We start from the raw sequence: 144,179 nt of genomic DNA on the forward strand, positions 1-144,179 counted from the left end.
GTTTTAGTTTAAAAAAATAAAACTATGAATATATTTTCCTTTAACTACTAACTGTTTTCTTTTACAGATAGGAATCACAAAAGCTTTAAACGTTGTTATTTAAACTGTTGACTAATAAATTTATTTTAATTTTTATTAGTTTTTTAAAATACTCAGAGTTATTTACAAATGATAAAATCTTCTCTAGTTACTTTAAAGTTATGACAAATCTAAACTGTTTTTTAGTATTGTTTTTAAAGTTTCTATAAAATAATGGACCGTTTTTGTTTTTATGTTTTTTAACGAATGTTAATTAACTGTGGGTTTTTAGATTAAGGCTTTGTTTAATTATTAACATAATATATATTCAAATGTTTACTTACTACAAGCTGTGCATTTGTTATACACCTTATAAGTATATGGTTATTTGCTAACTCATTTATAACTAAACACGATTAATCCAATAAAAAAGCTGTTAGTGTTATTAATAAGTATGTTTTTACTTATAAACTAAAACAAACTTTGCTAATTAAACATATTCGTAAAAAAAGACTGCTCTGGTTCATATCTGAAAAGTATGAAATAAGTTGATTAAAAAATTATAGTGAGAAAAAATAAATTTAATCTTTTATTTGTTTTAGAGTAAAAACGATAATGAAAACAGGTTTAATTCGTAAAGAAATTTCAACTGGAGTAGATCTAAACTATAAAAACTGATATTTACACTTCAATTTTCTTAGAAATTGTTTGTTTTTGAAAAATTTCTACGCATAAAAACAGTTTCTTTTTTCATAAAAACAAAAAAAAAATACATGTTTCAGCATGTTTAACTTTTTAGTAACTTTTTACAGAAAGGCTTATTAATATACTTTTAAACTTTCACTTGTAGTCGTAAGTTTTTATATAATTTTTATTGGAAATTTTTTAGCTTTGACTTAAGCTTATGTTACTCATGACTTTATGATATACAGCATGTAAATTATTTTTTAGAAGTTATAATTAATAATTAACATGTCAGTATAATTTTTTAAAATAATAAAGTTAATAGTTACGTTTCAACTATTTTTTTTTGAAATACTATTTTTTTGTATTATTACTTTTATTAAAAAATTTTAGAAATTGTTCAAAACAATGCAGACGTATTTTAAGAATGGCGTAGATTCAGCGGTTGCAGTTTCTAAAGTTCTTAATAACAAAATCGTTTCAAGCTTTTAATGTTGCTAAATTAAGGTTAAAAAGTTATCAAATAGCTGTAAATTTTCAAAGTTTGTTTAATAACGGATCTCCGTCAAAAAAGTATCAAAAAAAAGCTATAATTTTTTTTTTGTTTAAAAAAGTTTAAAAAAAAATTTTAAAAGTTTTAATTAGTATTTAAAATGGTTTATATTTAAATTCTAAACAGACTAGTTAAACAGAACGTTGTAAGATCAAAACTAGCTACTTAAAAGGCATAGTTACAAAATAAGTTACATAATGATCTTAATAACTTAACTTTTAACTTAAATTTAATAAGTAATTAAAAAGTTAACAAGGTAGTTATTTCAAAATTTATGATAATCCGTTATTTATTAAATGATAATGGTATAGTACATACATTCTAAAAAATTACTTTCAAAAAAGTATTGCCCTGCTATATAAATTGTTTTAGTTTTACCTACAACAGAAATTTTTTCTAAACTATTGTGCTTGATGCATGAAGCTACAATTAGCTGCAAATATAATATAATGGATATACAATTATTTTGAAACATTGAGTCTACTAATTGCTCATTTTACTGTGTGATGTTATTTACTTTATAATTTTTAAGAAAAACTCCAAAAAACTAATGAGTTAGATGCATAATTTGTTTTGTTATATCATTTTTCATATATTTTGTTAAAATTAACAGAACTTTTTTGTATTAATGTAATTAACATCAAAATACTTATGCATATGCATATGTTAGTTTGATCTCAAAAAAAGTTTTAGCCACTGTGGCTATGTTAAAGAAATTTTCATAAAAAAAATTGAGACTGCTGAGTTTTTATTATTACTTATCAATATTTATAAAAGCTAATCATGCATAATCAACATATATATTTACAAGTTTCTAATAAAATACTACAGTTTTTTCCCTATTATTTCTCCTGTTTTGCATAGTATACCTTGGCAACTGATTTCCACCTCAATTTAAAATTGCAATTTTATCGTTAAACATATTGTCTTTATAAAAGTAAATATAAGCTTAATATACATACATATGAATATATATATATATAATTAGAGCTCTATGAATTCGAGCTAGAGCTGAGGATTACAAACAGTTATATTGTTTTTATGAAAAACATGCACTGCACTGTTCTTTTCAAATTAAAACATTCACAATAGCTCATTTCCACAGAGCCCACTAGATAATACAGTGTTTTTTGTTTTTTTGTATAACTTTTGTATCATTCTGTAGCAAAGTGCTATTAATTTCAAACTCTACAAACTGAATATTTATAACATTTTTTTTGTTCTTATGAAAAATTAAACTTTACATATAATATATATATACATAACAAAAGTTACATCAACCAGTATAAAGTGTCTGATAGCTAAGATAAAGTTCTATTATTAAGATAAACTTGTAAGGAACAAGTTGACCCCCTTTCATTGCCCTAATAAGTCGCACATTAAATGTTTATAATTCAAAACTATAACTCTATGAAATTAGACCCCATTAAAAATGCAAACTTTTCTTTTCAATTACAGAAATATATCAGTAAAAAAATCAATATAAAAATAGAAGAACACCAGTCAAAAATACTGTACACTTTTGTTTAAACTGTGTTAAGTTGTTAATTCAATGAAAATAAATATAAGACAAGTTTCTACAAAAACTTCAGCAAGTAAAAATTTCAAGAGAAAAATTGAAGGACACCAGTTAAAAATACTAAAACAATTATTATGGTTAAGAAGTTGTCTATTAAATGAAAGTTAAATATATGAAAGGTTTGTATAAAAGTTTCAGCAAGTTTTATAAAACTCAAACAAACAAGTTATAAAAGCTTGTAATGGAAAAACTTTGTGTAATGGAAAATATCCCATGCGAATCTCCCAAGATAATTTAAAAACAAGATAGCTTGGAAACCAAGATAATTTAACTTTACATAATTTATGTTGGATGATGCAGTTTATAAGCAACAGTAACAAACTTAATTTTATTATTTTATACATAAACATATAGAAAAAATTTTTATGTAGTTTGATTACAAAAAGTTACAATGTAGAAAAAAATATTACAAAAAAAAGAAGAACTAGCATGAAGTTTTCGTGATATTCGATATTATAACAATTAGATATTCTATAAAACCTAACACAAAACATTCAATTCTAAATAAAAAACAAGTCAATACTTATAATTTTCTGACAACATTGAAACTTTGTATTTAAATTCTTAAAGGTATTATTTAATAGGCATTTTTTTTTAATTTTAGCTATTTAGCCGTTTTTTATCAGCAGTGACATTTTTAATACAGTGATTTTTCATTGTACGTTAAAATGTTTATACATAGCTTCATACATTAAGTTTAAAACAAATCAATACTTATACTTTTCTGACAACATTGAAACTTTGTATTTAAGTTCTTAAAGGTATTATTTAATAGGCAATTTTTTTTAATTTTTGCTATTTGGCCGTTTTTTATCAGCAGTGACATTTTTAATACAGTGATTTTTCATTGTACGTTAAAATGTTTATACATAGCTTCATACATTAAATTTAAAACAAATCGATACTTATACTTTTCTGACAACATTGAAACTTTGTATTTAAGTTCTTAAAGGTATTATTTATTAGGCAATTTTTTTTAATTTTTGCTATTTGGCCGTTTTTTATCAGCAGTGACATTTTTAATACAGTGATTTTTCATTGTACGTTAAAATGTTTATACATAGCTTCATACATTAAATTCAAAACAAATCGATACTTATACTTTTCTGACAACATTGAAACTTTGTATTTAAGTTCTTAAAGGTATTATTGAATAGGCAATTTTTTTTTTATTTTTGCTATTTGGCCGTTTTTTATCAGCAGTGACATTTTAAATACAGTGATTTTTCATTGTACGTTAAATGTTTATACATAGCTTCATACATTAAATTTAAAACAAATCGATACTTGTACTTTTTTGACAACATTGAAACTTTTTATTTTAGTTCTTAAAGGTATTATTTAATAGGCAATTTTTTTTAATTTTTGCTATTTGGCCGTTTTTTATCAGCAGTGACATTTTTAATACAGTGATTTTTCATTGTACGTTAAAATGTTTATACATAGCTTCATACATTAAATTTAAAACAAATCGATACTTATACTTTTCTGACAACATTGAAACTTTGTATTTAAGTTCTTAAAGGTATTATTTAATAGGCAATTTTTTTTAATTTTTGCTATTTGGCCGGTTTTTATCAGCAGTGACATTTTTAATACAGTGATTTTTCATTGTACGTTAAAATGTTTATACATAGCTTCATACATTAAATTCAAAACAAATCGATACTTATACTTTTCTGACAACATTGAAACTTTGTATTTAAGTTCTTAAAGGTATTATTTAATAGGCAATTTTTTTTAATTTTTGCTATTTGGCCGTTTTTTATCAGCAGTGACATTTTTAATACAGTGATTTTTCATTGTACGTTAAAATGTTTATACATAGCTTCATACATTAAATTTAAAACAAATCGATACTTATACTTTTCTGACAACATTGAAACTTTGTATTTAAGTTCTTAAAGGTATTATTTAATAGGCAATTTTTTTTAATTTTTGCTATTTGGCCGTTTTTTATCAGCAGTGACATTTTTAATACAGTGATTTTTCATTGTACGTTAAAATGTTTATACATAGCTTCATACATTAAATTTAAAACAAATCGATACTTATACTTTTCTGACAACATTGAAACTTTGTATTTAAGTTCTTAAAGGTATTATTTATTAGGCAATTTTTTTTAATTTTTGCTATTTGGCCGTTTTTTATCAGCAGTGACATTTTTAATACAGTGATTTTTCATTGTACGTTAAAATGTTTATACATAGCTTCATACATTAAATTCAAAACAAATCGATACTTATACTTTTCTGACAACATTGAAATTTTGTATTTAAATTCTTAAAGGTATTATTTAATTTGTTATTTGACTGATATTTATGAGCAGTGATATTTCTAATACAATACATTTTAACTAAAACTTTCTTCGTTGGATTAAAACTTTTATTTTAATATACTAAGTTCGACACGTTTTTAGCTAATTTTTAGCCGTTTAGATGTAATAATTTAATGAAACTTCTTAAATTACATCTACTATAATGTTTATTCTTAAGAAAATTAGTTGGCCTAATTAAGCGATTTAACTTTTTAAAGCAGTTTATGTTGCTTTGCAATGCATACTGCACCCCGTGACTTCAGTGATAACATCTATCAAAATTTAGACTAAATATAAGTAAACTAGGTTTAAAAAACATTGTTGTTAAACTTTAACAAAGTTTTTTTTTTACCATACAAAAGATACAAGTATTTTACTATTTTATTGCTAAATTAAAGAAAAAAAGAAAAATAATAATAATGAAATTTGAAAACATTTGGTTAATAAAAATGAATTTTGTAGTTCACGATATGTTCGGCAAAACTAAAGTTTATTGGAAAAATAAAAAGTTTTACCTAATTCTAAAATTTTATCGTTAAACAAACGAAAAGCATATAAAGTAATTAAAATTACGTTTATAGCAACTTTGGTTGTACGCATCTTTAAACTAAATAAAAAAATCAAAAAAAAAAAAAAGTTGTTCATAAAAACTTTTTATAGAAATTAAAACAATAAATAATGAAAAAATATGATGATTTTTTTAAACAAAGCTTAAAACTCTTCACAACTTTCTAACAAAACTGAATAACTACACAAATCGCAGATGAATTTTTGTTTTTCACAATATTGTACGTATTTAAAGAATACCCCAAGCAGCATACATGGTACCACTGGCCACAATTTTCACATTCTAACTAAAATTATAAAAACTCGATTATTATATAATTAAGAAGATAATAGTCTAAACTGGTAAGTAGTTTGGATCATATATAAACGTATACAATAGCAAAATTTTGCTTACCCAATTAATTTTTTCTTTCTTTTTTAGCCTGCCAACTGTTGTTGCAGGTGGGTGGTATTTTTTGCAAATATTACAAGCATTCGTATTGATTACTGTAAATAAAGTTCTAGTTAATTTTGAAATCATATGATACTAAAAAACAGAAAAAAGTTTAGTAACAAATAATTTACCTCCTTCCTTTATTAATCTCGTTGCTACTTCTATTCTTTTGCAATAATTTTCTTCAACACCAGTTGTCAGCTTTATTTGTGATGGAAATAATGGAAGACTTGAGAGTATTTCTTCTGCAGCCTGTATATTTAAATTAAATGAACAATTCATTATCAAGTAACATTGGTTTCCTCTAGTTTGTTTTAGACTAAATAGAAACTTCATTTTTACCTCGAGTACATGTAGTCCACAACTTGAACAGTCTTCTTGTCTGTTGTGACTTATTCCAACAGCTTTTAACTCACTGACCACATTCAATAACTCTGCGTCGTTCTTAACTTGTTGCCTATTTTAATAAAAAAAAAGTTTTTTTTTTGAAATAACTATATAAATAACCATTTAAGGTAACTTAAATACGTAAAAACTAAAAACAACATTCTATAGCTATTGCTAACAATGTACTAACTTGATGTTATCTATAAGTTTTTCTCCTTCCTTTTCTTCTCCTGACTGGCTAAGAAGGGCATCAAAAACATTAACTTTCTTGTCGAAAATAAACTGTAAATTTTATTTAGTTTTAACTAAACTATATATTAGACTTAAACAATTTTATTGAAAAGTAATTTTTGCATTACATAAGTTTTTAACTATTCGCATAATAAATACTAACAACTCCCTTCCAATGGTTTCGTTGTTCTTCATGAATAAAACTTACAATTGACTCGGACGTTATGACCTGCAATTGTTTATAAAGGTTACAAAATATTATAACAACTTTACAAAAAATAAAGCTTACTTTTTCGAGAATTTCTATTCCTACTTGTATTCCATTTTGAATCATCGTAAGTCGGTTGTGGCAGATATATTTTATACTTTTTACTTTCGTTGTATTCAAAAGTAACAACATATAACCACAAATTATCTGTTTTTTATTATAAAATGAAAATATTTTAGTTAAATAAACTGTGAAATGTTAACAACTTACATTTGCATCTAAACGTTTAGACAACGATAAGATATCATTTGTTGTTAATCCCATTTCATCTCCTGTACACTCTCTTATTGTCGTTGTAACAATTTGAGATAAACTATCTATTCTATTTCTCCAAATGTACTTAACCTTTTACAATTTTTAAAGTACTTAACAATTATATTTAAAATCAAAAACCTAATTTATACACAACAAAAACTTACCAGTTCTTCAGGTTGCTGAGCTCTATTCGGTTCCCACTGTTAGAAATTTATGTAAATATTGCCTTTTTAGTCTACGTAGTACAAACTTAACTTACATTTGATTTTTTGTCCCATCTTTTTTCTCTTCCGATGTAATAAGAATAAGATCATCTTTTTTTTTCTTTTTAGTCGTACTTTTATCTCTTGAAGCATTTCGTTCCTGGTAAAGCTTAGATAAAATATTGTTTAAACGAGAATTAAATTGACCAACTTATTAAACTTACTTTGGGTTTAATTGGATCCAATTTTGTAGGAACAAAATACTTGGAGTTTTTATTTTTGTCTGATACAATGTTGGATTCTTTGTTCGATCTCCAAACTTTTTTACCATTTTGGTAAAAAAGATCATCAAAATTAATTAAGCAAACGAATTGTTTTTGGATAACTTAGCATAGGAATATTCCAATTGACTTAAAACAAAACTACAACAAAAGGGTGTTTAATAGATACACAAAAATATAAAGCCGTTTTTAAAAACGTTTTTAGAGTTAAAAATTTGTTAGAAAGTTGTGAAGAGTTTTAAGCTTGGTTTAAAAAATCATCATATTTTTTCATTATTTATAGTTTTAATTTCTATGAAAAGTTTTAATGAACAACTTTAATTTTTTGTTTGATTTTTTTATTTAGTTTAAAGATGTGTACAACCAAAGTTGCTATAAACATAACTTTAATTACTTTATATGCTTATCGTTTGTTTAAAGATAAAATTTTTGAATTAGGTAAAACCTTTTATTTTTCCAATAAACTTAAGTTTTGCCGAACATATCGTGAATTACAAAATTAATTTTTATTAACCAAATATTTTCAAATTTTATTATTATTTTTCTTTTTTTCTTTTATTTAGCAATAGAATAGTAAAATACTTGTATCTTTTGTATGGTAAAAAAAAAACTTTGTTAAAGTTTAACAACAATGTTTTTTAAACCTAGTTTACTTATATTTAGTCTAAATTTTGATAGATGTTATCACTGAAGTCACGGGGTGCAGTATGCATTGCAAAGCAACATAAACTGCTTTAAAAAGTTAAATCGCTTAATTAGGCCTTCTAATTTTCTTAAGAATAAACATTATAGTAGATGTAATTTAAGTAGTTTCATTAAATTATTACATCTAAACGGCTAAAAATTAGCTAAAAACGTGTCGAACTTAGTATATTAAAATAAAAGTTTTAATCCAACGAAGAAAGTTTTAGTTAAAATGTATTGTATGAGAAATATCACTGCTCATAAATATCAGTCGAATAACAAAAATTAAGAAATTGAATAATACCTTTAAGAACTTAAATACAAAGTTTCAATGTTGTCAGAAAAGTATAAGTATCGATTTGTTTTAAATTTAATGTATGAAGCTATGTATAAACATTTTAACGTACAATGAAAAATCACTGTATTAAAAATGTCACTGCTGATAAAAAACGGACAAATAGCAAAAATTAAAAAAAATGCCTATTAAATAATACCTTTAAGAACTTAAATACAAAGTTTCAATGTTGTCAGAAAAGTATAAGTATCGATTTGTTTTAAATTTAATGTATGAAGCTATGTATAAACATTTTAACGTACAATGAAAAATCACTGTATTAAAAATGTCACTGCTGATAAAAAACGGACAAATAGCAAAAATTAAAAAAAATTGCCTATCAAATAATACCTTTAAGAACTTAAATACAAAGTTTCAATGTTGTCAGAAAAGTATAAGTATCGATTTGTTTTAAATTTAATGTATGAAGCTATGTATAAACATTTTAACGTACAATGAAAAATCACTGTATTAAAAATGTCACTGCTGATAAAAAACGGACAAATAGCAAAAATTAAAAAAATTGCCTATTAAATAATACCTTTAAGAACTTAAATACAAAGTTTCAATGTTGTCAAAAAGTATAAGTATCGATTTGTTTTAAATTTAATGTATGAAGCTATGTATAAACATTTTAACGTACAATGGAAAATCACTGTATTAAAAATGTCACTGCTGATAAAAAACGGCCAAATAGCAAAAATTAAAAAAAATTGCCTATCAAATAATACCTTTAAGAACTTAAATACAAAGTTTCAATGTTGTCAGAAAAGTATAAGTATCGATTTGTTTTAAATTTAATGTATGAAGCTATGTATAAACATTTTAACGTACAATGAAAAATCACTGTATTAAAAATGTCACTGCTGATAAAAAACGGCCAAATAGCAAAAATTAAAAAAAATTGCCTATTAAGTAATACCTTTAAGAACTTAAATACAGAGTTTCAATGTTGTCAGAAAAGTATAAGTATCGATTTGTTTTAAATTTAATGTATGAAGCTATGTATAAACATTTTAACGTACAATGAAAAATCACTGTATTAAAAATGTCACTGCTGATAAAAAACGGACAAATAGCAAAAATTAAAAAATTGCCTATTAAATAATACCTTTAAGAACTTAAATACAAAGTTTCAATGTTGTCAGAAAAGTATAAGTATCGATTTGTTTTAAATTTAATGTATGAAGCTATGTATAAACATTTTAACGTACAATGAAAAATCACTGTATTAAAAATGTCACTGCTGATAAAAAACGGCCAAATAGCAAAAATTAAAAAAAATTGCCTATCAAATAATACCTTTAAGAACTTAAATACAAAGTTTCAATGTTGTCAGAAAAGTATAAGTATCGATTTGTTTTAAATTTAATGTATGAAGCTATGTATAAACATTTTAACGTACAATGAAAAATCACTGTATTAAAAATGTCACTGCTGATAAAAAACGGACAAATAGCAAAAATTAAAAAAAATTGCCTATTAAATAATACCTTTAAGAACTTAAATACAAAGTTTCAATGTTGTCAGAAAAGTATAAGTATCGATTTGTTTTAAATTTAATGTATGAAGCTATGTATAAACATTTTAACGTACAATGAAAAATCACTGTATTAAAAATGTCACTGCTGATAAAAAACGGCCAAATAGCAAAAATAAAAAAAAATTGCCTATTAAATAATACCTTTAAGAATTTAAATACAAAGTTTCAATGTTGTCAGAAAATTGTAAGTATCGACTTGTTTTTTTATTTAGAATTGAATGTTTTGTGTTAGGTTTTATAGAATATCTAATTGTTTTAATATCGAATATCACGAAAACTTCATGCTAGTAAAAGAAGAAGCACACTTTTTACAGAAAAGTTAGAAAATAAAAATGACCCGCCAGTTGCCCATGCAAACCAGCCAAGCTTCAATGGAGCCCATCAACATGCACATGACAGAGCCAATCAACCGTGACACCTCCCGACCAATGAGAATGCAGATAGAGGCCGGGGAGGGGGGTGATTGGTCGGACTGGTCGTCCACTCTGAAGAGGGGAAAGAAGAAAAGTCATGTCAATATGACAGGGACAATCACTAGAGGTTGGTAGTGAGTTGTTAAAAATATGTAAAAATATGTAAAAAAACATGGAAAAAGATACTAAGAACTGATAAGAAGTATCTTTTATTATAGAATTTGTGAACAAAACTGAAATTCTAAACACCTTTTATCAAATAATAAGTTTCTACTAATTCCTCATACTAAGGTGTCTGTCATGGGTTTTATAAAGTTGTGCTTAAGAAAAGGTCTCATTCTTAAAGTAAAAGTATGTGTAAATTTTTGTAGTTATAAAAGTAGCACGTTACAAAGTTGAGCTTTATCATGTGATTATGTTTGAATTTTGATCTGTAAACAGTAGAAATATATAGGGGAAATTCTAAGCCACTAGTAAAAAGTACATAAGTTTATCTATTTATTAGAATGAAAAAAAGATTGGTAAATTTTTTTTTTATAGATGTTTGCAAATTGTCACTTAAATGGATTTGTAGCAATTACAAAAAACAAAATGCAGGTAAATTAAATAATTCTCACTCTTTTAGTTGAAAATAGCTTATATTAAGATGATTGATTTATAACTTTTAACTTAACAAAGATTAAACGATAAGTAGCAGAACCCAGGTAAAATTGTCAAGTAAGTGGATGTATTTGAATAGTTTTAGATATAGACAATAACAACTGTTATTTTAGAAAAGTAAAATAGTTGTGTTTATTTCTGTTGTCACTGGTTATGCAAAATGTCATTATGGTGAATCAGAAATCACCTACAGTTATCTTTCAAACTCATATAAGTTTTTTCTTATGCACTTTTAACGCAACTTGATGTTTAATAAAAAACAAAAGATTTGAAGTTATTTAAAATGTCAATGCCCTCATCTTATGATACCATGAATTGCTCCTGCTTAATTCCATAATGTTATAAATGTTGTAAAACTTGTCTTATTATAAAAGTTGGTAAAAGTTTTACTCTCTGACATTTGTCTGTGGTTACTGTTTAAGTTTCACAGTTTCATTGAAAAAATTGAAAAAAATTACAAATTTTATTTAAGTGATTAAGATTTTTTTTACAGATTTTTTAAGCATAATTGGATTGTAAAACTTTAGAATAAAAGTACAAAGTTTATACTAGTAGTTTTAAAGACTTTTTAAGTGTTATTAAATTATCAGTTCATGTAATAAAACAAAATGTAAAAAATAAAAAGTATGAAATTTTTTGTTTTGAAATTTAAGAATATTTTTCTTCTATAATTTATGTGAGTATAATAAGCAAAATTTCTATAAAAAATAGATTAATTAAACAGGTATAATATAGAGATGTAAAGTATAAATTAAATAAAAAATTTTTTTGTCTTAATATTATTCTACAAATTAGTAATAAATAAATGTTGTGTATTAAGCACCATGCAAAGTATTTTTTATTTTTTTTACCCTATTTTCCAGGTAAGAAGCGGTATCATATAATATAGAACCAGTTTGTGATACAGAGTGAATCGATTATTTGTATTAAAATTAACATGTTCATATTGATTATCATATAATATATTTTTAAGAAATAATTTTCCAATTTTCCAGGCAAGAAGCGAGGTGAATCGGTGGACATAGGGCTGGACCTCACGGACAGGGAGATACTCCAGATAAAGCAGCAGACTTTGAGGAGGAAGAGAACAAGCCAGATCGCTCCTGATAACAATGTTGACGGTGAACGTGTCAGTGTTGATGACAGGGTTTCACTTCTCACTAATGGTTTGTTTTATATACATTTTCGTTCAAAAAATAATGAGTTATATTAATATGATACTAGTTATAATGTTGGTGGTGAACGTGTCAGTGTTGATGACAGGGTTTCATTGCTCACTAATGGTTCGTATTGTTTTCTTTAATTTTTATGTACTAGATACTGAACACATTTACATATACATTTAAGGCCATAGGGGGGGTAGGCCATGTTTTTTACAAGTTGATCTTATTTTATAGAGTTTTTACTAAGCTTCAAGTTGCTTTTTACCGTTTTTAAAAATTTGAATTAGTTTTTGAGATATGACCGGCCAAAGTCGTGCCGCATAACAGGTTCCTTATGGGGAAGGAAAAACTAAAACGGCAAAAAAAGACTAATGCATTCAAAATCTATCTCCTCCTTCATTTTTTAAGCAATCTTCTTCAAACTTTCACAGTCTATTCTTTATACAATAACAAAAAAACGTTATTTGTGACTTTAAAAAATTTCAAGTAAAAATACCTTTTTTTAAAAAAAATTAAAATTTTTGATAAAAAATCACTTTTTTTTTTGTCATAAAATTTTTTTTTTTTAATTATTAAAATTCACAAATAACGTTTTTTCCTCATAATGTAAGGAACATTTCCTGAAAATTTGAAGAAGATTGCTTGAAAAATGAAGGAGAAGATAGATTTTAAAGCCCGTTTTTAAAAACCTGAGAAAAACGGCTTTAAAGTTACCCCTTATATATCCTTTATAAAGACAACCCTTTATATAACCGGTCATAAAAAAAAAGTTACTAAATATTTTTAAAATCTAAAAAAAGCATCTGAAAGATTATGAAATTTACTATAATATAAGTCTATATGTTATTTTTGGTTAAAAAATGGCTTCTACCCCCACTATGGCCTTAATGCTTCATATAAGGGGTAAAAGTTTTATTTATTTTATAAATTGATTGTGGAAGACAGGGTTTCATTGCTCACTAATGGTTGGTCTCTTTTATAATGCAGTTTAGATAGGTTAAAAGAAGTTAGTAGATTTTCATGATACTTGGTATACATTATGTTTGAGTTGTGGCAGTTCGCTCATTGCAATTGTGGCAACTGTCTTATTTTAGATAAAATAATTAGAAAATGTATTTTAGCTAAATATATATATTGTATAGTGTGTTAACATTGCTAAATATTGTTTAAGATATTTTTTATATTTAATTTTCTTGTGGACGACAAAATATGACTACTCACAAAGTTCATATTTTAAGATACTATCAGATATTAAACATTAGTACAGGTTGTTTTTAATACATTTAATCATTACTGACATAATTTATAGTGTTGGTGTAGATAAAGTAGTATCACAGCTCAATTATGGTTTGTTTCTAAAACTAATGATAAAAACAAATAAATAAAATACATAGTTTTATATTGTGTTGTAAGCAGTAAAATCACTGTAGCTGTACCTGTGCTTCGGATTGTTAATACCATTAAACAATAAAATAAAGGTGATCAAGTTATAACATGTAATTTAAGATTATCTAGTTGTTCATGCAGCTTTTACAGAAAGTCATTTATTAATTTGCTTGTTTACTTTTTGATGCATAAAAACTAAGTTTGTGTACCTAAAAAATAACTTCTTTGTTACATTTGATAATTGTTTTTTGCTATTTTTTTAGTCATGCAGTTTTTTTACTAAACGTTTGTTTTAGTTTAAAAAACCTAAGCAATAATTATTTCATGATTATAGTTTGTTAAACCGTTTTAATTTTTTCATTATATTATGTTATTTATACAGATAGTTTTAATTTCTGTAGCTTGATTTATTTAATGGTAAAATTAGTTTCAAAATTATTAATATTCTCTTTAGCAAAGCTAAAGGATAAGTTTTAGCAGATTACTTAACAATAATTTTTTTAAATGTATTATATATATTTAGTGAATATTGGAATTATATTAGACATAATTTTATGCTAATACAATTTTTTTTTGGTTTTTTATTACCCAATTTATTGCTTTTTGAGTAATTTTTACCATGAAAACAACTTATAAAAATTACTATTTAGAATATACATAGGATGGACCTGCAATTATTCGCCAAATCAATTAGTACATGATTGCAGCAAATTGTTTTGCAAACATCGCATACGCTTTAATAAACTCTTTTCTTAACATTTGCCATGACTGTATTGTCTTTGATCATTTGAGCGTAAAATAAACATAAGATTTGCTTTAATATTTTGAAGAGACAAAATGCTTTATGTGAATACTAAAGAATATAATTTTATTATCTGAAATCTGAAATCTATTAAGGTTGAAATTTAAAATATTTTTTACATAAAAAAAATGTTTTTATTTTTCATAAAAAGTAAAAACAAAGTTTAAAGAGCTTTATGTATTACAGTTAAGGGCATAAAGGGGGTCCACCTTGATTGTTTAGAGTTTAATCTGATCTGTCAGACATTTTTAACAGCTTAACAAAATTAAAAATAACTTTTAAAATATAAGCGATCCACTGGGTGAACTCAATAGATTCCTTATGGAAGGCGCAAACAAAAAACACAAAAAAGACTATTTCACTAAAAACCATCTTCGCCTTTATTTTTTTACCAATATTTTTCAAATTATCACAGTTAGTACATAACTATTATTAAAATCGATTTATTGCAGGAATTTAGTTAATTTTGAAAAATTAGAAATTTATAAATTTCTACCTGTTTTTTATCTAAAATTTTACTCTTTGGCAATTTTAAAATTTTAAGATTAAAACTCTTTGAAACTATAAAATAAAAATTTCTTGAAAATTTGAAGTTTCTATCTCAATAAATGAAGGAGAAGATAGATTTTTATTATTTTTTAAATATCCAAGATATTTGACCCTGAAAATTTTGCTGTCCATACGTTTGTATTGAAAATTTTTTACAAAAGTTGCAATATCTCAAAATATAAATGACATTTTTAATTCTATAAAATCTGGATTGTAGTTTTTACTTAAAGCTTTCATATAAAAGTCCATGTTATTTTATGCAAAAAAAAGCATGTTGGACCTTGTTATGCCCTTAAGCAAATAAGTTTTAATGCTTTTTTAATTACATATCCGATAAACAATAAATATGTCCTACAAGATTATGCTCCTTAATAAATAACTTCTTTTTTTTGAATTATCTTGCCATTAGTTGTCATGTTCTTCGTTTTATCTACTTCTTTATCACTTGAGTGTTAGTTTAAAAATAACACCATATAAAATTATCCTTCAAATATATTTTTCTTAACAATAGTACTTATCAAGTTCCCTGGTCTGTTAATAGTTTTTAAGTATAAATGGTAGATTAAATACTGTTTATAATTTTATTACAGGAGTGCACATAATGTTCCTGGGTCTACTAATCTCCCCACTTATCTTACTTTGCTTATATTATAATTCTCTCTTCCCATTTATTGTTCCTAAAAAATATGTATTACTGATAAATTATCCTTATTAAAGACATCAAAATGTATTTTTAATTTACAGGAGTGTATATAATGTTCCTGTGAGCTACTAATCTCCCCACTCATCTTTCTAAAATTAATGCAATATAAAAATGGGCATAAATAATACCTTTTCTAACAGTTTATAGTTTACTACAATAAATTTAAATATATTTATTTCAAACCAATAAATGCATAATGTCTCTAGGTCTACTAATCTCTCCACCAATCCTTGCATTTTTAAGAATATTTATAATTTCTATTGTATTCATTATGAACACAAACAATAATTATAATTTTGTTACAGAAGTGCACATAATGTTCCTGGGCCTACTAATTTCCCCACTAATATTACTTATATTATATTTCTCTTTTCCCATATTGTTGTTTATAAAATAGTACATTGAATTACCCTAAAACTATATTCTTTATCACAGGAGTGCACATAATGTTCCTGGGTCTAATAATTTCCCCACTTATCCTTCTCGCGTCCTTCTTCGTATCCTTCTACTTCTGCCTGCTCACATGGACCAACGTGTTCAACCACTTCTACGATGAGAGAACCGCTTGCCACAAGGTGACGTTGTGCCCACTTCTGATGCTGTTCTTCCCACTCATATTGGTCGTGTTTCCCATGATTGTAGCGGTTTATGCTGCCTTCATTCAAATCAGGTTGGTGTCATTTTGTAATACACAAGTTAAAAGACTGTAACATTTGTTTTGGTTTATTTTTGGAAGTTAACGAATATGTATGAAATAAATATAAGTTGTTTATAAGTTTTGTTTCCGATGGTTGTGGCTGTATGCGCTGCGTTCATTCAAATCAGGTACTATTTGGTATAGTTTAGTTTAACAGGACTTAAATATATTTACCACTTCTAAGGGCTTACTTTAATTTATTTAAAACTTACTGATTTTCTTCCCACTGATATTGGTCGTGTTTCCGATGATTGTGGCGGTGTATGCTGCCTTCATTCAAATCAGGTTTGTACAATTTAGTTGTAATAAGTCTCTAACCTTTGTGTTGGTTTAATTTTGGAAGCTTAAATGTATACCAGGGTTGCCACTTTAAAATATGTGTTGGTTTGATGTTTTAAAAAAATAAATAAGACTTTAAACTATATCTAGGTTTATTTTTTTATCTTATTTGTATATAAAAGTAACTAAAGTTTAGTTTTAAATATTACTGATTTTCTTCTTTTAACTGATATCAGTTGTGTTCCTGATGATTTTTTTGTACTGTTTTTATTCAAATCAGGTTGGTGTAATAAAGTAAAGTAGATAAAGAACATTTTATTTGTAATAAAAAAAATTTGCAAAGAGTGCTTGCTTGATTGAAACTGATTCAAATTTTTTTTGTAGTTTTTAGTGTACTAAGATAAAATTTGTTTTGTTTTTCTCAACCATGTAATTGTAAAAAGTGATGTACAGTTTTGTCCATAGGCAAATAAGTATCATAGATTGTAAAGCATTTTCTTCACAGGTTTAATCGAAATTTTTAAATCGAAATGATAAACAAATGACCTTTGCCTTATCAAACTGTAATCTCAAAAATTATTTTGTAAATATATTGTCCAAATTGAATAAGTTTTACAATAAAAAAACATACTAATATTATCATTATAAAAAAATTTCAAGAAAACCTGAACAACTGATTTTTTTACACATAAACTAATTCGGTAGAAAAAGTTCTATTTTGGATAAAGTTTAGTAAAATTTGTGCTTAAATTGCAGTTAAAATAAAAGTCTTGTATACAGAACTGTAAACAAATCTTAAAACTAGCTGAGTAAGTAAATTGTTTTATCAAAAACGATGTTTTCAAATGTCTTTCTTTGTGTAAGAACTTTACATGGACTGATTTTAAAACTGTTATTAAGTAGTTATAACAAATAGACTCAAAATATAATATTAGAAAAGAACATTTTAAAATCTTAAAACTCAATAAAATAACTGCAGGCTTCTTAAAGTTTTACCTAAACGTTTAATTTCTCATAAGAAGTTCATTAACGTTTTTTTTTCTAAATATTAATAGATAATATGTTTTGTATAACAAGTTAGAATAACTAAATGCAATGCTTCCATCTAAACATTAATTTGTATTCAAAAAAAAAATTTGACAAGTTGCTTTAATATCCAATCTACAACGTATTAAACTTAATTTTCGAATATCTTTAGATAAAATTTCATTTTGTAAAACAATTCATAAATAATTAAATTTCAAGATTGTCTCGGAATAGTGATAAATATTTTATTACCATGTGTGTGTTAATCTTAAAACAGGTGTGTTTGTGCGTAATGACAGATTTTTTGAACTGTGATTATTTTCAAAATCATCGTAATTTAGAAAGTTTAGAATAAATTTGAAATAAGTGATTAATAAACTTAAAGTCAAAACAAAGTATATCATTATAATACACAAGCTTTAATAAAAGCAGTCGTTTGAAATATCTTTTTATATAAGAAGTATAAAGTTTTAACCACTCATAAATTTTACAGCTGTTTTTTATTTTGTTATATATACGAACATTTAAAAGGAATGTACTGATTGTGCACACCGAAAGTTTTGCGAAAGTTTTGCGAAAATTTTGTTAAGGGCATAGGGGAATAACACTTTTTTTTTTTTTTGAAATTTGATCTTATTTTATATAGTTTTTACTATGTTACAAGATGCTTTTTACAGATTTTATAAACTCAAAATAATTTTTAAGATATATCCCGTCAAAGTCGGAGGCAACAATAGGTTTCTTATGGGAGGCGCAAACTAAAACAGCAAAATTAGGCTATTTTTTTAAAAATCTATCTTCTACTATGTTTTTTGAGATAAATACCTCAAATTTTTATGAAGTGTTCCTTGATATATTTAGAAAATTCTTTTAAAGGAAATTTTTGAAAAACTAAAAAATAAAAATTTTATATAAAAAATAAACAAAAAAACTGTTTTTTTCTGTTTTTTTTATTATAAAGTTTTTATTTTAAAATTTTTGTAAAACATTTTAAAATAACTAGCATAATACTATTCATGTAATTTTTAATATGTTCAAATTAACTAAAAGTTAATGTAGATAAGTTTCTTATTTGAAGAAATAATTTTTCTTTTGTAATTCTTCTAATTGTCTAGTTTAGTTTAAAATCGGAAACAAATTTCGTTTATTTCAAATACTTATATCTTATAGTATAATTACGTTTTAATGTTAAAAACTTCTCTAACATTGTTTTGTGTTTTTCAACATTTTTCATATAATACTTTAGTTTCTAACCCTTATGCTTCCAACCAATCAAACGTTTTAGAGAAAAGGCTGATGAAAAATTAACAACAAAGTATGATTTATTTGTCAAAAACAAAAACTCATTAAGTTAAACAAAAGAAGTAGAGTTTTCTCTAAAAATATAAGTATATTCATTGTAAACAACTACTTATAAACTGATCATATAGTAGAAATATATTTTCTTTGATGAGAGTTGAAGATGTTTACGTTGGAAAGTTTTTAGCACTTAATTGTTGTGCTTATGACAAATATTTTTTTTCATATTCCAAACTAGAATATTGTTATAATGAGCTATGCTCTTATTGTAATTATTACTAAATCTTCAAATCAAAAACTTCTTTTCAGTAATTTCCAGTATAAAGGCATTTTGTTTTCCCTTACAGTGAGTGTCTTCTGTTTTAAGCCGATGATTACGGCTGATGTATTAATTAAACAACAAACAGCCTAGTTTTTGTTCTAAAATGTTTTATTTTAGAAACTAAATTTTTCAAAGTTTCTTCCAACAAATAGTGTGTTGTTTTCTAAAAACATTTATATAAATGCTTTTATTGTGCTTAGTAGACTTTGGTCTGTTTATAGAGCTGATTTTTGATTAAAAAGGAACAAAATTTTTAGTTCGTATAAATAATTCACTTTTATTACGTATCTTTAAAGGTAATCTAGTTTTGTTTAAGTGTTTTAGTATTAGATGTGAAACTTTAACTGAAGTTTTGTTTTAAAACCCCTTAAAAGTTTAGTTAAATGACTGAATACAGTAAATATATGTATGTTTATAAACTATGTTTTAACCTTAAATATTTTTTTTCTTAATATTCTGATACCTAACACTGATTTAATAAAAAATGTTTTATTGTTTAGCATACATATTTAGGTTTTGAATTATGTCATCAATTTACATACTTACGCATTCAAGCATATAGATATAAAATTCTGTTGTTTTATGAAAACATTTATAAGTGTCATGCTATAAATTGATTTAAGTTGCCAGCAAATAGTTGTTGGAGAAAATGCTCTAAAGTTTTTAGAAAATTTTCTTTTGTAAAACAGACAAATGTATCCACTCTATCAATACAAATATCATTCGTTTTAAATGTTTTATATATAAATAACTTTGTTCTTACATATGTTTATTTTGAGTAATGTGTTTTAAAGACTTTCAATACCAAAAATATGTATTTTGTTTTGTTTATTTAACGTACTTATAGTTGATTTATAAACTGGTCTTAGGATTTTTGTTTTCTTTATACCTTTAGCCGATATAAGTTTTCTAAACTCAAACTAACAAAACATATGCTTATTAATTTGGCAGGTATTCTTGTGTATAAACTTAATAATAATTAATTAAATTTACTATAGTACTTTTTTGTAACTTATTCTATGCCTTTGTTGTGTTAAAAAACTAAGTTAATTTTTTTAATTTTAGCTATTAAGTACTTTAAGTATTTTCAATTTTACTGTGTTTTTATGCTTATAAGCATAAATTCAAGTAAATAAAAAAATCAATTTAATAATCAATGTCAGTATATTTGTATTTTTTATCATAAGTCCACTTTTAAACAAAAATATTCTTTTAAAGTATAATGTTTAAAATGTTCAGACGTTTTATGTTATAAAAACTTTAATGTTTATTGAGCGCAATATATTTTAATGCTAAATTTTGATATTTCAAAACTTTATTGGTTAGTTTGACGTAAGTTGTAAAAAATGAATGCAGAATTCTCCAAATAGTTTTATAACTTACTTTTGCCATTAAATAATTTTCAACACGCAATGTTTTTGCAAATTGCCAATAATTTTTACACCTTTATTTAGAAAAAAATTTAGATACAAGATGATAAAGAATACTGTGAAAGTATGAATTAAGTCAAAACTTTAATTTTATTACGCTACGTATCTCTTCATGCTTTTATTTACTATTTCAAATTGTTGTTAAATACTTCAAAGTTTTAATATGTCAGATATAACGATTGTGACGCACTTTTACATCAAAAGTCAGCTAGGTACGTAAAATGTAAAATATTTAAGTAAAATTGTCCACCTATTTTCAGCAATAAAATTCCTCAGCTAAGTAAAATTGAATGTGCTTGAATGTAACAAATTATTTTCACATTTTTGTTAATTCTGAATTATCATATTTTAAGCATTTAGATTGGTTTTATAATAACACAAATAGTGATAAATATACCAATTAACACGATTAGTGTGCATTAGGGTGTTTATAAAAACAAAGTAAAGTTCCAATGCCTTTATATTTCTAGCTATTCTTTTATTAAAATTTGGCTAATATCACAAAAAACCAAGTGTCAAATTTTAAATGATTTTAAGAAAAGTTCATAGATTTACTTCTTGATTTTTTGGAAAAAATTGAAATTTAGGAAATCTTACAAAAAGTGATGAAAATTTGATTAAATCAAAAAGTGTCTCAATAAAACTAAAATTTTCCGAAATTGTGCACAATGTGTTTTTGAGACAATTGCCACATGTAATACATTTTCCAGCACAAACTCCAAGATCCCATTTTTTGAAACCCATACAGTTTGCATTGGGGTGGTTTTCATAAAATATAATTCTTTAAAGGTGAAAGTTTCTTCAAATCATTTAGAATTTTGCAGAGGGTGTTATTGTTATATTCGCAAAATTTAATTTTTTCAGCCAAAACTCAAAGATCGCCGTTTTTACAAGCACGTTTGTGGGCAGTTGATAGTTTTGTTTGGCTATTTATGAAAAAATTATGTTATTTTTATGAAGTCAACATACTTCTATTTTAGTTTACAAATTAGCTTAACGTATTAGATTATTAATAAGCAATAGAACTAAATAAAGAACCTATAAAACTAAACCAAATGTTTGATTAATATCAAACTAATGGATTCCTGTTAGTCTTATAAAAATATATTACTAGTTTTACTAATTCTATAATTATAAAGAAAAAATTATGACTGTTGGTGTGTAGAAGTACCTTTTCTTACCTTTTTTTGGAAATTCAATTTAGAATAATTAGTTCAATTAAGATATACTATAATCAGTTGGAATTATGAAGAATGGTGTAAAAAATGTCAACTTTAGAGAAATTGATAAAAAAATATGAAAAATTGTTTGATCAAAATAAGTTGTTAAATACAAATATGTATCTAATAAAACAACATTTAGTTGGAATTATGCAATTGGTGTGAGGAAGTGTCGACTTTTGAGAAAAAAAATAATTACTTTAAAATAAGTAATCGGTATTAATAAAAATAAGTTTATAACAAAAATGAATAAAAACTAATCTTTTAGTTGGAATTACGACGACTGGTGCGAGGAGGTATCGACTTTTGAGAAAGGCTTCTTCGGTTACCTGTGCCACCTCATCAAACTCGACGCGTGCTCCCCCTACACCGTCATCGAGCTAGATTGTGACGTCACCGAAAGCGATGACGTCACGCCGAGGGGCAACGAGGTCAGCTTGCTGGAGATCGTCACCGAGCAGCCCGAAGTTGTTTGAAATAATTAAAAAATTTTTTTTATATTAAGTGATATTTTTGTTGTAATTTGTTTTTTTGATTAATATTGGTTTGTTGTTAGTGTTTTAAATTTTGACTTGTAAAGTTGCAGAAACGTTTGTTTAAATAGTAAGTTAATGGATTTTTTTCTCGTTATAAATCGGAATATCATGGGATTGACTTAGAAAATTGCAGAAAAAAAAAGAAATTTTGTTTTTTTCATTAATTGGAGTATCATGGGATACCTGAAGTTGTTTAAATAATGTTGTGTTTTTAAAACTATTGAAACTTCAGTTGATTGAGTTGTATTTGAGTTTAAATTTTTCATGGATGCTAATGTTTTTTTAATTTAGATCAAGACGTTTTATAGAATGTAATTCCCTCTGAATAGAAATTATTAAGTCATAAAACTAATAAAATTGAAATTTTTTGACAATGTTTGTATTTTTAATTGTAAGTTTGAAGAGTTATTGTTTTGAATATTAAAAACATTGGTAATTTTTTGTTTGTTTTATTATTATGTGATAGTTTGTTACACAAGTTATTGAGAAAATTGGTTTGCTTCAATCGATTTTTTCTTGATAGAATTAAGATGATGAGTTTGAACTTTATTTGATGTTAATTTCATAGCAAAATAATTGGAATGTTTTTGGTTTATAAGTTGTGGAAACGTTTATTTAAAGTCTGGTTCTGATCTGTTATGAATTATTTTATTCTTACTTGTAACAGTACAATTTTATATGTTGAAGCAGTAAACCTCTTATTAAAAAACTAAAATATGATTTCACTAACGCATGAAAAAAACTTTTATTTAACATGGATTTTTTTAGTACTTATTAGTCTTTATTTAGAACATTAAAAGTTAAAAACTGTGTCTAGTTTAGTAAAAAAAACATTTTTACTTCATAATACAACACTTAAAGTGTGTATAAAAGTTAGATTTAATACTTGAAAAAATTGTTTAATAATGTTTGAGTTTGAAATTTACAACTTTTAATATCTATAAAACTTTGATTCAATCTTAGTTTTTGTTCCTTAACAATCCAACGTAAACAATTAAATATTCAAGTGTATAAGTATATAAATTAGCTTAATTTTTGTTAGATCTAATTTGAGGTGGCATAAAGTACTTCAATGTTTTTTTTTCAAAAATGTTGGTTTAATTTTTTTGTAAACAATCCAATACAACTTACTTAATCTTCAAGCATTAAAATTAAGTATATAAGCTAGCTTGAACTTATTCAAATCTTACTTAAGGTGGCATTAGAGATTTGTTTGAACTAAATAATCTTCACTTATTTTTACATCATGTTGTAGTTCTTATGGTACATAATGCTTACTAGTTGTTGAAATTATGTTTTATTCCTGGTACTATTTTTCTGTTTATATTTCGTGTCATTTTGATGAAAAATGTTTTTGTTTAATATTTGTATTGTAAAAGCATAAGTATAAGCGTGGTTTAGTTTTTTTTTTGTGGTGTATTACATCAGGTAATTCTGTTTTATTTTTTTGAGTTAAATATGTCGTTTGGACTTGACCGTTTTCAATCTGAAAATATTTCAAATTGTCAAGTATTTTTCAAACCCAAAATTTGCAGTTTAAAATGCATATAGATTGTTGTAAGTTCATATTAATTAAATTCATTTTAAAACTACGAAGGTACATTTACAAGTTTAATCATAATAGTTTTCTACCTGAACTAATTAAAAGTGCTACATCTATTCATTTAAATATTTCTTACCAATTTAGAGCCTTTACACACATACCAAATATTGAATGTTTTCATATATAAACTAGTATTTTTTTGTTTGCGAAATATTTTAATTGTCTGAACTAGTTTATAGTGTCTTTAAAAGTTTGTGTCTAATTCTTTTATCTATATCAAAACTGTATTTAATTTTTGGTTAATTACTACAATTTTTTTAATTAGTTTTCGTATAATACACTAATTTTCAAGTTTGTTTTTGTACTACTAATAAAACTATTGTTTAAATTTGTAAAAAAATTCAAAACATTAAATTTTTTATTCAAGTTGTTTGATAAAATTGTTAATAAAGAATAAAATTTTATTTAAAACTTTCATAACTATAAAAGTTCTTTAATTTGGTAAAATGCAGTTAAAGTCTAAACTTGATGCAGTTTTATGTCTATTTTTTTTAAATTTATTTAAGAAACTGTTTCTAGATTAAAGTTCTTTTGATGTACGTAAAAAAATTTAAAGTTAGAAATGACATTTTTATGCACTTCAAAATTAAAAAAAATTATAAATTTACAACTATTTTTTCACGTCATACTGTTTATTCTTTTAAATGCAGTTGTTAGAATTGCTGCTTTTTGCATTTAGTTTTTGCTTTGAATCATAAAACTATCTGACACAAACTTTTTTTTGATTTTTCATAAAGTATCATTCGTTTTGTTTCGTTTGAATTAAAATTCAATAAACTATGTTTACTGATTTTTTCTGTAGTAGTTGGGTATTTTAAAGTGAACATTGTTTTGTAAAATTTCATAAAACAACATTTTGTGAACTAAATTAATTTTAAATATGCATCAAAAATGTTATGCTTTTTATAAAATACTTAGCTATTACGAATTCTCATTTGTTTATAAATACTTGAAAGGGTAGCTACTAATGATTTATCACAAGCCTAAAAGATAGTAAAATTAAATACCTTTGTTTAAATATGTAATATACTTGAAGATCTAGTATGCATAGAATTTTGTCAACCTAGAAGAAATAATTTTAATTTTTTATATTTATATACACTAAGGTAGGAGTGGGCAACGCTTTTGGTCGATGGGCCAGGAAAAAATGTAGATAAGTTGAGTCTTTGGTGGGCCGGAGTTTTTTAACTTCATTTAATTCAATAACTTGAGTATCGAAAATTAATTAATTATCCAATAAATTTCGACAAACCACTAATTATATGTGAACTTTTTATTTCTCAATATGTTGTGTGAGTTTCATTTCTACCGTGTATTATACTTATAAGATCTCTTTATATCTTTTTCCAGAATGTCTAGTGTAAATTTCAAAATTTAATTTAGCCGAGTTTTAGGTGCTCGCAGGCCGGGTAAAATCTAAACATTTTTAGCATTTTCATTCAGCGGCTCGGGTCCGGCCCGCGAACCGTACTTTGTTCTTCCCTACCCTTAGACCTAAGAAACAACCATCAAAAATACGTTAACTTAAAACTACAAAAATTATCAAGTCCTTAAGTTAAATTGTAGGTATTACAGAGGGTCAAGGAATATTAAATTGTAATAATTAAAATTTTATTAAAATTTAATGAGATTGAAAAAAATTGGTTAAGAGAGCATAATTAATATAAGTCCTATAGGTAGTCAGTCAGTTATGTGGTTAGATTAATGCTTTTTTGTTAGTTTTATCCTAAAATAAATTTTTCTTTTTTTTATTTCTTACGTTATTTTGACAGCTCAAATTTTAAATGTTTTGATAAGGATTTACTTCTTTTTGTTTTTATTGGTGGAAACTATTTACTGATAAAACTGGCTGGAAAGTAATTTTTAAATAAATGTAATACTACTAGAAGGTTTTGTATTTAATGTTTTATTTACTTGAAAACATTTTTAGTTAAATAAAAACGGTATGTTATATTTGTAATCTGTAGATTTAAAACCAAGACTTCAGGGTTATAAACATTACTTTGCAACGGGGTTTCAAAAACTCGTTTTCACAATCACCCCTATCTATAGCCGCAGAGAACAAAAACAAAAATCCCCCTTTGCTTATTTCAACCCCTAGAGTATGTAGCGTAAGTAATTAATACCGCCTTTAGGATTCCTCAAAATTATTGGCTTTAATAGACTGTCATAACTCTTGTTGGTGACCAGATAAAACAATGCAGCCTCTTAATAACATGACTTTAAAGTACACTTTTCTGAAGTTTTAAATCATCTTATTAGTTGTAGTCCCTGAAAACTATCATGATAGTTTGAGTTTTCTAAACTTGAACTAATATGTTTCAACTGCCGACATATTTTTAAAGTGTTGGGCTACAAATGTTTAATTTTAATAAAAAAAAATCAAACTTACTAAATGTTCAACAAAATAGTTGATTGTCAAGTTTATTTTCAATTTCCAGAAGTTTTCTTTGTTACTAGTCCTGATATTGTGCCAATGTTTGCTTAATTTAAGTAAAAGTAGCTAAAAATAATTTGGGAAGAAATTTACAGACTGTTAATCAAATCCTAAAAAAACTATAATTTGAACTTAAATTTAGAACTGACATACTACTGTTATTGTCAAAAAAAATTAACTAAAATTAATAATATCAATTATGTTTAACATCTAATATATTTAGCCCCAAGGTTTTGTATTTTACTCATATTACAATTTATCATATACTTATTATACATTACAAATTTCAAAATGTCCAAAGTTTCTGACGTTTCGGTAATTATACGTATACTAATATACTTTACTTATAAGTAGACTACCGCTTAAGTACGCAAATTGAACCCGACAAAAAAGTGCGTACTTAGCACGGTTAGTGCGTACTTTTTGACGACATAGTATAATATGAATTTTAGTTGTTTGTTTTCTTTCTTACAACTAGCCACTAAATAATTAAGCCAAATAAACAAGTCTTTCTATTTTAAATAACATTTGGTACATAATTCTAATCTGCAAAATTTTTTAATAGACTTTAAAATGATTTAATTTTTCTACAAAAAGTTTCTACATAATGCTAGTCAAGCTAAGTTTAGTTTAGTTAATACATTTATTATAATTTTCCATTAGCTAAGTAGTTTTTGATTTTTTTTATTTGAAAGAAAAACATTTCAGGACTGTTTTTGTAAAAAAGTTTATATCAGTAGAAACATTTATTGTTTAAGTGCACAATGATAAGATGCTCATTAATTTTTTTTTTAACTTTAGTTTTTTGTTGTTGTTGCTTATTTTTATGTGTTTATTTTGACTTTATAAAAATTGTAACTAGTTTTTGTGGTTAACTAGTTCTGTATTATGTCTTATTAAGATTAGCCTTTCTTTTGCAGATATTCTGAAAGTCTTTGAATTTAAAAAAATTAGAAACTTTAGAAAAATTTAGAGAAATTTAGAAAAATGGATGGAAAGCGTCAAAAAATGACTTTATGGAACAAAGTCTTTAGAAAAATTTTAAGTCTAAAAAAATTTAGAATTTTTTTGTCTTTCTAGGTAAGTGCGTACTTAAGGCGAGGTGCGTACCACAAAAAGTACGTACTTAAGCGGTAGTCTACTGTAATTATACTCGTCATTGCAAACCAAGGATATCTAGTGATAACGTTATACAAATTTCCAAAATTTTAAACTCTATATGAGTATTTATCAGGACTATATAGTTTATTTTTTGAAACTAAGCTCTACAGTTTACAATTTTGAAAAGTTCTTTTTTATTGAACTACAATTTTATGTTAGGCTTTACGCTTAATTGTTTCAAGCAATTTACTTACCCAATTTTTTTTATTTTGTTACTTAGTTCAAGATGAAGTGTAAATTTTATTTTTACTCTTTTTATTTTAACACTCTCGATAAATTAACCACTTTTAAAGATAATTTTTTCATATATAAAATACTTCAACTTTAAATTTATTAAACTAAAATTAGAATAACTACTCTTAGAATAACTACATTAAAGAACGGCGACTATTTTTTTTACTTTGCAAACAAAACACCTGGGACATATATTTATATGACTTTAGATATAGCGTTACTTACAACAACCGTTACAGAGCTTTTTGTTTTCAAAAATACTGAGTTAACCGGCTAGTTTCACATATACTTAAATCGATAGCATACTCTGTCAGAAGCTTTGAGAGCGAATTGTTTAAATGTCTTAGTTGACAGTTGAAAAAAAGCTAGTTCGTTGATACAGAATACTGACATGTCGATTTAGTAGAACGAACTAATTAAAATGGTTAGTACAATTCTTATTCAAAAATGTTTAAAACAACTTTGTTAAGTAGATAACAAACTTATCACATAAAAACAAACAACATGAACATTTCGTAACAAAATTTATTGAACGAACTTAAACACAATTACACAAACTTGTAAAAACTCAAACATATCCGTACTAACATAATTACTCAACAAACTGAAAACATAGCGTTTGAATCATCACAAAACAGCATCTTCCACCGATGAAATCCACCTTCTCACTTGATCAATCACTCGCAGCAAGAACTCGATCATCCGCTCGTGGTTGACGTGCACCATTATTGCCATGTAACACGCTGAAAACGCCAACAGAAACCGACAAAACGTTTCGAGGATTAAGCCGATGAAATATCCGAGGATACGAGAGACAAAGAACAGGAGGTAGAATACTACTAAGCAGCAGAGGAGTTGATCAGCGTAGGGAACTCCGAAAGATGATAGTAAGCTTGTGAGGAACCCGTACAATTCGTGGAGAACATTTGCGAGATGACCGCACGCTTCAATAAACACATTGTTTGAGAAAAATCCGAGCACCGCATTGAGAATGGAGTGGGCTTCAGTAAAAAGAGCGTTCATCATAAGTAGTCAGTATGTAATATAAAAATACCTGGAAAAATATTGTTATTTATGTTGCTAATTGTACCAAAATTATAATTACTGAAGGAGGTAAATATCAAACTGCTATAACTGGAGTTTTAATTTATGAAAAAAAAAATGAAAAGATATTTAGTGGTTAAAATGTAATTATTTGATACAGAAAATGAGTTTAGAGTGATCCTGAAAAAAAGCTTCCATCATAAATAGTCAATGTGTGATACAGAAACACATGGGAAACTATTTTTATTTAACTATTGTTATTGTAAGAGGAAACTTTTTAACTGCCTAAATTGGATTTTTAATTTATAAAAAAATATTTACAGATCTTGTTAATGGATATTAAATGTTAGAAAAATATTTTCAACTAGCTATTGTTACTATGGGATAGAACTGTTGTACTGCTTCAATAGAAGCTGGTTAAAGTATTTAAGAGAATATATTTAAATTTAATTATATGTATTAAAATATTAGTAAAAAAAAATATAAGAGTTTTTAGGTAAATTACATAATTAGTAGTACATGTACCTTAGATAACTTGCATTTTACAGTATTTTGAAGAAGATAATTTCTGCTAAATTTTGAAATTAAATTAAGTTTATTAATTAGATAATAGTTAAAATTTTTCAGTTACTGTCCTTGATTTAAAAATGACTAGTTTACTGATCAGCATTTCTTTTAATAAAGGAAAATAGGAGAAAAAATGATAGATAAAAACATTAATTTATTTTTTTTAATAAAGCTAGTATTATGTATTAATTATTATTATCTTAAAAAAGTTTTTTTTCTTAAAAATATTTAGATGTTGACTACAAATTATTTAAGGCAGGTTGAAATTTATAAAAACTATAATGTGAATAAGCTTAAACTAAAACAATTTATAGCACAAACTTATTGTAAAATTTAAATCCACTAAATGAATAAGTAATAATATGCAAAAATATATCTCAAGTTTGAAACCTACCTGTTGAAAAGTTTTAATAAGTTGATTAGTATTTTATCGAAAATGGTTCTTTTTAAAGTGTTGTATTTAGATTCAAAAAGGAAGAGGACAAAAAAAAGTTTAATATTGAACGAACAAAAATAAAAACTTACTTTAGTAAAAACAGTTCTTTCTTTATATTTAATTTCTTTGTCTTTTTGAATAAAATACATGTTTAATTAACTCTCAATAACTTGTTTAACTCTGTATGTTTAACAGCGTATTTTTATTTATAAAGAAACAAAACCTATAAGCTTTTTTTAAGTTTAAATCTATTTAAGCGTAACTTAAAGTTTTTAAATTTCAAAAAGTAAACTTATTACATTTTTTCTAAACTAAGAAAAATAAGGATAAACAACAGATATGTTATGTATATTATTGTAAATTTAGCTTTTGTAGTTTTGCGATGCTAACCTTTTGTGCTATGGTTCGCTAAACAATTAAGTTTTTGAGAACAAAAAAGTTAAAAATGTAATACTATACGATTAAAAAAATGTGTTACAGTATTCTGTTATACTTTTAAAATGACTTGTTAATTGTTGTAAAAAATAGCTTTATACATTACATGTTTTTTACCTATATCCTTTGACCAAGTTTTTGAATGTAGATTTGTTAAACGTTTTTAATAAACTCATAACATATTTCCTGCTTATTTTCTTAGTAAGCATTTTTCTCGACAAAGCAATAAATGTTGTAAGAATCACAAAAATTAGTAGTCAATCTATTTGTTTTGTCGAACTAAGTTTGATAGTAATAGTAAACTACATAAAAACAGTTTTGCACTAAAAAACGGATATTTTGTTATTAAACACTTTTTCCTGCTTTATCACGTTTGTAAAAATGGAGAATTTTCACAACAAGGTAAATTATATTTCACTAGTCAACTTTTTTGACAAAAAAATTATCAAGCTCTTAGGGTATGTGTTGCCCTCACATTGTTTATACTCTTCACATTACAAAGATCAGAATACCAATCGTAAAATCACTCGTTAATTATATGTAAAACCTTTACTACTATATTAATTTTATTGTAACAAATCAAGATCTAGTTTAATTTAAGTTTATTAAAAATTTTACAACTTTTCAAAATCTAAGATTTACCCAATTTTTCGCGCAATTACTAATTTTGAATTACATGAAGGTCTACATTTTGTTGATTAAAACTCTGCTCTACAATTAATATATTTGCTAAGTTTATTTTTTAAATCTACAATTTTATCTTAACATATGCTTGTTTATTTGTTTTAGAGATTTCTCAACCCAAATTCTTTTAAGTAAATACTTTCAAACGTTAAGTTAATTTTATTTATTTTAACTATTTTTTTTTTGAATAAACTATTTACTGTTCTGATGTGGCCTTATAGAACGGTGGCTTATTTTTTTCTTGCAAAGAAAGCTTTGGAAAAATAAGAAAACCTCCACATTTTTCAGCTTATTTAATTTTGGTTTTTTGTAAGATATGTACTTATCTAGCACAAATGATGAAAATAATTAATTCTTATTTAATATAACTAAATGATATAATTTCATTCATGGAGGCTTTATATATATGACAGTAAAAATACAATGTTGATGCATAAAATCTACATGTAGGTTTGAAAACATAAGCTTATTTCACAAATTTGACTTTATTCTTTATTGAAAATGCATTCAGATGTGTCTAAAATAACTTGGTTACACAACAAGCTAAAATCATTAGTATATTTGCAACATACTTACTTTTGAAAATAATTTATTGTACGAACTGAATCACAATTACACAACTGTCAAAAACTAAAATATGTCCAAGTCAACTTAATTGCATAATAAACTTAACTATTTTTTTTTCAACTAAATCATCACATTATGTCATCTTCCACCGATGAAATCACAAAACATCATCTTCCAAAATCCACCTTCTCACTTCATCAATACCTCGCAACAAGAACTCGATCACCCTCTCGTGGTTGTTATGCACCATGATCGCCATGTAACACGCTGAAAACGCCAACAGGAACCGACAAAACATTCCGAGGATGAAGTAAACCGTGTCGGCAAGGTCTTCGAGGATGTGGGATGCCAAGAACATGAGGAAGACGATCATGAGGAGGAAGAGAAGTTGATCGGCGTAAGGAACTCCGTAAGATGAGAGTGAGCTTGAGATGTGTCCGAAAACTTCATTGAGATAGTTTGTGAAATATCCGCGCACCGCATTGAGAATGGAGTTGGAAGTGGTAAGAGCGTCCATCATATGTAGTCAGTATGCAATACAAAAACAGCTGGAAAATAGTGCTGTTTACTTTTGAAGTATTATTATTACTGAAAGAGGTAACTATTAAACTGTTTCAACTGGGGCTTCAATTTATGAAAAAAAAAATTCTGATTCTCGATTTATGAAAATAATTCTTAAAAGTTCCATAATGGTTAATAATTTATTAAGTTGGTAATGTAAATAATTGAGTTTAGAGTGATCCTGAAAAAAAAAAGAGCATCCAATATAAACATACAATGTGTAGTACAAAAACAGGTTGAAAATATTTATATTTAACTGTTATAACTGTGGGTTTGAATGGATTACTTTTATGAAAAACCAGTATAAGTTTTTTATATGAATATTTTATGATTTATAAATAAACAAATAAACATATTAATAATACATACAGTTTAGATAGCTTGAATTTTACAGTACTTTAAAGATTATAACAAGTTTCTTATAAAGTATGACACTAAATCAAATGCTTGAATAATAGTTAAACTCTGTTTATTGACTGATCCTTTAATTAAAAACAACTACTACACTGATCAGCTTTCTTTTTAAGGTAGGAAGATAAGAGAAGATATGCTTTATAAAAACATTAAATCTTTTTTTTTTGATAATATAGCTAGTATTATGTGTTAATTATCTTTAAAAGTTTTCTTAGAAAATTTTTAAATGTTGACTTAAAATTATTTAAGGAGTTTTGAAATTATAAGAATTTTAACGTGAAGAAATACTAAATTAAAATGATTGTAGTATACATTAAAATTATTTTAAACTAAAATAACAAGTACTTATAGACAAGGTTATAACTCAAGTTTGAAACAGACTTGTTGAAAACTTTAACAAGTTGATTAGTATTTTATCGAAAATGGTTCTTTGAAAGTGCTGTTTTTAGATTTAAAAGAAAGAAGACAAAAAAAAAAGATTGGTGTTATATAGCCGAAAATAAAAACTTATTTTGGTAAATAATTTTATGTACTTTTTAATAAAATACTTTTTAATAATCTCTGTATAATTTTTTTAACTCTGTATACTTAATAGCGTTTTTTTATTTATATAGAAACAAAATCTAAAAGCCTTTATTAGTTCAAATTTTTAAAAGATTAACTAAGGCTTTTAATTTCAAAAAGTAAACTTATTACATTTTTATTCTAAACTAAAAACAATAAAGATAAACAACAGTAATGTTAAATATGTGTTTGTAAACATATCTTTTGTAGCTTTGTAATGCAAACTTTTAACTAGTATTGTCTATTAAACGACAAAAGAAAAGCGCTCAAAATATAATTGTTCCTAGGACCTGGTGTACAAAAATCTTTCGCTCATCGAGTCGCACACCACGGATACTTTTTAACGTCTTGTACATGACTAATTAGGGCTTATTAACAAAACAACTAAGTTGTTGTTAACTAAAATGTAAAAGAATAAGTAAGATTACTTAAGTCTGTTGTAGTAGTTTGTTATATTTTACCTGTTACAATACTTTTGTTAAATGTTGTAAAAATAGCTTAAAGCAGGACCTTAAGAAACAAATAAGAAAAACTTAAAATTTAAAGTATTATCAACTGGTATCACTAGTTTTTAGTGTAACGAAAAATTCACTTTTTATGTAATTTATAATTACCGTCAAACTTAGTTTGATAAAACAAAAAACAAAATACTAAACTAATTTTTCAATTCTGACAAATTTAATTGTGTTCTAAGAAAAATACGATTTATTCACAAAGAAAGTAGGTAAAATGAATAACATATAATTATTGAACAAGATTAAAAATTTATACTCAAAAGTTTTGTTCAAGGGATCTGGATTTAAAGTAAATAAATATTTAATAAATAAAGTTATTTTTTACAATAATTAACAAAAGTATTGTAACTGCAAAAAGTATGACAAGTTATTTTAACGTAACTACTTAGTTTTACAGTGTAACTTTTTTACTTTTATCTTACTAAAAAACTTAATTGTTTTGCTAAAGTTTGCATTGCAGAACTACAAAAGCTTTATTTAAAAATATATAATTAATATTTCTGCTGTTTACCATTATTCTTTAAAAATAAGTAATAAAGTTACTTTTTGATTTTAAAAAGCTTTTAGTTTCTGTTAAATAAATCTATAATAATAAAAAGCTTTTAAGTTTTACTTATATATAAATAAAAAAACGCTGTTAAGTATACAGATCTAAAGAAATCATACAGAGTAATTTTTTTTTCTAAATATGACAAAAAAAAAAAAACTCAAAATAAAAATGAACTTTTTTTGTTAAACTAAGTTTTTATTTATGTTTATAAAGTTAGCTTTCTTCTTCCTATTTAACTCTGTAAAACAGCTCTTAAAAAATCCATTTTTGATAAAATACTAATCATCTATTTAAAATTCTTCAACAAGTAAGTTTTATACTTGAGTTATATCTTTCTTTATAACTACCTCTTAATTATTGTAGAGTTAAATATAAAACAAATTTATACTAAAATTAGTGTTAGCTATAATTTTGTTAACGTTAAATTTTTATAATTCTTAGTCATCATTCGAGTATTTTATAAAAAAATTCTAAACATTTTTAAAACATAGTACAAGCTTTGCTATTATAAAAATGAATTTCAATGTTTCATCTATCATATTTTTAATTTTATCATTTGTTTTAATTAAAAAAAATATAAAAGAAAAAAGGCTGATCTATATAAAACTTTTAAAGTTCAGGGTAAGTTAATAAACTTGATTTAACTTTAAAATTTAGAACAAATTTGTTATTTTCTTTAAAATACTTAAAATTCAAATTATCTTAAGAATATGTATTAATAATAAGTTTATTTGTAACTTACCAAAATACTCTTTTCAAAATTTTAAACTGGCTTTTTATGAAAGTAATATCAACGAACTTCTAATGAAGTAACATAATAATTCCACCCCAAGGTAACAACGTTGGAACATGAATGTTTTCTAGCTGCTTTTGTATTACACATTGACTATTAATGATGGACGCTCCTTTCACTGAGGTTCTCTCCATTCTTATTGAAGCGTGCGGATACCTCACAAATGTTTTCCATGAAGTGTACGGATACCTCACAAATGTTTTCCATGAAGTGTACGGATACCTCACAAATGTTTTCCATGAAGTGTACGGATATCTCGCAAGCTCACTCTCATCTTGCGGAGTTCCTTATACCGATGATCTTCTCTTCTTCCTTGTGGGTGCCTTCCTCCTGTTCTTGACTTCCCGCGTCTTTAGTTACTTCACCGGCAACCTCGAAATGTACAATCGGTTCATGTTGGCGTCTTCAGCTTGTCTCGTTGTGCACGACATCACGAGAGGATGATCGAGTTCTCGCAGAAGGTGGTTTGCAACTTAAGAATGTTATTTAGTTCACACGCAATGTGTTTAATTAGTTACGCAATCAAGTTGGCTGAGACTAATGAGCTTTGAGTTTTTGTGTAATTGAGATATTGTGTATTCCGTTTAAGTTCGTTCAAAAAATTTTTGGTTACAAAATTAACAGGTTGTTATTAAATAATTGTTATCATTAAAGAAAGAATGATATTAAGTTTGACATGTTTAATTGATAAAGTAGTTTTGGTCAGATTTAAATGAACATTTTATAAAATTTTCGTAAAATAAAAGTAATTCGTTAAATAACATTTTGTTACAAATCGGCAAGCTGTTATTCTACACAATCATACCAAGTTTGTTTTACTGTCAACTGAGACATTTGAAAATAATTTTCTCTAAAAGCGTCCGACACAGTAAGGTATTGATTATAATGTGTGTGAAAATAATCAATTAAATTGTATTTTGGAAAAATCTATATCAGTTGTTCTAAATAACATTTATCTTTTATCTAAAAATACAAAAACTGGTGATAGCAGTTGGTAAATTTTTAACTTTTTATTATTTCTAAGTTAAACGAATTTCTCAGCTTTGTACGACGTTTATAAAAACAAAGAGGAAGCATGATATTCAAACCAAGTTAATCATATTTTACGGGTTGACTTGTTTACTGGTGTAAAGTCCAAGTGACAACGGTTTTCAACTAGACAAAGTGATTGAATACCACCGCTATTTAACTAAACTGGGTTCAACTGAATAGTTAGAATTTTTTATTGAAAAAAATACTGAGCATTTTCGCATTACATTAAAAAATTTACGATGTAAATTTTATAATCATAAAAAGTGAGTTTTACACTGCTTAAAAAATTAAAATTAGCCTAAAAATGTCGTTACCATTATAAGTTATGTTTAGATTAAAAAATTTCATTCAGCAAGTACAAAATAGATAATGCACAACAATTTAATATTACAAAGTTATAAAACATTAGTGTATTAAGAAAACCATAAGTTTTCGTCTACACTTATTTTACATTCAAATTTGCTCTATAATTGTTTTTAAAGCCTATAAGTCAGAAAATTATTTACTTGTTGATAATCACTACAAAACTATTACTGTTTCAAACGTAAAGCTGCTGAAATTTGACTAAATAATGGTCTATTCAAAAACAAACAAATGTTTAATGTAAAACAAAAAATCGTTTTTTATCTTTTAAATAAACGACACTAAGGACCATAAACCATATAGTTAATTTACTTACCTTTTCATAACCAACTCAGAGTTTGTTTTTAAATCAAGATTTTTAAAGCTGTTGAATTTTGACTAAATAACGTTCTAGTCGAAAAACTAATAAATACTTTATGTAAAACAAAAAAATTCTATTTTATCTTTTAAATAAACGACACTAAGGACCATAAACCATATAGTTATTTTACTTACCTTTTCATAACCAACTCAGAGTTTGTTTTTAAAGCAAGATCTTTAGATTTAGATTTTCACAAATGAACACTTTTAAATTTTATTCTTCATTTATATATTATTGCTCTATCAAGACTAGACGCACAAATGTCTAGTTGCATGAAATAATATAACTTAATCGCAGTAAATTTATTACAGGTTTTTACTTTCACACATCATTTTTTCGTGACCTGACAAAACTAAAGGTCATTCTTACATTAGCTAACGTTGTTACCAACCAAATATACCATTATACCAAAACAAACATACGCTTTAATATTTAAGCTTTCAATGCAAACTAAAATTTAAAAAAAACTTATACTTACGCGAAAAATTTGCTCAGTTCTTAAAAAGCCCTTTTTTAAAAGTTTTGTTACCAAGCGTTCTATTTGCTTGTGTAAAATTGTGTCAAAATGACCAATCAAAACCGTAGTTGCCGTAAATTGAAAATTTATACAGAGTTAAATAATTTTTTTTATTAGCAAAAACATAAAAAAAGTTTTAAAGAACAAAAGAAAAGATTTGTTTTCACAATGTAAGTTTTTATTTTCTTTTGTACAATATCATTTTTTTTAAATATTTTAATTATCTTTAAGTCGAAATACATTACTTTAAAAAGAACCACTTTTGATAAAATACTAATCAACTTATAAAAAAATTCAACAAGTAAGTTATAAACTTGAGCTAAATATTTGCTTATAATAGATACTTGTTAATTTAGTTTTTAGTTAATTTAGAATATACAGCAAATTTGTGTATTAGATACTATTAGTTTAATTTTTCTTTACATAAAAACTTTTAAAATTTTCAAACTACTTGAGTAACGTTTTTAAAGAATATCTTCTAAACATTATTAACACATAATACTTGCTTCATTATACTGAACATTTTTTATGTTTTATCTATCGTATACTAAATTTTATCGATTACATCAACTAATCAAATTATAAAGAAAAAAAAAAGCCTGACCAGTGTAGTAGTTGTTTTAAATTTAAGGATCAGACAATAAACAAAGTTGAACTATTATTCAAGCAATAGACTTGATTCATTTTAAAGTTAAAAAGAAACTATTTATATTCTTCAAAATACTTAAAATGCAAATATGTAATGCGAAGTTTTATTAATAGGTCTTTTTGTAGTTCACCTAAATACTCTTACTTTTTATTGGGTTTTAATAAAGTAACTTTGACCAACTTCTATTGTAGCAGCATAACAGTTAGATATAAAAAAAAATTCAAGTTTTTTTGTACTACATTCTGACTACTTATGATAAACGCTTAATAATACTGACACTTAAACTCAATGATTATTATCATATATATATATATATATATATATATATATATATATATATATATATATAAAATAACGTTAATGTTTAAACGTAAACACTTTCAACTGAGCCCACTTGAAGGGCTTTTAAATAATTTATTCAAATGGCGATTTTAAAAATTCTGGAACATATGTTTCACAAAGCTTTAATTTTTCATAAAGCTTTGATCATCAGCCAGTTAAATTCAAAATACAAAGCACTGTACTAAACAAAGATACAAAAGTTATGCAAAAAAACAAAAAACAGTATGACGTAATATTGTACATTACAAATATTCAGTACAAAAATCGATCTACCTTCTAACTAATTAAACAACTAAAATTAACGAAAACAACAGTTAATTGACTATAAAATGCTTCAAAATTTGTTGTGTTTTAAAAGAAGCTTTTTTATATGTCGACAAGACGATATAAATTCACTTCGCTTATTTAAACCCTGTTTAATTAAGCAGATGGTAACAACCCTGTTTGTAGGCTGTGCTTAAAAGAATCAACAGCCGTTATGTATGCGTTAAAAAAGGAAGGTTGTTTAAATAAGCGAAGTGAATTTATATCGTCTTGTCGACATATAAAAAAGCTTCTTTTAAAACACAACAAATTTTGAAGCATTTTATAGTTAATTAACTGTTGTTTTCGTTAATTTTAGTTGTTTAATTAGTTAGAAGGTAGATCGATTTTTGTACTGAATATTTGTAATGTACAATATTACGTCATACTGTTTTTTGTTTTTTTGCATAACTTTTGTATCTTTGTTTAGTACAGTGCTTTGTATTTTGAATTTAACTGGCTGATGATCAAAGCTTTATGAAAAATTAAAGCTTTGTGAAACATATGTTCCAGAATTTTTAAAATCGCCATTTGAATAAATTATATATATATATATATATTTTATTACCATTAAATATATTTAGTAATGTTTATAAATAGTTTTTTTCATAAATTAAAGCTCCAATTGAAGCAGTTTAATAGTAACCTCCTAATGTAACAATAAATTAAACAACTTTATTTTTCAGTGTTTTTGTATTACATACTGATTATTGTGATGGATGCTCTTTCTACTTTCAACTCTATTCTCAATGCAGTGCTCGGATACTTCTCAAATAATGTCCTCATTGAAGCGTGCAGGTATCTCGCAAATGTCATCAACGAAGTGTACGGGTTCCTCACAAGCTTGCTACCATCTTTCGGAGTTCCCTACGCTGATCAACTCCTCAGCGCATTGTTGGTAGATTGCCTCTTGATCTTTGCCTCTTGCATCCTCGGATTTGTCGCCGGGTTCATCCTCGGGACGTTCTGACAGTTCCTGTTGGCGTTTTCAGCGTGTTGCATGGAGCACTACGACCGCGAGCGGATGATCGAGTTCCAGCAGCAAGTTGATGATGAAGCGGAAGATGATGTTTTGTGATGTCATCGGTGGAAGATGATTTTTTTCAAACGCTATGCGTTCAGTTTGTTATGTAATTAATTTGACTCGGACACATTTGAGTTTTTAATACTTGTGTAATTGTGTTTAGGACGATCAATAAAATTTTGTTACATAATCTTCATGTTGTTTTTATACTATCATTTAGGAAGAATAATGATTTCGTGTGTTTAGATTTTTCAAGTGAATGTTCTATAAGCAATTACTAATAACTTTTTGTTACTAAATCGACAAGTCTTTATATATTAACATACTAACTTTGTTTTTTCTGCTAACTAACACTTGATATTAATTTGCTCCCAAAGCGTCCTACATAGTAAGACATTGATGAATATGTGTGTGAAACTAGTCATTTTAGTGTTAATTTTGAAGTTCTTTATCAGTTGTTTTAAATAAAGTTTCAAACTTATAAAAATACAAACAACAATAATACAAGTTGGTACGACTAAGCTTTTTTTTTATAAACATTTTCCGTGCTTTATATTTTGTGAAAAGAGGATTTTTGAAACTCAGTGAACTAGTTAATTACATTTATTAATCTTTTGTTTACTAGCGCAAACCTTTAGCAACAGTAACATTAAACAAGACTTATTCTACCGCCATTCAATTAAACTAAGTTTAATTAAATATTAACCACTGGACCAATACAAAAAATACAAAAAAAAAAAAACTTATGACTTATAATTTGAGAAAGTAAGCTTAATAGTACTTAACAAATTAAAATGAGGTTTAATATGTTGTAACCAATATAAATTTTGTATAATATAAATATTTTCATTCAAACAAGTTTGTTTACAAAATATTTTAAATGTTTTGTTTGAAATACAAAATATTTTATAAATTTGATGATTTTGCACTACAAAATTCAAGAGTTCAATGAAAACTTTTCGTCTATTTTTAGTTTGCATTCAGTTTTACTCTGTCATTTTTTTAAGTCTCAAAACCAAATAAGTATTTACTTGTTGACAATTAATTCAAGTGTAATACTTTTTAAAACGTAAGGCTGTCGAAATTTTCATCAAAAATTTTCTATTCGAATAACAAAAAAATTTTAATTTAAAACAATAAAATGTTTTTTATGTTTCTAATAAATGACACAAAAGATCATAAAAAATGTCATTTACTTACCTTTTCATAGCCAATTCAGAATTCGTCTTTAAAGCAAAATCTTTAGATATAGACTTTCACAAATGAAGCAGTTTTAAAAAATATGTTCTTTATTTTTATATTTTTAATTTATCAAGACTAGACGCACAAATGTCTAATTGCAAGAAATAGTACAATTAAATCGCAGTTAATATATTTTAGGTTTTTACTTTTACATATCATTTTCCGCCTACCTGACAAAAAAAGATACTCTTACATTTGTTAATATTGTTACCATCAAAATATATCAAAGTACCTAAACAAGCTTATACTTTGATATTATAGCTTTTAATGCAAATTATAATTAAAAAAAATTATATTCACGCGAAATTTTTTCTTTGTTCTTAAAAATCCTTTATTACGACTTTAACTTGTTTTTTTTTAACATTTTCCGTGCTTTATGTTTTGTGAAATGAAGATTTTTAAAACTCAGTCAACTAACAGAACTAATTACATTGCACTAGTTTTTTTGTTTACTAGCGTAAACCTTAAACAACAATATTATTAAACCAGACTAAATAATAAAATTCTACCGTCATTCAATTAAATATTAACCACTGGACCTTTTTATTAAAAAAAAAACATTTTTAAATTACATAAAAAAAACTTATGATTTAAGTCTTATAATTAGAGAAAGTAAGCTTTATAGTACTTAATAAATTAAAATTAGGTTTCATATGTTGTTAAAAATAGAACTTTTGTTTAACATAACTGTTTTTATTCAAATAAGTTCGTTTGGATGAAAAATAATAAACAATGAACTTCACCGCACGACCAACTTCAACGGCATCCGAGACAACTTACGACCGGTTTTGTCCTTATTAGGACTCTTCATGCAGGCTTAGTCGCGAGAAACCGCCGTTGTGATCTTAACCAAGCGGGCTTAAGTACATACGCACTGAAGCGACCGTTTGTAGGTAAAGTCCGAAAAATTGAGGCAGGCAAATCGTTAACAGCTCAACATCTAAGACATTGTCAGCTTAGTGTGAGATTCTTCTCTCCACGCTCGTTTTATCAGTTTTAGCCAGTATGTATTTCGGCCACCATCAACAAAGTTGAGATGTTTTATGCCACCGATAATAAACAATGAACTTCACCGCACGAACAACAACAACGGCATCCGAGACAATATTTTTGAAACATAATATATAAGATAGGATTTTTTAAACTCAGTCAACTGATATCTTTTATATTTTAAATACATAGCACAAAGGATTATAAAACATATATGTCATTTACTTACCTTTCCGTAGCCAATTTATAACTTGTTTTCAAAGCAAGATCTTTAAAGCTGTCGAAGTTTGACTAAATATCTTTCTATTCGAAAAACTAATAAATACTTTATTTAAAGCAAGAAATCGTTTTTTATCTTTTAAATAGATGACACAAAAGGTTATAAAACATATATGTCATTCACTTACCTTTTCTAAAGCAATTCAGAATTTGTCTTTAAAGCAAGATCTTTAGATATAGATTTTCACTAATGAAGCAATAAAATAGTTTTATTCCATATCTATTTATTTTTTATCTATCAAGACTAGACGCACAAATGTCTAATTGCAAGAAATAGTACAATTAAATCGCAGTTAATATATTTTAGGTTTTTACTTTTACATATCATTTTCCGCCTACCTGACAAAAAAAGATACTCTTACATTTGTTAATATTGTTACCATCAAAATATATCAAAGTACCTAAACAAGCTTATACTTTAATATCTAGGCTTTAAATGGAAATTAAAATTAAAAATCAATAATCGCGCAACAACTTCAAGCTAGTCTTATTTATTAAGGTATTGCCACAAAGCATTCTGTTTGTTCGTGTAAAAATGTTTTTAACAAACTATCATTAGTCTCATTTGGTTAATTATAATCGAATCTAGTCGTAAAATTAAGGAAAAGTATTGCAGTTTTCGTTTGTAATTTTTGAAGAGTTACTTCCAAAACTACAAAGTGAAAGATTAAAACTACGAAGTAAAAGAAATCTAGTACAAAAAGATTTTGCAAGAAGGAATAGATTTAAGATAAGTTTCGTATTATTTTGTATTTAGTAATCAAGGTTATAGAACAACTTCATTATAATTGCTTTAACACTTTTTCTATACTTCACCAAAAGAAGTATTTAAAGCCTTAACTTGAAAAATCATTAACGATTTTAAATTAAATTTATTAAGCTGTTATAAATATTAAGTTAAAGTTAATTATTATTTAGATATTTTTAGCATTAAGTACTAACACCCGAAAAAAATGCTAGATTTATAAAAGTTAAAATTTAAAACTTTTTAAGTTGGTATTTTAATATAAATAAAGCTTAAACTATTCTTAATATTTTAATTTTTTATTAATCATTGTCATATATCATACAAAAACTTGTATAGCACACAATTCAATTCGGCATTCAGCTAAGTTTTTTGCGTTAACAAATTTATAGATATTTTTATCACATTTAAAAAAAAAAATGTTATAATATCTTGCAGACGTTTTTTATTAAAACGAAAATGTTTGCTAAATCTCAGTTATAATTTAAAAATAAAAAGCATTTGCTGAGGATTTAATGTTTAATTTTGTAGAAAATATTTAAAGCTGTTCTAATCAGCAATTGTATATTAAAAAAATCAACCGTTTTAATTAAAACTACTATAAACATTTCTTGTTCTCAGAAACTTATTTTGTACCAAACTATTTTTTTACAAGTAAATTTTTGAAATAAGCTGATTATCAGTAAATTATAAAAACACTTTGAGTTTATGTGTTCGACAAAAGTTTTATTTTTAGTTTGCTATGTACTTGATTAAACATATATTAATTCAAAAAATATTTTCTAATGTAATTTTTTAACTAGTTATGAAATATTTATTGTAAATTATACTATACATTGAAACTAGTTTGCTTAAAATATTTTAGTTAAATAATAGAAAAATATTTTTTTAATTTTCTAGAGTATTTGTTCATCATTTGTTTTTAGTTAATTTATATTTTCTCAAAAAATTTAGTCTTATCGGCTTTTAATTAATATTGTTATAATGTTGATTAACATATTAATTTTATAAATATTCAAATATCAAGTAAGTTTTAAGAATAGATCAAATATCAACTTGCTTAGAATAAATAGAGTTATTTCTATGTACAAAACGATGAAAAAAAAAACATTTTGTATTGCACAAACCTGCAAAAGATTAATTATAAATGCGAATAAATCTCATGCAAGAGCAAAATACATACTAAGTCAAATAATGTCTACAATGTAAAACTATAGAAAATTACATTTTACAATGTTCTTTAAATCATATTTTAGATTAATGATAGTTTGCTAAAAACAATTTTACCTTTAAAATTTTAAAATAAAAAAGTTTAGTTTTGTTGATAACTTTATCTAGTTTGGTATCAGCAATTTTTGAAGGTTAAAAGCATAGTAACTCAAAAAATTACTCTATGTTTGTATGTTATTCATCATATATTTTTATAGTAACTGGTTTTATTAGTATTTGATTAACTAAATGTAAGACGCCAAAATTAGAATTCATTCAAAATAGAAGAATTCTATACCAAAGGCTAAGATAAAACCAAAACCTACTCAATAATCTTTTAATTTCAGGCGTGTGAGATTTCCTTTAAGCTAAATAATTAAGTATAGTAGAATGCTATTAACTAATTAAAAAGAATTATTATAAAATACAGGAAATCAAAAAAAAAGTTAAAGTTACATTGACAAAGATATTTACAATTTAGTTTTAAAAAGTAGTTTTTTTTTAGTAAAAAGGTATACAATTACTACGCATAAGTTAATTAAACAATACTAACATCAATATTAAGTTAGACAATTCAACAAACGTTGTAATTTTGCGATGGTTAACTGAAACATGCTTTTAGTTTTAGTCAAGTAAAGCTCAAATTTTTGTACGTAATATTTTTGCATTAATTAATTATAACTTTAGTCTACTGACATCATACTAAAAACCATAACCAGTAGAATTGATGTTTTTAAAATCAAATGAAAAAAATTAAAACCTCAGTTCTCAATCAGTACAACTACTAGACAGGTAATTAATAAAGTTATACTATTTACACTAAGGTTTTATAACTAACAGATATGCGAGTTATAAACTATTATACGAATAATATAAAATATAAAGATTTTATACCAACTAATTTTGCGTAAAACTAATTATATTAAGTTTTTATATGAAAGTATGTAAATACGTTTTATTTTAAGTGTTTTTATCAGAAGTAATTTTTAGAAAATTTTCGAAATATTTTGTTCGAAGCATTTTAAATGAAATATTTATTAATATTGCTTGTCTGCTGTTTAACAATATCTCTAAACCTTTTAAAGCATGAAACCAAATACAGAAAATTAAGAAGCAAAATCTGCGGCCCGCGAGATAATTGTAGCTAAAAAAAATACTATATTAAAGAATCGATAGAATAAAGTTTATGCGATAAAAACTTGCGATTAGGACCTTAGCTTGATAACTATTTTTTCTTAGGTATTTCATATCATGTTTATTGTTGTAATAGGTTATTACTATAGCTGTATTGAATTTACTTAAGTCCGGCCCGCGTGAAATTTTTAGACTAAGTTGGTCTTCTACTTACAACAGAAGGTTGCCAGCATCTGAACTGTCGAGTTAATAATATCTTTTTTACAAACTTGTTTTTGCGTACAATGAACGAAAGCTTCATTTAAGTTATTTTATTAAATCAAAACAACTTAACTAGCATAACGCTTTCAAATATTTTATTATCAGCAAAACAATATTATCACACTGCTACAAATATTGTGTACTTACACAACTAATAAATTTAAAGTTTAATATAATCCAACCTATTCATCGGAACCTATCACAATCAAGAACCTCGGCACAACCAAACTTTCATCTGCTAGAAAAACATCTTGCACAATAACAGATAAATACATCTGGTGCAAATTAAGTCGTGTTACCTTGTTGAAAAGGCCGATCATTTGCGATCTATCTTTATTTCCTACCATGAACATCTTGTTGTATCGTTCACTTCCTTTCTTTCTATCATTTATTACGTGTTTTCCAAATTTGTAGTCAGGTTTAAAGTCAACTTTTCCTACTTTATCTAATGGTGCGTATATTAATGTATTCAGCTTTTCTGATTCGAGCACTTCGTTGACAAATATACATCTGTTGCATATACTTCTGTTCGTATTAGATGGAGCTTTTATCAAACTATGAAAACTTGCGACGCTTGAATCTTCTGTCATATACACTCCTTGTCCAAACCTACCCCTTTCAGAGTTTATGAACCCTTTGTTTAGTATTCCATCTACATTTTTCTCATTTGTACCGTGAAATAACATTAAATTATTGCGTTTTTCATCTGTTTTTTCTGTTGGGCAGTTTTCTGATATCTTGTACACTTTAAAATTGTCAGTTGCAATAAGTTGCCTAATGACAGGTGATAAGCCTTGTGTCGGAGTATTTGTCTCATAGAAATTCTTAACAAACTTGTATTCATCAGAGTCACAACTGAGCTCATCACGTTTATACTTGCAATATTTAACATTTGTTTTTATATCCATTGCAAATTTTGAGTTTTACTTAAAAAATATTTCTTGAAAAATTTTAGACTAAAAAAAATGATTTTATGATGTATAACTTTATAAGGTATATAAGATACATATTTATAAACTTAAAATTTTTTTAGTTCCCTTAAGCTCGACTGAAAATTATTCTTAGCTTAATAAGTTCTTAAAACATGACTTTTATATGCAATATAAATTATTTTAAGGTTAATCTATACATTACTAGTAAATACTTTTTAAAATGATGATGTTTTGTACTTTAAAAGTGTTAAATAAACACGCTAAAAGTTTGTTATTCATTTTCTTTTTGACGTTTTTTCTAGTCTGATATTTCTAAAAGTAAATCATCATGTTCAAAGTTATAAAACTTTAATTTAATTGATTTTGCAAATTAGTTTTAAGTTAATTCTAGTTGGTCTCGAAGTTAATAAATTAAGCTAGAAGTAACTTCAAAATCTTTAAAACAAAAATTTAATTTTATTTTAAGTTTTATTTTTTTTAAAGGCGTAATAGCTGATGAACTTTTATAGCAATAAAACTGATTTGTTTAATAATGTTTTGGCCTGAATATTTCAGACAGACTTAAACTTTTTTTAACTATTCTTCTATATTGCTATAGAGGATTAAGTTGACTTTGACAAAACACTTCAAAACATAAAAACCTGTATATGCTTTGTCGTTCTGAGTAAATTAGTATAAACTTAAAAGTAATAGTCAAAACATTATACAATATTTCTTTTTACTTTTCTAATGTATGGATGTAGGTAAACTTAAGTTATTGGTACTACTCATCATATTTATATCATAATTTTTTAAATATTACCTTATAGCTAATTTAGTTTAGTCTACTTTATATAAACCAGACAAGACAGTATAAACAAAGTATCTTTCATATTAAGTACTAAAAAACATTTTTATAACAACACTGTTTCAAAAATTAAATGCCAATGAAAATAACTCGGATTTAATAAAACATAACAACAATTTAACTTTAAGTGAAATATACTGTAAATTAAATAACTATTACGAACTTCAAAGTGTTTAAAGGACTCTAAAACAATTAAAATTATTTTAATAATATTTTTTATACTTTAACCAGAAAAGCACACTAAAGAGATTACATGTAGTTTTACTAAGTAATAAAGTTCTAAATTTCAGTCTCTAGGTTTTATACAACGACTCTATCTTATAATAGTGATAATGTTGCCTAAAATACTTATTTTCTGGTTAACTGAGTTTGTGACACTCAACATTATAACACTCAAACTCAAACAATAAGCGAGCATAAGAAAAATGTATTCTTGCTACACAGTCATTTTATTTTAAAAAACTTAACATTAATATAATATTTATACCAAAACAACTTGAAATATACAAAAAAATATAAAAAATTAGAAAATTAATATATATTTCAGAGAAATAAAAGAGTACGATGGAATGAAATTTGATTTTAAATCTTTGTACATATAATTATAATAATAATAATGCTTTTACCAAAATACTGTGATTTTTTGCCTAGAATGGAACTTATTTTTTGTTGTAGTAAGTAAATTATAACAAAACTGATAATACTAAGTATAATCTTATGAGTAAAGGTTTTTGTAAACTTTATTTACTTAATAACTTTATTAAGCCACAAGTCTTACTTTTTTTTTAATACTTAAATTTTTCCTACTAAAAATAAATAAATACTCAGATTGAAGTGTTTTGTAAAATTTTTTGCATTATTGTTTATAATTAAACTAAATACTGCAAAAATTCTAACTGCTGGTTATAGCATAGTATAGATAAGTTTTTGGTAAATTTAAAATACACAACAAATTTGTGCTATAGATACAAATAGTTTATTTTTTTTAAGATAAAAACTTTTATATTTTACAACATACTTGATTAACTTTTGTTAACCATTCAAACATGTTCTAAGAAAATCTTATAAACATAATTAACACATTATACTTATTTAAATACACAAAAAGTTACACTTTAATGTTTTATCTACCATTTATTCAATTTATCAGTTACATTAATCAAACAAATAGTAAAAAAAAGCTGTTCAGTGTAGTAGTTGTTTAAATTTAAGGATCAGATAATAAACAGAGTTGAACTATTACTAAAGTAATAGACTTGATTTAATTTAAAATTCAGAAGAAACTTATTACCTTCAACAAATACTTAAAATGCAAATTATCTAATTGTTTATTTATTAGTAGATTGATTTCTATTTCCCCTAAAAACTCTTAGCTCGGTTTTTATGTAACTTTTACGAATCTATATTATAATAAAACAGTTAAATAAAAATATATTTTAAGTTGATTCTATATTCTGACTACTTATGATGGATGCTTATCTCACTGAGACTCAGTCTAAACTCAATTATTAATATCAATCAAATGCTTTTTTTACCACTTAATATCCTTTTACAAAATTTATCAATCGTCTTTTCATAAATTAAATCTCCTATTAAAACTGTTTAATATCTACCTCCTACAGTAACAATGAACTTAAACAACATTATTTTTCAGGTGTTTTGGTATTACATACTGACTAATTACGAAGGACGCTCTTTTTACTTTCAATTCTGTTCGCATTGCGGTGCGCGAATTTTTCACAAATGATCTGAATGTAGTTTCCGGATACCTCACAATTGATGTTCTCCATCATGCGTGCGGATACATCTCAATCTCGCTCTCATCTTACGGAATTCCTTATGCCGATCATCTCCTCTGCGCCTTCTTGATAATTCACCTCTTGCACTTTGTCTAGATACTTCCCAAGCACCGTTTACTTGATCCTTGGTAACAACGGTGTACGACAACCACGAGAAGACGCAACAAGGTGTTGATGACGTAAGAAGGTTTATTTTGGAAGATGATGTTTTGTGACGAATCAGTTCAAGCGCTATGTGTTTAGTTTGTTATGCAATTAAGTTGGCTGGAATTTAATTTGATTTTTGATGTTTGTGTAACTGTGTTTGAATACGTTCAATAAATTTTTGTTACAAAATCTTCATGTTGTAGTTATATTATTGTTATCAGTAAAAGAAAAATGATGTTATCATGTATTGATTTAGTCTGTTGTATAATCGAGTTGTTCCAAGCATATCTGAATGAATTTTAATTCGTTTAATAAAGCTTTATTACAAAACCTACATCGCGTTATTGTACATTAACATACTAACTTAGTTTTAACTGTAAACTAAAACTAAAAAAGTTTTTTAACAGTTGTTTTTAAATAACTTTTTATGTTAAATTGATAAAAACACAAAAATAGTGATACTAATTGGTTATATCTTCACTTTTTTTTTCTTTTAAATTTAACAATTTTCTTTGCTTTATACGACGTCTATATAAAGGATTTTCGATATTTAATTAGCAAACAGAGTTTATAATATTTCATTAGCCAACATTGTTAACTAGTGTAAACTTTTAGTAACAATGATTTTAAACTAGACAAAACGTTAACTCCACCGCAACTCAATTAAATAGAATTCAATTAAATAATCACCACATAATTTTTTTTAGTGATAAAAACTTAGCGTTTTAGCATTACATATTAATACTTACAATGTAAGTTTTATACATACGTATTTTGTTTAACGATAAAACAAAGCGCTCGAAATATTTGATCTTGGGACCTGGTACATAAAGAATCTTTCGGTTCGTCTTGTCCAAAACTTATAAAAATAAGTTTTAAAACAATTAACAAATTAAAACTAGGTTTAATATGTTGTTGAAAATATAGCTTTTGTTTAATATAACTGTTTTAATTCAAACAGGTTCGTTTGAATGAAGTATAAAACAGTTTATGAACTTCAATTTAATATTACAAAGTTTTATATATTAGTTTTTTAAGAATTAAATCAAAACTTAATATTTATATTTATTTTACATTTAATTTTGCTCTGTCATTACTTAAAAAGCCTTAAACTCAAACAACTTTTTGCTAATTGGTAATTAATACAGAACTATTGCTGTTTCAAACGCAAAGCGCAAAGCTGTTGAAGTTTGACTAATAAGTGTTCTATTCGAAAAATAAATAAATTTTTAATGCAAAACAAAAGAAGGTTTTTTTCTTTTAAATAAATGACACAAAAGGTTAAAAAACACATATGTTATTTACTTAACTTTCCACAGTCAATTCATAATTTGTTTTCAAAGCAAGATCGTTAAAGCTGTTGAAGTTAACTAAATAAGTTTTATTCGAAAAACTAATAAATACTTAATTTAAAGCAAAAAATAGTTTTTTATCTTTTAAATAGATTACTTTTTAAATAGAAAGGATTATAAAACATATATTTCATTTACTTACCTTTTCATAACCAACTCAGAATTTGTTTTTAAAGCAAGATCTTTAGATATAGATTTTCATAAATGAAGCACTTTTAAGTTTTATTCTTTATTTATTTATTTTTGCTCTATCAAGACTAGACGCACATATGTCTAATTGCATGAAATAATATAATTTAATCGCAGTAAATTTATTTCAAGTTTTTACTTTCACGTATCATTTTCCGCCTACCTGACAAAAAATGATATTCTTATATTTGTTAATAATGTTACCATCTAAATATATCAAAGTACCTAAACAAACATACACTTAAATATTATAGCTTTCAATGCAAACTCAAATTTTAAAGGTTATATTTCCGCGAAAATTTTGCTTTGTTCTAAAAACAACTTATTTTTATAGTTTTATTACAAAGCGTTCTGTTTGCTCGTTTAAAACTGTGTCAAAATGACAAATCACAACCGTAGTTACCGTAAAATTTATACAGACTTAGTTCAATTTTTTTTTATTAGCAAGAACATAAAAAAAGTTTCAAATTAAAAAAAGAACTGTTTTTACAAAAGTAACTTACTTTTTGTTTATATAACATCAATCTTTTTTTTCTCTTCATTCTACTTAAATCTAAATACATTATTTTATAAACAAACATTTTAAATAGAATATTAATCAACTTAAAAACAAATTTCAACAAGTAAGTTATAAACTTGAGTTGTATATTTGTTTATAATAATTACTTGTTAATATAAGTTTTTAGTATACCTAAAATTAACAACAAATTTGTGCTCGAGATACATTAGTTTAATTTTTTTCACATAAAAACTTTTTTAAATTTCAAACTGCTTGGGTAACTTTTATTCATCATTCAAACATTTTCTAAGAAAATCCTCTAAACATTAATAACATAACACTTCCTTCACTATACTAAAAATTGATTTAATGTTTTATCTATCATTTACTCAATTTTCTCAACTACATCAACCAAACTAATAACAAAGAAAAAAAGGCTGATCAGCTTAATGTTGTTTTAATTTAAGGATGAGTCAACAAATAAAGTTAAACTATTAATCAAGCAATACTTTTATATCATTATGATTTAATTTATCTGTCATATAGTTAGTTTTATGAGTTATATTAACTAAACTAATATTAGATGAAAAAAAGGCATATTTATATAATGTTTATTTTTAATTTCAGGATAAGTCAATAAATTTGATTTAACTTTAAAATGTAGCACTTATCATACTTAAAATGCAAAATATTAAGGTACATGCATTATCAATAGGTTTGTGTGTTTCACCTAAAAAGTCTTACACATTTTTTTACTTGGATTTTATGAAACTAACTTTTATTAACTTCTATTGAAGCAGCATAACAGTTAAATATAAGTATTTAAAAATTGTTTTTGTATTACATTCTGACTACTTATGATAGACGCTTATTTCACTGAGACTCACTCTAGACTTAATTATTATTAATTAAATAGATTTTTTTACTATTTAATATACTTTTACAAGGTTTATAAATAGTTTGTTCATAAATTAAAATTCCAAATTAAACAGTTTATTAGTTACCTCCTAAACTAACAATAAACTTCAACAACATTATTTTTTCAGTGTCTTCGTATTACATACTGACTGTTTACGATGGACGCTCTTTCCACTTTCAACTCCATTCTCAATGCGGTGCTCGCAAATCTTACAAATAATCTCCATGAAGCTTTCGGACTTCTCACAAGCTCGCCACCATCTTACGGAGTTTATCTTCCGTTTTGCCTGCTCTTCGTCTTCGGTTTGTTCGTTACCTCTCGCATCCCCAAATACTGCAACTTCATCCTCAAAATGTTCCTTCGGTTCCTGCTTCTGTTTTGCTCGTGGAGTTTGGCAATCGTGGTGTACGTCAACCGTGACGCGATGATCGAGCTTACGCAGCAGGGTGTTGATGACGTAAGAAGGTGGTGTTGATGACGTCAGAAGGTGGTTTATGTCGGTGGAATATGGTTTTTTGTGATGAATTAGATCAAAGCTTTTTGTTTACTATTTCGATTGTTTTGCGATAATTGAGTTCAGACGCTATGTGCTTAGTTATTTGATTATGTTGGGCCTGACATATTTGTGTTATTGTATTTAATTATGTAAAATATTTTTTTTGTTTTAAAACCCTCTTGTTGTTAATATACTAGTTTTAGTTTGTAATGTAATTAGTTGTTTCAGATTCATCTGAATAGAACTTAAAGTGGGTTAGTTCATTTAACCAAACTTTGTTATTAAATCGACAAGTTTTTATTTTGTATCAAAATACTAACTTTGTTTTTATTGTTAACTAAGAAACTTAAAAATACTTATTTCCCAAAGCATCCAACACCGTAAGCCATCGATAATTATATATGTAAAACTAGTCAGTCAGTTTGTATTTTTAAAACATGTTCTATACAAGTTGTTCTAAACAACATATTATGTTAAAGTATAAAATATAAGAATAAAAACGCATATGATTTCCAAGACACCAAAGCACTCCTTGCAGATTAAAAAATAAAACTCTCCGTTCTATGAAGTTACATCAGAACTTTTTAGCTTAAGTTTTAATTTTTTCTCTCTTTATTACAAACCCCATAAAAACTAATGTAAGTTTTTAACTTCCCTTAAATTATACCGGAGACTTTATTTACTCTAAACTGTAAGTTTTTATAATCTTCTTTTCCGTATCGCATACGACTAAATTCTGTGGGTCATAATTCTATTAGGGGCCGAAATTTACCGATCATTGCTCCAAACAACTATGAAAGAGTATGACGTTAGCTCGCTGAAAAAATAAAACTGCATCTAACATCTTGCTTTGCAAGTTTTTGTAGTTAAAATTCCATTCCATTCATTTTTACAATACAAGTATTTGAAACTATAAAAAAAATTGTCTCGAGTCTCGTAAGCCGTATGTTGCCGACCCTCATTGAAATTGAACAGTAAAAAATAAAGGGAATAAATTTGTTTTAAAGAAGTTAACATAATCAATTCGACTTAAGTCTGTAGCTGCAGTGAAATATGTTTATAGTACCAAAATTTTAAGTAAAATTTGTAAGAAAAAAAGGCATGCATGGTGCCAAACGGCTTATAGATTAGTTAGATGTGAAGTTATTTATGTAAGATTTATTATTCAGTTAATAAGTATTAATTTTTTTTTTTTGCTTTTTATTTTTGTGTTTTACGGAATTTGTTTACTAAAATATTGTAAACATTGTAATGATAAAACTTACTTTCTAAACTTAAAAAGTATCTAAATTAAGATTAGGATAGCATTATTCAACTTTATGTGAAAACAAAACATCTTTTTCTATAGCTTAAACAGTATTAACAAAATCTAACTTTGTAAAAAAATGTACAACTTTGTAGTAAGAAATAGAAAAAATTAAAGCCTTAAAACTATTTTGTTCGTTTTTCATAAGGTGCATTGTAAGAGAATAACAAAAACTTCGTTTTTTATTAGGTCATAATATAATAAAGACGGTTAAAAGTCTTAAAACGTTTTGGTACAACTTTTACAAACTCTATTTTTAGTAACAAATACATTTTGAATAAAAAACAAAACTTTTCACAAAGTTGTGTTGTCAACGGTTGAAAAGGAAAAAGAAAAACAAGAAAAAAGAAGTGTTAAGGTTAAAACATTTAAGACTTAAAATCTAAAAATAGTTTTGCTTGTTTAATACTTGTTTGAAGAACTATTTGTGTTTTATAACAAAACAAAATTGCTATAAAATAAAATTTTTGACAACATAAGTCCTATATCTATATCGTCGCTAACTTTCACAAGAAGAAATGATATAAATTTTTGAATAAAGCCCTAAAACGAAATTTCAGATTTAAGTAAAAACTTTAAAAGTGTTTTAAAAATTTCCTAAAAAATAGTTAGAAATTCTAAAAAAGCACTTCAAAATCAAGTGTGAGTAAATGAAATAAAAGTAAAAATCTTATGCCGTAAAAAAGTAATAAACTTTTATTTTGTTCTTCTGGCTGTGTTCTGCAAAGAAAAACGTTATAACTGTCTACAATATATTGATAATGTCGAATTTTTTAATACAGTTTTGTAATTTATTTCAAACTTAATTTGCATTCGAAAAGAAAAGATTTGAAACAATACAACTTTAGATTTAAGGTTTTAAAACAAAGAACCTTAATAAAGTTCTACATACTTAATTTTCAAAGCGTTTTCAGAAAAATGTGTATAAAAGAAATAAAGCAAAGTAAATTTATTTCTTGCATTTAAAATAAATTTGTGAAAAATATTTTTTTGTCGAAAAATTCTTAAAATAAAACGATTTAGAACAATAAACTTCACTTAGTTTTCACAAAATTTTTGCTGAAAAGCGCTTTAAAAAAAAATAAATAGAAAACAAGAGGATAGAAAAAAACAAACTTATAAAAGCCGTTAATAAGTTGATTTTAGCCTAAAAAACATCAAAAGAAAGTGATTTAAAACAATAAACTATTGCAAAAAGACGTCTTTAAGTTTTCAGTAAGTTTTCACAAATTTCGTGCTCTAAAACAAATAGGAAAATAGTAATAAAAAACTAAAATTTAATTAATTTTTATACTAATTTCGTTAAAAAATAGATTTTTGTCAAAAAGTCATTTAATTGAAACGATCTAGAACAGTAAACTTTTATAAAAAACGAGTTAAAGCTTTCAGTAGGTTTTCGCAAAACTTCGTGCTGAAAAGCGCTTTGGAGAAAAACGAATGGGAAAAAGGACCAGATTGTGTGAAAACATTCACTTTAGCATGGAAGCATAAAGTGAACTGAAGTGGAAATGTAGAAAGCTGCTTGTATTACTTAAATTCAGAAATATTTATTTTAATGTCTATATGAAGAAATTACTGTTAAGTTACGCAAGTAAGCTAGTATCTTTTGAATTGCTATATTGTGTCATAAATACAGTAATTAATTACTTAATTAAAATCTAAATGTAAAAAACTTCTTGTATTGTAAATCTTTTTATTTAGAATAAGTTCAAACCTCTCAGTAAATATTAATTGTGTGCTGAAACAATTAAGTTTTTAGTTTTCAATGAATTATGTTGTCTTAGATATAGAGTAGTTAATTACTTAGTTGAAATTTAGAGGAAAAATTTGAACAGAAAAACCAGTTTGACAGTGACTTGTAGCTAAAATTTTTTATAAGTCTTGTAAAATTTTGATTTCACAATTAAGTTTATTTGTTTATGCAAGTTAGTGCTATCTGAACAAATAAATAACAGTTACAAATCTTAATTAAGCATTGTACTTGAGTTTTATTTTTCAAATAACTAAGCCACTATTTCATCGATAAACATATGTGAAAACATTTTATTGAAGTACATACAAAACAGAACTTCAAATACCTATTTGAAAGTTTGTTGTACTATTTTTTTATGTTATGCATCACTTTTTTATAGTAATACTCTAATATTTAGTTTAAATGATATAAAAAAGTGTATAAAATGTACTGTATTTAAAATAAACTATATTCTGTTTGATTTTCACCGTTTTTAATTGAAATGACAAACCTTCAGCAAAAAAAAACATTAAATACTTAAAAATGTTTTTTTTTTATTCAACAATAATAACGAACTTGATGTTTGTTTATCTTAAATACAACTTTACTTGATATACTGAACTTATAAACTTGTCATTTTGTTTACACTTACAACATTTATGATGTCATACTAACCGCAAACCAGTTCAAGTGTAAAATTGTCAGTAAATATGTTGAAAAGTTCAAAAACTATCATTCATAATATCAAAAAAAGCATTGAAATTTCCAAAACTAAATACAAACCCATCAAAACTACTTAACATTGAAAAATTAATCCAAGTTTTGTTTAGATTTTGCTCAAAACTGCACATGTATGGCAAATTTTCACTCAACTTATTCTAATCACGCTTATAGCACGAGGCCTTCACGAGGTCTTTGCTTAACCAAGCGTTTACAGTCGCCATGACTACTAGTTGTTTTACTACTGAGTTGCAATAAATTTTTGTTGAATTTTGTTAAGTAGTTTTGTTTGTTAAGTTTGTTTACAAGTTCTTCTTTAAACTCTTATTTAAAGGCAGGAGTTTACCAAATGTTGGTACAATTTAATACAGCTTCGTGATTATAATTATTTTAACAGAATTTTTAAAATTTTTCCATTTTAATTCTGGCTAAAATATTGATAACCTATAAAAGTAGTTGTAGTTATACAATTTTTAAAACTTAAAATACAATTTATTTTATTTTGTTTCAATTAGTAGTTTTATATGGATTTAAACTTGGAACTGAAGTTCAATAAACAGTAAAAATGTTTTAGTTTTTTGAAATAGTGTATTTATTTATAACAATAGCTCAAAAATCACGCTAAAAAGTAAATATTTAGGATTACTTTTTAAATTTAATTAATTCTTAAAGTTTCAAATACGTTAGAACATTTTATATTTTCTAAAAGGAAATGCTTGTATAATACAATATTAATTAGTTTAGTACAATTGCATAACAAAAGAAAAAAATCAATCTAAAGTTTTTGGTTTCCGCTAATAGCGGAAGTCTAAATTAAAATTTATTGTTTATTTTGCATATATACCTGAAAAAAATTGTTAATACCATTACATGAACAATATTCATAGCTTATGGACTCAAATTGTCAAGTTAGATTATTGTATCGTTAGAAAATAACTCATACAATTTTTTGGGAGGTTTAATATTTAGTTCAATCTCTTTATAAGTTCTAAATAATTTAGTTATCAATAGCCACTCAATAATTTAGCCACTCTTTGTTTCAATTTTGATGACAGTTAAATAAAAAAAAAAGTAAAGATTTTTAGATGTTTTTACTGATAATCATGTTGTTAGATTAGAATAGTTTAAAAACTTTTAGTAAAACTAAATAAAGTCATGTAGTAAATACAACTAATTGAACCGAATCATTTAAACGGCTAAATTAGCTAAATCCATATTTTTTTGGCTCAAGTGATTTTTTTGTATTTTCAATAATGGAGAGTATGTATTACTTTAAAGTATATTAAGAAACATAGATACAGTATATACAAAAGCTATTTTTGAGGCTGTTAATGTTGTTTTATCAAACATGAGAATTTACCTAAAAACTCAAAAAATACATTTTGAAAAACTTACTGAAAACGCTCTATGGTTACCATTTTTATAAACTTTTATTATTTTGTCAAAGTGTCCATAATTATTTTGTTAGATTGTCTTTTATTTACTGTATTTTGTCGAAACTAAAAGTAATATAAATGAAATTTAAAACAATGCCTGTGGTCTAATGAGCTAATAATGGATTGTGTGTTAAAATAAAAAAACTAGTGACTACTTCAAAACAGTAAGAAATAACCAAAATTTTTTGTGATTAGATTTAAATTGTTCGTCAAATTGATTTAAAAGTAGTTTAATAATACAGATTTTGTACAACTTTATTTGATATGTTCGGTAAATTGATTGGCAACCAGTACATAAAAAAGTGTGTCAATGAGATCAAATGCATAGATTCGGAGGATGCCAAAGTAGACCTTGAGAGGATACTGAAATGTCTTGGGAAGCACTTTAGGTTAATAACTTATGGTTATTATAATTTTATAGTTCAAATAAGTTTTTTTTAAATTAAACAAAAAAAGTCTATGGTTTTTGTTCTGTATTTTGTCAAAAGTTATTAAAAACTAAAAAAAATACAATGTTACTCAAAACATAGTATATATATTGCTTACCGATTGTAAAAATATTAATGTTTAGTAAACAAATATTTTAGGAAAGATCCGGGGTTGGAAATCTTCTACAAAGTTCTCAGGGATCGGCAGGCAAATTCACAGTGTTTCCCCATTTTTAGGTTGGTTTATTTGTTTAGAAAACTTTCAATAATGTTGTTTTTTAATCTTACAAATTTGTATAATTAATCAATCCAGTAGTCTACAGTCTTTTCACAAGCTGTGCACACTAAATTACCGGGAAATACGTTTTGTGCACTTTAGTTTATAAAAAGTATGTAATTCTTAATAAAGAATACTGTTTTTTTTTTTGGTTTTGAGTGCCTATGTACATAAATTACGGTTTAAAAACTTTTACTTTGTGTCATAATTAGCTTTTTCCTTTACAAAACCCACAAAACATACACCATCTAAAAAAATTTTTTCACTTTACTTATTTTTCTGTGCACAGTAAACAAATTTCTGTGCACACTAGCGTTCACAGGTGCACTTTAAAAAGACAACTAATCTATATGATAATGTTTAAATGTAAATGGAGTGTGTGTAACATGTTAATAATATTCTTTGTTACTTTCCTTTAAATAACATATTTTTTGAAGCCACCATTTATTAGTCAACTAAAATAAATCATATAAGGATGTATGTGGGTTTTATTTTTTAAACTTTATTTAGTGATTTTAAAAAGTTTTCATTTTGTTTTACAGTTTTCTATGTGTTGTAGGCTAACTCTATGTTGTTTATGATTTTTAAAGACCATTTTAAAGTAAAACCAATGATTTAAATTTGTTTTATTTTTGCTCAAAATGGTGGTGCATTCTCAAAAATTGAACACTATGGAAATATTTTTTATCAAAGAAATTGTACTACTCACAATTTTAGTAGAAAAACGATTTAATTTATGCAAATAAAATAATAATTTTTGGTATTCACTTAAGTTTGTGTCTGGTTAAAAATTATTCTCTGTTTTTGTATTTTCACACAAATTAAAAAGTACATCTGATATTAAATACAGCTCCTGATAAAACAGTTTAGTTTAACATAAACTTAAAAAGTAAATAAAAAATCATTAGGTGTATAAGTTTTAGCCATAATGCAAAACATTGATCTTCAGTTTAATATACTTAGTATAAAAGTGTCTGTTTACTTACTAGCATGAGTTTAGTTTGGTGAGTAAACCAGTTGAAAACAGTGTTTACACAACCATTTTTAAAAAACCTTGAACTCATTCACATGCATATAATTACTATAAAGGTACTTTAGCTAAATATTTATTTAACTATAAAAATTCCCACCGTAGCAAACATATCATAAAACATTTAGGAAGCTGATGTTCTACCATGTTTAACTATTTTTTAAATGCAAACATCATTTGTATACAGTTGGTTAAAATACAAACATTTTGTTGAAAAATAACTTTTAGTATTTTGAAAATAATATTCAATGTTCAAAATGTTAAACACTGCGTTATGATGCAAATTTGCTAAAATACAAAAACACTCAAAGTCTATTTTATTTAAAAAGTTAATTTTAAGTTTTTAACTAAGTTTTTAATCAGTTTTTGTTAAGTAACAAAGGTTATTTCTTACAAAATAACCTCGTTTATTTTTGTGACAAGGTTTTCAAATTAAAAGCAAATTGAACAAAGTAATTATTTTTACGTTTAACAAAGTAATTTGTTAAATTTATTAGCTAATTGTTTTTTTATCAGTATTGTCGTTTACTGTTTTAAAATTCAACTAGTGAAATACTTTGGAAAACTTAATTAGGTTGTAAATATATTTTTCTTAAGTATTTAATTTGTGAATACAACATTAAAGTACGTATATCAAATTTTTTAATTGCGATAACGTATAAAATAATTATCCTTTAAATATGAATTGTGTTTAACTATTCAACTTATAAGAAAATATGAATTTTGAACACTTCAAAGTCTAAAAATAAATTAAATAAAATTCATACAACTATTCTGCAAAAAAAAAAATTAAGAGTTTGTACTTTATTTATTTTAATATAATGATGAACTAATAAATAATAAAAGAAATAAAACTACTATTACGCTTCTTACAATGATTATTTTATATTGTTAAAAAACATATTAACCTTGAATTTAAAAAAACCTTTACTAAGCCGTAGTACTATTTTGCATTTGTGTATTTTATTAAATAAAAATAAGAAAATAAATTATTTAATAAAGGAGAAGTCGAAACTCATTGAGACGTATTACCAAGTATTATCTATTAAAAAGTACAGAGACAATTTTTGCCGGTAATATTGATTATAGCAAAGGTAATAAATAATTTACAATGCACAGTATTCTTATTTTGTTCTAATTTTAGAAACATCGTTGTAACTTGCTTATTTTAAATATTAGAGTAGAAATATTAGTCAAACGATTACTACTATACTAAAATATTTGTTATTTATCCAAACTATAAATGTATTTAAAGTGCTGTTTTTTTAATTACAATTTTTATCGAAAAATGACTAGAAAATGTTTGCCGTAAATATAAAAAAATAAACAAGTAATAAACAATTTTGTAATGGAATGGAACAGTATTGATAAAATATGTGTTTTTATCATACTGTATTCTTAATTAATTACCAACAGAAGTGACCGGGAAAACATTTGTCATTAGTATTGATTTTAATAGAAATAATTACCAAGTTATTATTCTTATTATATTTTTTTTTCATAAATGACTTGGCAAATACTTGGTACCAATATTGATTGAAATATAAATAATAACCAAGTTCTTATACTTATTTTTTTTTTCAGAAATGATTGGACAAATATTTAGTATTAGTATTAATCTTAATAGAAATATTTATTAAATTAATATAATTAATTTAACTTTTTTTAGAAATGACTGGGAAAATATTTGCCGAACAAGTTCCAAGTATATCGTACCCACACCGGGAACGTGAGTTTATTTGTTAAATATTTAGATAATGTTGACAAAATTTAATAGTTTATATAAAAATACATTAACTATAATATTTACAAATGTTAGGAGTTTGAGCGTGAGTTCATTTGATAGTATTTAAATTGTATGATGAATTTTTATTAAATAACTTAGGTTGTTCAACCCCATATAAAAACGCATGTAACCAAGTTCATTTGTTGGTCAATATTTGATTATGTTTTGAAACATTTTACATGTAATATCTTTGTCTAAAAGTTCATTAAACGTTTAAATACTTTACGACTTATCTTTTCAACTATCACACATAATGACTTTCACGCATATTTCTTCTTTTTTTGAAATATTATTTGTTTACTATATTGCATTTTAACAGTTTGACTGAAACTTAACTAAAATATTTGCATACGTTAACACTTGTTTATTTTAGTCTTTAGTTTAAATTATCAGTCTTTTTCCTTCAAGCAAAGCAAGAAATAACAAGTTGATAAGCTAATAATAAAAAAAATTCAACTGTTCTAGCTTAAATATAGTTAAATTATGTGTTGCTACAGTTAAAAGACATCGCAAAACCAGTATGTACGAGTTAAGTATTTCACGTATGATATTTAAAGCGTTGACACAAGCTTTTTCAACAAGTTTCTAACAGCTGAATTAAAAAATGCCTCATCAACAGAAGACTTTTAAACGTAATTTTAATGTTTAAACTAATTTTTGTCCCTTTTTCGCATCAATAGCTAATTAAAAGTCTAGTGATGTACCAGACCCACAATTTCGGGTCCGGCCGGACCCGGATCCGGACTTTTTTTTCAAATTAGAATCCGGCCGGAACCGGATTCGGACTTTTTTTTCAAATTAGAATCCGGCCGGAACCGGACCCGGACTTTTTTTTCAAATTAGAATCCGGCCGGATCCAGATATCAGACAAAAATGGCAATATCCGGCCGGATCCGGATAAAGAGTGCGGTACATGACTAGAATAAACTAGCCTGAGTCAGAATGAGGTTTTTAAAAACTGAAAAAAAAGAACTTTAATCTAATAATAAGTAGAACAGATAGCCACAAGGTTTACAAATTTAGGTGTTATTTACAATTAAAAAACTGAAATCAAGTTCTTGAACAAAATACACTAGAAAATTACAAAATATTTAAAACTTGATCAGCTCAAACTCATTCAAAATCTTAAAGAAAACTAGCCTGAGTTTTTATAAAAAACTAAACTAGCCTGAGGCAGTTCAAGATTTTCTAAAATTCCCAAAAATTTACAAACTAGCAGGGTTGCCACTGTTTAAGTCAATAAAACTAGCTAGAGTGAGTATAAACAAGCCTGAGTCAGAATAAGGTTTTTGATAATTGAAAAAATTACTTTAATCTAATAATCAGTAGAACAGCTAGCAAAGGTTGACAATTTGGTAGTAAAGTTGTGGACTGATTGTGGTACACTTAACTTATTAGTACTACCCATCATAGTTAAATCCTACCTTATTTAATTAATATCTAACAAATACTAAATTATAACTGAGACTACTTTCTATAATCAGACACGACAGTTTTGAGTAATGAATCTTTTATATAAAACACAACAAGAAATACTAGCACATACAAAATTATTGATCACTTTGGTAACACATTAAAAACTGGAAGCTATTTAAATCTATATTAAAAGAGTTAAAACAAAAGACTAAAAATTAAATTAAACTATTAGTAAACAAAAAACTGTAAAATTTTTAATAAACAATTAAACTATAAACCTTGATTAAATATTTAATCAATTAAACACCTGTTGAAATATTCACTTTTAAAACAAAACACTACTTACAATAAGCATTCTCAAAAACGTTCAAGATTTTTTGTTGCTTCAAGCTGCACACCAAATTAACTAACTGGTTACATATAAACTGCCTGTCATGTTCTGATGTTTTGTTGCATCAGTATTTAGTTTAAAACATTTCGTCATATGATTCTCATTGGCTCGTACATTCAACCGTATCAACTCTAAATATTCTCCGAGCTCAACTTTAAACAATATATAATACAAGTATTCATTCCAAAGTTTTCAATTTTACAACATATGTAAAGAGTTGCATTTCATGAAATGTTTATTTCATAGTATTAATGTAAACAAATGTAAATTAGTCATGTGTACAAAATAAGCCAATCACGGTAGGTGTTTAATTTTAACTGACGAAAATGACTCTTATTAATTTACACAGGGTTTGTTTTTGAAAAAATACTTTTCAGTATGCTCTTTTTTACTAACTATATCCGGGTCCGGCCGGATCTCTGTTAGGATCCGGCCGGACCCGGATCCGGACTTTTTTTTCAAATTAAAATCCGGCCGGAACCGGACCCGGACTTTTTTTTCAAATTAGAATCCGGCCGGAACCGAATCCGGACTTTTTTTTCAAATTAAAATCCGGCCGGAACCGGACCCGGACTTTATTTTTCAAATTAGAATCCGGCCGGAACCGGACCTGGATAGTGAGTCCGGTACATCACTAATTAAAACATACACATGCTAAATACTCAATACAGGAGTTGTTTTATTTTAGTTACAAATCATATAAGATATGTCCATTAAACCAAGAAAAAACAGTAACTGTACCCAGTCCACACTTTTAAAACATTAATTATTTTATACGTATATAATTAATTATACTAAATCTTATAGAAGTAATATTAATATTTCCAACATGCAGATCATCTAACTAGTAGACAAAAAAAAAGGCTATAGATTAACATTCAAACATACCACTAATTTTTTTCTAAAAAAAAAAGTTATTCGACACAAAATTTTGAATGCAGCCAGCAGTTTGCGGACCCCTGGATCTAACATATCCCCAAATACGTCAACAATGGTTCTTTGCCTACATTTGTACGCCGTAAAAAAACTGATAAAATACAAAATTAAATTAAATCATATAAAAATTATCTAAATCTTTTAACACAGATCATCTAACATATCCCCACCAACACCCGATACGTCAATTATGGTTCCATGCCCCCACTTTTCGTATTATTAGTTAAACACTTGAACAAATCTAATTAATTAATCAACACCATAGTGATACATGTTTTATTTCAGTTAAGTTTATTTCCAACACACAGATCATCTAACATATCCCCACCGACACCCGATACGTCAATTATGGTTCCATGCCCCCACTTTTGGTCCTGCAAGATGTTTGTGTGGCCGGATCTCCAGTCACCGTTGGAACTGAAAGGCAATGAGACGACCTGCAGGTAACTTACTCATCTTTTTTTATTTATCACATTACTTATTCTCTTCAGTTTATCGCTTTTTAATGTTTTTGTTGTTGCAATTTTATATAAACTGCAATCCTCCCAATAAGGGGAGTTGCGTGAGTGGATCAAACTTTTGTTTAAAAACTATTTGTTGTAGTTCTAACATTTATTCTTATTAAAACATCAAATAAAACTTATTTTTTAAATACTTTAATATTTTCCTGACCCACTAACTAAAAAAACCACGCGTCGCCAACGGTCTGAAGTAATAAAAAATACCTAAGTATAGTTGATTTTCAACTTAAATACTTTTATTTTTATTTTTTCTGTTGAAACTTTATAAATTACATTTTAAACACTAAATTTAAAAAAATGATGAAATAAATTGTGTTGTCTGTACCTCCATGACGTATTAACGCGTCAACTCTACTGAGTTCACACTTGTTTGTCAAGATACAAATGCACGATATCAATTTTTAGCTTATTTAAATTTTATCTTTCCTTTCAGATATTCAAAGAACAACAGGGAAGTTTGCATGAATCCTTTTCACTACAGCAGGGTTAAAGGGCCAAGTTAGTTTTTTTTAATTAACTATTTTAGCATAATAAGCATTTTGGAGTCTTGTTAATCTCGCAAGCTCATTTAACTTAACCAGTTGTAATAAGAATATAATTAGTGTTGATTAGTGTTGTTTAGTATATATGGCTTTGTCTATCTTACTTTATAGAGTTTTTAATCGTGATCATTGCTTTGCATGAAACACCGTGTTGAATAAAACTCTCAATCTGAAATTGTCTAATTAAACTATTTTTATCTATATTGATCACATTTACATCATTAAACGTCAATATAAGTTAAGCTTGTACTTATTATTTAATTTTTTAATTCATGTAAATTTGTGCTTTTTGTAACACCGGTTATAAAAATTCTGTTCCAGTTATGCACATCTTGACAAGTACAATAAGAAATAACTTTAGCAGCTTCGATAATCTTATACATTTTGGTTATCTATAGACAATCTGTCTAGTAAAAAAGCTTTAAAGTCTTTATTTGTATAAGAGCAATGAATTATTAAAGTTATCTAAATATTAAAAATTATTTTGCCATAGATTATATTAATTGTATGTTATGACCTTTATTTTTACTTAATTTCGGAAATTTTGTCAATTAACTACAATGGGAGTTATTATTTTGTTGTTTAACAGTTTTTGCAAACTTACAAAAGTTTTATGAAACTTTTGTGGGTTCTTACCAACACTTAGATAAAAGCGATTTCGGCGTTAATTAAAATTATAAGGCATTTAATTTTTTGTTACAATTGAAGGTGAGATTAGTATATGGTTTTGAACTTAGAAAAACACGACATTTTTTATCAGCTTTGTACAACTTTTATTTAACCATATAATACTTTATGTGAGTTTTAGGCACTTGATTAATACACAAATTTACAAATTTGTGATGTAAAACTATTTTTTTAATTTGTAACGAAATACTAGTTTAGGGAAACACATTTTTATAATTTGTTATACACTTTGTATTTAGTTATAAGCTGTAGTCTGTAATAAGGTGCTTTAAAAGTTCTTTTGTTCTATTAAGCTTTAAAAAGCTTGTTTCTTTTGTCAAGCTAATCTTGAAAAACATAGATAATTAAAGGTAATTTTGGTTTTGTTCGTTATTTCTTAGTTTATGAGTATTATTATTCAAAAATCCTTTCAGTTATCAAGTCGCACACCACGGATACATTCTAACGTCTTGTCCAGGACAAGATTATCTTATATTTAAATTATTATACTTATTTTTAACAACTGATGATCTCTTATGGTTTTGTTTAAGAGTGAAACATTGCACTTTTTGCAATAATCTGTGAGAAAAAATCCTTATAGATACACAAGTTGAGGACTTTTTCTTGTTAAATTTAAAGTAAATTACACTAGTATTCAAATAATATGACGTATTTTGAAAGATAAAAAGTATGAAATTTTTTGATATTTGCTGACGTAATTCGAGTAATTTTGTTGTTAGAATTATTATTTTTTTGCTTGGTATTAAAACTTTATAGCTTTAATCTATTCAAAACAGAAAATTCACAGTGTGAAAAAGATTTGTGAAAAAAAAAAACAGAAAATTAAAATACTTCTTTAGCAGAAAGTTTTTTTCAACAAACTTAGTAATTAATGTATAGTACTGTTGTGGTTGTACTCTAAAAAAGATTCAATGTCTACCATGGTGTAATAATGCTATCAAAAAAAAGTCATAGTAAACATTTAAAATTTAGCTTTGGTTTATTAAGTTTATATTTTTTAAAACCTGTTAAAAACTAGCAATTGGTATTCAAAATTTTGTTACCCATCTTAACACCGTCTTATAGTTATGCAGGTTGGAAATGAAATAACAAGAAATAAGTTTTCCTTTTTTTCAAATAAAAGAAAATACGAACAAAAGAGTATAGAAATATTGAATGTTTAATGAAAACTATGATCAATGGATCAAAAAATCTTTGAAAACTTATAACAACAATCATCTATTTGAAGTAGCATATTAGATTAAAACATTTTCCAAATAGTTTCCTACTTATGCTAAACATCGTCAAAATCTTTTGTTATAAAACCAATATACTTGAATCAAAAGTAACACAAAACAAAAAAATATTATTTTACAAATACAAAATAAGTAACACACGATGACCAAAGGATCCAACATCTTATTAAAAATTAAAATTGATAACCATCATTTTAAGTAGCAAATTATTTTGATATGCAAATAAATACTTATTCCACGATTCAGTTATGTAAACTTAAACTAATACAAATTGTAACAAACCATACTTTTACAAACACAAAATAAGTTACCCACAAAGATCAAAAATTCTCAAAAAAATCATAAGACAATTAATATCAATAATTACTGTTTGAAGTAACAAATTATATTCCACCAATTAATTCCCACAACTTCAAGTTCAATGTAGCGTGTGAGCGGTCATGCGTGACGACAAACACGTGATATTACCACTTCAATCAAGTGGCAATTCCTGGAATTATTTGTGTGATTACTATCGTGCCATTGTGCTGACTTAATTGGCTTATTGAGGACAATGGGTGATTAAAGAAGCTGTGTAGTAAGCGCTTAATGAAAGAATTAACCGTTGTGAGTTTTTATAACATTTTTGTAGTTCTTTTCATAGTTTATAAATTTTGTTTTTGTTTATTAAAGTTTTGCTTGAGAAATTGGTCTATAGGGGTATTGATAAAATAAAAAGTTGAGTAGCAAAAAAGTTTACTTTTTTTTTACTATGTACATGATGTACTTTTATTAGATGTTTATAAAACTACGTTGTATTGTTTAAAGAAAAAAAAAATAGATAGTTATAGTCAACGTATCATAGTATTTATCCCTACTTTTTTGTTAGCTGTTTAGACTACATCAATTATCTTAAAGTAATTAAGAACTTAAGTTTTTAGTTGTAATTTTATGTAATGAACTTTCTACAGACATAGTAGGTAAATAAAGTCGACTTAAAAACTACAAAGATGCAACTTAAATATTTCAAGTTGCTTTGTTTTAAATCATATGTATCATATAATTAGTTTTTCAATAAAAAATGTGGTTTCATGGTTATTGTCTGTGTAATGAGCTTAAAAATTACAATAGGTAATTATCAGCAAATAATTCAATAGTTTTTCTACAATACATACTATTCATTTCTATTGAGTTTTTTGTTATATAATCAAACAATTTACAAATCTTTTATGATTTGTTTTTGTTGATAATAAGCATTGACGTACTAGGTAATTAAATATCATTATAATTCATTTAATTAGAATTAATGTAATAGTTTTCTACGTCATATCAATTTATTTTTCGAATTATGTTTAAAACTACTGTTTATACTTCGAGCTTGCTTAGTATAATCAGTTTTTATAAAAACGACAAATTTGTTGAATAAATAGTCAAAATTTTTAATCGTTATTGCTTTTTAATTTGTAACTAGTACATTTCTATTGTTGTTTCTGTAGTTAGCTTAACTATTTGGTACCCATTTGTTTTTATATATAGTACATAAGTTTAAAATTGATACAATGGTTAAAAAGATATTTTTTTACAATTGTGTAAACCTTTTTGAAACCGCTAATTGTTTTTTTTTTGCACGAAATGCACAAACTTACTCAGCTGCAGCAGTTTATTAAGAGTAAATTCGAAGTATGTTTTTAGATTAGTTGATATTTTCAGAAGAATGTGTAAACTACAATAAAAAATGACAACTTTATAAAGATCTACTAAAACTTAGCTATTATATATAATCAATTACTATAAAGTTTTTTTCAATATAAGTATAAATTGTGCTGGTAATTACTAAGTATATTTTTTATATTTTAAGACAAGTCTTTATCAAAAAAAACAGAAACATTTTCACCCATAAGAATTTAAAAATAATTTTTTTATGTTGTAGGAAATTAATTTTTTCACAGTCAAGACCACTACAACTGATTTAAAAAACAAGAACTCAAATATTTCAACATATTTTGTAACGACTTCTTTTGTTTTCTTAAGGCAAAATGATACTCATAAACTAATATTTACATTGTGGTTTATTCGAACCTGCATAAACTTTAACTTGCTCAAGTAACATTTATATTTAACATCAATTAATCGACCGTATCCTTAAATTTTTTACAACGTTTACCTTTTGGTTATTTTCAATACAACTCAGGAACGTTTAATTAACAAAAAAGTATTTTTGGATTTTAGTTTGTATATTTACTGAAAATATTAAATATAACAGCCTTATGGAATATTATCTAAGAGGTTATTTTAAACTTTAAATGTAAGCTGATGTAGTTAGTTTTGAGAAAACACTAAAAAAACTTTTACATAAAATGTCCAATTATATTTAGTATATACATTTTAGTTATTTAAATACAGTTTACAAACGTTAAATTAAACGGAAAGGTATGTTTAGACTTTTTCATAGTTAATGAAGTAATGTACTACAATAAATTGATTTAATTTTATCTTTTGTTTTAAATTGTTTAACTATTTCTCAAAAATGTTTGTTTTCTAAGAAAATACTATTATAACTTTTACATAACAGTTTTTATAATAATTAGATACGTTTATGGTTAGTATTGGGTGAGTAAATAAATTTGTGTTCTTATACTTGTATAAAGCTAATTTGTGGTAAATTTTGGATATATGCAGAAAAAATATAACTTTAACAACATTTAAAACAACATAGTAAAGTAATAGCTAAACTTTTAGTTAACTCTAAAATTTAGTCTTGTTTAATTATTATTTTAATTTAATTTTATATATTAAAAACCATAACTTTTATAAATATGAAATGTAACGGTTTTAAAAGAAGTTTCAAGAATAAAACTTTAAAATATTTGAAGATATTAAAAAATTCAATACTTTTAAAACTTACTATTTTAAGCTTACAAAACCTTTTTAAAACTTGAAAAGTACTTAGAGAGTGCACACCTTTTAAAACAATATCTGTAAGATGAATAATAAACTTATTTTTCATAAAACATGGGAGTTCATGTTCTATATGGTCTTTAAAAGTTTTAAAACTAACAAAAGTGTTAATTTCTTTTGTCGCAGCATTATCCAAGTTTAACACTACCATAAAAGTTTCTAATTTGTTTAGTTTAGTACTTAAATAACTTAAGTAAAGTTGATTAAAACAGTATATTTTATCTAATTTATTAACTTAATTGTAAACTAAACGTTGTAGATAAAAAATCAGTTGGTTAAGCAAAAATGAAAAATAGATAAAAATTATTAAAAACCGATGACTTAGATACTAAAATAGTTTACTTTATAGATTGAATGTAATAAAAAATTGTTGTTGATCAAATTTAAACAAGTATGTGTGTGTTGAAATTAATTGAAAACTTTTTACAATTCTTCAAATATTTTATTATAAAAGTATGCTCAGTTGCAGTAAAATCAGTAACTTTTTGTTTCAAGCAATTGTTTGAATTGTTGCGGTCAAGTTGATTTCCTTTACAAAAGTTTTGCAAAGTGTTGTAAGTTTATTACAACTCATCTGCGAGTTTTTTGTTTGTGAAAGTTAAAATTAGTTAAATTCTTTTTTTTTTTGTTTTAATAATTTCTGTCTTTTTTTTGATTAAGTTGACTTTTTCGTGTTTCAATGTGGTAGTTCTTTACAGTTACCTGTACTTGAGTATTCTGATTTCGTTTTTTTATAATTCTGACTTTTACATATAACATAACACCTGAAACTTGTTAATGATTGATTTAAAGTTATTTATATAGAGTCTTAAGAATTTTTATTAGTTATATAAATATCTAGAAGTGACAAACATTTTTCATATTTACGCTATTAATTGTAAAGCTGGAAACATTTATGTCTAAGCAAAATAGAACATTTAGAAAGAATGTACAGCAAATATAAATTGTTGTGGTAGAACAACAAATTTTTACACAAAAAAAAAAGATCATCGATCATAAATTACTGTGGTTACCAATATAGGTGGTCCTTGAAATTAAAAACGTGTTTTACACTTAGTTTTACAGACAGGACTAAAAATTTTATGTGGCTTTGTTTTGTTTCCAGTAAATCCACGTATAGGTGAAAATTTCCATAACTAAAGTTTTTGTAAAACTAGTGGTTGTGAGTGTTATGGTATCTACACTCAGATCGCCAAGCGTCTAAACCTGATGAATTAAGTAAACACAAAAATAAATTGTTCAACCGGTTTACAGAAGTTTTATTCAAATTAAAAAAAAACTTTTTAAAGCATATCTCAAGTGTCAACTTTGTTGTGTAATACAAAATTTGTTATAGAGTGAGATTTCAAAGTCATGGTAAAAGTTTATTAGTGTTTCTGTTATTTTTTCAGTATTTAAAAAACCTCGTATTAAATAGTTCATCTAAAACTTATTTTATACAGATAAAGCTATAGAATGAGATAATTGCATAAAGTTATCATTGTGGTTATACCTTAAAACGAAAATTATAATTGCGTGAAAACTTCATTTAAAACGACTTTTATTTAGGTTTAAATAGTGATATTCAAAGCATGAATATAAAATTATTGATACAGTTTTCCAACTAGAGATAAGCCTTATCATATTACCATCATAAACATTTTTGACTATAAAAACTTCAACACACTTCTATATTCTGAATATAAATTCAACAATTTTCATTTTCTTTTAAACTAAATGTTATTAATTTTTTGTTTTCTGGCATAAGCCTCATAATAGTATGACCGGAGACTCAAAATTTTTGAAACTATTGTTATAAGTGGCAACTGAAAATTAAAAATGTCATGTTGAATTTAACCAAAATTTGGTTAAATTTTGCTTAAAAACCTTGTTTAATTTTCTAAAATAGTCTACCAATTAAAGAACTATTCAATTTATCACCCATCAAAACTTGTTCACATTTTTCCACGCATCAGCCCCATAATATTAGCCTCATAAAAATTTGGTGACTTTAAAAACTTAAATTCACTTATACACTCTAAATGTAAATTATAGAACTTTTAATTTTTTAACAATATTATCATTAGTTGTTTTTTTTTTCCAGGCATCAGCCCCATAAAAACTTGGTGGTTATAAAACCTTACATTCACTTCTATACTCTAAATATGAATTAAACAACTTTCAATTTAATTTATTAGACACTGACGATTTTTTTTCAGGCATAAGCCCCATAATAGTAATAATATTAGCCTCATAAAAAAATTGGTAGTTAAAAAACCTTAAATTTTATTTTCTACCCTATGAATAAAAATTAAGCAACTTTCATTTGTTTTTTTTTTTCAGGCATCAGCCCCATAATATTAGCCTCATGTTTTTCCAGGCATCAGCCCCATAATAGTGTTATTGTTATTGATTGATTTTTTTCCAGGCATCAGCCCCATAATATTAGCCTCATGTTTTTTTCAGGCATTAGCCCCATAATAGTGCCACCGGAGACGCAGCAGCAACCGCCGCCGAACGTCCCGAAGAACGAGCTGGACGTGTTCCTGGGAGAAATGGACAAGACGGACAAGCCCAGGGTGCCCACCGTCACCTACAACAGACTGCATCACAGGGAGAGTGTGTCCTACGAGGAACAAAGTTCGTTCATATATATATTTATTTATTTTAAATTTGTATGTATTATCACGTCATCACTATCTCTTAAATAGTTTTGAACCGAGTTTTGAAAACCCTTAAAGTTTGTGTTTTTATCATCATACTTACTAGTTTTACAACACGTATTTGTGGCAACACGCATTAATCTTTGTAATTGTTTAAACCTAGTTTTGTAAATTTTTATTCTATAGTAAGTAAAATATCCGTGTCTTTCGAGGAACAAAGTTTGTGATTTATATTTTGTCTTTATTGTAAAGTAACGTGTGTGTAGATTTAAACTTTGTTTATAGTTATTAGTTTATAAGGACCTTTTTGCATCGTGCTGTTGTTGTTAGTTTTAAAATGAGGAAAGTAAATTTTTTTTTAATGTCAACAGCTGGAAAGAGAGCGCCTTACGAAGAACAAAGTTAGTACAATTTTTAAATTCTTACGCGTATTCCAAATTCTTATTCTTATTATACTTTAAGTTATTAAATATTATTGTCAGTAGCAACGTTTGTCTCGTAAAGTTTGGTAACCAGAGTCGTATGAACTTTATTTAAAAACTTCTAATATGATGTTTGTTGTTCATATGAGGAGCAAAGTTGTAATTCAAATTTGTACACATGATTATTATGTTTTATTAACAGCTGCAAAAAGAATCCCTTACGAAGAACAAAGTTAGTATAAAAATTTACACTTTAAAATTTGGAACCCTTTAAAACATTTGTACTTTCTATGTATACTCAAAATTATATTACTGTTGTAGTTCGTGTTTTTATAAATTTCTAACTTTTATTGTGCGTAAGAACTTTTATATCATTTTGAATCTCAGAGCTAATAAAATTTATTTAAGTGTATTTAACTTACTTTTAGTTGTTTATATGATAAAAATTTCGATTTCTTTTTATTAAACTTAATACGTGAACAAACTTTTTTAAACAGCTTTACAAAGAACTCCTTACGAAGAACCAAGTTAGTAAAAATTTTATAAACAACTTGTTTTCAAATTTTCGATTGATGAATACAAACAGTATATTTCAAAAAAATGCTAAACTTTATAAAAATTAGTATTGCTTGTGTTCAGTTTGTTGCATTGTATACTTATAAACAAACATGTTTGATACTAATTTTTAATTAAGTTGTTATTTTTTATTGTAAGTAGCAATTTTTCGTACGCTTCTAAATCTCAGACTTATACAATTTATTTTTAGAGTTTGTCACACAATTTTAGTTGATTATATGAGATACTTAACCATTTTAAACCGTTAATATTTAGTCTAGAAGTTTAAAAACATATTTTTGAAAATATTTATTTTAACAGCTGTAAAAAGAACGCCTTATGAAGTTCAAAGTAAGTATAATTTTTTTTAATTTATTCTTTTTGTGTTTACGCTACACATTGAGACAATTAAGCTAAAATATTTGCAACTTTTATTTTGTGTTTAAACGCATTGTTTATGTTGCTCTTGTTAAGTTGTTAGTTTCTATTTGTCTTAACAACTTTTATATCATGATATTTTAAATCTCAATTTCGAATAAATTTATTTTATGTGTTTTTAATATTATGTTCAGTATTCCTTTGAGAAACAAAGTAAAAAATTTTTTATTATAAAACACAAACACAAATAAACTTTTTCAAACAGCTTTACAGACAACTCCCTACCAAGCACAAAGTTAGTATAATATTTATTAAATATCTTATCTGAAATGTGAATCAGTTTATACACAGTTTAGTAAATTTTATATATTTTATTTTTATGAGGTTGAACCTATTTTTGTTTGTGTTTAATTAGTTAAACTGCATATATTTATAACCATGTAAAAAAACACTTGAAATTGTTAGTTACTTTTGTAAGTATCAACTTTTAGCTTGTGAGATTCTTAATCAAAGACTCAAATAAACTGCATGTAAAATTTATTAATTAACTAAAATGAGTTGAAATTTTAATTCAAAAAATGAATAATAAAGAATCATAAAGATATATATAAATGCTTTTTTTTGTTAACAGCTGTACAGAGAATGCCTTACCAAGAACAAAGTTAGTATGATTTTAATTAATTTTTTTTTTTTAATATTTAAAACTTGATATCTTTTAAAGTGTTTGTATTTTCTTACTTAATTTTAATGATATTATTGTTTTTGTTGATCCTTTTCTTAAAGGCGTTGTTTTCAATGATTTATAGCTTTTATCTTATGATGTTTCAAATTACAGTGACAAAAATACTTTTTTTAGTGTGTTTGTATCACAATTTTAGTTAGTCAAATAAGAACGACTTATTTATTTTTGTGAACTAAAAAAACATGACTAAAAATTTTTTTAAACAGCTTTAATGAGAAATCCTTACGAAGAACAAAGTTAGTAAAAAACTTTTAAATACCTTATTTTAAATTATCTATCAACCACTACTTTTAAATTTTTCGAGTCTAATATGTTCTTTCGTATTATTCTTCATTACAATGTTTAACTTTTTATTCTTTTACTAAAAGCTAGTAGTTGCCATTGATAGCAGCACCTTTTATCTCGTCTGATTTAAATCAACGATTCATATGAATTTTATTAAAAAGTTTGTAATTTAGTTATAATTGTTACTATGAGGTATGAAAACTTTTAAGACTATTTATATTTTAACTTATAATTTTATCAACGTTTTTATGGATGTTTTTTCGTTAACAGCTGTACAGAGAATGCCTTACCAAGAGCAAAGTTAGTAAAATAGTCATAAAAAAAAATTTATTTACGTACTAACATAAAAACAAGTTGTCACTTAAAAATTTTATTTCTTTTAAATTTTTGAAATCGAAAATGTATTCGTTTAAAAAATTGACTTTATAAAACAAAATTAAATTTTTTTTTTGTGAAGATTTTGTGAATTATTTTTTAACTTTTGCTACTAAATATTTTAATTATTAACAATAATTCTTAAAATGTTAAGATGTACATACAGCCCATTTGGATCAACAGAAGAAAATAGTTTATTACCAAAAACAAAGTATGTGCTAGATGTTGTTGTACTGTTTTGAAAAAAATAATTTTAGTGTTTAAACTTAATTTAGAAAACTTTTTGTTTTACATTTTTTGTAATTTTTTAGTAAAAATTGTTCAGTGCTTTTTTAAATTTACATATTCAAAATTTAAAAGCTTTTTAACAGCATTTAATTGTTTTTGAAAAACGTTATTACAGTGTTGTTGTAGATTGTTAAAGTGATTTTAATAAAGAAAATAACTTTCATAAAAAAATTGACTTATTTTAAGTTTAGTTCAAAGTTTTTCAGAAATTTATTAAATAAAACAAAATATCACTACTAACCAACGTTTTTTGTATTACTTTTGAAGAAGCTAACCCGGGACAACGCTTTCAAAAAGTGAAATGTATTTGTCATAAAATATTTGGACGTATGTTTTTAGATTTTTTATATTTCACTTTTATTTCTTATACTGCACCTTTATTTTATGATTTTGTTTGTTCTAAGCTCTTGTTAAAATACTTGAGTTATTTTTTTTTTTAGTTAAATCTCAATATTCATATTTATTATTATACTGCACTTTTATTTTATTGTTTTTTTTATGTATACACGTGTTTTTTTTGTAAAATTGCTATGTAAATATTTTCTGTAATTAAACTTAATAGAAAAAATGCACATTTTGTTTCAACTGCACATTATTTTTCAATTTTGTTTCTACTATTAAGTAAATTTTTGATAAAAAAGTTTGCAATTATTAAGTTTAAAGTTTTCTGTATATATTTATATTTTAGTATTTTTTGATACATGTTTTGAATATTTTTTTTTTCTTTTAATTAATGTGTTTAAATGTAATGATCTTACGTATTGATATACAAAACAACCTGTTATTGTTTAAATAGATGTTATAGTAGAAAAAAGTAAGAATTTTTGCAAAATTAGTTCCACTTATTTGTACAACCAAGTTTTATTCCTACCAACTTTACATTTTTTGTAATAAAACTTGTTAACTTTTTTTAAAATGCTTTAACAAAATGTGACCTTCGATAGATTTAGTCCTTTGGAGCTTAATCGATTAAACGTGTAATAGTGTTCAGAAATTTATTGGTGTAATAGTGGTGTAAAATGTTCTCAGCTGATAGATCAAGGTTTTTTATGTTAGAAAATGAATGTAAAAATAAAAACGTAATAAATTACGTTGTCAATATAACTGAGCGTTAACGTTGAACAAATTGAAGTCAACGTTTTGTAATTCGTCGTTGGTTACTTTTGACAGTTACTGTTGGTTTTCCAATACTGAGATCATATCCCTTGCTTTTGATACACGCCAGTGTTTGCCATAAGCTTGGCGGGAAAATGCGCTAAAAACCAACATTAAAATAAACTTGGTTGACAGCAGCTAACAATTTTTTAATGAAATAGGTTTTCAATAGTCAAGCTGCAAAAAACTTCAACTAATTTCTATATATTGAAACAAGATTATTTTTTACTAATTATTAAAATCTAAATCCTTATCCCAAACTACCTTATCAAAACATATAACAAACAAATTGAATTTTTTTTTTGATAACTTTGAGTTTAAAACAACAAAAAATAATATAAATCAAGTTTTGATATATGCAAATTAGTTGCAGGTTGTTAAAGCTGCCCTTTTAGTTAATGTCCATAATGTTATTTTCTATCAAGCCTGACATCAAAAACTTATAAATTTGACTTTATTAAAAAATTCCATAGGTACAAGTAATCATCACAGTTTTAAAAAAGAAAGCTGTAGTTATACCAAATATTATTTTGTTTTTTCTCACAGGTACAGGGGGATCCCCGCTGGGTTACCTGACCGAGGAAGGGGAAATCACGGACCACGAGCAATCAAGCGTGAAATCGCAGATGGGAAATCCCCAGAACAAAAACCATCAACAAAACAGGAATATCTACACACCAGGTCCATATTTTGTTTAAAAAAAAATAATGTTTTACTTCAATCAAAATCAAATCTCTAAGTTCTGTATTTATTAAGTAAAAAAGTAGAAGTTATGTTCGATTAAACTAAATAATTGCTGCCAACTGTTTAATTTATATGTGTTATTAGATGCCATAAAAATAATATAAATATTTAGTTATATTAAAAATTAGGTTGAGAAACAAGTTTAGCTGGTTCTAAAAAGGCGTATAAAATAGTAGTTAAACTTTAAACAAACTATGAATGCTTTTATAAACAAACTATGAATGCTTTTACCTAACAAACTTTAAAGTACATAAACCTGGTTCAACTGGCAAGTTTTAGATAAGTTGACAAAACTATAACATTTAATTTATCAAAATTTTTGTTACCGTTTTTAGTAAACGCATTATTTTGTTAATTATAATAGTTTTGTATATTCAGTGTCTAAAAAGGTTTAAATGTAAATCCGTACACTTTAAAGTTAAGTTTATTGCAGTTAAAAGTAAAGGTGTAAGTTATTTAAACTTATTTAAGTTTTACAAATTTCCACCGTCTTTCAAGAACACTACTTAAACAAGAGTTATCAAACTAAACTTTATTAAGTTTAATAAATCTCCAAACAAAATTGCTAAGATGGCACGTTTAATTTTTGGCCAACGTCATTTATATAATGTGAAATAGTTCGAAATTAATTTTCAAGTCTGTATTTTCAGCACCTCAAAATAATCATAAAATTCAGAACAAATTATTTTTTTTACACAACACTTAAGTTAAACTTAAGTGAAATTTTTTTAAATGTATTAATAAATGAATAAAAGGGAAGCTCAAGTATTTAATTGTACAAGCAGTTGAAACTTTGTGCACTAACCAAATTTCAGTTTAAAACACTCGTAGCGTTAATGTGACTTTTATAATTATTAAATAAATAGTCTAAATATTTCTTTAAGTATTTAATTTCTTTTTCCGACGGAATAAGCGGAACTGGCATATCAAATTAAGATTTGTTACATAAAATAGAACTGAGATTTAGCGGAAAAATATGTTATGCTACATAAAAACTATATATATTTCTTTAAATGTATAATACTTACTTTTTTTCAACAGAACAAGCGGAACTGGCATATCAAGCACAAATAGCTAGCGACATTATGGGTTAGTAGTTTGTTTGTAATATAAATTCATAAATGTTGTATGGTATACATTATATACAAAAGACTATTACTGTTTAAAAACTTTGTAATACATACAGCTTTTAACTTTTGGTTCGATAAAAATTTATTTAAAACATCTCTTATGAGCTTCAAATGCAGCGTTTATAAAGTTTTATAAGGAACGTACTGTGTGCTGTATATTAAATAACAGGGTTATTGTTAGATAGTAATTTTTATTACATAAAAATAAAATTTTTATAAGGATATATTGTACACATATATATAAAGGGGGTATTATGGTATTGTGGTTAGTTTGAAAAGTGCAAATTAAATATGTAGACTTTTTTTATAATATATACTACTTTTAATACACATTAAGGTCTTTTATGGTTTACTGTTTATAGTAGTACACATATATTAATTTATTTTTAGCTATGTATTTTAAAACTTTGTTGTGAGATAGTGATTAGTTTTATTTGCAACTGATGTATATAAAAATATAATTGAGCAATTTGTTTACGGCATGTTAGCATGCAATAAAATATTTTATAGCCTAGATTAATTTACAATTAATTATATACGCGTATAGTAACTTATAGTTATCAATTTAGTATCTACTGATTTAGTGTTATTGTTAACAGGTAACTTTAGCAAAATTTAGATTTACAACTAAAATTTTTTTATATTGTATAAAGAACATTCGTCATCTAAGATAAGAAAAGTAATTTATCTGATAAGATAGGTATTTTACTTAAATATTATCAATTTATGCTTTTATATATGTTCAGTTTATTACATTTATCAGGAATATATACGAAAAACAGCTTTAAAGTTATTTATAGTTTTATACATTTAAGTCACTGGTTAAATACTACAATCAATCGTTGTTATAAGTAATGAAACTTTTGATTAAATATCATCTTTATAATTAATTTTAAAGTTACATATTGCTTTAAAGTTTTATAACATCTTAAATCTTAGCCTGAGCGTATAAATGACTTTATATATATGCATTGTGCAATGAAGAACTGTACTATGAAATTTTTTTTAGTACGATAATGTAACCATTATGACAAGTCACTATTTTCTACTTTAAGTAATGATATCGGTTTAAAAGATATACAAACATCAAAGGTTTGATAAAGTGTAATAATGATCATAACAAATTAAAAAAACTAAGAAAGTCGCAAAGCATAAACAACAAATTTTAACAAACTGTTGGTCATGTCAGCAGCAAACTTTTGCTCAGATTAAAATTAAACAATAATTCCTAAGTAACCATAACAACCGTTGTTTCACACAAACAGTATACAGTCGTCAGATGATATGTATGTAATCAATTATCCGCTTGAAACTGTTCTTTATGTTGAGTTCACACTTAAGTTGTTGCTTGAGGGCATGTTGATATTTAGTTCATTTGTAAAGGAAAGCGGCTATAGAGATTGTCAAAATTTTACGGTTTTTAACTTTTTTTTTACTTTTTTGACCAAACACATGTAGAACTCAGCGTAAAAATTTATAGTATTTACAGCAGCTTAATGTTTAACAACTCAATTTATAGCAGCTTTGCTTTACGGCCACAAATTAAAGTACTGAAATTTAAATTGTTAATATTCATTTCAGATATAAAGTGTTACAAAGATTTTTTTTTGTAATTGATTGTATTTACAACAGCTAGACATATACAAGTTAAGGTTGTGGCAACTGTGGTTGTAAGTACAACAAACCTCGCTCTAAAACTTTGAAAATTATATCAGTTTAAAATGGTGTCAAAATTTATTTTTTGTATATAAATCTGTTTAGCTCAGACAAGATTTGAGACTAATGCGATTGATACAAAGTTTTTAACACTTTGAATTTAGCTTAAGGGCAGAAAACACTTGAATCAGTTTAACGGTAAACAGGATTAGTAGTATTTTATCAGCTACCTAATAAATTATATTGAAATTAAAAAGCTTACTATAAAAACGTATCAAGTTTAGAATTAGTGAGTATCTTTAAAATTACAGTTGAAACAAAGCTAGTTTGGAATGTGCTAGCAAAATTTGTGTTTTACATTATCACCAGTAAAGTTTTTTACGTAAAAACTGCAAACAAAGATATTTACAAAGTTCAGTTGTCTACAAGTTTTAATCAATAAATTTAACCGTTGCGTCTTATACACACATGTGTAGTGTAGTTCATTTTTTATATTTTTCTTATGTTCCGTAGAAGTAAATTTTAAATATTAACTGCGTTCTACAGTTTCAAAGTTAAAATAAAGTTCATAAGTCTGCGGATTGTAATCAGTATAGCTTTTCTCAAATCTAAAAACACAACTCTACTTATAAAGCACGTATAAACAGTATTTGTCTTAAAGTTTAAGTCAAATATGTAGTAAGAATAAAACTTACAAATTTGTACAAAATAACCTTTTGAGACCTAAAACAGTAAAACTAAAGTACCTGTGAGCAAATAGAAGCTTTCAAAAGAAACAAAGTTCAAAAGTCTGTAGTTTTTAATCAATAAAGTCTACAACAGTCTATTGTAATTCTCGCCCATGTGTTATATATTGTGGTGTTAAAACTTTAAAGTGTGTTAAAAATTTTGTTTTTTGTTTTTTTTTGTGTTAAAACAAGCGTGTAAAAGATTTCGTTTTGCGTTTCTAAATTAAATTAGCTTTTGTGCGAGTCTAAAAATAGACTTCAAAGCTTATTTCAAACATTAAAACCCTACTAAGTAGTATAAGTGAACTCAAATGTGAGGTTTCAGTTTATTTTTAAAACTTGAAAATGAAAAAAATTATGATCACTAAAATGTCGTAATAAATTAATTTATTGATATTTAAATTGGGTCTAAAACATTTAGCTAAGTTATCTAGTATAGTTGTTGAAGCTAAACAAAGGTTATTTTTAGTTATTTTAAGCATTTAATAGTAAAACTTAAGTATCTCTGAGCAAAAATAAGTTGAAAAAAATTTACAGTCTGTAGATTTTAATCAACAGAGTCTACAACAGTTTATTGTAAATTCTAACATGTGTGTAGTGTTAAAATTTAAAATGTGTTAAAATGTGTTGCTTTCCAGCGTGGTTTACTATAAAATGTGAAAAACTTTATTCTTGAATGACTATTGCCATGCTAGGTTATTTAGTTTGATTCTAAAAATAGACTTTTAGTTTTATGGGAATTACAAACGTCCTGCCAAGTAGTATAAGGTGTTTCAGCTGTAAATCTTCATTGTTTGTTGAATGTCTAACCTTAATAAGCAAACACTAAACACTAAATTAAAAACACTAAAGTTTAACCTTAGTCAGTATAGCTCACTAAAAACACAGAAATAATTTGACTAGTATGTATATTTGATTTTAAAGTTGTTTATTCATAGAAAATGAATAAACCAAACTTGATATTTAAAAGGTATGGTATAGTTTTTTTATTTTGCTGTTATCAAAAAGTATCGGAATATAATATTTTAAGTGGATCTTGAATTATTGATTGCGATTTGCAAAATATCGATTCATTTTCCGCAAACACATTTAGATTTTTTTATATAACAAAGTTTTATTCCAACTTGCTAAAAGAATTTTTAAAATTACTTTTTTAATATACGTGTGGTGGATATTTAGCTTTTTAAAAAATACCTTGTTTAAAGATTAGAAATATAATAATTAAACAAAATTAAGTTTTTATTGTAGAGTATTTTTAAATAATTGACATTTTTTTAGTACAGATAAAAACCTAGTTTTTTCTTTGAGAACTATAAAAAATTACTTTGGTGTTTTTTAAAGATTTTTTTGGGTTTGAGTTAAAATCATAGTCAATAATTAAAGTTTTAAAAGTTTCTAACAAAAATGGTAAATCAACTTACTCTTTCAGATTACATTGCTAATCTTTTCAAAACATATACATAAAACTTAAAATGGTGAAACTTCTTTTAAATTTGATTAATATTTAACTGTTTTCTTCTTACATTTCAAACTTTTCCTACGACTTTCTACATTCTCCTTTCGATTTATAAATTTCTATGTTTCTAATTATTCCGACCGAATCTGCGCTAATCACCCATTTCTTTCTTCTTATATTTCAAAACTGTATATGCAAATTACTGTGGTCATGCCAGTATGTTTTTTAAATTGCATTTTAATTTTGCAGTAAGCTTTTCTCAAACGTTTTATTTGTTTGTTTTGGCAGAAGTGAGTGTTAATTGACACTAAGTAGTTACTTAATTAACCTAATAATTTGCTTTACTAAATAATGGGGTTAATGTAGTAGACATGCTATTGTGTAGAAGTTTATCTGGGCTTCTTTATAATACAAGTTATTTATTTTGTTTTGTGTAATGTAGAAGATTTTCTAAAACAACATTACCATGTTGTAGTGTAAAATCTATTATATTTCTGATAGTCTATATTATGTATACCTTATTTATATAAATACATTTTTACTTCTAAAACACAGAAAGATGGAATTATTTTTTAGCTCGTATAGCTATTTTATATAACTTAAATTTTGTGTCAGCTAAACTGATAGTTTTAAACTAAAACAATTTTTGTACAGTGATCAGTTTTATTGGAAAATTTTGATCGAAAACTCAAAAACCGAAAAAAAGTATACAGCTTGAAATTTTGAAAATTCTTACAACGTGTATAATACGTCTGCAATAAAAAAAAAAAATGCTTATAATATTTAGTCTGTTTTACGTCTTTTAAAAATTACTTTTTATGATTTAATTTTTTTTTCCTGCCTTTAATTTAATGAATAATAACTCATTACTATCTGAAAAACTAACAACACATTTTATTAGTAGTGCCTTTCATGCTAAGTAAAGCAACATTAAAAAAAGAAATGTTTCAAATTAATAAATGATGAAATTTAGTAAGATAAAAAAAACAATAGTTTCATAGAAAACCAAAAAGCACATTACATTAGTTACCAATGATTAGTACTCAGCACGCTAAGTGAAGCCACATTTAAAAGGACTTTTCTAATTAATAAATGATGCGTCGCAGGTGATACTGCTGCAATATGCTTGCAAGTAATCTATTGCAGCAATGTTTTGTATATCTCTTTCACTTTCACTCGTTAAATTTTTAGCTGTAAAATTTTATCTCTGCTTGTGGATACAATCTGTTTTTTTTTGTTTTTTTTTTTGTTTTTTATATGTGTTTTAGTTTGATAGCAAGTTAGTTTTGAAATTTGTCTGGTTTATTCTAAATTTGAATAATTTAATACATTTTAAATTTTATTTATTTTCTACTTTATTTTCGATTTCTCAAATGTTTCTAAAAATTATAAGTAGTTTTTTTTAAGAGACAAGCTGGTTTATTTAGTTTAAACAATTTTAATTTAACAAATTATAAACTTTTGATACGATTTAAATAGATATATTTAAAACAAGTTATATAAACATCTAGCAAGTCTTAATTCTTAAAAGTATGAAACACTTGTTGTTAATGATAGTTAAAAAAATGAAACTAAAAATGTTAAAAAATATTTAACTTACAAGTACCAACAAAAAATGCATTTAAAATCCTATGTAGTTTATTTATTAAAAAAATTATACAACCATGCATAAAAAATTAAATGTGTTTTACAAACTCTTATTTTAAGCACAAATGCTAAGATACCAAAATGTGATAGTTGCTGTTAAATACAAGTTATTAAGCTGAGCGGTAATTAGGAGTTATCGGTATATAACCTTTATAATTAGTTATAATAATTATTACAAAATCTCATAAAACTGTTACATATATCTTTAGATGGCCAACCAGTAGCTCACAGCGATACACATTTTTGGTGCAGTGTGTCTTATTATGATAAATTCTTGTATTAGATATTTTATTTTCTATTAAATTAATATTTTAACTATTATACAGATGCACAACCGGTTGCTTATAGTGAGCCACCTTTTTGGTTATTATTGTAGCTAATATATTAGTTATTTTATTAATTGTTATAAAAACTATATTATTTTCTTCAGATGCACAACCGGTTGCTTATAGTGAGCCACCTTTTTGGTGCAGTGTGTCTTATTATGATAAATTCTCATATTAAATATTTATTTTTTATTATATTAATTTTTTAACTATTATACAGATGCACAACCGGTTGCTTACAGCGAGCCACCTTTTTGGTGCAGTGTGTCTTATTATGAGAACAATCAGCGAGTAGGAGCAGCTTATCATGCCACACAGGTGAGTTTTTTAAAAAGATTAAGATTTATGTTTTAATATATAATTATTTTGGTTATTATATGGAAAAATTCAGGCAAGTAACAAACAGTATTTCCTCATTGCAAACTTCCTCATTGCAAACTAAACATACCAACATTACAACCTAGGTTAAATTCAAGTTTAAAATGTTGATATTCTGTTGTTACTAATATTATATATTCTATGTTGAATTTTATATTTTATTTTATAAATAGTAATTATTATAAATTCGTAAAAAACAATATGTATTTATATTACAGGCATCGTTCAACGTTGACGGGTTCACGGACCCCAACCACCAGGATCGGTTCTGCTTGGGGTTGCTGAGCAACGTGAACAGAACCATGCAGATTGAGAAGGCCAGACAGTTCATAGGTCAGTGAATTAGTGTTATTTTCTTAAATAATCTGTATAAATTTAAACAAATAAATAGTAATTTATTAACTAGTTTTGATAAATTATATTTTTAGGTTAGTAGAAAAATGTTAACTTGAAACTATTAAAATCACTACTTTGACAGTTTGTATACTTTTTCTTTAGAGATCACAATAAAAGCTCTCGGTTTAATAATAGATAGAATAATCAACTCAAGTTTATAACTTTAGTTGATTTTGACAGTATGCAAAAAAAAAACACTAAAATCAAAATTAATGGTAGTTGTCCATTGTATTTCATTAAATTTTAGTACAACTAAATAAGTTTAAGCTTTAATCATATTATACATTAAAGCAAGAGTTTATTTTAGAAAACTTGATATTAAGTATGAACAGTAAATGAATTTATGCAAATGAACACTCCTTCTCGGATAGATTACTCTGTCAAATTCGTTTTAAACTCAGTAGTTAAATGTTTACACATATGTTAAAATACATTTTTCATTAAGCTCGTAAAAGCAACTTAATTTGAATATAATACTTATGTCGTTCATAATCAATTATTTTCCCTTCTTCCTAGCCGGTGTCAAAGTTTTATAACTAAATATTTTTGTATCACAAACCTTTAGGTCAAAAAAAATTAAACATTACACAAACATAAAAGTTAATAAAGGTTTCATTTTTTTATTCAAGTTTGAAATTTTGCAGTTCTGTTATAAATACCAACTTAGGTAAATCAATAGCTCAGTTGAAATTTTTCAAGGTAGACCTAACTTTTAATAAGAAATTGTGTTTTGAAAAACTAAATATAACAAAAACTAATTTTTAACTCTGATAAAGTATAAAAGTTGACTATAAAACTATAGAAATACCTTATACCTTTACGATATCTTGTCCACTACTAGTAATCAGAAAAATTCAAAGTAAATTATAAAGTTAGATATTTTCCTTAAAATTTTTAAAAAAACCGCTCAAAACGTAATTTTTACGTTTTTAATTTTAACAAAAAATGCCTTTAAATTAAGTTAATATTTATTTTTTATTGAACTAATTAGTATACTGATTAAAATTGTGCTAATTTATAAGCTTTGAAAAGTTATTAAGTCAAAATTTCTTGGTCTGTAAGAATTCTCGCACGTTTTCGTAAAAAAAAAGTTTGTCATTATGAAATTTAGGTTATTTGTCATAACATCTTTAAATGTTTTTTTAAGAGATTTCTAAAGTAAGTTTTCAATATAAATGACCTTTAAAAAGTTATATGAACAAATAAAAAATTAAAATGAAAAAATAATGAAAGATATTTTTTAATTATTACTAGTTTAAAAATTCTAATTTAATAAAACTAAATGGTATTAACCTTACCAAAAATATACAACCTGTGGTAAATTATATTTTTACTTTAGTATAAACTAAGTATATTATAAAGTATCTATTAAAGTATTTATAACCACTAGTCTAATGAATTTTATAATTTTGTAATTTTTAGTTTATTTATTTTTAAATTGTTAGAATAAAACGAGCAAATTAAAGTGTATCAAAATTAATTTAACTTCTAAAATGCATACAGATAAGTATAATTCAACACAATAAAATCTCTTTTGACTGTGAAATATTTTAACTACTACAATATTTTTCAAATTCTGAGTAAACTAAGAAAACAATAAAAAACTTGTCTAGTGTAGAATACACATTTAGCTATCATTAGATCTTTTAAGAAAAATTTGTTGCAAAAGTTAAAAATTAAACTTGATGTCGTATAAAATATTTTAAGTGATTTACAATATGTGATTATAGCGAGCATAAAACAATGAACAAATTAATTTTATTGAAATAGAAGCTACTTAAAAATATTTTAATACAAAAATGTATGTTATGTAACTGAGTAATTCTGGCTAATCGTTGAAAAGTTGAGTTAAAAATAGAAAAAGAGAACCACAAACTGACTTATAAAGCTGAAAAATATACTCTCACCTTATGTGATTTAAAAAATCTTTCCAAACATAATTAAAACAAATTAGCTCTGTCTACTGTTCACTTATGTTATTTATTGGTGTTTTTGATTAGCTGGAATTCTAACATAAGTTCAATTGTTAAAATTGTCTGAATAATAAACAATAAATTCTTACATAATTGAAAAACTTAAAATAAAAGGTATTACAATTTCTTTAGTTATTTTGTCATATATTTAACATACTTTTTAGTTTTTTGATCATATCATTACTGTAGAAATGTTTAAGTTTTTTTATTCACATCTCGTTACTAAAAAAAAATTGAGCTAAAATATATTTTACCCAATTTACAGCTTATATTAGTTTTTTGGAAGTAAACTATTTAAGAAAATTTCCACAAAAAATTAATACATTTAGACTAAGTTTAAACTTTTATTTACAAAAATCTTCTGTACACTGTAGAAAGTAAAATATGTTCATAAAAATAGCCACACTAGGTGTAAACGAATAATGCTTTTTATAAAACCTAGTTTAAGATATATTCAATTGTTTATTGGAAATACTTACATGCTAAATCAGTTTTTGAAACATCAGAAGTTATTAAATAAACTAAAAAGAACTAAACAAAAATTTCAAGTACACTTATTTAATTATTTTTAACATTTTGTAGAAAAATAAGAAAAAAGGACCTAAAGGTTTTAGGTTAAAAACTTTACTTTAATCATTAGATAGTATAAGCAAACAAAAAGAGTTTTGTTTAACTGACATTGAAATATATCATATAGGAGTAAGTGATAAAGTATTAATGTAATAAACTTATTACACGTTTTATATTTGGTAGAAAGTTGATTAAGCGTGCAATGGAATTAAAAATGTTCCAACTAGGACTTTATCGAAAATGATCACAGTTTTTCTAATACTAAAAAAACTAAAAAAATATTTCACTGTTAAGACTAAACTTCATGTACAAAATAAAGAGTTCCATTATTTAAATTAAAGTTCTTATACTAAAAACAATTCAACAATGTTAAAAAACTAAGTAATAAAGCGTTGCAACGATGAGATATAACTAGTAAGTTTTATTGAAGAAAATTATAAATAAAATGCAAGCTAAATAGCGATTCTCGTAAAACGTAAATTTAGCCAGGAAATTACACAACCAAATTGTATGAAAATTTTCGGTGTGAAACAGCGGTTTTTACCACGTTTTTGTATTAAACTCACAAATTGCGTTCATAAAATATTTCATGATTTCTCTACACGTTTGTGAAACATGATTTAACACCAAAATTCGATTGATCTCAAATGTGTGTTATTTGCAGCGTTAATTATTTTAAAAGCGGTTATTTTCATCATCTTTTATATTTAATCACGAGCTGGTATTTATAAGTGTTAATTACTTAACCTCCAAAAGTTAAAAATTTTGTGACTATATTAAGTTGTTCCAAAATAAACTGATAAGGCCTACAAAACTTTGTCTATTTTAAAAGGAAACCATATCGAATCATAAGCTATATTTAAAGTTTTTTCATTATCTTCTCATGCAAAAATTTTTTTTAATCAAGTTTAGCTTCCACGAATTAACGTTGCAAATTATTGCAGCAGAAAAATTAAAAAGAAATTTCTAAGTATTTTTGCAATATCTATCTATTACCATTTAACAACAGCTTATTTATGATACTAGTTGAGTGTACCTTAAACGATAATAACCAAGAATTGAAACTAAATCTTAAATTGCCAAATTAGAAATAATAGCTAAGTAAAGTTAAAAGTTGTTTTGCTAAACTCTTTATAATTTTACTTTAATTTTAATGTTCCACTATTTAATTATTGTAAATGATACAAAATAATGACACTTTAATATACTTTAACAGTACATCATACAACAGCAGTAACTGCATTATAAAAGCTAAAAAACAAGCTAACTAATTTTATAAACAAAGAAAAAACTAAACAAATGTAAGCTAATATAAAAAACTATTTAAAAAACTTACTTCTTTATTCATCTTATGACGTCACACTAACATTCGAATAGGACTGAACTTAATTAAAACGAGTCTTTACAAATCTACTGAGTTATGCACTATTATATAGTCGAGACATCGCATTTAAATTATAAATGAAAAAAAACAAACATAGTAATATAATAAAATTTATAAAAAAATGATATGACGTCACAATAACTTTACAGGTAGAGGAGTGCGGCTGTACTACATCGGAGGGGAAGTGTTTGCAGAGTGTCTCAGCGATTCGGCGATATTCGTGCAAAGTCCGAACTGCAACAAGAGATACGGATGGCATCCGGCCACAGTGGTGAAGATTCCTCCAAGTTTGTTGAATTTTTAACTAATTATAAAACATTAAATAAATATGATATCAGCTTCATAGGTCAAGATTCCTCCAAGTTAGTTGAGTTTTAATTAATTAAATACATTAAAGAAATATATAAATACATATGACATCAGTTACAGTGGTCAAGATTCCACAAGTGTGTTGAGTTTTAAACAATTTATATAACATTATTTATATATGATATCAGCTTCAAAGGTCAAGATTCCTCCAAGTTAGTTGAATTTTAATTAATTAAATGAATTAAAGAAATATAAAAATATATATGATATCAGCTACAGTGGTCAAGATTCATCCAAGTTTGTTGAATTTTAAATAAATTATAAAACATTATATATACATATATATGATATCAGCTACAAAGGTCAAGATTCTTCAACTTTGTTTAATTTTTGATAAAATAATTTGCATATAAATATATATATGACATCAGCTACAATTGTCAAGATACCTGTAAGTTTGTTGATCTAAATTAATGTGTGATTTCTTAAAGTTAAATTAATTTACATTAATACGGGTGGCACCCAGCCACAGCGGTGAAGATTCCTCAAAGTTAGTCAATTTTTAATATAATTGAAATAAGGTATGTATATTTACTATATACTTATCGCATCTGCTATAGTGGTCAGGATATCTTAAATTTTGTTTAACTGAATAATATTAATTAATTATTTATTGCTTCCTACTTAAATGGTTAAAAAACTTCCATACTATTTAACATAAAATATAACATAATTCGTAAATACATCATAATTAATTTAATCAGCGTTGCTACAATTCGAGTTTTTTAATTCTAGCAGTTGTAAATTATTTGATTATAAACACTTAAACTTCTATACGTCTAATTTTTTTATTTTGATGCAAAAAGTTAACCTTCAGAAAATCCGTTGAATTTGAAAATAAATATAGACTTAAAGACGTCATTACAGTCAATCAGAGTTTATATACTTAATATGTCATGTTTAAAAACTTGTTCAAAAATAAAGCATAAACTTCTATACCTTTAAAAATATAAAAGTTTTAAATTTACGTATGTCTGTTTTTGGTGGTACCTGCCTAAATTTTAATTTTCTCTAAGATTTTTATAGACTAACTTTGCAAAGAATTTAGTAGAATATCTACAGCTGCTATTTAAATGCTAAATGCTTTATTTAAACTCATATAAGTACTAATTACTGGTTACGTAAAAATATTCAAGTATCACCACCTGTGATTAATGATAAGAAATTAATCATTAAACTTTAATGATATACGTATTTACATGCATTTATGGAATTTTAATTAGATATAATTTACTTAAATATTTGAAAAAAAAAGAATTCTTATGTTCTTTAATATTATAGTAAAATTTTAAATTTAATTTTTTTCCAAATGTTCAGTGAAAACTATTTAAACTTAAGTGCAATGTTTTTAAGTTTAAAGATTTCTAGTTTGAATGAGAGTCTACAGACATAGTTTAAGGAATAAATTTATCTAAGTTTTACTTATCAGCATCCGTTTTATAGAGTAGTTTTAAATAATAAAGCTTTAATTTATTAATTTATGCAAACTTATTGTGAAAAATATAAAACTTAGAAAATAAATTAATTAGATAAAACTATCTAAAAGATTTGGGTGTTTTTTAATGTTTTTTATAAAAACACAAGTTTGTTATTTACTTATAATTAAAAAGCTAAAAAAACAAATATGAAACGTTGACATTCATTTTTTAGAGGTCAATGAAACTCAAAATGATTAATGTGTGATTTAATGCTTGAAATATTTTTACAAAGTTTTAACCACATTTATTATGTTTAAGTGAGATAAGAAATGCAACATATTAGCTTTAGTATTTAACTTAAAAGTATTTTTGCTTATTAGTTGAAATCAAAAGGATTAAATATAAATACAGAATAAAAAACCTAACAGAGAAAAAAAATTTTTTATGATAAAAATTACAACTTTACTTGTAACTTATGCATTTTGTATAGCAAAAAAAGATTAGTATGAAATAATCTAATTCATATTATTTCATACTATTTCATACTATTTTACTCACTCAACTAAATTAATTAAACTTACTAAACACGTTTTCTTTCAACTTATGCAATGCTTTGATCACCGTATAAAGTAACTTTCTATCTTAGTTTAAGTACATTAAATGTGATCATTTTTGTGATCATACGAATTATTTTAGTATACAATTATAATAACGTGAACAAAATGACTTAGTAAACTAAGTTTAGTTTTTTTCTAGCATGCAAAGAAAATTTATACTAATAGATTAACTTTTTTGAACAAATTAACTTAATTGAAGTTGTTAAACAATAAGTTGAGTTTATTATAGTTTTCTAAAAATTATTCATTTTTATAAGAAATAATTATTAATTAAGTGTAAAATAAATCACTTGGTGCTTTTACTAAAAGTGTAGTTTGATGTTTTGAACCTTTATGGATGGAAAATTTTGAAACTTCATTAAGGTTATAGGGTAAACAAAAAATACCAAATACAGTGATAAGTTAGTAAAATAACTCGTATAATAAACTGATAAAGAAAATTAAAAACTTAAATAGAAATGTTTGTATGTTTAATAAAAAAAATTGTACTCTTAACTATATAAGTGTAGATGGGTTAAAAAAATTATTTAGTGTTTTCATACTCAACATCATTTTTTAACACTTACATATATCATCTTATTAAGAATTTTAGAGTGAACTGATTTTTATTTTCAATTTTTTTTTCCTAGTTTGTGGCTACAGAAAATTAAAATACCGAGTTCAATTGTTTAAAACCTCTTTTAGATATTGTTTGCTTAATACACAACTTACATAACCATATATTTTATTTGATGCTCTACTATTCCGTACCCTGTTGAACCTACTTAGTTTGTTTAATTTCTGTTTTGTAACATTTGCAGCATTCAACATGGTTCAGGTGTGCTGCAAACTATTATAATATTAGTATGAAGAAGTAAATAAAAATTGAATTTAATCGCAAGTAACTTAAAAACATTTAAAAGGTAACAAAGTTAAGTATTTATAGTAACCGAAAAAAAAGTTATATATAGTATACCTCAATCTATAATTTAAATAGCTTAAATAGTAAAATAAGTCTAAATAGCCTAAAGTTATTTGGATACGTTAACTAGTTTTACATAGAGATGTTGTAGACTTAAATTTTTCTTGATGTTATTGTTTAAACATAGTTTGACAGTTTGACTAATTTTATTTATCAACTATGCTCAAACATGCTAGATAAAAAAAAACTGTGATAGCTGTTTTTTATAATCATTTATGTTTAAATGTATACTTTTTTAGTTCAACTACAAACATTTTTTTAAACATGTTATTAGTTTTAAATAAATTTTAAACGGTTATAGCAATTTTTATTTAAAGCAGTGCGTTTTCTAATAGGTTAGTTAATATAAATAATTTATCTTTTAGCTTGTTTATGCAAATCATGTTTTCTATAATTTTTACTGTTTCATAAAATATGAATAAGTGTCTAAACTTTATCTAAAACTACTTACAAAATAAAAAGTATAAGTTAATACATTTTAAGTGTTTACTTATTAATAAAATATTTTTGGGCCGTACAACAAACGAACCAATTGTGTGATGGAAAAAAGTTATTTTAAAGACACTTGTTTCCAAGAACCGATATTATTTTACTTTATTTTTATACATAATGCATTAGATCTTTTTGTCTATTTTAAAATGACTCATAGTTCATTTACAAACATAGTGATTCTGCTTTAATTAGAAATTTCCAGCTGATATTAACGATTTGTTATTTAATACCTTTTCCGATTCCTCTGTTAATTCTGACCTGCTGAATAAAAAATCGATATAACAGATGTTTTCTTTTGCTATAAAAGTTTAATCAAATTCTGTGTTGTGAGATATTAATATTTTGGATTTAGAGTTTACTAAAGTTTGAAAAAATATATACTTGTAAAATATTAATTATATAAACATTATCTTACTTTATAAATTTAATTATTTCAGAAAGTTTTTAGTTAATTGATCTACATAAAGTTTTTTTTTCATGTAAGATAAATACAATAAATAAATTTTGATGCTAAAAATTTAAGTAGAAATGTAAAACTGCAACACAGAACACAACAATTATAAAAAGTTGAAATAACTACTACCCGAATAATGTTTGGATATAAAACTTGTTATTACTACTTAAAATTGTTTCAGTAGTAAAATTGCAACATAGATTGCAACCTAAAATTATTCAATGATAAACAACCTTAATACTGGGGTTCTTTACAAATTAAATATTTAGATTTTTGTACCTAAATTTATATAGTTATTTGCACCAATTTTTAACTAAAAAAGAGTTTAGGCAAAAAAGTAGTTTAATATTTTATTTTTGCTTGAAAAGGTCGCAATTTTTTGCCACTGAAACCGGTCGCGAATAAAATATATAATTTGCATGAATCTATTTATATACCTAAGTTTAGAACTTTAGATCATTGATTTCTTAAACTAAGTAGCTTAATAGATTTTTGAAATTAAAGTTAACTCATGAACGCAACCCGAGGTTTTGGTATAAAATAAAAAGTTTGAAAACTTAAATTAACAGTACAGAATGTAAGTTAAAGAAATTTAATAATAAATTGTTTGCCGCATTGTTGCATTGTTGTCGCACAATGGAAATAAAAATACTTATTTACTAAAACATAATAGAATGCAACCTGAGATAATAAACAGGTGTTAATAATAAAAATTCAAACACAGAATGCAATTTGAAGATATTCAACAATCAGGAATTCGCTGCGTTATTAAGTCACGTGGTAAACCAGGGATTCGAATCCGTGTTCCAACTCACCCGGATGTGCACGATTAGGATGAGCTTTGTGAAAGGGTGGGGCGCTGAATATAAGTGAGTAAATCTAAGTTGAAATTTTTTTCATTTTATTTATTGAGTATACATACTTCATCACATACTAATTACAAGTAGATTTGATTTTCATTTTAGAAGTCAAACTTGTTTAGTTTTTTAGTATAGAAAGTGAATTTTAAATTTTTATAGAATACATTTCGTGAAATGGTGCACAGTATAAGCTTGATCAACTAAAGTTTATAACTTATATAGAAAGTAGTTTCGTTAAAATGACTTGGTAGTTTAATAAATAAAGCTTATTTAAAGACTCGTGTTGAAAATAGTTTGTTTTAACAAGTGTAATTATTTGCAGTTAATGAGAATAAATTAGTTTTTTAAAAATAATAAATAAATAAAATTTAAACCTTTTAATATTTAAAACTTTTAAAACTTATATATACCTTGATACATTTTAATAAAATATAAAATTTATTTTTAAAATAAAAAATTGTTTCCATTGATTTAAAAATTTTATACTTTAACTTATTAAAAGGGATTTAAATTTTGAAAGTAGTCAAAAATAGACTTTTAGATTACATTTAAGGTAGTCTAATTCTAATTTAAATAATCTGTATTTTTGTTAAAACATAAGAAACTAAAAAGAATAAATTAAAGGTGAAAAGGAGAAATTTAAAGAATAAAAAATTAATGATAAATGTCTCAGGTTTAAAGTTTTACGTATAAAATTTTATTATATTATAAATATCTAATAACAGTTTTTTGGTCTAATTTTAATTGGAAATAAATATTTATGCTTTAGTTTTTGTTTAGTTTAGTTATTTCTCAAGCAATTAAATTTTCTTAAATGTTCTATTTTTTATACCCATTTAAATAAATCAAAAGTGTCAATTCCGTATTAAGTATGTATAATATGGCTATAATTTTCATTTCTAGTAAATTTTTAGATTATATCTTGTATTAGTGATTTTTTTTTCTAGTTTTGTTAATAGTTAAATATTTTTAAATTCAAAGCATTACAAAATAACCAACGAAAAAAAATTAAGTAAACCAATCTTGTTACACATGAAAATACTCAATGTTAATTGAAAAACAAAAAATCATTTTATACCTTTGTTAAATAACAATAGATTTATTGTCACGCAACAGAGATCATATACAGTTCACAAAGACTATTTTTTCTTAAACTTACCCAATCTCGTTCATTACATTTTTTTTAATATTTATTGATACATTTAAAAGTTGTTTGATATATTATGATGTCACAGGTTACAGAAGTTATTTTTTATTGTGCTTACAGAGTTACCAAAAAACCTGGAATTTTTGAAATTTTTAAAAAACTTGAATTTGAACATAGATAACTGGAAAAATCTGGATTTTTTAATAACTTTAATATGTTAAGAAGTAAAATTTTAATTTGACACGAAAAATCTATCATGTATGTCAAAAAATTATTTTATTAAAAAACCGATTTAAAGTATATTTTCAATGTTGTTATGCTATGCCGCAAATATTTTAACAATAAACTTAACTTTAAACTAAAAACAGTCCCAAAAACGTGTACTTTTAAAAATCTAGAATAAATTCAGAAAACCTTTAAGAAGTTTCTTTAAAAAATTTCTATAAATAACATGCCTACCTATTTTTTAAATCTAACTATTTTATTTACTTTTTATTACTTTTATCTACTTACACACGTTATGACGTAACACAGGCGACAGACGGTGACGGCTTGCCCCTGCTGGGTGGAGATTCACCTCAACGGTCCCCTCCAGTGGCTTGACAAAGTGTTGCAGCAGATGGGAAGTCCCAACCAAGTGTGCACGTCCGTTTCATAAGTGGGGAATAACCGGAGCTGGGGTTTTTTTGACCAGGGATGTTTTTTCCGAGTAGTTTGCAGCTTACATATGTTATGTTGTTTTATATTTATGCCTGTTCGGGCTAAACCAGTGTTTATTATCAGCCTTCCCAAACCAGGTCTGACCTCATTTTAATAATTGGGGGTCTACCTGAAGTGGAAAAATGTATTTTGTTTGTTGATAATTTTTGACCAGGAATAAGTTTTTTTTCGAATCTTATGCGGTTTGTTTTTCAATTTGCTTTTTGTTTTGCCTTTTGAGCTATATGCTCAGAGATGAATACGTTTCTTAGTGACAGGAACTAAAATACATGCTTTATCTGGAAGTTAGAACTTTAAAAACCACATTTTAAGGTACTTGTAATTAATTTAACTAAAATCCTGTAATAAAAAGTGAGTTTAAAAAGCGTTTGTTTCCAAATTTACGGCGTTTTTGGTAACTAAGGTAAACTTTCAAAATATTTCCGTAAAAATATGACTTAATTTGATAAACTACTACGTTAATCTACAATTAAAAACCACTTACTTTTGCATTTTCTGTAAAAAAGATATATTTTAAACACCTAAGTTTCTTATGTAAAATGGAATAATGCTTGCTACATGCTGGTTTACAAATTAAAGTTGAGATTTTTTATAGAAAACTAAGTACGTCGTATTTTTAGAAAACTTTACTACAAAAGTTAAAATACTTTAATTAAAAACTATACGTTGAGTGATTTTTGATTTATTGTACGTCATTTTAACCTAATTATTCAAAATATTTTCTACTACAGTTTTATTATCAGGAATTTTTTTTTGCTATTAAAACCGTCATTTTAGTTTTCAGGATACAAAATATTTTTGCAACGCATTTTACTCATTCGTATTTTTTAGTACTCATGCATTGAACTTATAATCTTTTAATAGCAGTTAAACAGTGACAAGAATTAAAAAATTAACCAAAAAAACATAAATAAAGCTCTAAAAGTTTTTTTTTTTGAAAGTTTTTCTTGAGTTAGGGGATTTCTGTTGAAGATTTTCGTCAGGGTCATTTTTGAGGGTTTCTTGCAGGAATTTTAAGGATTTTTTTTCTCGCTTTTTTCCCGGGCGTTCCTCACTTAGGCTGAATTTTTTTGAACTATTTATACTTGCGGATTGCTTGTAGAGTACTTGAAAATACCTGAATTTACATGTTTAAACACCTTAAATTTGTATACATTTGTATCAGAAATACCTTAAATTAAAATACCTTGAATCCTCTAGAGTTTGTGAGAAACCTTATGATACCTAGAATATACCTGAGTTTTTGTAAATAGTTTTGTGTTTTTATGCATTGTTCATATTTTATGCACTTTAAATTTTTGCATTGGTTTAAGTTTTAAAAAATATTAAATATTTTGTTTCAAGTTTTCAAATTGCTTTCATTTAACAAAAATAAACATTTACACTTGAAAAAACATTAAGTACTCTTAACGTGAAACTGATTTTTTTAAATATAAAAGGTTATTTGAGTTAAATTAAATGAACATGCAAGTTATTTAAACTACCTCAGAATTTGTAAAATTTTAATGTACATAATCGTTAATATAAATTTTTACTTTTGTAAATGCTCTTTAAGACTTTTCTTTTGCTGTAGTCTCTAAATTTTATCGCGTTTTAGTTTTTGTTAGTAATAAGAAATTGCTTTAGAAAAGATTATTTTTGCTACGTTTTTTTATTGAATACTCAAAATACTTTTAACATTTTTTTTGATCATTTTTACCAAGTAAAACTACTTTTTTATAAAGTATTTCATATACTTTTATAATCTCAAAATACTAGACAATTTTTTTTAATTTAAAATCATCAATGCTATAAGTTTTAACATTTAATGTTTACAAAAACATCTCTAAAAAAAACCTGTAAAGTAAAAACAAAACTGTAATTCAAACATCTGTAAATACTAAAACTATTTCAAAACTTATTATTATAATACTTGTTGCTAAAGTTGTTACCTTTATGGAGTTTTACTATTTGATAAAATTATTTTTTCACTTTTCAATAAGTTTCACTACTATTTCATTTATTGCGAGTAAAATTTTTCACTTCAGCTTTAGTTTTTTGTTTATTTATGTTAATTAAACAAAAACCAGATAGTTTAATACATCACAGACGCCTATGTAAAGATGGAAGCCAACATCTAACTAAGTTTGAATAGAAATGTGTTGTATTTTAAGTTTTAAAGAGTTAGTAATATTTTACGGCTTTGTAATAAACTTTGTATAAAACAGTTAGTTTTTCTTAAAATAAGAAATTGAAATAAATGTTAATTTAAACTTTATATTGAAACAAAAAAATTTAAATTGTTAAACCGATAATAGTATTAAACAAATGTAAAACATTTAGGTTTAAGCTGAGTGTTATAAAATTTCTACTTGAGTCAACAACAATTAAAACAGTACTGATTACTTCATAAAATTGCTTAATTGATTTATAAACGACAACTGTATTAGCAGTTTTTAGCAATTGTATGTTTTGATTAATGTAACAGACTGTGAACAGTTTAAATAATATAAAAAAAATATAAAAAATCCAGCAGTCTAATTTAACAGTTCAAAGGTTGGCAAACTGAAACGGTTGAGATTTTATTCGATCCGCTAAGCGTCTGACACGCCACATACAGATTGCTGAAAATAACTTGTGTAAAAAAAAATATATAAATATATAACTCAATGATAAAAAATTTGAAATATGCTCGTAAATTAATTATGATTAAACACTTGTAACTCGATCATTTCATTACAAGGTTTCTTTTTTTAGTATTATTTTATAGCTACGTCGGTCTACGAAAGCTTGTTTCGAGATTTGAGAGGCAACGTACGGAATGTTGGCTTGATGCAGTCCGTCAATATATAAAAATATTTACAAAATTTAAGTTGAATCCAGCCCGCAAGAATGCAAATCTGGTCCGCTAAATCAAACTTTGAAGCCAACACTACATACTCTTCGAATTCGACTTTTAAAACCGACACTAGACATTTTGGGATATGAAATAAACTGCAGGAAAGGTTTATTACGTAAGTTTCCGAATACTTTAAATTTGCACTAGTTAATATGACGTTTGATATTTCTTAAACTCATACTAGATATTTTAGGATTTAAAACAGGGCAAAAAAGGTCTTAGATACAATTTACAAGAGTATTTAAACTTACATTAGAATTAGAAAAAAAAAGCTTACATTAAAGTAGTTTTCGTCAAGGATGCAATTGGTAGTCCATAAAACCTACTTCAAAAACTTTTACAAAAAATATAATTGAGGAAAACTTAGAGCTAAGTTAGTTGTTTTTTGTACAAACAATTTAGTTTTTAAACGTTTCGAACTATTTTAGCAATTGATAATCTTAGAGTAAATATTGAAATCGATAAATTATTGTTTTCTATATGTAGTCTTTTAATTATCAGAGCTAGTTTTTATAAAACATATCTGCATTAAAGTGAAAAATAGTCCTCAGCAAACTTTTTATTTGTAGTTTTTCAAAAAATTTTCAAGCAAAATGTAGGAAAAACTGATATAATGAGTAGAAGTAACATGTGCAAACAAATAATTTTTGTAACAATCACCGACATGTGGTTGTTCTTTAACAATGCAAGCATTTTTTTAACTTAGCAATATATTAAATTAAATTTTAGTTGAACTTTTTTTTTATTATAAGCTTTATAACCAATTGATAAATTATTCAAACAGCAAGTACGTTTTTTTGTTAGTTCAAGTTAAATGTTTTTATTTTTCAAAGTATAATTAGTCTACAGGCGACATCTTACTATTTGAAGTGTTTTATATACTTTTATAGTTATAGACTTTTATTTTATTATTGCGTATTTATTTTAGATTATGTTATAATTATTATTTTTGAACTTGTTTAATTAGTTTATTTTTAAGTTTTAGCTGTTCTTATTACTTTTTTTAGCAAACACAGTTTGTTTTATGTTCTGGTGTCAAATTTTAAATTCCCTATAAATATTTTTATTGATAAACTTATAAGGAATCACTACCCTAAGCAGTATACCTATCTCTATACATCACAAAATACATGTGATTGCCTTTATAGATTAGTGCAACAAAAAAATAATAACGGTGCACAGCATTTGAAAAATTCAAGATAAGTTTGATTAGGGCTCTAAAAAGGTTTTGTAGTTTTTAGCAGTATTGTTTACTTCTTAAATTTCTAACAAAGACACGTATTTCAGTATAATTCATAGTTATCTACAACACTTTCAAACTAAAATACAACAGTTATGACGTATCCATCTCACATATACGTCATTTGGCTGATAATATTTTTTTATTTAGTAATGAAGCTGGAAACTCCTATACTTTGGTTTTGGCTAACGATTGGTATGCAAAAAAGTAAAACAAAAGTACAAAAAGAGTAAAATGTTTTATTTTTCTAAACTTCCTCAAACCTTTTGATAATCAAGTTTTTAGGTCTATTTTTAGTATAAAGTTCTAAAATAAGTTGAAAAAAATTGTGTTAATCAGAATTAAAACATTGAAAAGATACTGTAAAGCTAATTTAAATTAAAAAAAAAATCATAATGAAAAAAAATACTTTTACAAAAGTTTTTGCGCATCTAATCAAAATTTCTTTATCTTCAAGTAAATAAAGTTTAAAGTTCTAGTTTTTTTTCAAATCCCGAGTATTTTTGACTATGTAGTCAAATTCCAAGTTCTTTGGCAATCCAGTTATGTTACAACATGTGCTACACTGATGGCATGATTTTTAGGTGTGCCACACTAGTGTGCACGAAACTTATTTTTAAGTGCACGAGAATAAGTTTAAAGTCATGCAGTAAACCTACTTTGAAACACTAAACATAATTGAGTTTATTATGAAAAAAAAAATTCATGAGTTTTTGAAGGGGTGTTTCGAAACTTACAATAGATATTACGGGTAATTTATAAAATATTTACTACATTTTTAGAGATTTTGAGTGTGCACAGTTTTCAATTACCGTGATAATAAATGGATTAGAATATGGTAGTTAGACAAAAATACTAGTTTTTAAGTTTTTGGGTTAAATGACAATTCAAATTCCGACGATTCAAACTCTTAAAAATATATCTCAAAACGTAATATGCATTTGGAAAAAATAAATATGTAGATCTTGATAATATCTACAAGCAACTTTTTTATTTTTTGCAATATCTAAAATATTTTTTAAGATATTTTATTAAATTACTAAAAATAACTTTGATTTTACTTTATTCTAGTCATACCTCGAAAAATATTTAATTTTTTTCAAAAAGAAAAAAAAAATGTCCTGTAGATATTAATATGGTTTATACATGTATTTTTTATTTTTGACAAATATACATTACTTTTTTATTTGTTGCCGTTTCAATTTTTTTTATGAATTTGAATTGTCGGAATTTGAACTGTCCGAATTTAAATAGTCGTGCACCCAAGTTTTGGTATAATTTAAAAAAAAAGGTAAATAGTTGTTCCATATAATACTTATTATAGCGTTATTAATAGTGTTATAAGTAGTAAGAAAAAACTGAAACAATTATAAAACTACAAACTTTTAACTAAAATAAATGAAACAAAAGTATAGACAGTTTGTTTTAATAATTTTTTATTGTGTAAATGAATTCATCACAAAGAAATAAGTATACAAGTAGAAAAAATTATAATATACTTAAATATTTTTTATTTATATCTCGGACAAAACTTCTAAAATCAATATACAATAAAACCTTAGATATTAAACAGTTTAACGACTAAAAATAATAAAGAAAAAAATATAACAAACTTTTGTGTTAATTTTTTTTTATTAAGCAAAAGTAAACAGCTTACAATAAAAAAATTAAATAAGCATTTTTATTTTTTTTAGTCAGTGTACAAAAAAAGCATATTAAAACAACTTAATAAAGAAATCATAAAAATAATAACTGTATATTTATTTCGTCGTTGAATAATTGCACTTGTTAATGAGTGTAAATACATTTGAAAGCAATTAGTTTAAATAGTCATTAAAAGTACAACAAAAGTAACAAACCAGTAAAAATTCAAATTAAGCCTAAATCTAACATTAAAAAATTAAGAATTATTAAAACCTTTTTGACTGAAATTTTCTTAACAAGTTATTTCAATTATACTAAACATTGATTTATAGTTTTTTAACATTAATAATCACTATTTGCCTGTTAAACATATGCATAAAAATGTTTAAGCACAGTAAGCTATAGAATGGTTTCGCTATAAATATAAATGCACTTTGATGATAAAAACTGCAACTTAATAATTAGAATGTAAATTCACTTTGTTTAAACTAAACAAAGCACTAGAAAAAAATAAAACGTTTAGAAACCATAAAATTCATAGAAGTACAAAAATATATAAAAGTAACTTAAGAACAGTATGATTAATAAACAAAATTTGACAACATATTTTATTAATAAACAAAAAAAATAGTTTAAAAATTTCGTAAGAAAATATACTGATACTACAGTTTTCAAACTTTATGTAACAATTAATTAAACTAATACAAAAAAAAACATAATAGTATTTTATAAATTTTCTTTTTGTTTTAAATACCAAATTTTAAAAGGTTACAGAAAAGATAAAGCAAAATTGTTTTGAATATAAGTACAATGTTAGATTCTAATAACTGAAAAAGTTATAATTTTTTAACATCTAACTCAAAAATATATCCACAAAGTAGTACCTGTTTGTTTAAGTTAAGTAAATGTATTTAATAAAATAAAACATTCTTAACATATAATTTTTTCAACTGAAAAATTATTTTGTACTAACTTATCTAAACTCAAAAATATTGGCGCTAGTTTTTGTAAAATTAAGCGGAGCTAATTTTAATTAGAACAGGTTAAAGTAAGGTATAGAGTAAAATGCACAGTGACGGTTAAAATCCCCTTAAAAAGTTTATAAGTAAAATCGCATATTTTTAAAACTTAAAAAATGAGCTCAAACACTTAAAGTATAATTATTTTTAATTGATAACTAAACTTCATTTGCAGTGTATGTGCAATAATCTTAAAAGGTGAAAACATTAAAAAAATTATAATAAATTTCAGTATCGCATTACTTCTGATACTTAAAAAATACTTTTTTTCTATGAAATAATTGTCTAATATTAAACTAATAATAGTATACTTATTGCGTACCGTCGGTGATTCACTATTATATCTAATACTCCCAATCCCAAGTGTATGCGTGCACTGAAGATGTTAGGTCTGCTCTGGTCATACGTGTCTCTGACATCACTTTGCCGATGTCGGGTCTTTTTGACGGGTCCGTTTGTAATAGTTTCCTGCATAAGTCTTGAACTATGTCGGGGTGCCTGAAAATGTTAGATTTATCTAAAATAAAAAAAATAATTAATATATGTCTTTTTATATATTAGTGTGTACGTTATTTTTACATATCGTATTAATATGTTACATAAAATTAAAGTATATATATGGATATATGTGTGTGTGAGTGTGTAGTGTCAACTTTTGTTTGAATAGTTTTAGATTATTATATTTAAACAAGTGATTAGTTCTAAACCATTATTTCAATCTAAACAAAATTTTATGTTGTTCTTGTTTATCAAAATTAATTTTAGTAAAAGTTTGTTTACATGAACTATTTAAAAGTAAATATTAATTTTGATAAAGAACTTAATAACACAGTTATGCACCAAATACTCAATAAATATATAGTTACTGATCTAATTTTAAAATCAAAGCTTATAAAACTTTTTACATAATATAGTCAGTTTTCAAGAAAGCAAACACGAAGAAAATATGTACAGTACATATATACTTCACTATTTTATAAGTGGCTTTTAAATTGAATCGTATAAAAATGTAAAAACTTCATTTATGTTAAAACAAAGCATTCCAGCTTAAAAACCAATAACGTAATCTAAAAAATTCATTTGTTGTTTGTATTTAAACTAATTGTCTTACTTACAAAATAAGTTTAAAAAAAAAAAAAAAAAGTTTTATAGTTTACTTTTAAAAGTTGTTAATAATAAAAGTCTTATTTTAATATATGAAAATTAAAACTTTAAATAAGTAGTAAATTAGTTTTAAATTTATTCAATAAAAATTTTTACAATAAATTTTACACAAAGTTTTAAACAATTTAAATTACAAAACTACCATACTTGCTAAACAAGTTAAACTAATTCTACAACATTTTTTCTTACTATAAAAACACAGCTAAAATACAACTATGAAAATAATTTTATACTGTGTAGTTTAATAGTCATTAAGATAAAACTAAATATCAAGAAGTAATACAAGATATAAATTTGCTTCAAATAATATAGTTGAAAATTGCATTAATAGAAACATAGTTATTAATTAGAAAAATAGAAATAATACTAAAGATTTTGTTCTATAAATTTATTTCTAAGTTTAGCTATGAAGCATAAGACTTTTAGGTTAACGAATACATACTTTACTTAACAATAGTTTTTTTTCACAATTTAAAGAAAAATTTACTTTTTTTTTTTATTAGTATTAGAAATTTGATTACTTAAAACTGTTATTTATGAAGTAGGGTTAATATAAACATGCAGAAAAGTCTGTGTTAAATTTTAGAAGACTGAAAAATTTTCACTTTTAATGTTTATTACAGGCTTACTAAACATTAAACTTTGTACCAACCTACTAACAAAAGTGTTAAGTTGTTTTATGCTTGTTTATAAAATATTATTTTTTTATTTACCTTTCAATTAAAAAAAAACTATGTTACAACATCTTAAGTTATGATCTAGTTAAAATATAAAAGTATTATAAATTTTCAAAATAAGAAAAATCTTATGAAAACTGAACTATATGTAGTCATACTGACTTTCCAAAAATTTAAAAAAATGTAGAAATGTTGGATACAAATTTTTTAATACATTTATAATTCCTAAAAGATGGTGTCTAAAAGTTCATAGTTAATAAGTTTAGTCTAGTTTTTTGATTTTTTAGTTTAAAAAGTAAGACAAGCCTACAATATTTTTGAGAGAATTATACTTAAACTAAAGTATAAATAAAATATCCTATATTATGAACACTATTTGTTTTGGCAAAGTATTGCTGACAGAAAAAAAACAAACATACACTAACTTATCTTTAAACTTTTGATTTTATTTTTTCCTAAATCATTATAAACTACTTATTATTGAATTTTATGCTATTGATCAACTAATATTTTAACTAGATATTATAATTATTCAAATAAACATAAAATATGTTAATAAAAAAATATTTTATAATCATTCTACTATATTTAAAAATAATTTTACTATATTTATATATATACTTACTTTTTACTTGATTACTACCGTTACCCATATTAAAGCTTTTTAAATTTTAACATATTGACTAACCTATCATTAAATTTTATGTTACTATTTTGAACAGCCAACGCTACAGAGTCTCCTTTCAGCCAAACTTTATCAAAAGGTCCTTCCAAATGCATCAAACTGTATAATATGCACCCAAGAGACTGTAAAAATGAATTAATTATTTTCATTACATATGATTGTTAGTATATACGTAATTAAAAATGCTGTAGTAGTTCTATATGAAATGATTTACCTTAGATTAGAGCTAGAATTAAAACTAAATTCTTATATTTTGTTAAATAAAACTGTGATAAATGTTAAATTATAGAACAAACAAAAATAGCTAATTTACAAGAGAACTATTAAAATATATTAGTAAATGCATCATTAAACTAAAAATTAATAGTAGAACATTATAAAAAAAATACTTGTATAAATTCCGTTTTTAAAGATGAGTATCTAAATATTTAGAATCTCTATCAAATATAAAAATATATATATTTTCAACTTAATGATTTTACTATGTTAGCAAACTACTAATAAGCTTTTGTAAGTATAAATCTTTAAGACTGTTAAATATGCATATCAACGGCTGTTAAATTTATAACTTAGGTACTAAAAAGTGATTGTTGATATATTGTATAAATAGTTATACAAGTTAAATATAGTGCTACTACTTTTTATCGAAAGTTATTAAATAAACTGTTTTAAATACATGTTAATTGAAAAATTTGACTAAAAATAGTTTTGTATAAACTTTAAACTAATTTTTTGCAGATTGGTTTTCTTTTAATCAAATTCTTAGAAAAACTATATAGTTCTGAAAATCTAGAAAAAAAAATCATCTAACAGATTATATTACTTGTCTTTCGGGCTAAGCAATCTATGAAAATCAATTAAACAAACAATTATTCAAGAAAATAATCAAATTGTCAGTGAGAACAATAAATATCTGAACCTTTATTAGTACTGCTTGTTTAACATTTTACCCAACAAATAATACAATATAAAGTTAGTAGTTTTGTTTTTGTTTTGGTTTTTAATATAAGTGCAATTAACTTGTCTATTAAAATCTAAAACAGTAGAAAGTCACAGCTACTATTGCGAGTTAAATTTTTCCTAGCTAATGTAGACAAAGTTATATTTAAGATGGCCACAACTAAAAAAAAATGTTTTTATATTTAAATATTCATACATGTTTGATAAGTTAGTTTATAGTTTAAACATTTAAACATAAAAAGTAGGATATTTTTAACTTTGAGTAAAACATGTTTTTGGTCATACAATTCCTTTTTCATTTTTTTTTTTATCATAACAATTTAATTTTTTCCATTTATTTAATATTTCCTTATAATTTGAGCTTAATTGATGAAAAAGTAGAGGAGAAGATGTACTTTATAAAATAAATTTAAAATTGTGACAAAATCTGCAATGAAAAGTTTTTCCTCAATATGTTTGTATTTGTATACATCTCACAAATTAATTGATTTCTATTTTGTAAAAACATCTTATAGTATATAATTTTAACTTTCATATATAAGCCAATGTAAAATTTTAAAAAACTTGGACCCCCCTATGGTCTTAAAAACCACTTACATAAAACATGTTTACCGTTATTCATACCAAAGTATAACATACAATAAAACTTAAAATAAAAAAAACAAGTAGCTCAATGAACAAAACGAACCCAAATGTCAATTTTTTCATCAGCAATAGTTGGAAATGGAACATTAAAAAGTTCAGGAGCTCTGAATGGCAAAGTACATCTCTCTGCAGCTAAATCCTGGAAACACATCAAAGTTCTTAAAACTAATAATATAGAACTTTAATTACTAAAAGTGAATTGTATCTTGCTGCGGTTAATAACTAAAAATGAATGACATTTTGTACATAAAAGCACTTTTTACTTAGCTTTTTAAACTTTAAGTATCAACATTGAGACTTAAATATATTAATCAAATTTTTACTCTGATACTAAACAATAATAGTTTTATATCGATTTACTAATCGTAATGACTTAAATCAAGGTTGCCACTGGTTTTTTGACACATTTTTAAGTCTATTTTTAGTTTAAAATTAAGTTTAAGGTAAAATCTGTGTTAAATAGTACAACAACATTGAAAAGATACTGTAAAGCCATTTTAAAATTTGATGATGACAAAAATTTTTACCATCATGATAGACTTTTCCGGTCAAATCAAAATTTTATTACTTATTATGTAAAAATTGTTTAAAACTCCAGGACGTTCCATGTTTTTGGTTCAATTTCCTTTTTTATTAAATTTCTAAAATTCCAGGCTTTTTAGCCTAAATTGACGAACTCCAGGTTTTTCCAGAGTTTTTGTGGCAACCCTGAAACTGATAAATACATAAGTATTTGTCTTATGTTTTTTGTTAAGATTTTAAAACACTAACAATCTAAAAATTTATGAATCAAACCTGAAGGGCCATTGCTTCTTTAGAGTTGCTGACCTCAACTTTAGCTGGGGCCATTGATCCCAAGTCCATTATAATTGGGTCTTCGTTGTCAGATATTAGTATGTTTGCTGGTTTCAGATCTCTGTTGAGTGTTAAAAAGTATGTAACTTGAAAAAACTGTTAAGGGCATAGGGGGGAGGGGTCCATCTTGAATTTTACAAGTTGATCTTGTTCTATAGAGTTTTATCTGAGCTTTCAGAAATTGTTAACCGCTTGAAAAAACTCAAAGTAAATTTCAACATGTGAGCAATTAAAGTTGGTGGCCTCAATAAGTTCCTAATGGAAGGCACAAACTAAAAACGTGAAAAAAAGACCATTTCACTAAAAATCTATCTCCTCCTCCATTTTTTAAGCAATCTTCTTCAAATTTTCACAGAAAGTATATTATTACATTTATAAAATAGGATGCAGGAATTTTTTTAAGTTTGAAAAATAAAATTTTTGTTAAAAAAAACCACCTATATATTTTTTAATCCTAATTTTTTGTGTTTTAATATTATAAAAACTCCAACATTCAAAGTCTTTTAAACTATAAAAGGAACGTTTCCTGAAAGTTTGAGGTCTTCAGCACTAAAATGAAGAAGTAGATAGATTTTTAGTAATTTTTTAAATATCCAAGATTTTGACCCCAAAAATTTGCTGTTCATACGTTTGTATCAGAAACTTTTTATAAAAAATTCAATATCTCAAAAGTTATATAACATTTTTTATTCTATAAAAACTGGCTTGTAGTTTATACTTTAAGCTTTTTTATAAGATTAAATGTTATTTTTAGTAAAAAAAAATGTCGCGCCCCTTATGCCCTTAAATTACTTTACTAATATTGTTTTATTTCGTGAGTACAAAGTCTGATTAAAAAACACCTCCAGTTAAATTACAATTTATTTAAAATCAAAATATTACAGTGACATTCATCTGAAAAGCTTCGAAAAGTTGCTTGAAAAGCAACTAAAACAAAAAATATATATACTCAATATTTCATTAAAATACTAGTTCAGATAAAATAATATTCTTAAAAAAAAAATTAAAAATCAATCATTGTAATACACTCTCAAATTAAATGACCATTCTAGTTTGTGCAAAACTAAAAAAATACAAAAAAATCTAAGAAAATTTAGATACTTCTGATTTGAATGATTATCTTTGATTGTATGAGTTACAATAATTTATGTTTCACTGCAGTAAATAACGATCAACAATAAAGAGCGGAAGCCGTGGGACAAGCACAAGTTTAACCTCGCACGTTCAACCCTTGCAGTAAGGAACAAATACTTTTCAAAAGCAAATGAAAAACTTGTTACCTTGTTTAACTCATAAATATTAACATAAATAAATCTAACAAAAAACAACATAAAAAAGGCTGCATAAAATATGTTGTTTTAATAAAAAACTTTATGTACTGTAAATTAACTTTGTATAAAGATTATACAAAATGTAAAGTTTAAGTAGGTTGAAAAATTTTGAAAAACTACACAAAACTGGTAGTTTAAAGTAGTTTTTTTTTTTTTTTTAAGTATTGTTATTTACTTGTACAGAGTAATCGAAGTAAGTTACCCCTTGAAAGTAACCGAAGCTTAATACTACGGTAGAATTAACAAACACACTGATTGTTGGCATTTTAAATCAACTTTTCAAAGTTGTTAACCTATGCGCTAAAACCCTATACTGTCTTTCCAGCTTTGCAATTTATACTACAAAGTAAAATAATTAAAATATCAACCTGTGTGCTAAACCTTCCGAGTGAATGAAAAGGAGACCTTCACAAATCCCATAGAATATCCTGAGAACGTTCATTTTGTTATATTGGTCATGCACGAGGTACTCATCGTATTTGTACGGTGGTATTCTGTGGGGAATACTGCATGTTTTAAAATAATCGTTAGATTCGGTTCTTCTTTGATATTCGTCAAACAGTGTTCCTTTCTGTTGGTATTATTATAAATGTTATTTCTATTTTTCATTTTATAGTTCTAAAGTCTTTCAAAAATATCACATTGTGTTTGAAAAAGTATTATCCCTATATATTTAAAAGTAAGATATGTAATATTTTTGTATTAATTGATGCATGTTTGAGACTGTACTTTCATATCTTAATTAAATTAAGAAAAAATATTGAAATTCATGACAACACATTTACTATAATCAAGTTACACAAAAAAATTAAGCTAAAAACTGTGTTAAATAAAAGATTTCAGTTTTTTATCAAATTTAATATCTAACAAACATAATCAAATATATTATAACAATGTGTTGAATGTGACTAAAATTGTATTTGCAGTTTTACAGACTTAACTTTTTTTAAATTTCATTATTTTTGTGAATAAATATTGTTGACATACGTTTTAAAACAAATATAACTTATTAAAAACCAAAACTTCATGTTTGTTATTTAGTATTTATTTTAGACGGTCCTTTCTAAACCATTCTTTTATAAAACAAACAAGGTCTTTTGCTAAACACAACTATATTCAACAACTTTCTTCAGTGTGTTATGTTACAATTATTACAACACAATGAAAATAGTAATCAAGCAAAACAAAAAAGTAATTAAAATTCTAAATAAACAATTAAACATAACATAAGAGCTCTCAATAATGAAACAAGTATAAAGAATAATCAAATTCTCTCTGTTACACTATTTTGGTTTATTTAAATGACTGTATATGGCTTCAATTTTGATGAGGTCATAAATATTAATTTAAATTATTTTAATCAAGTTAATCAGAGCTCTAATGTTATGTTTAATTTTTTATTTAGAATTTTTATTACTTTTATGTTTTGCTTGATTAACTAATTTCTGATGCAATTATAAGGCTATATAAGTTAAATATTTTCTTTATTTTGTAACAATTGTAATACACTGAAAAAAACTGTTGAAATATATTTGGGTTTAGTAAAAGACCTTGTTTGTTTTATAAAGTACAATAGCAGACTAATGTTTAACACTATTTTATAATTAAAATGAGGACTAAAAAATATACAACTAATTGACATTATATATACTGCCATCAAGTCAAACTCCACAAAAATATACTTAATTCCAATTTAATAACTTATTTGTAATTAATATCTAAGGTCATAATATGTATCAGCATAAATGATATTAAAAATTTGAAAAATACTTTTTCTTTAAATTTAATGGATGTTAGAGTCAGTAAAAGAGAAAAAAATCTTCATTTTTGGTGAAGTTTAACATGTATTAGACTTAAAGTAGGTAATAAAAGGCAAAAATTTCTTAGAAGTTTTCAAAGTGCGTACCTAAGCGGCAGGATAATGTATATAGAAATACAGATAGATAGAACTTTTTAAACAGTTTTTACTTTAGTTTTTATATTTTACTGAAAATTTTAACCTTATAAAAAGGCATGACAATCCAAACTTCAGTCGTATTAACTTTTCTTTTCACACAGTCTTCAATTATGCCAATGATATGTTTCGCTTTGAACTTCTTGCAGTAGTTTATTTCCTGTTAATGTTTTACTTAACTAGTTTTACAAAGTAAGTTTTAAGGTCATGAAGTGTTAATAGAATTAATTAGTACATAATAGCTTGAATCCAGTTAAAATTAAGTTCTATTTTGGTGGGAAAAAACCTATAACACTTGATTTTCTTGGTGCAAAAAAGAAAAAATCAACATAATGTAATGAAATGCAATTTAATCATCATTAAATAAAAACTTTAAAGTTCATGAAAAATAATCATACTTATAATCATACTTAAAATTATAATGCTATTGAAATTATAATTAAAAAAATAAACACTGTTTTTAGATAGATCGAAAGCTTTACAAACATTATGAAAATATATGTAAAAAATCAAATTAGATAAAAACAATACTTGTAATTGTGTAAAGTGCAAATGTTGAACAAACAACTAAACTTAAACAACAATAACTTAAAACAATTTTTAAAACTTAAGCAGGAAAAAGTAATACTTCTAAAAAAACTGAGCTTTAAATTTGTAATAAACCTATCACAAAGCTCTTATTTAACACGCATATGTTATTACTAGTATGACTAAAACTTTTTAATTTTATACTGTAAGTGCAAGTTTGACAAATAAATTATTGTGGCAACTACTTCAAAAATAAATAAAATACTGTTTAACTTTTTACTTTTATAATAAATATTAATAGTATTGACAATACTTTCATTAAATACCTCAAGTGCTTGTTTGACAGATAAATCGTCGTGGCAAATAATTCTCTTCAAAGCTCTCTTCTCACCAGATGCTCCATCTTCCACTAAATCCACATAACTGAAGCCTCTGTTATATATGTTAATTACAATAACACATAACAAAATTTTAGAATTTAATAGAGATGTTATTTCTATTGTTCAATTAATCTATACAAGGGTAGTGATGCATTTTTTACAAAGCATAACATTGACTCTAGTACTAAGGCTAAAATTTGAACTTCATTTATTTCATTACACATATTTTTATTAGTTATTAAAGTTAAGTTGTACTATCTTATACTATTTAGTTTTTCGACAACACTTGTACTATACTTCTAAGAGTTCTAAGAACTAATTGAGCTTGTCTCACGGCATACAAAAGTCCAAGCTTCTGCTCTGTTGACTTTCGCCAACGTTTTTGTTGATTGAATTAGTTTTTGAAACTAAGTATTTTAAAAAACTCTTTACTAAATAAAAAGATCTACTTTAGTCTTATCAACTTTAGCCTTGATAAAAAACTCTAAAAAAATTTAGCCAAGAAGTTATTCAGATAGACATGTACTTTTTTACTCATTAATAAGCTTTTTCCAAAATACTGTTGATAGAATCAATAACTACCAATGAATAACTTTTTAGAACATTCTCTACCTAAAAAAATTTTGTAAACCCAAAGGTGTTTTAACAATTAAAAATTTTTGGCTATGTGTTGAATTTTTAAGTTTAACAGAACATATATTCTTCAACACTTGTTTTGTATTTTTTGTAGACAGAACTTGAAAAAAATCTCACTTGTCTTTACTTTATTAAAAACATCACCAACCCTTCACCAAGCTGCTTCTTGTGATAGTATCTGTTTCCATTGATGCTCAGAAATTTCTGCCCGCACATACAAGCAGTAAATGCAGAAGTTGTTTGACCCATTATTAAAAAATTAAAAAACTCTTAAAAATAAATTAATTGAATTTTATGTAAATATTAGTTATCTTTTGTACAATTTGTTAGTTGTCATGCAAGCAGTTAACACAGAGGTTGTTTAACCGATTGTTCATTAATTTAAAAACTCTATAAAAATCAACTTAAAATTAATTCTGTTTAAATATTAGTTATCTTTGGTATAAATTGTTGGTTGTCAAATGCTTTATAAAAATAAGTATAATTTTTTGAACAACCTAAGTAAAGTCTAAATAGAATATTTTAAATAACTTTAGCCAGCTATAACTTTTGAAAACTTCTGATTCAATTATTAAAATTTTTATTAATGTAACATTAAGCATAAGTTAAGTTTACATCAGGATAGCCCGAACTGCCCTGAAATTATAAAAAGTTGAATAAAAATTGATATGAGCTGAAAACCTAGAATAATATTACTAAAACTTAAATATCTGTAAATACCAAACTAACAAGAAAATGACTTTATAATAATATTTTTTAATACAATAAAATTTCAAGACAATTAGGTAGACTATGCTTAACATTTTGAAATTATAAAAAAGATTAAACAACCTTGAGAAAGCTTGAATTTTTAAGAAAACCTGAGTTATCTTGAGTAGATTGCAACAAGATTAAAATCCCATAAAAAATGTGATTAAAAAAAATTCTAATAGTACGTATAATTTTTCAGAACCTGCTGTTATTCATAAAACTTTTGAGTTCCAGGTTAATATGCAGCTCAGCTATCAAGATAATTATTTTAAAAGACTAGTGTACATATCTAATAACCATTTAAACTGGTTGAATAAATATTTGTTTAAATAAATAATTTTTTCATACAAAAACAAATGTTTTCTTATTAGTTGACTTTTATTATAATATATTTAACAAAAAGTTTAAAATTCTGTACAACTAATTTTTCAGACATAAGAATTTTGTTCAGGTTTTGACCTTGATTGTTATATTTATTAATTTAATATAGATCAGTATTTTCCAATATTTTTCAAAAGGCCCCTTTAAAGGCATAAGGGTAGTCCAACATTTCTTTTACAAAAATTAACATTAACTCTTATAAAAAAGGTTAAAGTATAAACTACAAGTAAGTTTAAATAGATTATAAAAATTTTAATTAAGCCCTGAGATATAGACGTTTTTATAGAAAGATTCCAATACAAACATTTGAACCACAAATTTTTTAATGTCACTTTTCTTGTAAGTTTGAAATTCACTTAAATTCAATCTTCTCATTCATTTTTGAGCTAGATACCTCAATTTGTTAGGAAACATTCTGTTTATAAATTTAACAACTTTTAATTTTATAAACTAAATACTTTTTTGCAACAAATAGAAATAAATAAAAGTAAAAAAGACAATAAAAACTATTTTTATAACTAGTCTTAGAACCTGGTGTACCAAAAAACCTTCAAGTTATCAAGTTGTACACATTGTTGGATACAGTTTAATGTCTTGTCCAGGACTAGTAATGGACTTACTGTAAAAATTTGAAGAAGATTTGTTAAAATGGAGAAGAAATTGAAGAATGAAGGAGAAGATATATTTTTAGTGAAACAGTCTTTTCTCATGTTTTTAGTTTGTGCCTTCTATTAGGAACCTATTGAGGTCACGGACTTTGATCACTCATATGTTGAAAGTTACTTTGAATTTTGTTAAGTAGTTAAAAAAGTCTGATAGCTCAGATTAAACTCTAAAAAACAATATTAACTTGTAAAAATAAAGATGGACCCCCCCTTCCTGTGCCCTTAAAAAATTAAATAAGCTATGGCCCCCTTCAACAAAGTTTATCAAACACTTACCATTAAAAACACTTAAATTTTTTTTTTCTCTTCATCAACAACTCCAGAATATCTATTGTAAGTTTCAAATTATGACTTAATGGCCCCCTAAATTTCTGTTATGGCCTACTTTAGAAATTTATGATGTAGGTGGTTATATAGTTTTTTAAAGTATATTTTTCAATGTTGAGAAGAAACTTCAGTCTATAGCTTCTTACTCTGATGCTGAAAAAAGTATGGCTTTTATGACAAAAAAATTGTTCCACCAAAAGTTCTTTGCTGTCATTTATTGGAATTATAAGAATAACTATTTTGTAAAGTAGCAAGCAGTGTTTTAATTTTGAATTTTATATCATAGAATGTATGTTTGCATAGCATGCATTCTTTGTGCTTTTAGTATGTGTTGTTAGCTTCTAAAAAAGGTAATTCCCCAAGAAAATGCATAAACATGAACTAAACTAAAATTTTTATTGATAACGGTAAGCCTTTTCAGACATTTTTAGATAGTTCTTGTTCTGTCGGCTGCAGTTGAAAGGTTTTAGAAATACTATCATTAATAAAATGATGCAAATTATTATTTTTTTTTAATTTAGAAAAGTATTAGTTCGTTGTAAAGCTTTGTTAATTCCTTATTTCTTTATTAATAACTATTTAGTTTTTTTGATAACTTATCTTATAAATTATATTCAAACTGCACACAACTTGCCAACTACATATTGAAATTATATGAAAAAGATAAAAAAAAGCACAATTGAATGAAAAGTTCTAACCAAACTTTATGTGCTCATTATGTAACCTAGAAAAACTGTACTTAGCAAACGCTAACAAAAGAAAAATCCTTAATAAGAGAAATAAACTGGTTACACAGTACCCTCATTACCCTGAGCTAAGATACATTTTAAGTTTATTTTTAATCGCATTAACTTAGTTTATTTTATTCTATTTAGTTTATTATATTTTTACAATTAGGTTTATATGGTACATATATTTCTATTTAAAGTTACAACCTTGTCATAAAAATCCATTTTTGTTTTCTTTAAATCCCCTATCAATCCTATAATATATACTTTTTCAAAGCTAAATATATAAAAAAACATTGTTTTAACCTTATCAAAACTAGTTTTTTTTTTCATTTAATGGGTTTACTTACTATTTAATTAACAAAATACTGAATTTAGACTTACCTTTACTTCATTATAAATAAATTTTTATAAACAAAATGTAAATGGTAATTCATATCTTAAATTTAACTTATTTTTATGTGTATTTTTATCTTCTTATCCCGTAACAGATATGTAATTAGGGTTTGAGGGATTAGCAAAGTAGATTAGTACAACAATCAAAACAACACTTCTATTTTCTTTACATAAACTAAACAACACAAAGGTACAATTACATCACTCTATACTAGAACTACATTTAAACACAAATCATAATACAATTATAACAAGTATCTAATAACTTAATCAAGAAAGAATCTTAAATTTTACATGTTAAAAATGCATCTTAACTTAAAGCACACCAATAACCGCCGATTGCTTTGCCGAAACTGCTTCTATATGCATTTAAAAACGAATTAGTTCTCTCAAATGAATAGTTTTATTGTAGGAAAGCTTATCAAAATGCATTATTTTTACAAAATATTCCCACGCCCTAAAATCATAAAACATTTATTACATATGATTCCTGTTTTAGATAGACTATTTTTAAGAGTTCCCACACCATTGGTACATTTCCCTTAGAAAATTATCATTTTAATGATCTTTGTCCGCTTTTAAAATAAAAACACGAAACCTAGTTTGTTTTTCCCCTACAACACATTAGTTAAACGACGATTTAGGCGTGGCTTAAAAAGATATTAGGCGAGAAATCTTTCGTCGCAGCGCTTAAGTGGGTTTTAATAAATACAGACCTAGCTCTTTTCCCACCTAGTTAAACAAAATAAAATCCATGCCGCGGTTTTTTTTAAATAATTAGTACTCATCCGAGAAATTTTATTACTTACTATATCAAAAATTACATAATTTACAAAAATCAAGATAAAACACAACATAAGGACAACGTAGCAATGATATTCATTTAGTTGTCTTCGGCTTCTTGTCCTCAGGCTTCTTGTCCTCGGGCTCCTTGTCCTCAGACTCCTTGTCCTCGGGCTTCTTGTCCTCGGGCTTCTTGTCTTTGAGCTTCTTTTTCTCTGGTGGTTAATAGAGGCTATGAAACATCAATTGGATCATTGACAACGTCTTGTTTTTTTAGAAAACTTTTTGACTTTCTGTCTTCTAGCTGGTTCGTAGAATCAGCAAAATACCAGATAGATTGGTTTTGGAAATAATGGCAGCAGGAATCTTTGATTGTGACGTCATAGAAAAAACACAAAATATTCATTCTTTCTTTTGTCTATTGTTGTACTTATAAACAAAAATCTCTTAAAGTTTTATGCAGTAGTAAGGTGTTAGGTGTGCTTAAACGGCAATAAACTATTTGCTTCAAACGACGTTCAAAAAGATAACAAGCGACGACTGCTAAATTTAAGGGGAGTCTATATCTGATTTCTTTCAAACAGAAAATTTTAACACAAATTTATACTTGAACTTGAAACGAGTAATAAAATATGGCAAATGACTTGCCATTTTACGACTAAGAAAGATGAAAACTCATTCAAACATATTTTTAAACTTCAGCAACATTCAGATTTAGAACAAATACAATCTATACTTTATAACAATCAATCAGCAGATCTAAACAATAAACTAGTAGTAGTGAACAAATAGGAAAATTTGTTTTATCAGCTTAAACTCAGACGTTATTGAGAATAACTATTCTGCTGTTATAATTCCAAATTTTAATGCGGTTCTTACTTTACGTTTATATGCTTAGAAAAATGTTAACATTGCGCTCTCTTGGCAACTTATAAAATGCAATTTTTCACTAAAATATTGCGTCCCCTGACGACTTATGTAAATTGCAACATCTTCAAAAGAACATTGTACACTTGAGTAACAAAACTGATTTTTATGATCGAAATACTGCGCCCCATGCTAATTATGTTAGTTGCAACATATATTATGCACTTACCTAAAAAGACTGTGCTTTTTATGATCGAAATACTGCGCACCCATGCGACTTATGTTAGTTGCAAAATATATTGTGAACTTAACTAAATAGATTAAGCTTTTTAGGATCGAAATACTGCGCACCCATCCGACTTATGTTAGTTGCAACATATATTGTGCACTTAGAAGAAGAAATATTATGCTCGTTAGCAAATAAAATGTGCACCTAAGCACTAAAAAAGCATATACAAAAGTATAAGTAGAAATAACCGCAAAAATCATATAGTATTTTTAGCAAAACATCCCTGACATCACGCTTCTCTTTTAATAAAACTCAATAAACCACTACTTCATAATTGTATTATAATTGTAGACTTGCTGTGTCCAAGTACAAAATTTTTCACACAATTTTTCTACTATTATCAGAGTAAAATGACACAAAGTAAAGTATAATCGCAAATTATACTGTCAAAATTTCAAACTCGTTAAAAAGTTGTTTAGTCATAAACTAAAGTTTCTTTTTTCCGCTGCGTTTTTTAATTGATAAGGCACCTGATTCCTTATAGAAGACTCACAAAATTCAGGTTCCGGCGTGGTTTCCAATTATCCCGTTACAGAGATCTTATTTTGGGGTAATAGGGACTCGTAAAGTAGATTAGTAAACCAACCAAAACAACACTTATATTTTATTTACATAAACTAAACAACACAAAGATACAATTACATTACTCTATACTAGAAATACATTTAAACACAAATGATAATACAATTATAATAAGTATATAATAACTAATCAAGAAAGAATCTTAAATTTAATATGTTTAAAATGCATCTTAACTTTAAGCACACCAAAACCTCCGAATGCTCTGCCGAAACTGCTTATAGATGCATTAAAAAACGCATTAGTTCTCTCAAATAAATAATTTTATTGTGGGAAAACTTATCAAAATGCATAATTTTTACAAAATATTCCCACGCTCTAAAGTCCTAAAACATTTATTATTTATGATTCCTGTTTTAAATAGACTATTTTTAAGAGTTTTCACACCATCGGTAGATTCTAATTCATCTCTCTGTATATTTTTGTTTTTTAGCTTATGTTAGCGTCTGATGAACTGCTGATGAACTGATTAACAGGGTAACGGTGTAACCCAATAAAAGTTAGACAACAAATTAGTATAACTTATTTTAAAAACTTAAGTCTGATTGGATGAAGATTAAGTTTTTTAACCTTGTTTTTCATAACGACTGGAAGATAAAACTAATAAAAAATTAATAAAAAATTAATAAAAAATTACTAAAAAATTAATAAAGCAATTTACCTAAACATTAAAATCAAAAAATAACAGTTTGTGGGGAAATTGTAGGTCAAAAAACAATTTAGTTTAACTAACGCTTTTTTAAACTTAAGACGAAGTTTGAAACTTATGTATTAAATAAACAAAATAAATGAAAGTATTACGTGTTTTTTGTTGTTAAGCTTACTATATAAAACATTTACCTATAGTTTTCTATATTCACTTAAAACGTTTAGTACTAAAGCATTGAATGCAACGAATTGGTAATTGTAATGATCAAGTTTAAGATGAAAGAAAATAATGACTAAAACTTGTTCCACAAATATATAATACAATTTGTTACAAAAAATAACTTAATACAGCTTTTCTAGCAATTTCGATTAGTTTGAAATTCTAAAATTATTACAAGAATTTGCGGAATAAATTGCTTAAATACATTCAAACAGTTAAAAAATAAAAATATTGTTCAGCAGTATTATCTACAAGTGAAATATCATAAGTTTGAACAAAAAGTTGTAATTTTTATATACTTATAAGCAAAAAGCTATTATAGATAAGTTTATTATAACAGTTTTGTTCTTTACTCATAATTTGTTTAATGCTTAAAAATAATTCTAAATATTAAGTTTTTAAGTACTTATAAAAGAATAAATTATAGAGTAAACTAAAATATAGTACTTTATTAGTGTAATTAATTACTTAAAGAAAACATGTTTTTAAACGTGATAAAAAACTTTTATAAATCAATATAAGTTTGGCCGTTCATAGAAAACAGGCTTCAAAAATACGTGGATTACTAAATCAATCATCATTCATCTTAAACAAAACTTTTCCGAATCATTAGTTCATAATTGGAAGTATTTCTAGTGAGTATAACATTATTACGTCATTGCAAGCCTCGTATATTTCGCGTTTTACTTTAAAAATTGATACATTTTTGTATTTAAACTCATTTATAGTTTTTTATTCTAATTAAAATTATTTTTTAAATTTGCTGCACATTTACTGACGAGGTATTTAAGCATAACTTAGTTAGCTGTATAAATTTTTTGAGAAAAAAATCATTATTTACTTATAATATACTAAGTAATGAATTTAAATTTGTTTTAATTAACGAAATATTTTAAAACGAGTATAACGATTAGAAAACATAGCAATTAAATAATACATTATTTTTTATTTTTTTTAAAACATCTATTGTTTTAATAAATAAATATTATTAAAAAACAAAGTAACTTACTTACATAAGGTGATATGCTTTTTAAGTTTAAACATTACTTTTTAAAACAAAATCTTTCATGTGATTTAAAACAAAATGTTTCATGTTCAATAAATTTATAATTAATATACTTTAACAAATATTTTATTTCACGAGCAGGACTGTAAAAACAAAAACACCTAGAATAACGATACTACTACGAAAAAAGTCTAACAGAATTTAAATTAAACTATTTTGCTAACAAAATTATCTAACACAAAGTTTAAATTTAATAATTACCAACATACTTAAACTAAAAAACTAAAAATAATGTAAATTAATCATTTTCAAATGATTAATAAAATTTTTTAGAGAAACATACAAACACAGCCTAACATTTTTAGTTTAGAAGATGCGGTCTAGTAAATCAGCTTTGAACAGTTTTTCAAACATATTTAACGAACTTTTGAAAAGCTTGTTTTTAGTAATAGTTTAATAATTTTTTTTAAACTTTCACGAGCATATTTATACATTATGATAAACTTTCGTACAGTTGTTCAAAACAAAAACCTGCAAAAATTTTCAATAAATGAAAATCCTGTAACAGTAACTTAAACAAAATTTTTAGTACTAACGCAAAAATTGAAAAGATTTTATTACCAAGTTCTAAAACCTAATTAATAAACCAAACTCAATATTGAAAACATAGAATTTTAAGCAAAGAAAAAACAGTTTAAAGTAATACATGTAAAAATTGGTACAGATTTAATAGCTTCTTTTTTTTTTATTTAAACAAAACAAATACTCTAAAAATAGGTGTTAGTTTATTAGTTATTACAAGTTAAACAATTATAGATTTTTTAAGTTTACAGGCTGAAAAAATGCTTTATAGAAAATAAGTATTAAGTATAATAGAAAAAGTATAAACAGTAAAAAGTAAAATGTGCAAAGCCAGTTTTTTTTTTTTAACACTTACTGTTATAATTAAATTGTTTTTATCACATATATATTTACATAGCATCTCAAAAGTTTTTACTTTTCTTATAAACAACGATTTCAAATTTTGCCGTATTTTGTTTAACCGGCTTTAAATAGTCTTTACATTGAACCATATTTAACATTATGTACAGCAAGAATTTAACGACTCAAATTGTAAAAAAACAAGACCGAGTTTTTGACTTCTATACTCGTCATTACGTCACTAATTGTTTTACAACGCAAAGCTTCCTCACGGCAAACGATTCATTTAACACTTTTTTTACAATTTTCATGCAAAAGTATATTATCGTATGCGTTATCTCCAACCTTCTTTCTTTCCTTAATTACACAAGTATTTGAGTATTAAACGCAAAAAGTATGTTTCATAAGAATTTATGAAAAAAATTTAACCTCTCTGCTTTTATTTTGTTAAAACTAGAAAAACTTACAAGATCAAAACTCATTCTAAATACTTATATGTTAAATTTTATGTTTTTTAAAGTTGTCTTTTGTTTTGGCTAAAACTTTCAGTATTTATATAGTTTATGAAATATTTTAAGCTGTAAAACTCTTTTAAACTACTTTTGGAACTTATTGTTCAGGAGCTGATTAAATTTTACTTATTAAAAGAAAAAATCATTTAACTTGAAAGAATAGTTTGAATTATTTTTAAAGTATCAACCATAACTTTTTTTACACAGTAAGAGCGAACCAAACAGTTTTTTGGAGATAAAACCTAAAGAAATTTTAACTTAAAACTAAGTTACTTAAGTCATCTTAATATATAAATAAAACGAAAAAAGGTTTTTTGTTTTAGACTAACTATATTAAAGTTTTACTTTACTTTTTTAGTACCATAGCTTTTAATGCAATAACTTAATTTTAATTTTTAGTTATATGTCCTAACTAAAAATAAATTTAACTTTTAACTTCTACTACTAATTTCTTAAATATGTATTAAAAGCAAATAAAACTTAATTTATGGCATAAAGTTTATGCAGCTTTTTCAGTAACTTTAATTTTGCTATTATCTTAAAAATGTTATTAAAACTATCTGAATGTGCACTTAAAGAAAAAAACCGTTTAGCATTGACCGGAAAACGTAAAAAGTTATTATAAAACATATTTAATCGTTACGTTCCTACGACCTAAACAAAACAAAATTACTTAGGTTTAAGCATTTTTACTTAAATTTTAATTTGTACTAATTTACTGTTTCGTTACTGCATACACCGTCCTTCTTTACGGCTAGTCAAACTTTAAGGTGTTTAAGTAGTTTACATTCAAAAACATTCTCAATTTTAATTTTATAATATTAGACACATTTATACATATACTGCAACTCAAAATATTTAAAAATTCAATATGAAAAACAAACCTGTTTAATTTTTTAAAATCAATGTAAGTTTAGCTTTTTATAAAACAATGGCTTCAAAAATACCTGGAACATGAAAGCACTTATAATTGATTTAAAACAAAAATTTTTCCAAACGAATAGTTCATAATTGGAAGTATTTTATAGTGAGTATAACATTATTACGTCACGTCAAGCCTAATAGCACAAAACTTTTGCGATTTTTAACATTTTCATTTATTTTCGGTATTAGAAACATTGTTTGAAAAAAATAAACATTTTTTAACGCACTGACGAGCTTTTTGAAAAAAACTTAGTTTGGTTATTGAATTAAAAAAATCATATTTCCTACCAACAGTGTTATGAACGGTAAATTTATATTTAATTTGTTAAATATTAACAATATTTGTTTGTTTATTTTATAGTTAATTAGTAAATTCAAAATATATAAAACAATAAACAAAAAAAAATAGAAGTTTACTTGTCAATAAATAATATTTTAATACATTAGCTGTTATATTTTAAAGTACACAACATTACTGGTTTAAAACAAAATATTCAAACGTTTTCAAACATAAAGTAACAATTTTATAGTTAATCGAGACAAAAAGACAATTAAATATACAAACAGAACTATAAAAACTTATGTAACTTGTATAATGATATTCTGACAAAAAAAAACATTAGACTAAAATCAGCACTAAGCTATTTTTAAATTTGGCTATTATAAATACAAAACTTAAAATTTAACTTAAAAGTTACCAAAACACTTTAAAACACAGAAGTAAAATTAATGTAAGCTAAGACATTACAAAAGGTTAGTATAATAATTAAAATTTAAAATAAAAAACAGCTTTTTTAAGCTGAGCTGGTCTTTTCATAAACTTGATAAAAACGGTTTAAAAAATATTTAACTGACTTTTGGGAAACTTCTTTTCAGTAATAGTTTAATAATAAAAAACTAAACTTTTGCGAGCACGTTTATACATTAAGATAAGTATTCGCACGTTTGTTAAAACTGAAGTCTGAATATAAACGCAATTCAAAAGAAATCTGTAATTGTAATTGTAAAAGCTTTTGTAAAAATTGCTTAGGTTTTCTTTTAAAACTTCAAAAGCTTAATTAAAAAACCAATATTATCATTAAAAATGTTCAATTAAAAACAATGAAACTATCGGCACTTAAAATATTACCAAATTGATACACAATTCTTTTTACTCTAAAGCAATTAAAAAGTATTATTTTGTACAAACCTACTTCTACCTAAAAACTAACAATTAAAATTTGTTTAAAATATTACAAAAACAAATAATTGCAACTCAAACTACTATGCGACTTTTTAGGTTGGCGATGTTTTCTAAAAAAGTAAAGTATTTATGAAAAAAAGATAATTTAAGATTCTAATTGGCTTATAGATTATGCAAAACCAGCTTTTTAATTAATACTAAATGTTACAACTATATCTTTCTTGCATCATTTCATTCATAACATAAAACGATTACACGACATCTTAAAATATTTTTACTTTATTTTTACAAAAATCTTTAGTTTTGCCGTATTTGGTTGAACCGGCTTTAAATAGTCCCTAACAGCCTCTATACTCGTTTTTTGAATTTTAACAAAGTTTAACGACTTATATCGTAAAAAAAGATTGAATACTTTACAACTATACAATTTGTTACGTCACTATTTCTTTCGCAATGCAAAGTTTTTTCACAGTGAATTATTTATTTATTTAACTTTTTTTACATCGTTTCCAGTAAGGTATAAGTTTCTGTTTATCTTTCCTTGATAACACAAATTTTTAATCACTATAAAAGTATGTTTTGTGAGACCTTATAAAAAAATTTCAACATGTCTAATATATTTCGTTAAAACTAGAAAAACTAAAAAGGTCTAAGTTCATTCCAAATACTTATATGTTTACTTTATATGTTTTTCTAAAGTTTCCTTTTGTTTTTGTCTACAACTTTCAGTATTCGGTTGGTATTTGAAGTAAAGTAAGCTGTCAAAACTTAAATAAATTTTTAAATAAGTCATTTAAAGATGATTAAATTTTATTTAGTTAAAAAGAAGAAACGTAGAGTTAAAAAAAACTACAAAAAGCTTTTTTTATTACAAAGTATTAGCTATACAAACATTTTTCTGACACAAAACTCGAAAAAAAAAATTTAAGACGAATTTAAGGCTTATGTAATTTAAATAAACATAAAAATAAAATTGTTTCTTTGTGTTCTTGTTGTTAGACCAACTATATTAAGTTTTTTTTACTAAAATATCGTTTAGTACTAAAGCTTTGAATGCAATAAATTATTTAGTGTTTTAAAATATCGTTTATAAGTAAAAACTAATTAACTCAAATTCTACTACTTATTTTTCAACTCCTCAATATACAACGTGCTTTATGGCAACTTTCTTACTGTCTTCGATTTTGCTAAATGTCTTCAAACTATTATTGAAGTTATCTAAATATGGATTATACAAAATAAATTTTTTTTATTTATTTTATAGTATAAAAAACTTAGCCTTAAATGGAAAGCGTAAGATTCTATTACAAAACTTTGCTAATTGTTACGTTTTTACGACCTATTACAAGAAAAATTACTTTGTTTTAGGTGATTGTACTTTAGCAACTTCACTTGGTACTTATTGTAAGTGTTTACTGTTTCGTTACATTATACATTTCTATTTTTACGGCTAGTTAAACTTTTAAGTGCATTAGCTTTAAGAAAACACATATTACTCAAACTCAATATCATATTTTTAGGTATAAATACAAAAAAATTAATTCGAAAATTTTTAAGAATTATTATAAAAATAAACATGCATAAACGTATTTATTCATTAATCAATATAAGTTTGGCCATTTATAAAGAACCGCCCTATTACAAGTAAAATTAGACCTGTACAGATTTTTTAAAAGTTTATAAATTTTTTAGATTAGTACAAACTTTAATTTTTGAAATAAAACTTAAGATTCTCGTTAGTTTATAGACTATGCAAAACCAGGTTCTGTTAATAATTCTAATAGTTACCATTAAATATACATTATACTATTTTGTTTAATCCATGAATGAATAACAAGGCATTTCAAAATGTTTTAAACGTTTTTTGTAAACAGTAAATTTTTGGTTTTGCCGTACTTTGTTAAACCGTCTTTAAATACAAAACAGTTAGAAAAACTATTTTTATACATTAAAACAGCCAAAAATTTTAATGACTTACTTTCTAGAAAGAAGGCGGATTTTCTGATGAACTTATGCTTTCTACGTCACAATCATTTGTACAGTTGAATCTCGCAGTTGAAGATTATTTAAATTTCTATAACTTATTTTATCATCAAAGAATAAAATCTTTGTGTTTTTTGTTTACTTAGAGAAATAATAAGTTATAAAATAGAACTGTTTAAATAATATCATGAGTAATAGTTTTTAGTTTATAACAGTTTAAATTTAAATTATAACACAAAGTAAGTGATTTATGTTTAAAAACTAAAATCCAATGAAATTTATACTAAGTTTTTAAAATATATTACTTAAAATTCTTAAATATTTAAGAAAGGTGATTTATTTGTTAAAACTAAGTATAAAATCAATTGTTATATAAATTAAATAACAAGTTACTAGAATATTAATACTAAAAATTTGCTAATTTTAAAAGTGAAAACTTTTAATGTTGATATCAATAATCGTATTAAGTTTTTAAAGGAAACTTGTTGATTTCATCGCTGTCCAGTTAATAAGTATTATAGTTATAACACTTTGTATTACTAACAACTTTTTTGACACTGATTATAGGGTTTTATTTAATAATAAATAATTCAAAACTTTTAGTATTATTATAAAACCTTACACAGGATTAATTTTATTTAAATGAAATAGGTTATATAGTTGACGAAATAAATAAAAACGAAAAAAAAAAAAATGCAACAAATATAATACTTATATATAACGGAAAGTTTTAACTGTAAAGCTCGTTTTAAAACATTTTTGTGAAACTTTTTCCAAGAATTAAATGTCAATACTACACATGTAAACTTAAAATTTACGTGTTACGTTGTAAACCCTGGTATTCGTATTTTTGGAAAATTTATAAACAAGGTTATTACCGAAGCTGATGCATGTACTTAAAAAAATAATAAATATTTTTTAAGATACTTTTGTAATTAACTGTTATGTTTTACTTATATTTTTTAACAAACATAAATATAGTGTAATGATTATGTTATAGAAGTTTCTCATGATATAGATGATATAAACTATCTTTTTTTAATTAATATGAGACTTATTAAACAGAACATATTTATTTAAAGTTTTACTTTAATACATTAAGTTTTACTCATTAGTAGTAGTTGAGTAAAATTTAACTCATATAATCTTGGCATGTACTTTTGTATTTACAACTTGTTATCTCATATATAGTAAGTATATATATTGGAAAACTTTATTAGCCGTATTTTAGAAGATTGAAACAAATAAATGTTTATTTATTTAAAGAGGAAAGATATATTGAAAGTTTTAGAGCCTTCTCAAAAAGTATACTAAAAGCGAGAATTTTAAGCTGTTAAGTATTTAAATAGGATTACATTTACAACCATGTTTCTTTAAAATTTATAAACTAAAATTATAATAACATTTTTACTAGTAAAATTTTATCCGCCGTATTTTTTACAACGACAACAAAAGAAAATTACATTGGTGGATGAAGAAATGACATTGTACTTTTAAACTATCAGAGCCTGCTCGATCATGAAATTAAAAGCGAAAAGGTTTCGGCGTAATTTCCAACGATTACGTCACTGGCAGCTTTACAGTGCATAAGTTTTTCACATCATAGACTATTTTGATTGGTTGGTTTTTTGCGGAGAATTTTAAGCTACTTTTTTTCAACTTATAAATTTAATTAACGAGATAATTTAGCTGTAGCTTAAAAAGATTCTTATAAACGAATGTAACTATTGTAACATAACAATATGATAAAAGTGAAAATTTTAAAATACTTAAGCGATAATATATAGAGAGGAACTCGGAGTTTCTTATTAAAAATGTTTTTACTGTTTCTTTTAAAGTATTTTTCTGCTGCTAAAAGTTTTCATTAAAATAAGATAATGTTATAACCTAAAGTTATAAACATGTGTATTTCTTCATGTTCTTGTTAAAAAACACTTAACAAACAGCTTTTGATTCAAAATAGGTGAACAAATATTTGTAGAAACTTTTCAGTCATGTAGTCTTATTGAAATAGTTAAATAGCTTAACATTTTAAAGTTTAAACATTTAAACTATAACATATGATTAGTACAATACATTATAGTAGTTTAATTGATTTACAATAAGTTTCCTATTACTTGTAGTGTAATTTTTTTATCATTGTACTAAGTAAAAATTTATATTAATTGACTTTGTTTTAAACTTTGATACTGTTAAACATATATACAATTTAGTAACAATAATACATTAAGGCAGTGCTTCTGAAATGGGGTGCCTCTCAGGAGCTGCGTGAAGCCTTTTGAAATTTAAAAAAGAAAATTTATTTAATTAAACATTTTATGTAAAATTAAAATTAGGGGTTCCACGGAAAAGTTGAACTTTAGAAAAGGGTTCCGCCACAAGAAAAAGGTTCAGAAGCACTGCATTAAGGGACACAATTTTAGACTTTAACTGTGAGAAAACTAAATAATAAAACATAATTTTTTTTAAAAGCACATCACTAAATAATTATAGTTAATAAAGGTTATTAACATAATAACTTGTTGGTATTTCCGTAACAAAGAAAATTTAGTTGGTAAATCATAAGATTTACTAACTTTGAGATTAAGTCTTATTAGTCTATATTTTTTTATTATTATCGTAATTTATTTAGTCTTAAGAAAGTTAGAACAGTTCGTTATATTTTGATCAAGTTATTGATTGAAAAAAAATTGCATTCAACATTCTGTTAAATTAAATTATAAGCGTTTATGATATGTACAGTAACCTCTCGATTATTTACGCACATTGTGTCTACAGAAAATGTGCGTAAAGATACGAGAGGTACCAAATATACTTACTGTAATGGCTGTTTTTGATATTGCTTCTAGTTAAAAGTAGACTGGGGAGTAAAAATAAAAGATAAAACTATACATATATTAAAAAAGAATGTGAAAATTTTTACATCTTTAAATAATAAATAGATTTTATCTTTATTTATATGTGACTTATTAGATACTTAACGTTATACTATTCTACTTAGCAAATTCAATTTACAATTAAGCATTTGCTTACAATGAAGAACAGGTGTGGTATCTATATAAAAATTTATTTCTATAGCTTTTAGAAAAATATACATTTGATGCTGTAATGGATTTCTTCTTTTGAACAAAAATATGTAAAATATAAGAAAAATTGTTTATGTTACTACAACTTTTTTTTATACTTCACCTTTGCCCACATAAGGATAAACTTATCTTGCACTGTATGAAAGATGTGTTAATGGATTTTTTAAGTAGGAATTTACACTATTTGACACAGTCATATTTATTTTAAAATTCAAATTCAGTCTCTTATTGTTAACAAAACTTCTGATATACTGAGGTATAACTAAATGTTTATCAATTAGTTAAGGAACATAAGTTTACAAAGTCTAAAGATATAGAGAGGTAAGTTAGCATTTAAAAACATATTTTAAATTTAAATTATACAATAAACCTAATTTGTGCAATATTAAAAAAACATTTTTTTTTATTTTTGAATGTTTTTGAATTTTAAAAAGCGTAACTAGACGAGAGTGCGTAACGTCACGAGTGCGTAAAGATGCGAGAGGTTACTGTAATGTATATTATAAAGAATACTTTATTGCAACAACAGACTTTTAGTTTGATATTTTAAAGTTTAAAAAAAAAAACATGTTGTTAAAACAAAGTAAAAATATTAATACAACATATATTTTGTCAGTAAATATGATCATTTTTGTTTAACCAGAAGAAAAAACTGAGAAAACTTTTAAACAGTATCAAAAAATTATCTTGAAAAAGTAGAACTTAATGCTATGTAAAGCTATTTATGACGTCATAATGTAAAGCTGTCAATTTGTTTGCCTCTTATTAAATTAAATGAGTTAAGTAAAAACGATTAATGCAACTCCTAGTCAATTTTTGGTTGTTTCTGAAGCCATTTTGGGTTTAATTAGTATATGTATGTTATGTAAGTATAATCTTGAAAATTTATTTTTGCTTTTCTTGATTTATAACATAAATTCGGATAATTTCAATAGATAACTAACTTGTATTAGATAGGTTAAAAATAAAAATACATTAAAGCTTTAAAATGTTTTACTAAATTGTTGTCAAGTCTATAAGCTATAACACATTTAAAAAAAATAATTCAAGTTTTACTAGTATTTTCTAGTACATTATTTTTACTGTTCAATTTCTGTATAAACACAAACTCTAGTTCTGCATTATTAAACGGCAATAAAAGGAACAAAAAATTTTTACTTTATATAAGGTGAATATTTTATGATTTTGGTTATTGAAAGCGTTATTTTGTTCTAAGTTCGTTATTTTACGTCACTGTTACATTCATTGTTCAAGTTTTTTTCACAGTTAATCACCACTCTACTTATTTTTACTTTTTAATCAGCACAAGTACAAAACCTTCAGTGTGTTTAAAATTATTTAAAAATATATTTAGTTTAATATCCAATTAATTGTATTTGCAAATCACTCATATCTAGTCAAAAAAGCTTAGTTTATATATTTTTTTCGTTTTAATGTATCTGCATTACAAACTGTCAACAAATATATTTGTAAACTTATTAAAAAAAACTAAATTGACTACCAACTGAATCTGTAAAAAAGAACCGTGATTATCTTAGTTTGAAATAAGCTTCGCATTTTTAGCTCTTAACAAGCTTATCGTAAACTAATTTTGTTTAAAAAATATTATATATCTGTTTTTTTTTTGTTTAAATTGATAAAATGCTAAGCTTAAATCAATATTTTGTAAAATTAAATCATAAGTATAAATGATTAAATAAAATAAAATACTTATCTGTAACAACAGACCTTTTAGTGTAAAAAAAAACAAATATACTGTAAAAATCTAGTATAACTATTAACTTAAGTTGTATTTTCGTAATTAGTGTGCGATTAAAAATTGTATTTAAAGATATATCAGTATAACAACTCAAAAACATTTCAAAAAAAAATGAAAAAATTACTTTGAGAAAGGAGAACTTTATGCTCTCTGAAGCTACTTGTGACGTAATAGTTCTAAGTTGTCGAAAGTTTTCCCTCTTATTGTACTAGTCGATATGAAAAAATAAAGACTAACGCAACTTTGAAGGAAATGGCTTATGTGTTTTTTTCTTTGAAGCCAATTTGGCTCAAAAATATTATAACCAATCCTTAAAAAGTTTTTAAAAATTTGATTTTTTTTTATATCGATAACTGGTTTGTAATCATAACTAACTTCAAACTATAAAATGTCTTATTAGATTTTTAAACTATTTAGATTAGTATGTTTGAAATGTCTGAAAGTATGTAAATTTTTATTTAAGTTAATTAAGGTTTTTTCGTTTTTTGTTATTTAAATATCTAAGTTTTAGTTTGTTAAGCTTTTCCAGAACTGCTTTTATTAAATGTAATTTTCATTTTTAAAAAGTTTTTGTTTTCACAAGACTTATTTTTATTAAATGATTTTTGACAATGAACTTTGGTTTATACTTATTAGAAAATATCAAAAACCATTTTCATCATAAGGCATTTAACAACAAAATTAAAGCATTGTTTTATTCATTTAAGTTATATATCTGACAAAAGAAACAAAAAAGAACAAAAAATAAACTGTATATCATAAAGTTTTATTGTAAAGAAAGTTTAAGACTAAATGTTAAATCTTTTGTAATAGTAGTATAGTAGTTGTATTATACATGGTATAGTTGTAATAGTAAATGTAGTTTAATTACACATCTAGACCTAAAACTTAATGTTTTATTTTTAGTTGTTCTGTCATAAAACCTAATTACTGTGTTTAACCTCAAGAAAATTAGAACATTTTGTTATTTTTTGTTCAATTTATTAATTGAAGAAAATTTGCATTCAACATTTTGTTAAATTAAATTGTAAGTGTGTATGATATGATGTATATTATAAAGAATACTTTATTGCAACAACTGACTTTTTAGTTTGATTATTTAAAGTGAGAAAATTACATGTTGTAAAAACCAAGTAAAAATATTAATAGAACATATACTTTGTCAATAAATATGATCATTTACTTTAACCAGAAGTAAAAACTGAGAAAACTCTTATACACTATGAAAAATGTTATCTTGAAAAGGGAGAACTTTATGCTATGTGAAGCTTTTAATGACGTAATAATGTGAGGCTGTCAATTTTTTTTTCTCCTGTTAAACTAAGTGATTTGAAAAAACGATTAATGAAACTCTTGGTCAATTTTTGGTTGTTTTTTTGGTAGCCAATTTGGGTTTATTAAGTATGTGAACAAAATCTTAAAGATTTATATCTGCATTTTTTAATTTATAAAATAGTTTCGGCTAATTTCAACAGATAACTAGTTTATATTAGATGAATTAAATATAAAAAAGAACATTACTTTTTTTTAAATGTCTTACTAAACTGTTGTTAAGTCTAGAAACTTTGACACATAAAGAAAAAAATATTTTAAGACCTACAAGTTTTTTCTAGTTTAAACAGTTAGGTCTATAAAATATTTAACTGTTCAATTTTTGTATAAACACAAACTTCTGCCCTATTGACCAGCTACAAATGAAACAAAAATTTCCACTGTATGTCAAGTGAAAATTTTGTGACTTTAATTATAGAAAGCGTTATTTTTTTTCAAGTTCGTTGTTTTACCCACTGTTACTTTCATTTTTAAAGTTTTTTTTCACAGTTAACATCTCACTCTACTTATTTTTACGTTTTTAATCAGCACAAGTACAAAACCTTCAGTGAGTTAAGAATTATTCAAAACTACTATTTAGTTTAATAATGAATTAATTGTATTCGCAAATCATTCATATCTTGTCAAAAAAGTCTAAGTCATATTTTTTCGCTTTAATAACTTGTTTTTGATATTTAAATTAGTTTAGCTTTATTACAAACTGCAGCAAATATATTTATAAATTTGTTTCAAAAAATTAAAAAACTACCAACGGAATTTAAAAAAAAATGTGATTATCAAATTTGAAATAGGTTTCACACTTTTACGTCTCAACAAGCTTTATCGTGCACATATTTTGTTTAATTTATTACACATCTTTTTTTTTTGGTTTCAATTGATAAAAGGATAATCTATATTTAATATTTTGAAAAATCTAATTATAAGTATAGATGATTAAATTAAATAAAAAATTTATCTGTAATATCGAACCTTTTAGTGTACTTAAAAAAATAAGAAATTAATATACGGTACAAATTTAGTATAACTACAAACTCAAGTTGTATTTTGGTAGTTACTGTGCGATTAAAAATTGAATTTTAACATAATTATAAGACATATAAGAACTGAGAAATTTTCCAAAAAAAAAAAGAAAAAAATACTTTGAGAAAAGAGAACTATATGCTCTCTGAAGCTACTTGTGACGTAATAGTTCTAAAGTCGTCGAAGGTTTTCCCTCTTATTGTACTAATCGATATGAAAAAATTGATACAACACCATTTTATAGTGCTCAATTAGTGGACTGTTTTTGAAGCCAATTTGGCTTTAAAAAATTATTAACAATCTTTGAAAAATCTTTTGACAACTAAATAAATTTATTTAAATTAGATCGGTAACTGGTTTTTAATCAAAAATAACTTCAAACTATAAAATGTCTTTTTAGTTTTTTGTAGCATTTAGTTTAATATGTTTAAAATGTTTGAAAGCCTGTAAAAAGTTATTTTAAGTTATTTAAGGTTTTTTCGTTTTTTGTAATTTAAGTTTAGTTTGTTGGGCTTTGCAAGAACTGATTTTATTATGAATAATTTTAACTTTTCAAACAACTTTCTGTTTTCATAGAACTTCTTACTATCAAATGAAATTTTTGACTATGAACTTTGGTAATACGACTTATAATATATAAAAAAATTAAACACCATTAAAATTTATTATAAGGCATTTCACATTAAAATTAAAGCAGTTTTTTTTTAAGTAAGGTAATATAGTTGACGAAAGAAATGAAAAAGAACAAAAACTAAAATATATATTATAAAGTTTTATTGTAAAAAAAGTTTAAAACACCATTTTAAACATTTTGTACAAAACTGATAGTTTAACTACACATCTAGACCTAAAACTTATTTTTTTTATTTTTAGTTGTTCTGTCATAAAATCTAGTTACTGTTTTTTTAAACAACTATAATTAAAAAAAAAACTGTGTTTAAACTAAAAGGTATAAAAATAATTTTATTTGTTAGTTTAGTAGTTACCGACTTTGATTTACTTATTTTCAATGACAAATAAAACTTATACATTTAAAAAAATGTAGTATATCTGTTTAACTTACTTTACATAAAAAATCTAACAACAAATAATCTGATTTATTAAGAAAAAGTTAAGTACAAGGCTTAAGTATTTTCAAACGTTATAAAAAATTGTTTAATTATTATGGTCAAGTTCTAAATTAGTGTTAAAATTTTAACTATTCAAAATATTAAGTTAGTCTTTTACTAATAGAGATATTAGCGAAGTAAGTTTACTGGAATGTATAATAATAAATTTACACAGTATCTCTTCAACTTTTATAGTTCCTTTGAAGTTTGTTAACTTGTTAGTATTATCTAAGTTTTTTTTTTTTTAATTTTACTAATCGGCTTGTCCTTTATTTGACAGCTTATAAACTAAACCGCAACACTATATCTAAGCAAAGTTTTAATCGCCGTATGTATTTAATAGTTCCGTACGGCAACAACACTATAATAAGTTAAATATATTAATCTTGTTAAAGATAATGGAACTGAAGCTGTTAATACACTACAAAAAGGCAAAATTTAAACTAGTTTTCATATTACTACGTCATTAGCATCTTTATAATGTATACTTTACTATAGCATAACTAACTTCGACTGTTTTGTGTCATAAAAAAAACTTCAATCACTAATATTTGAATATGCTACTGATATATGTTTAATACTGATACTCAAATTGTTTATACTTTTATTTTACTAATTTTTACTAAAGTTCTTTTAAGTTATCAAAATTAATCATACTTAAAATTATTTTATACAATTATGAAAGTTACAAAAGAAAAACTCTTGGGAACCTTTGATACTTCATAATCAGTTGAAAACCAGTTACTTTTTTTTCTGTCGAAAATACATATGGATATTTTTCAAAAGTTATAAACAAATATTAGCATGTTATTCTACAGCTAACCTGAAAATTTTTAGACTACGACATCACAATATTTTAAAGGATACTTAAAAGTAAGTTTTGAAATATCAAAAAATATTTTAAACACGACAAGGATTGTAACAACCCACTCGTTCTTATTTACAGTTCAATTTACTTGTTGACTTGCTGAAAAAAATATGCATCAGCTATATAAAAATAGGTGCATATTTCAAAGTTTACATCAACGAATGTTTAGTTTCGCGTTAACTTGAAAACTTTACAGTGCACAATTTATTTGGCTAAGATAAGAATAGGAGTTCTTTTCACTCTTTTCACTCTTCACTTTTTCACTTTTCACATATTTCTTATGATTATATTACATTAGTGGGTCATGTATGCATTGTAATAGAAAAATAAGATTAATCTAAAACAATACTTTTTTATTAGATAACCCTTCATATGTTTAAACTGTTTAGTTCTTTTATGCGAGAAGACTAAAACTATTTTCTCAAAAAAAAAAATACGTGAAACTTAAACCATAATATCATATGTTTTTATAGTGTCTAAATTAAATTTAATTTTAATAATGCAAAGTTCAAAATACTCCTTAAAGCTAAATGAAACCAAATCTACAAATTAAAATTAGCTGCGTAAATTTAGTACAAAGCAAAATAAATATTACTAACGAATAACAATTAAATATTAAAGTAAAACATTCTAAACACGTGGATAAAAATTCATTATAGTTTTAAACAGTTTTAAAATTTATTTTTAAAACAATTGAGTATAAAAAAATTTACTACCTTTTGTAAATAGAACGTTTTTTAAACCTAAACTACATTTTTTTTTAATAAACTATTAAAAATCTATTTTTATGAAGTTTTTCAAAACTTATAGCAAGTATTAGTTTTTATATATTGAATTAATATTAAAAAAAAAATAAATTTGTTCATTAGAATCATTAAATTCATATTTTGTCGTTTTATTATTATCAGATATTTTACAATGAAAATTAAGATTTTTATACACAGTCAAACCATAGTTTTTTTTACTTCGTCTATAAAAAAACATTAAAAAAGCCGCTATTTACTGTAACGGCAAGGAAAATTTCTCATTTTATTTATGGCAAATGGCTTTTTGCCAAAGTTTAAATAAATAACTGTTATAAGGTTAAAAAGTATATTTTGGTTTTATCAATTTTTTATGTCATCATTAGTTTCACAGTGCACATTATTATATTTGAAAAACTGCACAACAAATCAAAAAACGAGTATGTAGACAAAAAATGTATAAATTTGCTATTTATATATTAACATAAGTTTAAACTATTTAAAATCAATATCTAAAATTTTCTTAGTAGATAAAACATCCAAAGATAGTTTTTTAGAAAACTTTCTATTATAAGTCTACAAAACTCTCTTTAAGTTGAAAAAATAAGAAAAAATTTAATGTTATACATTTTATTTTAATAACAAGTTACTTATATAAACAAAATTATTTACTGAATTTTAAAAACTTCAGAATTACCATATAATTTAAAATAAGATTCACGTAATCATTAAGTTATCTAATGAAAAATTTCACAAAAAGCAAAAAAAAAAGTTTTATATATTTAAATAGCCAAATTAACATTCAAGTTATAATGAGATCAATAATCAAAACTCTAATCATATCAATAATTATTAGATGTCAAATTTTTTTATAAAATTTAATCAAGATGAGTACATATTTATTTATAAGTTTACAAGGTTTACATATTTTATACGAAAAGTAACTTGTTTAAGAAACTTTTATATAAACCAAACAATATAAATTTTTATGGTGAAAAGTGATTTTATTATTAGTACAAATACAAAATATCCAGAACATTTTAATAGAAAACTAAAAGATTACTTAGGTGGTTGCTAACATTTAATGTTTCAAAGGTTTATTAGTTTTTTTATAACAATATTTTTGTTTATTTTTATGATTTAAAAAAAATAAACTTCACATTTTTATCTTATATTTTGTAGTTATAGTTTATTGATAGTTTAACACAGCCGTGTTAACATTAACGACTTACAAAATCGCTTTTATTAAGTTATATCACATGAGTCTCGTAAAAGTTCTCACTAATTTATTCAAAAAAGTTTAAAATTTTGTTTCCGGTTAACGACGTTACATCACTGTAGAATTCACAGCGCTAAGAAAATTTACAGAAACATTTGCGCAATCGTTTCAAGTGGAATATTTAGTTATATAAACTCATACATATACCAAAAGTCCACAAAAAATTTAGCAACTATATGAAAACAGTTTAGAAGAGATTCAGTTATTTCATTATTTTTAGCAATCTTAGATATATATAGTTTTACAGAGAACCATTAAAATATGAAAAAAAGCAAATTTTTGTAAAATCTGATAAAAATCAACCATATAATCAAATTGTTGTTTTTGGTAATAAAATTATAATCAACCTTTAAAATAGTATTTTTTCATCAACTTTGTAGTTAACGTTTTGTTACACATTTAATAATAAACTTAAGCCGATGTTACATTTCTAGATTACTTAATACATAAGTGTAACATAAAAGTGAACTTGTTTTTACAAGAAAAATGTAAGTACTTTACCACGAAACAAAAAACATATTACAAGTAATACCATAAAAGTTTTGTTGAGTAAATAATCAACAAATATTCTGATTAAAATCAATATTCATAATGTAAAAAACTGTGAAACGTTTGTATTTATTAAAAACTACGATTAACTATGTAAGTTTTTTTTTTTTTTTTTTTAAGAGTTTGTCTGGTTTTGTATAAACTACAGCTTTACATAAAATATTATTACTATTTCTCTTTACTGATTGTTTCTTGTTTAATATTTTAATATATTACATAAAATATCACAGTCATTGGAAAAAAAAATATTATAGCTTCTAATTAGCTAAGATTATTTTTTTATAAATTTAACTTATAAATTAATAATAATCAAAAACTGTAAATTCTATTGCCTACTTGTTTTTAAAATAATAGTAAAGTGTCAAAAAAATAATTAAAATTAAAATTTGGGTTTTTTTAGACATCGATAGCTTGTCAAATAAATGTTTTATTACATTTACGCCACATTAATAAAAACTAGCAACAAAATGTACCAATGAGTATAAAACTGTTATCAGTTGCAGCAGTTTATTTAAGTCAATTTTTCATAATATTTTTATAGTCTTTCTTATTTTTACATCAAAAATAAAAAAACATAGTTAAATTTTAAGCTTGCACTGCCTTTAAACATTAAAAAATAATTAAACTACTTTATAATAAAAATTGGTTTAGATTTATTTAAGTCTTAAGCTTTATTGAAAAAAAAAAGGTTTTTGAAATCCTTTTATTATATAATTGTTAAATCATCGTTGTAAACAGTACTTATTCACTTATCCGGACATATTGAGCAAAATTTATTCTTTTTTATAAAATAATAAAACCACTATAATATGCGATGCATAATGAACAATAAAAATGTTATATTAAAAACAAAATAGTTATTATAGTAATATGTAATATAATGATAAATAACAAAAGCTAAGTTTTAAGTATTTATTTAATTATTTTTCTTAGGTAGAACAACATCAAACTCACTAACCCTCTGTTACGATATACGTTTTTTGAGGTTCAAACAAGTAAACATTTGTATTACCACCTGCCCTTACATTTAATTATAAAATGATTAATCTTTATTTAAGAAAAAAATATTCTTAATTTACTTTCAATGTCAACAAAATAATCAAAATTAAAAACATGTAAACTTAACTCTATAATGAAAAAAAAAAGTTGAATCGAACAAAAAAAAAAAAAACAGATATAAAGAAACGAAAAGCTATGAATATGTTTAAAATCAGTTTAAAGGAAACATATCAGACCAAAAAAAATAAAAAAAACAGACGTTTGCTTTATATTTTTGTATTTTTTTTTGCAAAATACTCGCGGAGTTTAATAAATTAACTTAAAACAGTTCTTACAGCTAAAAAGCTTAAATATTTGGACAAAATAAAATTTTTATGGTTATCATTGAAACTTTTTTGAGTTTTCTTCACAACCAAAACTGTCCGGATAAGTGATCGTCCGGATAAGTAAAGTCTGGATAAGTGAATGATTTTTTTAGATGTACTATTTTAAGTGTCATTAAGATTTTAATAATGGATCAAGCGTAGTTTATATAGGTTTAAATGCTGAAGAACTGTGTTGTAAATAATTGTTTTAAGATTTTGTTCACTATTTCTAGCCTTTAAGCTAGAGTATTTTTTAATGACTTACTACATTTTTCTCAATATATTAACATATATAGTAGCTTGATAAATTTACTAAAAATTTATAAAAAGTTTTAAATAAAAGTCCATATTATACTTATTCTTTAAATACTTTAGTTTTTAAAAACGACTTAAAAGTGTATATTCAACAATAAATATTTTAGTAGCACTTCGTTAATGTACAAAAAACTAAATAAAGTATATTTTTAACTCTAGAAAATGATATCAATATCAAATGTCTATATTGTTATTATAATTTCGTTTTAGATTTTTAATATAGAATCTCTTTTAAACTAAAATAAAAAAATATTGGTATAAGAATAAAATGATTAATTATAAGCAATAATAATAAATGAATTTGTTAACTAAAAATAATATAACTTGTAAACTTTTTTCTGCCAATTTAAGTTAAAGCGGCTGGAAAAACTAATGTAAAACTATTTGAAAAGAACTTGCACCAATAAAAAACAATAGTATAGTATTTAATTTGAATTGGAACTTTCAAATTTTTAAAGAAATTATCAACGTTAGTTAGTGCAGTCACATTACTAGATAAAGAAAATATTTTGAAAAACTAAAAATAATGCTACTATAGTTTAGCTAAAGATAGTTTTTATATTCAATTGGAAAAAGTATCTTATACAACTTTTTTTTGATAAAATTTGCAAATTCTTATACTGTTGTTTTAAAAATGAAGGTAAATTTTTACTATTTAGCAAAATTACATAACAAAGTGCAACCAAGTTAGTATATTTTATTTAAATTAAGCAATGCAGATTATGACGTCACTACCACGTAGCTTCTGGTTTTGTATAAAATAAAAGCATACAAAAAACAGTAAATTTCTTAACTTAAGATGTTAAATTACTCAAACAAGCAACTATAATTTATAGCCACTGCTACCACAAATTCTCCAAAAAGTTTAGAATAAATTAATCTAAATTTGTTTAATTTTTTACGTGTTTCTTATATTCTACAATTTCTAAATGTTTTATAAAACGAAGTAGTCATTAGTCATGTCAAACTTTTGCAAAAATAAGATATTACTACAAATAAAAGTATTTTTTAGATACTACAAGAGATTCGGTAGTTTCTTAACAAGTTCTTTAATGTTTTACAAAAGTAAAGGATGTTATGTATATATACTTACACATGTTAATTTCAATTAGGTTTATCACAAAACTAAAAACAGTTTTTATTAAAAGCATAATAATAAAAAACCTTGAAAATTATAAAATCAAAATAAAATAATTTTGAGTATTGTTATATGTGAAATAAAAAACAATGCCAAACTTGTTAAAACAATAAAGTTTGCTTTCTACAAGCTTTAGTAAGTTTTATAACGTTTATGTAATGTTATGACAGTTGTAGTCAGAAAAGCACAGCGTCACTTCAGCACGGGATCGTCACTTTAACATAAAGTGACATTTTAGCACAAAGTGTCACTTTAGCACAGAGTTAAACATTAGCACAGAGTGAAACATCAGAAACACAGAGTGAAACATTAGCACAGAGTGAAACACGACGTCTTTTTACTACGGTTTTTTTTTCAAATTTCAATGTTAGCGTTTTAATTATTCTTAAAATGTATATTTATTGATGATGTTATACTTATAACAACTTTATAAAAAAAATATGTTACTTTCACAGTTATGTTATTAATTGAAAATGTAATTAAAATTTATAACTTTTAATTTTATTAGACTGCTTTGTTTTAAGCTGTAGAGAATTTTTTAAATTAAATATAATAGTACAACTATCTAAAATAATAGATAACCGGATTTTGCTTTGACCCCAGATACGGCTTAACTTTACTTTATATATACTAGCTTAAAACACATTTAGAATACTGTATTGTTTATTTTAAAGTGATTGAAGTTTCAATTATAATCAAATAAAGTACATAAACTCTTCGAACTTAAATGTTTTATAAAAAAACAATTATCAAAAGTTTTGTGAAACTATTTAGTTTCATACAAAATAAACTGACGGCTCCTGAACTTGCTTTTTATATTGCAGGATTGTTTTAACTTTAGACAGTAAAACTTAAAGTTGAAAAAAAAGTTAATGAAATTTCACCACCAACGGAATTAACTTTTAAATTTATTTGGCCTGTCGTGCATAAAACATGATCTTCGTATTTATCATTCAACGTGTATGTTTTTACAACTAAACGAAATAATTGAAATAGTATAAAAAAAAACATTTCATTGTTTCATACTACATATTGCATATAAACGTTTTAACTTTAAAATTATGTAAACGCTATAAAATATTTATGATAAACATAGTTTAAATTTAAATTAAATTTGTGGTTGAGCTTGTTAACAAGAAAGTATGGTCTATTAAATTAAAAATTATTTTATGTTTATTAAAGATATATACTTTATAAGCTAAATAAGTACTACTATAATCTTACTTAAATGCTTATAAGTATCTTATCTTACTTTTATTTTGATAAAATAAGTATCTTTTATTACTAATGCTTTATAAAAAAATATTAATACAAATTGTTTATACAAGGTTATATTACAAAGTACAAATGAATTAGCATATTTTATTTAAAAAAAGAGGGCATTGTAGATTTTTAAGTCACAGTCACGTACTTCCTGTACTTTATATGCAAAATAAAAAACAATGTTAAAACTTTCTACAACTTAAAAATTTGTTTTCTTCAAGCTTTAGTAAGTTTTATAAATTTTTATGTTTAATTTATACATGGTTAGTAGCCAATGTTATTAAACAAACTATCAAACTACTAAAATTTGTAAAAACTTTTACAAAATTGTCTTCTATATAACTATTTTATCACCTTTAATCTGAATACTAAGTTTTAAACTAACAGAAAACAAATTAATTTTAAAATTAGCTTAAATCTTTCCAGCACAGTATACTTTTCTTTATTGGATTTCTTAAACTTTTACTGATTACTTTCTAAACTAATAAATTTTTTGATACCAATGAACTCTTTAAAGATAATTTAAAATAATTTTTCAAAACGTGTAATAAAAAGTATGTTTATTTATTTATTAAGCATTGGTTGTTTTAGTTGAGACAATTTTTGTACTTCAACACATAAGTTAAGTATAGAATTATATGTCAGAAAGTTTTTGTTTAAAATTTATAATACTTTATAAGGTAAAAAAAAATTAGTCACCCGCATCGCGAAATAAATTATTTAAAAAAAAATCTACACTTCATTAAACTACTTTTCAACTAGCTGATACAATTTAGTTTCATACAAAATAACTGCAGCCGAACAAATGTTATAAACAAAGAAGAGTTTTTTTTTTCAATACTTCTGATTATATTAAATTTTGGTCATATTATTAAAAAATCATTTCAATAGAAATACAACTACACTTTTTAATAGCTTTAGGAGCCCAATACTTTAAAATTACTTAGTATAAGGATTTCAAAATTGTACTTTAGTATACAAACTTTTACTGCTTACATAAACTTGGCCTAATGATTGAATGCATAAGGCTTCCAGAATATGTGGCTGAAAAGAGCTTTCCGCTCTCACTAAAACTGAAAAGTTCTCTTCTTTACAATATTTCTCACGCTCACGATTGTCCGACAAATTTCGTCCAATCGCAGAGAAGTATTTTTTCACAGGTTTCTCCGAATTAAGTTACAAAACTAAATATGATAAAAATATTCAAAAAACAACGAAAAATATGTTTTATTTTTCATTTAGGATGTTGAATTACTAAAATTACCTTCTAAAACCAAACACATTTTTAAATAAAAATTAAAAAAAAAAACTATAGTGTAAAATAATCCTTATTAACAAAAAAAAAAAACAAATTTTATTAAACAAGAGAAATTGTTTAAAGTCCTGTTAAGCACATTTTATGGTTTTCTAGTTATTTTTTAAAGAACAGATTGCTCTTATAATATTATATTGTAATATAATATTTGCCATGTTATGTAATTTTATTTTATTTTAAGCTTCGGAATTTTTTACTGAAACAGCTAAATTATTACAAGTTTCTTTAAAAAATAACTTGTATGCGTTGTTTTTATTTTATAAATAGCCTAAACAATTTTGTTTCATAAGAATAATTACGCAACCGAAAGATATAACAACAAAAGATACAACTTTTTTCTATTTTTAATACTTATGACTTTTTAATACACACCATTTAAGGAGCTTTAATTTCTTAAATAAGTTATGCTTATCTCATACTAGCGAATAATAATCATAAATGTTGGTCTAGTTTCTTTTTAGGTTTTAAATTTAATTACTATTTATTTAAAATAAGACATTTATAAAATTAAGAGTATGCAATATACAAATCAATATTCTTTTTTATGTCATGAATATTAAGTAATTAACTTTCTTCGATATAAAACTTATCTACTAACTTTACCTAAAAACCGAT

At 24.8% G+C, this 144,179-nt stretch overlaps 3 protein-coding genes across 5 annotated transcripts; 2 read left to right on the plus strand and 1 right to left on the minus strand.

The window, feature by feature from the left end:
- The first annotated feature begins 10,669 nt into the window (after positions 1–10,669).
- Positions 10,670–22,762, plus strand: LOC145850043 (transmembrane protein 169-like). The gene is made up of 4 exons (XM_082955187.1): positions 10,670–10,877; positions 12,406–12,576; positions 16,449–16,683; positions 22,555–22,762. The coding sequence occupies exons 1-4, from the start codon at positions 10,670–10,672 to the stop codon at positions 22,760–22,762; spliced, it is 822 nt and encodes a 273-aa protein (XP_082811313.1).
- A 35,696-nt stretch (positions 22,763–58,458) lies between these two features.
- Positions 58,459–98,482, plus strand: LOC145830156 (SMAD family member 3-like). Of its 3 annotated transcripts, XM_082938050.1 has the most exons (15): positions 58,459–58,601; positions 58,800–58,877; positions 61,617–61,676; positions 64,785–64,919; positions 65,431–65,495; positions 72,844–73,017; positions 73,412–73,441; positions 77,787–77,921; positions 79,026–79,073; positions 85,148–85,245; positions 85,524–85,638; positions 89,778–89,899; positions 90,134–90,149; positions 94,664–94,808; positions 96,481–98,482. In XM_082938050.1, exons 1-15 carry the CDS (start codon positions 58,477–58,479, stop codon positions 96,602–96,604), a joined length of 1,470 nt encoding a protein of 489 aa, XP_082794176.1. In that variant the 5' UTR covers positions 58,459–58,476; the 3' UTR covers positions 96,605–98,482. The 3 variants fall into 3 exon arrangements, with proteins under 3 accessions (XP_082794176.1, XP_082794175.1, XP_082794177.1); XM_082938049.1 differs by lacking the exon at positions 90,134–90,149 and having other exon boundaries at positions 89,778–89,915; XM_082938051.1 differs by lacking the exons at positions 73,412–73,441; positions 90,134–90,149 and having other exon boundaries at positions 89,778–89,915.
- A 5,254-nt stretch (positions 98,483–103,736) lies between these two features.
- Positions 103,737–113,526, minus strand: LOC145829508 (serine/threonine-protein kinase 16-like). Its single transcript, XM_082937328.1, has 8 exons — positions 113,411–113,526; positions 112,573–112,678; positions 111,765–111,878; positions 110,133–110,335; positions 108,374–108,494; positions 107,622–107,717; positions 105,977–106,095; positions 103,737–103,945 (listed from the first exon to the last, which is right to left on the minus strand). The coding sequence occupies exons 1-8, from the start codon at positions 113,509–113,511 to the stop codon at positions 103,792–103,794; spliced, it is 1,014 nt and encodes a 337-aa protein (XP_082793454.1). The 5' UTR covers positions 113,512–113,526; the 3' UTR covers positions 103,737–103,791.
- Between the last annotated feature and the right edge of the window lie 30,653 nt (positions 113,527–144,179).

Source organism: Thalia democratica, chromosome 2 (genome assembly GCF_965202585.1).
Source record: "Thalia democratica chromosome 2, ktThaDemo2.hap1.1, whole genome shotgun sequence".
Lineage (NCBI taxonomy): Eukaryota > Metazoa > Chordata > Thaliacea > Salpida > Salpidae > Thalia > Thalia democratica.

Bases quoted from the DNA above. Each gene is read 5' to 3' on its own strand.
- LOC145830156 (XM_082938049.1), top strand. From the start codon at position 58,477: ATGTTCGGTAAATTGATTGGCAACCAGTACATAAAAAAGTGTGTCAAT. The intron at 64,920-65,430 runs GTAACTTACTCA...CTTTCCTTTCAG, and splicing joins GGCAATGAGACGACCTGCAG to ATATTCAAAGAACAACAGGG. The intron at 79,074-85,147 runs GTTAGTAGTTTG...ACTATTATACAG, and splicing joins AATAGCTAGCGACATTATGG to ATGCACAACCGGTTGCTTAC.
- LOC145850043 (XM_082955187.1), top strand. From the start codon at position 10,670: ATGACCCGCCAGTTGCCCATGCAAACCAGCCAAGCTTCAATGGAGCCC. The intron at 10,878-12,405 runs GTTGGTAGTGAG...CCAATTTTCCAG, and splicing joins GACAGGGACAATCACTAGAG to GCAAGAAGCGAGGTGAATCG. The intron at 16,684-22,554 runs GTTGGTGTCATT...CTAATCTTTTAG, and splicing joins GCTGCCTTCATTCAAATCAG to TTGGAATTACGACGACTGGT.
- LOC145829508 (XM_082937328.1), bottom strand. From the start codon at position 113,511: ATGGGTCAAACAACTTCTGCATTTACTGCTTGTATGTGCGGGCAGAAA. The intron at 111,879-112,572 runs GTATTTAATGAA...AAACATTAACAG, and splicing joins CTGTCAAACAAGCACTTGAG to GAAATAAACTACTGCAAGAA. The intron at 108,495-110,132 runs GTTGATATTTTA...AACACTCAACAG, and splicing joins TCGGAAGGTTTAGCACACAG to AGATCTGAAACCAGCAAACA.